This window comes from Xenopus tropicalis, chromosome 6 (assembly GCF_000004195.4).
Source record: "Xenopus tropicalis strain Nigerian chromosome 6, UCB_Xtro_10.0, whole genome shotgun sequence".
Taxonomy (NCBI): domain Eukaryota; kingdom Metazoa; phylum Chordata; class Amphibia; order Anura; family Pipidae; genus Xenopus; species Xenopus tropicalis.
The window spans coordinates 37,278,603-37,399,206 of record NC_030682.2 but is presented as its reverse complement, the minus strand read 5'-3'; the positions used below and the strand labels follow the sequence as shown (position 1 = coordinate 37,399,206).

At 39.6% G+C, this 120,604-nt stretch overlaps 4 protein-coding genes across 10 annotated transcripts; 2 read left to right on the top strand and 2 right to left on the bottom strand.

Moving 5' to 3' along the window:
* Positions 1-8,986: 8,986 nt before the first annotated feature.
* bzw2 (basic leucine zipper and W2 domains 2) lies at positions 8,987-61,454 on the bottom strand. Its single transcript, XM_002933293.2, has 12 exons — positions 61,349-61,454; positions 27,129-27,193; positions 25,577-25,753; positions 21,000-21,103; positions 18,904-18,969; positions 18,359-18,494; positions 16,466-16,575; positions 14,489-14,659; positions 12,536-12,682; positions 12,054-12,192; positions 10,388-10,510; positions 8,987-9,423 (listed from the first exon to the last, which is right to left on the bottom strand). The coding sequence occupies exons 2-12, from the start codon at positions 27,184-27,186 to the stop codon at positions 9,395-9,397; spliced, it is 1,260 nt and encodes a 419-aa protein (XP_002933339.1). The 5' UTR covers positions 27,187-27,193; positions 61,349-61,454; the 3' UTR covers positions 8,987-9,394.
* Positions 61,455-61,629: 175 nt separating this feature from the next.
* ankmy2 (ankyrin repeat and MYND domain containing 2) lies at positions 61,630-92,224 on the top strand. 4 transcript variants are annotated; one of them, XM_031903806.1, is made up of 10 exons: positions 61,630-61,895; positions 68,565-68,629; positions 73,726-73,864; positions 75,784-75,882; positions 77,594-77,754; positions 78,326-78,540; positions 80,985-81,120; positions 83,105-83,233; positions 85,174-85,306; positions 88,604-92,224. In XM_031903806.1, the coding sequence occupies exons 1-10, from the start codon at positions 61,832-61,834 to the stop codon at positions 88,816-88,818; spliced, it is 1,356 nt and encodes a 451-aa protein (XP_031759666.1). In that variant the 5' UTR covers positions 61,630-61,831; the 3' UTR covers positions 88,819-92,224. The 4 variants fall into 4 exon arrangements, with proteins under 4 accessions (XP_031759666.1, XP_031759665.1, XP_004915473.1 ...); XM_031903805.1 differs by having other exon boundaries at positions 61,631-61,895; positions 85,174-85,315; XM_004915416.4 differs by having other exon boundaries at positions 61,633-61,895; positions 88,616-92,224.
* A 1,932-nt stretch (positions 92,225-94,156) lies between these two features.
* Positions 94,157-105,277, bottom strand: lrrc72 (leucine rich repeat containing 72). Of its 3 annotated transcripts, none has more exons than XM_002933304.4 (9): positions 105,173-105,277; positions 103,812-103,885; positions 102,723-102,792; positions 102,159-102,240; positions 101,846-101,959; positions 100,307-100,396; positions 98,102-98,257; positions 96,092-96,113; positions 94,157-95,260 (listed from the first exon to the last, which is right to left on the bottom strand). In XM_002933304.4, exons 1-9 carry the CDS (start codon positions 105,182-105,184, stop codon positions 95,098-95,100), a joined length of 783 nt encoding a protein of 260 aa, XP_002933350.2. In that variant the 5' UTR covers positions 105,185-105,277; the 3' UTR covers positions 94,157-95,097. The 3 variants fall into 3 exon arrangements, with proteins under 3 accessions (XP_002933350.2, XP_031759846.1, XP_031759847.1); XM_031903987.1 differs by having other exon boundaries at positions 95,139-95,277; XM_031903986.1 differs by lacking the exon at positions 105,173-105,277 and having other exon boundaries at positions 103,800-103,885.
* Positions 105,278-105,373: 96 nt separating this feature from the next.
* On the top strand, positions 105,374-112,407 carry syf2 (SYF2 pre-mRNA splicing factor). Of its 2 annotated transcripts, none has more exons than NM_001037263.1 (7): positions 105,374-105,429; positions 106,429-106,530; positions 108,202-108,327; positions 108,691-108,808; positions 109,450-109,540; positions 110,698-110,796; positions 111,922-112,407. In NM_001037263.1, exons 1-7 carry the CDS (start codon positions 105,382-105,384, stop codon positions 112,085-112,087), a joined length of 750 nt encoding a protein of 249 aa, NP_001032340.1. In that variant the 5' UTR covers positions 105,374-105,381; the 3' UTR covers positions 112,088-112,407. The 2 variants fall into 2 exon arrangements, with proteins under 2 accessions (NP_001032340.1, XP_017950121.1); XM_018094632.2 differs by lacking the exon at positions 105,374-105,429 and adding an exon at positions 105,549-105,657 and having other exon boundaries at positions 111,922-112,305.
* Positions 112,408-120,604: the final 8,197 nt, after the last annotated feature.

Sequence of the window (120,604 nt, the reverse complement as noted above, 5' to 3'; positions counted from 1 at the left end):
AGGGAACCCTGCAATTACCAGCGGATCCAAACCTTGTGTTTATACGTGCAAGTGTGCACAGTTCTTTAGTGCAAACTGAATGGGTGCATTGGTGTTCACTACAATTTTCTGAGGAGCATGTATTGACATAAGTACCTTTGTAAAAAGTGTCAGTGTAAACCCACTTTTGCATCCATTTTAGAGCTTTGTAGGCAAACCCATTATTTTTACAAGTCCAGCCCTCTGATACTGGCCCTTTAAGCGAGAACAACAAAGAAGAATTTGAGCTTTCCTTTTATATTCCCAATTGTTATTATGGAACTTAAACCTGATGCAGAGGTTTATGTCTTTGTTCAGATACTAGAGTCAGTGGCAGGAACGGCCGCAGCTACAATCACAACTTGTGCACAATCCAAGAGATCAAATGGCTGAGACAATGTGCCACTCTTCTATCCCCTAGGCTGTATATTGAATGTTACTATTACCTGGGGACAGGGTCAGACTGGCTTGCCAGAGTACCATGAAACCTACTTGTGGGCCCCACTGTAGGATAATTGTTATCAACTCTTTGTTTCCACCACATAGCCATGAAGAAACTAGGGATGCACCAAATCCACTTTTTTGGATTCGGGCGAATCCTAATTAGCATATGCTGATTAGATTTTGGAAGGGTTAAATCTGGGAAAAATGGGATAAATTTTCAACTTCCATGTTTATGTGATAAAAAGTCACGTTCGGCCAGATCCAAATCCTGCCGAAAAAGGCAGAATCTTGGCCGAATCCTGAATTCGGTGCATCCCTATGTGAAACCAAAAGCATTCGGCATATTTGTATCTAATTATCAAATTTTTTGGTGGGTCCTGTAAGGCTCAGTCAGATGCTGCTTAGCAGTAAGCAGTAAAATTTGTGCACCACGGTGCTTGCCTCCCACAAGCTCAAATTGTAGAGAAAATAAAGTGCAGTAGTGCTAAACATGTTTACAAGTACCCTGCACCCAGTGCCGGGCCAAGCTGGCTGGGCACCCTAGGTTACCCAGCCGGGTTGGCCCACCCCCCTCTCGTGGGTCCATGCGCAAGCGAGCGCATTTATGCACGCACACAGGTAGGTGGCTGTGGGAGCCGCTTAAGGGGGGGTAAAGGGCATGGTAAGTGAAAGAAGAGGAACCTGTGTGGCGCCCACTCACTGTTTCGCTCTAGGCAGGTGCCTCTTCTGCCTACCCCTAGTGCACAGCCCAAGAGGCCTCTTGTGAGCAACCCAGAATTATACAGTAAGACAAAAATAAAACTATCCTATCATTTTCTGGGAATTACTGGTCTTTAAAATGTTCGTTATAATGGCAGGATGTCTTGAATGGACAATATTATTACCAGTTTAGGTTCTGGCTTATAGTATTTGTATTTTATTAATAAATGTTGTGATCTTTTCAGGCCAAGAGTCAACACAAATCAAAACAAATGGAGGATGGTTTTCTAGTGAGAATCTTGTCTGTCAATAGAAACCCTTGTGCTTCTTAAACGTTGCAAGGTTAATGTGCAGTTATGACTTAGAGTATTACAGTTGAGGGAAAGAATAATAAAGCAAGTTGTTGATTCCCTGTAGCACAGAACACAGCAACCAGGTGTGTGCGATTCATTCAGGATTTTTATTTCTGAATCCTCTATAATTAATCATTTCTAGTGTAGGCTAATTTCTCCTTTAAATTAATGAGCAGCCCATATTTGTTCGAGGAGACCAAAGCTCATTCCAAGTGCACCCTTGGTACAGGGTATTGTGACTGCCTCTCAGTCGTGACAAGTAAATTGCCAGGAGAGTCTGGGAGCTCAACACTGACTACAATGGAAAGTGCTAGAGTCAATTGCAAAACAGCCTGTGTAATATCCCTTATGGCACCTGGTGTTATCTCCCACCCAGCCGCCACCTCCTATTAAAAAGAAGGGCAAATCCCCTGCATATGGAAAGCTGGCTCTGTCAAGAAGGGGATTCCGTAGAAGGTCCAAAGCAAGTGTTCCCCTGCCTGGCAGTGCCAGCATCTTACTGAGAGAAAATCCCTCTCCATCTGCAACAATTGCCATGGGCCTTAAGTATGCTGCAGAGTGACACATGCTTCTTGGGACTGAAATAATACCTGCTTTATCCTATTTTCCATACTATGTGGCACACAACAGTTTTTTACCCTGAGCTATACTTTTCTGTTCACACTTTTCCTTTACCCACCTCAAGTGACACACTAGGGATTATCATGGAGACTGAGCTAGGAAACTGCAGGGCTTAAACAAGAGCTCATGTAAACAAATGAAGTCTTGGATGACATTTCCATGAACTACTCAAAGGAGTGTAAAAGAACAAATGGTAAATGCTATGCATCAAATTAATAATTTACTGAGCAACGCTGCTCAAGGGCACCACTGGCACCAGACTAATTACTTGACTTTATTAGAATTCTTATACAATGCACTCGTCTGACAGCATTTTATGACGCATTACAGGTTGCATTACACTGTATAAATATAAAATGAAACCTAAAAAAAACAGAAATAACAGATTACCAGATTAACAACAAGCACGAGGGCTCATGTACAAACATAGCCATGTTTTTACCAACAATGCAGTGTTTTTCTCCCAGTCTTTAAGCAACATTGTGGGTGCCTAAATAGTGTCTGTCTTGACTGAGATCCACCAGTATGGAAGCAAAGTGTGGCACGTGTTTATTTATTTTTTTTGTTAGTGGCGATGGAATAATGAGTCAAATCCCAAGTCCAGTTTCCTGGAACTGGCTGGGTTTGGGTCTAATTGGGGTATATTTAGGTATAACTGGGCGTGGATGCACTGAATGAAGGACATGGGATATTTAGACATTCATTTTTTGTAAATTAGCTTCCACTCAACTTAGAGAGCAGGGCCCACCCCTAGGGGAGCCAGGGATGTTGAGGACTAATAGCCCAGAGAGGAGGTTGGGTGGTAGAATGAATTCCCTTGATTTTTGGGGCCCACAGTATCTGAAAGTCATGGTATTTAGAAGAGCCCCATGTATGTTTATGCTTTATATAATAAAAAAATCTTCAAAACAATTAAGTGAATAAATATGTGGGTTCTCTGCACAAAGGGAAACCTGCACTTAAAACTTGGTCAATGCCAGATATGAAGTATAGGTTTCCTTTGTGCATATGTCACAAAGTATAGGTGGAAATGCAGGGGGTGTTGCTGTAGGGATAGCGCTGGTTGCAAAAAATGTTTGGCACCCACTCAGATAAATAAGGCACTATTGGTTGGAGGGCCATTTTTAGAAAGAATTGTTTGAGAAAGTTACAAATCTCTGTTTTGTTGTACTCCACATATTGTAAGGTTTAGCTCCCAAGCAGGTAGTACATTTTAGATCCCTGCTCTCAAATGTCACTAATTGTTTGGTAGAACAAAAGAAAGTGTCACGCTGCTTTATAGGGAACATTTACCGAGTAACACGTGTAACAACAACAAAAAAAATGCCATTGGATTTGGAAAAAAACCTCTTGGGGTATAAAGACTAGAAAATTAGAAAAAAAAAATTAAAGTATCTTACATAACACACTTTCCCCCACAAAAAATCCCAACATTTCCATACAAGCAAGCTATGAATAGGGCACTGTACACTGAATAGCAAAATATAACAAATGCTGTAAAGTTACATAGTTTGACATGTTGCCATCTTGTGGTTATTAATGGAATCTTTGTGTCTTCATACTACAAAGAGTAAAACTATTCCTTTCCACAATAACTGTGTTCTTATTACAGTATTATGTAATATCTGTTGTTGGATATATTTGTGACTCTGGTATGGTGTAGTGCATGGTTTTGTAATCATGTAATTTGAGGTGCCACAAATCCATTTTACAGTTGTGGCTAAAAATATTGGCACCCCTGCAATTTTTGCAAAACACATTTTTATTAAAAAAAAAAAAATTGACAAAGCCAGGTTTCCACAGTTCTTTACTTTACTAGTAAAATTAGAGAATTATGTTCAGAAGTTAACTGACATTTTTGACACATTATACCTAGTATTTGGTAGGCCTAAAACATCCTCACGAGGGGAAGGTTTTCTCCCTGTCAAATGGTACAATAAATAGGGCAAACTTCTCTGAGCATCTGCAAGTGACAACAACTGAAATCAACTTCCTATAGCTCTAAATGAGCTTTCCAGATCTCTCAACAGTTTGGCACACTCTTCTTTGCGCACTGCTCCAGAGTTCTCATATTTAAAGGATGCTGTCTCCATACAGTCGCTTTCAGATCTCTCAAGTTTTCAATGAGATTTAAAACCCCATTTTGATAACAGCTGGGACACTGTGTACAATTTAAATAAAAAGAGAATGGGGTGATTAGCAAACTATTTAACTCCTATATTAAATTGCAAATGTTGAAACTGGGAAAGGTAATTGTTTTCTGAAAAGTATATGGTCATTTGGGAAAAGAAAAACATTTAAAAGACAAATTGGTGCAGGGGCAATAAAATACTGGAAAAGTTGTGTAATGCTAAAAAGAGCATCCCAGAGAGGCAGGGTCTTTCAGAGAAGTAAAGATGGGGAGGGGCACACCACTTTGAAACACTGCATGGGGGCATATAGTAACAATTTACATTCCACAGCGTAAAATTGCAAACAAGTTGGGTATTTCATTATCTACAGCAGTGCTGTCCAACTTCTGTTGTACCGAGGGCCGGAATTTTTCCGACCTACGTGGTGGAGGGCCGATAATGGAAGCCAGTTTTGACCACTCCCCTTTTTGAAACCGCACCCACTTGAAACGACACACATGTTATCACATGACCATACCCATATTAATGGTTGTAGTACAGCAAAAACCTGCCATACTCTGCCTGCCCTACCCTGCCTGTGTGTGCCATACTCTGCCTTCCCTACCCTGCCTGTGTGTGCCATACTCTGCCTTCCCTACCCTGCCTGTGTGTGCCATACTCTGCTTGCCAATCCACACTCACCAGCACACCCTGGCCTTTCCACTCTGTTCCACCTGGTGCACAGTACTTTTAGAGACGTCGGCACTCTCCACCACGATCCAAAATAGCACAAAATACCGGCACAACAGGATTTGTTTTAGCGGGATAAACCCTGCTGATTTTAATAGTAGCAAACCATGTTTTTCATGTTGTGCCGGTATTTTGTGCTATTTTGGACCATACTCTGCTTGCCCTATGATGCCTGTGTGTATGGCACACACAGGCAGCCTACAGTGACACAATGCTGGCACTTCTGCACAATAATTATATATTAAAAAACGTTTTAATTGCAGTACCACCTCAGTATATGTTCTTTTTGTAGTGTGCAGGGATTATTTGTGGGTTTCTACTGCTCCTGAGGTGTGAACAGGGGAACAATGGGGGTGATTACAGCCTGAGCCTGAGGTGTGAACACTGCAGGGGTTGAACAATGCAGAGATTAAAAGGTGTGAACAACACAGGGGATTACATATTTAAACAATACAGCCTGATTACAGCCTGAATCTGAGGTGAGAACCATGCAGGGGGGGCAGTTAATCACAGTACTGATACCATTTAAAGCTTACACAAGAGTAAGCCATCAAAGCAGCCAGACAGGTGGGGGGCCACACAGAGGGGGGCCGCCAGTTGGACAGCACTGATCTACAGTATAAAAAAGTATAAAAAGACCATGAAATTGATTTTCCTGTTAGATTTCATGGTCAGTGGTTGTTGGACTTCAACTATTCAAGCGCCCCTTGCAGGTCCAAAATGTGGTAGAAACACCTCAAGGTTCCCCTTAGTTCAAACCATGTTACAGATCAATATGAAATAACTGGTGTATTAGTCATTCTGCTGCAGTTACAAGAATAAGTAGGATAGCAAATAGGGTGAGATCTGGAGTTCAGTCTGAGGTTCTGGTGTATCTAGCAGAGCAAATAGGCATTATTAGTGATGAGCGAATCTGTTCCGTTCCGCTTTGCCGAAAAATTTGCGAATCTTTCAAAAGATCCACAAAACAACGAAAAATTCACGAAACGGCGAAAATGTGCGGCAAAAGAATTGTCAAGGCTATTCTTTTTTGACGCCGGCGAAACATTTTTTGGACGTGCGGTGAATTTTTCCATCCATTTCTTGAAACAATCTTCCAATGGTGAAATGCGGAGATTCGCTGCGAATCCATGCCTCGTGTAAATCCTGTGAGTGCCGTCATCTCTTTACAATTGTGTGTGTATATATATATATATATATATATAGCGAGCCCAGGGTGGCACTCTGCTTCAGCTCTTACCTCGGGTGCAAGGTAAATGATTTAAATATCCAAAAAAAGACCAGCAACACAGAGTTTTATTCCAAAAAAAGATCAATCATGTATTAAAAATGCATGACCAGCCAGCATTACATTTAGGTCCCCATTGGGAGCTTTCTTTGGATATATATACAGTGGTGTGAAAAACTATTTGCCCCCTTCCTGATTTCTTATTCTTTTGCATGTTTGTCACACATAAATGTTTCTGCTCATCAAAAACCGTTAACTATTAGTCAAAGATAACATAATTGAACACAAAATGCAGTTTTTAAATGAAGGTTTACGTTATTAAGGGAGAAAAAAAACTCCAAATCTACATGGCCCTGTGTGAAAAAGTGATTGCCCCCCTTGTTAAAAAATAACTTAACTGTGGTTTCTCAATTTCAATTTCAATATCAATTTCTGTAGTCACCCCCAGGCCTGATTAATGCCACACCTGTTTCAATCAAGAAATCACTTAAATAGGAGCTACCTGACACAGAGAAGTAGACCAAAAGCACCTTAAAAGCTAGACATCATGCCAAGATCCAAAGAAATTGAGGAACAAATGAGAACAAAAGTAATTGAGATCTATCAGTCTGGTAAAGGTTATAAAGCCATTTCTAAAGCTTTGGGACTCCAGCGAACCACAGTGAGAGCCATTATCCACAAATGGCAAAAACATGGAACAGTGGTGAACCTTCCCAGGAGTGGCCGGCCGACCAAAATTACCCCAAGAGCGCAGAGACAACTCATCCGAGAGGCCACAAAAGACCCCAGGACAACATCTAAAGAACTGCAGGCCTCACTTGCCTCAATTAAGGTCAGTGTTCACGACTCCACCATAAGAAAGAGACTGGGCAAAAACGGCCTGCATGGCAGATTTCCAAGGCGCAAACCACTTTTAAGCAAAAAGAACATTATGGCTCGTCTTAATTTTGCTAAAAAACATCTCAATGATTGCCAAGACTTTTGGGAAAATATCTTGTGGACCGACGAGACAAAAGTTGAACTTTTTGGAAGGTGCGTGTCCCGTTACATCTGGCGTAAAAGTAACACAGCATTTCAGAAAAAGAACATCATACCAAAAGTAAAATATGGTGGTGGTAGTGTGATGGTCTGGGGTTGTTTTGCTGCTTCAGGACCTGGAAGGCTTGCTGTGATAGATGGAACCATGAATTCTACTGTCTACCAAAAAATCCTGAAGGAGAATGTCCGGCCATCTGTTCGTCAACTCAAGCTGAAGCGATCTTGGGTGCTGCAGCAGGACAGTGACCCAAAACACACCAGCAAATCCACCTCTGAATGGCTGAAGAAAAACAAAATGAAGACTTTGGAGTGGCCTAGTCAAAGTCCTGACCTGAATCCTATTGAGATGTTGTGGCATGACCTTAAAAAGGCGGTTCATGCTAGAAAACCCTCAAATAAAGCTGAATTACAACAATTCTGCAAAGATGAGTGGGCCAAAATTCCTCCAGAGCGCTGTAAAGGACTCGTTGCAAGTTATCGCAAACGCTTGATTGCAGTTATTGCTGCTAAGGGTGGCCCAACCAGTTATTAGGTTCAGGGGGCAATTACTTTTTCACACAGGGCCATGTAGGTTTGGATTTTTTTTCTCCCTAAATAATAAAAACCCTCATTTAAAAACTGCATTTTGTGTTTACTTGTGTTATCTTTGACTAATAGTTAAATGTGTTTGATGATCAGAAACATTTTGTGTGACAAACATGCAAAAGAATAAGAAATCAGGAAGGGGGCAAATAGTTTTTCACACCACTGTATATATATATAATATAATTCTCCTTGACGGCACTCACCACTTCCAAAGTACACGCTGGGTGCTCACCCAAATAAGTCAATATACTGCCAGTAGAAAGCACTCACAGCTCCGGTATTGTGCCACACTCACATCAACATGTTTCGGTCCACTAGGGACTGTCGGCAGGATGACAGGATAGCTGTTAATGGTGGAAATGAAGTAGGAAGGTGAAGTGTTGGGGAGACGGATGGATGGGCTCACGCTTGGGCTTAAATCAGCTAAGCTCCTGGGAGGTTGTTGGGTTAAATATTGTGCAGCTGGAGTGAAAGGAACTTACCTTAGGGGAGTAGCCGTGACCTCAGGCAGATCACAATTCCATCTTTTACATTCTGCTAAAAAAAACATAACAAATGTATTTGCTTAGCTAGTGAAAAAGAATATGCAGAATGTGGTAAGTTCCCATCTGTTTTTCTCTAGGGGTGCCGCATTTTTGACAATCAGTTGGGGGCGGGGCGATAGCATAACAAGGTGTGGAAATAGTTGGGCTTGGTGGGGGAATGTAGACGGGGCAGAGGAGGTCCTCTTCTTAAAAGGGTTACTGCCAATTATATTGTCCTAAATCTGTAATATAGGCACTGGCCCTAACTTTGCTGGCTAGGCCAAGTACCTCCAGGTAGGAACCCTAATTTTGTCAATGATTTGGCTAAAAATTAGCAAAATTATTTTTTCTGGAACTGGACTGCCACTCACTATTGCACTGTCCAGTATCCTTAGAGCCCACATATATGTTGCAAAATAATATATTTACTCATGTATATTCTTCTGAGACTTGCACTGAGGTTCACCTGAACTTTCCTCCACCCCAAAGGTACTTTAAATTCTTTCTGTTAAATAAGATAAGAAATAAATCTCTATCCACCATTATTTTATATTTAGAAGGCAAATGTAAAAATGGTTTGCACAGAATTATTTATATATTAAATGACCATCTGAATTAAGATAAAAAGCTTTTATTCCAAAGAAAAAAAAATCTCTCGACCTCGGGTTACATACACAAGCAATACTGAGCTACTATCACAACTAACTGTTCAGTAGGGAGTTTATTCATGTGGTGTCTGAAAAGACTAATAAAAGGAGTCCAAGGATATCCCATTCCTCTCTTCCCATATGGCCCTTGGCTGAATGGCTTTGCCTAAAATCGTGTAACGTAAGCCAGAGGTAGAGTTCCAAAAGAGGTGCTTAATGCCTGAGAGCTGAATTCGGAATACTTTTCCTATACACAGGGGGAACTGCTAGGCAATATTGTGTTAGATATAGCATTAAAGCCTCTCTTGTTCGGATTGAACAGAAATTCCAGCAGATGTCCAATAAATATCCAAAGTTGTGCTTTTATTTTCACTGTTTAGTTATCTTCGCCTTCTGACTCTGATTCTACAGAACAAAGAAAATCCAGTTAGTACATTTATCTACCAGAGAATGTTCTGACTAAAATGAATGGCGATGCATGGGTCAAGCATTTCAACAACTTCTGCTCCAACTACATTTAGGGGCATATTTATTAACTTCATACTGATATCTGCCCCACCAGTTTTACTTTCCAGTTTGGTTTCTGTGGATAATACCTTGTGCTATCACAAGATGGCGCCAGAATGCACACAGGAGTGCTCTTCCTTTTTTATTCATAGGCTCACACGCAAAAGACAACTTATCTCCTAATTGTCCTGTTCATGGGACAATCACAATTTCTGGAGCCCACAACATGGTCCCTGATATGCCTTTTTGCTTTTCAGCCCATCAGAGTCTTGCGAGATGAGACTACATAAAGCACAGCCACCTGGAGAGCAGAGGACGGGGAGCATGGGGTTGGAGAGGGAATGTTTGGGTAACACAGTACGCTGTGAAATTCACTAGATTCAAAATTTTAACTCCGAAAATAAAGTTCCCTTGTATGATTACAAAACATTAGAATAAAGGGGCCCTCCAATAGAAATTAGTAATTAGCAGATAAAGGGAGATTGGGATCTTGACTTATATGGGTATAAGTTTAATTAAACAGGGCCTTTAGCTTCCGAATAGCCTTATAATTTGCATTATACTGAACACATTAGTAACTGTTTCAGATGTGCATTGGATAGCTGCATGGAATCCACTGCAGTCTGCATCAGAGATAATCATATAACCAGCATTGTAGTATGTGAGAATATTTTACTGATTGCTACTTTGCACCAAAGCAGTCACCTATAGCAGCCAAACAGATCTTTGCTTTAATTTTTTGAAACTTGCAGTATTCTGAAGAAAGCTAATTATTGGTTGTTGCTGAGGGGAAACTCCAGTGGTGCAGTTAAGCATGTGTTAATAAATTAGCCCCCTTTTTTAATTTAATGTACATATTTACCTTCTTCTGCATTTTGCAGCCACTCAACAAATTTCTTCATCTGGTCAAGAAAGACGCTCTTGCCTTTAGCAACATGTGCTTCTTTGTACCATTTCAAAATTGCCTCTTCACTCAAGACATCAGCTGCAAAATATTAAGTTAAGTTTAATCTTATAGTATAATCACACATTGCAAAGTAACACAAACAGTTAAACACATGTTTAAATTAAAGTGACAATTCAATTTAATTCAGTCAAAATTAAATTTAACTGCCATTTTTTTACCTCCTAAAACAGAAGGCCATATGCACATTGAGAAGAATATTGCTAGAACATAGTAAGAAAGTCTGAGGATATCTGGAGATAATTACATGAATATAAGGGGGAAAAAGTTGTCTGGCATAAGAATCCAGGACCAGTCCATATCGAAGCATGCCAAAGGCAAGCCCACCCTCAATCACCACTGATCACTCCCCCAGGTAAAGTGATCAGCGGGGTCGGGGGTGTTGACAAGCTGGAGAGGCAATGTGCAATCATGATTGCCGGGCCCGGACTTGCAATCTGTAGATTCTGGCAAACAGGGTCGGACTGGGCCGCAGGGTCACCGGGAAAAATCCTGCTGGGCACTGGCCCTAGTGGTCCCCGGCAGCCCAGACCTGACCCTTGCCGGCGCTCCCTCTGCCTGACCGTTTCTCCCCTGACGCGTTAAATTTATGTGTGCTCAGTGGGGGACCCTGCAGGGGGCGGGCTGGAGACATATTGGATAAATGGGAACCCTAATTTTTTAGGCAATTATGAATAATATACAGTGCTGGTTTCACTTTGGGCTAAACATTAATCCTATCTGTAACAATGGCCCCTTTATTGGAGCTCCCTATAAATCATATCACTTTTCAGTTCAGTGTGAAATGAAGAGTGGGCGTGTCCTAATGGTCCCTGCCAGAAGCACAGTAGGAGGGGGAGAGCCAATCACAGCCCTGCACTCACACAAGCAAAGACAGGCTTCAGTTCCCTATCAGGTCAACCTAGCTGCTGATTGGTTCCTATCCTACAGTGCAGGGTATGGAGGGCCGCCGGCTCCCCAGCTCATCCAGAGAATTCAGCCAGCAGGAAGTGGAACAGATGGGCGGGGCTAGTGGGGTTTTTGTGGAATTTCTCAATAAATCAGCCTGAACCACAACTTTTTAAGCACAATTCACTGGTACATTCTTAATTTTTATAGGATATGTCTCCTTTAAAACTGTTACATAATTCAGAATCCTTTTACTGTCTAGCAAATGGTGTTCTCCATATTTAAAACTAAGTATATGAAGTCATATTCCTTCCTAATATTCTTATATATTTCAGTTATTCCTTAAAAAAAGTCCTGCAGTCTTTATTTTAGACAGGATTTGTTGTTTGATTTGTCTTGACAATGGTATTAATGAACGAGTGCCAATTTTCTGCTGTGTCCATCTGACCCACCATTAATCTACCATGTAAAATGCTGGCAGCTGTGCAGTATGAATGCATGAGCCTGTTTAAGCATAGTTTTTGGTTGTTTCTTTCTATATTAATATTACCTATAACATTCCCTATTGGGGACATATATCTCCTGGCTCCCCAGTTGCAACATGTTTTTCTTTAAACATTTTTACAATCATGAAAAAAAATTGTCTCTCTTCCCACAAGAAAAAAAAACCCATTACCTTTGTAGAAAAGAACTACAATTTTCTGGAACGCCTTCATAAAATGAATGTTATCGTAACAGTATTCCTGGATCTTCTGCAGTAGGATGAGTTCTGATTGGCCTTGAGTGCTAAATACAGCCAACAACGGTGCATAATGCTGGAAAACACAGAGAGAAAGTTAAATATAAATTGACTGTTTTCTTAAATATAAATTGACTGTTTTCTTCATACTCCTTGGGCATTTCAAACACTTGATGTCAAAAATGTTTGTATGGGGCGTATGCCCAGCATGGCTTCTCACACTGGGAGCGGCTCCTGGTGCTATGTTCCCTTTGTGATAGGCTCCCTTTAAATGTGACCTTTTTTGGTGCAAAATGAATCACTGGTGCAAACTATTACATTTACAATCTTTTTTTTTTCAACAGGTAAACAGGGCAAGATGGCCATAGTTCAATATTATTAAGGATATATGTTGGTTTCCTGTGAAGATAACACCCTACCTTCAAATGTTTTAGAGCCTGCTCTGCAACCAGCTCCTCTTTTTTGTTCCATTCCACGGCATTCATGATGCAAGACCACAGGAGTCCAATCACTGCCATTTCTGGTAATTCATTTCGCTTCATTTCCTCTTTCATATACAGCACTACCTGTGAATAGTCAAATTGCAGGCTGATTACAAGTAATGACACATCTAGCATCAGAATGTTTTTTTATGCAAACAATTTTGTGTTTTCACCAAGACAGTTCTTATAATGAGATCAGATAGGAAAATGTTACCAACCACTTACAGTTGGTTGCAATGAATGGCTGGGGAAAGAGTCTCCATTCTGACACACTTGGTAGCACTTTATGAAAGATAACACAAGTGGGTAACTACTTTCTGCTAATAATTATTAATAAAAAGGCATGGTGAATATCATAGGAAAATCATCCCATATTAGTAAATGCAGAATAATAATTGAATTCCATAAAATTCCCACTGCCATTAAGAAAACGGAGTAGAATTCTGTCACAGGTCTGTTGGCAAACAGAACTATAATAGTAAAAGCTTTATGTCCATTTAACAAACATATATGCAGGTATGGGACCTGTTATTCAGAATGCTCGGGACCTGGGTATTTCCAGATAAGGGGTCTTTCTGTAATTTCGATCTCCTTGCCTTAAAGGAGAACTCAACCCTATTTACAAATTAAGCTCAGCTTTTTGCCTATATGTGAAGAGCTACTTACCATTAGCATTCCAGCAATAAAAAATCAAAGTAAAAAATTCTGTACACTCCTATAAAAGATTCCAGCTTCCTTTTTCCACACAGCGAAGTGAGATTAGGGCGTACGCATGCGCACTTTCACTACCCCAAGCCAAGCGCATGCTCACACAGCCCTACAGATTTCCCCAGGCTAACGCCGATGTTACATGCCAGAAGGAAGTGACGCGATCGAGAAAAAGATGGCCGCCGCAAGTAATGCTGTGGCTGAAAATAACTCCGGCGCGGTGCAGAAAAAGTAAGTAAGTGGGAGAAGTTTCACTACGGCGGTTCAGGAGAGGCACAAGTGGCAAATGTTTTAAAAACATTTTTAAAAGTTGGGTTTCGTTCTTCTTTAAGTCTAACAAAAAGAATTTCAACATTAATTAAACCCAATTGAATTGTTTTGTCTCCATTAAGGATTAATTATCAAGTACAGGGTGCTGATTTATTATTACAGACAAAAAAGGAAATCATTTTTAAAAATCTATATTATTTGATTCAAATGGATTCTATAGGAGATGGTCTTACTGTAATTCAGAGCTTTCAGGATAACAAGCTTCTGGATAACAGATCCTATACCTGTATACTGATTTGCAGCAAAATGGAACTTCACCAGGTATCCACCATTTAAGGAAACAACACAGCACTGATAAAACCACAAGTTTAAAAAAAGCCAAAACACTACTTTTCCGAAATAGTATATAGGACACAATAGATTTGCCCAGTACCACTGGTTCTTTATATTACATTGTGCCAAGTAACCTAGTCTGTTTCCACTGGGGGGCAGTGTTGGCTATTATTTACTGGTGGGTGTGTAGCACTCATTTCTTTGGTGGGCACAGCAAAGTGTACAGGAAAAGCTAACATCCAAGTGTATAAGCTTCAAAGAGAGAGAGAGGCATGTCTTCTGAATGTTAAATAGATAATATTAAATCAGTATAGGAACTTTAAAAAAAAAAAAAGTAACAATGAAACAGCTACTTTATCAGGGGAGACAGGAGTTTGTCCCTAGGCTCAGTAACTGACAGCAGCACAGAGTATGTGCTGTAAAAGAAAAGAAGATAGGGGGGCTACTGGAGGACAGATATTCCCTGCTAAAGGGCTATGGTTGCCATGGGCTGGTACAGAACCCCAAAACATAATGCACAACATTTCTAGCTTACTTCTTTAGGCTTTAGTTCCCCTTTAATGGCTTTGTTAGCCTTACCTCTTTTATAGGACATTCCTGAGAGAGACGCTCCTGTAGCTCCTTTTGGAGCTCTTTGCGTGTTCCTAAAGTCTGCTGGACCCGCAGGAAATCAGAGAGCTCTTTCAGGCCAGCATCATTGAAATACTTGGCAAAGTGCTCTACATTTTGCTTGTTTGCTGGAAACAGCTCCTAGACAAGACAAGACCAAAGTTACCATGCTATTGCTAGAGAGCAAGTTTAACATGTGGGTAATCAAATCTCTTGAAAAAATGTATATGTAAAATATAGGTTTATTTTGTTGTTCTTATAAGAATCTTTCTGATAGACAGAGGTCATGATCGATACCCAATTTATAAAAATCGTATGTGCATAACAGATCATGTCCAAATAGAAAGCAGCCATAGATTTATAGTCTAGGGAATATTCAAATGTAATTCACATTTTATATATAAACAAACAAAGGCATTTAGGAATGATAGATTTTAAACCTGCAAGAAATGCATGTTTAGAGAAGGCAAATTCTAGACAGAAGAAAATGTATTAGTGTAAGAAAGAGGGAGTTACACAGCCACTTTATTAGTCACTAGTAAGAGTTCAGAGCTGATCAGAGTTGGAAGGCTAGTATAAAGAAGGAGATTAATAAAACAGCTGTCAAGAGGAGGGCCACACAAATGATACATGGTCTTATAGTATCGGGAAATGCTCCATGGCCTTTATATGTACAGAAAGGTTAGAGTAGACAAGATGGAAACATCTCATTATATCAGGGAAATTAACAGAGTTCATGAGAATTGCCATTTGTTGCAGTAGAACATCACTAGAACTAGGAAACACTATATGAAGATGGCATGTGTTAATCAAAACAGAATATAGTGAAACACTTTTTTAAAGAAAGAGCGATAAACTCATACAAAAACCATCCAATAGATGTGGTAGAATCTAAGTCAGTGAAGGAACTCAAGCATGCATAAAACTTGAACTAAGCACATTCCCACACCATTCAGTTCAATAGGTATATCTCAAACCCTAACCTACACCTAATCCAATGTGTAGTGCAAGAAGCCTAAAAGTCTCTCACAGTTGTATCCTTATTGTGAGAGGGAGAGGACTCCCCTGGCTAGGGTATTTGCTCAGCGTTGATCATTGCAGGCATTTTGTGAAGCTTTTCAAATGATTTAAAAATTGAAACAAATAAATAAAATTCAGCCAGCCTGCGCTGTCAGGCACTTGTAGCCAAATATGGCATTCAGATAAGGTAATTTTGTTTTTATATAGGTACCTGATGGCCACCCTCCGAAAGTTGCCACCCTAGACAGGGGCACCAGGGTGCATATACACTCACCTAAAGGATTATTAGGAACAACATACTAATACCCTTCTCTGACCTCTAGCATCAACAAGGCATTTTCACCCACAGGACTGCCGCATACTGGATGTTTTTCCCTTTTCACATCATTCTTTGTAAACCCTAGAAATGGTTGTGTGTGAAAATCCCAGTAACTGAGCAGATTGTGAAATACTCAGACCGGCCCGTCTGGCACCAACAACCATGCCACGCTCACAATTGCTTAAATCCCCTTTCTTTCCCATTCTGACATTCAGTTTGGAGTTCAGGCGATTGTCTTGACCAGGACCACACCCCTAAATGCATTGAAGCAACTGCCATGTGATTGGTTGATTAGATAATTGCATTAATGAGAAATTGAACAGGTGTTCCTAATAAACCTTTAGGTGAGTGTATATATATAGGTCCTAATGAGGACCGAAACGTCGGTTTTATAATATGTTTTCAATAAATTTTTGACAAAGTATTGAAGGGAGTGCCGGCCACGGATGATTATTACTTTTTGCATACTCATATTTTGGCTGTGCACCCCGCAGGATATTGAGCCTTGGAGTGCTGACACTATTTGGATTGATATATATATATATATATATAAACCCAGTGCACAGTCTGGAGCTGTCATATCAGTTTGACATCAGAGATAAACTGACCAGTAATCGCTTGTCTAGATTCGCTTTTCTTAAAGCCGAGGTCACGGCAGTGGCGTCCTTTTCGGCCATCCATGCTTTGAAAAGTTTGACTGCAAATGATGCAGAAATGCCTAGGAAATGAGAAAAGAGACAATTTGTTAGGTCAAATACATAAGGCAATTTTGTATTTTTAAAGCATACATATTTTAGCTTCTATATTGCATATAGACTCATCTAAGTTATATTTGCAGCAGAGATTCTTAACCTATGCGTCATGACCCAAGCATGGCCTTGGTCTTGACCTTTGACACTTTTGAATTAACAACATGAAAGTTCCTGTCTGCATGGGAAAGATTGAAAGCAAATTAAATCTAATCACATAATAGGGCAGACAGACTTTTCTGGAATGCAGAAATGTATCTTAAATTTACAACCACAGACGGATTTTGGCCTCATTGCATTAAGCCATGGCAACCAATATGTAGCTTTGATCATAGTGTAATGCAGTCAGGTCTGGTCAGGGATCAAAAATAGACACTAGAATCTCAAGTACAAAGGGGGGCAAACAGCCCACAAAGTAGTGACTCTCTATGGCATCTTATAGCATTTGCCAGAATCTACATATTGCCAGTCTGGGCATGAATATAGTCATAATACGAACAGGCGTACAAAACTGCAATAAATACAAAAAAATATACAACGCAATATAGATTACATGTTAACCTGTTCCAAAGAGCTTTCAGCCTTAGAGAGTGGGTCACTTACAGGCAAATATAGGTAGTAAATAAAGTGGCTTCTCAGCAAAGTTGGATTTTTGTAGGTTTGGAGTTTTGTATGATGTGGACAAATCCTGAACATATAGCTCAAACTGTAGATATATTATTTCAGTACACTATACAGATTACTGATAAGGGCAGTACTTCTCATTATTTGACAACCCATGCAATAATGCAGCGTACTCATAATGTCATAAAAATCCTTCATTTTAGGAATTCATGACAGAGAATACATCTCTATATGTAAGCAGCCACAATGCCCTATGCTTTAGCCATATGATGGTAAATGTATTATGGAATACAAAGTATTGCTGACAATGGAGATACAGGTATGGGATCCCTTATCCAGAAATCCCTTATCCAGAAAGTTCCAAATTACGGAAAGGCCATCTCCCATAGACTCCATTATAAGCAAATCATTCTAATTTTTAAAAATGATTTCCTTTTTCTCTTTTATAATAAAACAGAACCTTGTACTTGATCCCAACCAAGGTATAATTAATCCTTACTGGAGGCAAAACAAGCCTATTGGGTTTATTCAGTATTTAAATGATTTTTAGCAGACTTAAGTTATGGAGATCCAAATTACGGAAAGATCCCTTATCCAGAAAACCCCAGGTCCCGAGCATTCTGGATAACAGGTCCCATACCTGTATCAACATTAGGGTCTGAACTTGGTATTGTTACGCAGCAAACTTGTGGTGTATTATAGTGAATAATTTCATTAAGTAATGATATAATTGCTTACAAATCTAAGATAATTACTAATGTGCAAAAGGCAAGTTTAAAATGCTTATTCTTAAATTATACTTTTTCTGCACATTCACTTAAGAATCAAAGCAGAATGACAAAACTATGTTTAAAAAAATTGTTAAAAAAAAAAACCCCAAAAACTAATTTCTGCATTTGTGCATGTAACCTCTATGGGGCGGGACCTCCATCCTCTTTTTTATTAGACACTTCGCTCAAGGGAATCTTTAATGTAACTGTACTTTGTATTTATTACTATAATGACCCCCTGCATGTTCTATTAATTTACTGTTCTTTTTTAAGGTGCCATATATATAGGTAGCGCTATATGAGTAAAAATATACATACATATATAGACGTCCAAGCAGTAAATAAATGAATGCAATACCTTCTTTCACTATGTTCTCAGTGAAGAGGCTTGTTAGGATGACGGACGTGAGAGTTCCACTGGCTAATAATATTCCTGTGAGCACAGCCAACTTTGTTTGCTCTGATTCTGAAAATGCTTTTAGGAAAAGAAGGAGCTATGAGAGAACCAAAAATCTATTAGAATGGAATGTGTAATGATATGCAAAGCATAGTAAAGCAAATGCTCTGCAGCCTAGCTCATTCATTAGCTCCATATACACTTGTATCCATGGAAAATTCAAACTACTCTCTAAATAACTCACAGGGGATACAGGGGTTGTATTGTGGCAGTGGCTGGGGGACTGAAGGTTTAACAACCCCACCCCCCCGTGACAAAACATTTCCTTGAGGAACAGCTCTCCCCCACCGCAGACATTTTCATTCACCATCATGACAACAAATCAAAGCTAACTTTTGTTGGTTGGTATAGATGACCGAAGGGGCACATTTTGCCCAAGTCTACTACAAACTACAATCCAATGAAAAACATATGCATGCTAAAAAAATAATACAAAGGAGGGCTACCTTTTTAATTTCGTCTTCAAAAGCTTTTTCCAAATACTTGTATCTTCTGATCAATTTCCTGAAAACCTAAAAGAGAAGGAAAATACCATTGCCCCATGCTTGTATAATGTAAGAGACTTGGGCACATAAAGTTAAAATAACAAGTACAGGTATGTGATCCATTATCTGGAAACCTGTTATCTAGAAGTTCTAATTACGGGAAGGCTGTCTCCCATAAACTCCATTATAAGAAAATAATTAAAAAATAATGAAAGTAATGATGAAACAATGCAAAGCAATCCTATTGGGGTTAAAATATGTTTAAATGATTTTTTAGTAGACTTAAGGTATTGAGATCCAAATTAAAGGAAGATCCCTTATCCAGAAAACCCCAGGACCCAAGCATCCTCTAAAACAGGTCCCATACCTGTATCTACAATTGCATTTTACATCTCACAACAAAGTTTGGCAGAAACCTTACTGGCACCATCCAGTCTTTGATGCCAGTATTCAGCATTTGCATTCCAGCTGATCCATATCTTGTGGGTGGGCAGTCGAGCTACTTGGTTGTTCAGCCGCCAGCAACACAGATGGAACTACCAGGGCTCTGCAGTATATCATTCCCTGTGCAAGGCTGACATTGGCTAAAAAAGTCAAATACCCACATCCTACAGTGCTTAAGCATAGGACCAGGCCCAGGCTAGTAGTCTGTGCAGTGGGGGAGCTGTTTGGGCATCTGTGTGCTTCAAATGTGGCACTTGTCTCACAAAAAAAACAAGGGTAGATGTAAGCAGGTCGGGAAATAAAGCAGGTTCTGACTGAAACAGTAAGAAGTGAAGGAGGAAATTTCAAAGCACTTTCAATTAATGCTGTGTAATCTAGCATGTACATCTACCCTTGTTTTTTTTGTGAGACAATTGCCACATTTGAAGCACACAGATGCCCAAACAGCTCCCCCACTGCACAGACTACTAGCCTGGGCCTGGTTCTATGCTTAAGCACTGTAGGATGTGTTAAGCATAGGACCAGGCCCAGGCTAGTAGTCTGTGCAGTGGGGGAGCTGTTTGGGCATCTGTGTGCTTCAAATGTGGCACTTGTCTCACAAAAAAAACAAGGGTAGATGTACATGCTAGATTACACAGCATTAATTGAAAGTGCTTTGAAATTTCCTCCTTCACGTCTTACTGTTTCAGTCACAACCTGCTTTATTTCCCGAGAGGTGATCAATGAGAGAACACAAAGACCTTTCCAAAATGTTGCCTCAAGATATAACATGTAAAAGGGTGATATTTACTGATACATATAAGCCAATTAGGTAAGATTCTTTTTTCAGGGCACATATTGTGAATATATAATATGATATGTTGGTTAAGCATTTGCTGCTTCCCTTTTAACATTCATCTGCTTAAAATATAATAGAAAATCCATAATTTGGTGGCTGTGCAGACTTGCAGAAACTAAAGGAGCTTATGTGTAAGCTCAGTGTTGTGCTATTTTCAAAAAATCACCAAAATATTAAAATGGTTCCTGCTATAACCAAGTATCAGCTTACAAACTGACCCCTATAGGAAGCCTTACACATCACTCATTGTACCTGAATAAGAATATCAAAGGCATGAGTTCCCCAAAGGAGGGATGGGGTGGTGTAATTTATTTAGCTGCGCACCAGCACACACTTTTTGTTACAGTAATGATGGCCATGCTGTGCGTGCACTGTGAGCAGATACAGAAATTAGCCGTGCTCTGTCTGAGATTCACCCAATTACTCTAATCCTGATGTTGCCTCTAATTTCTATATTATCTGTTTTTGCAGATACAAAATACTTTTTAAGAAGATTATGTTTGATACCTGTTTTCTGTCTTTAAATTAAACATGCATGCCTTTGCCGTACTGTATAACATCTTGTATCACACAACAGCACACTGATACAAATGGCACACCAACTAGGCATGAATCTATTTTTTCATATCTTGCAGAACTTCCCTTTATCTTCCCTTACACAACAGGTTAGTACCTGAAATCTTGGGAGGTCTTTTTAAGCAATATGCCTAGAGTGAACTCATTTTTATACCACAGCCCAGCATCATTTTGCATCTCAGTCCATTTTATACCACACCTGAGCATAATTTCGCATGGTTTCATGGTCCTCTTCAGCTGCAAACACACAGTGATTGGTCTGCTTAGTTTTGTCTCCATCATCAATACGGCTTCCTCCCGGAGCTTAGAAGAACAGAAACATTTCTAACCATATAAAGCTGTGATAGTTTAAACAATGATAACAGTAAGTTCCGTGTATAATATCCATGGAATGAATGGCAGGCAATAGATAATGGCAATTTGTGTATGATGATCCCAGGAGGAATGATGGCCAACATCATTTCTAATACCTCCATCCTATTTGCAGGGCCGGAACTAGGGGTGAGCAAAAGAGGCATGTGCCTAGGGCATTTCCAGCCCTTCTTCAACCCCTAGCAGCAGCTGACCAGAAGAGTGGCAGCTGCGTGCAGTGCTTTTCTAGCCCTGCAATGGTGACATCAAACCCCCCTCCCTCATCACCACTTACAAGGGTTCACTTGGGTTTCCTCTGCACTAGGCAAATAATTGACACCTTAAAAAAATAATTTCTTTTTTCACTGTAATAATAAAACAGTACCTTAAACTTGATCCCAACTAAGATATAATTAATCCTTATTGGAGGCAAAACAATCCTATTGGGTTTAATTAATGTTTTAATAATATTTTAGTAGACTTAAAGGAGAACTAAACCCCCCCTAGGTACAAAAGTCCCTTTAACTGCCCTCCATGGACCCCCCCTCACCTCTCCCTTCTGGCTGATCCTATTAGATTGATAAGTGGCCCTATTTCAAAACGCAAAAAAGCAGAGCAGTACAGCAGAGTACCTAGGCACCATCTTTAGTCCATTAGAAAATGCTTTGGATCTCACTGCAGACACGGACCCTGCTTGAGCATGCGTAGTTGAAGCTGATTCCCAGCTAGCCCCCAACTGCGCCTAGGTACTCTCCTGTGCTGCTCTGCTTTTTTAGATCAGGTTTTGAAACAGGACCACTTATTATCATCTAATAGGGCAGAAAAGCAGTTAAGGGGACTTTTGTACCTAGGGGGGTTTAGTTCTCCTTTAAAGTATTGAGATCCAATTTATGGAAATATCCCTTTTCTGGAAAAACCCTAGGTCCCGAGCATTCTGGGTAACCGGTCCAACACCTGTACATATACAGTCGTATGGAAAAGTTTGTGAACCCCTCTCAGCCTGCATAATAATTTACTCCACTTTCAACAAAAAAGATAACAGTGGTATGTCTTTCATTTCCCAGGAACATCTCAGTACTGGGGTGTTTTCTAAACCAAGATTTTTAGTGAAGCAGTATTTAGTTGTATGAAATTAAATCAAATGTGAAAAACTGGCTGTGCAAAAATTTGGGTACCCTAGTAATTTTGCTAATTTGAATGCATGTAATTGCTCAATACTGATTATTGGCAACACCAAATTGGTTGGGTTAGCTTGTTAAGCCTTGAACTTCATAGGCAGGCGTGTCCAATCATGAGAAAAGGTATTTAAGGTGGCCAATTGCAAGTTGTGTTTCTGACTCTCCTCTGAAGTGTGACAGCATGGGATCCTCAAAGCAACTCTTAAAAGATCTGAAAACAAAGATTGTTCAGGCTACAAAAAGCTATCTCAGAGGCTTAAACTGTCAGGAATGTAATCAGGAAATGGAAAGCCACAGGCACAGTTGCTGTAAAACCCAGGTCTGGCAGGCCAAGAAAGGTAAAGGGAGCTGCATATGAGGAGGATTGTGAGAATGGTTATAGACAACCCAATGATCAACTCCAAAGACCTGCAAGAACATCTTGCTGCAGATGGTGTATCTGTACATCGTTCTACAATTCAGCGCAATTTACACAAGAACATCTGTATGGCAGGGTGATGAGAAAGAAGTCCTTTCTGCACTCATGCCACAAACAGAGTCGCTTGTTGTATGCAAAAGCTCAGTCATTTTGGAACAAAATGCTTTGGACTGATGAGACAAAAATTTAGTTATTTGGTCATAACAAAAAGCGATTTGCATGGTGGAAGAACATCGCATTCCAATAAAAACACCTGCTACCTACTGTCAGATTTGAGGTTCCATCATGCTGCGGGGCTTTGTGGCTAGTTCAGGGACTGGGGCCCTTGTTAAAGTCGAGGGTCGGATGAATTCAACCCAATATCAACAAATTCTTCAGGATAATGTTCAAGTATCCTTCACAAAATTAAAGTTACACAAGGGGTTGGATATTCCAACAAGACAATTAAACACAGTTGGAAATCTACAAAGGCATTTATGCAGAGGGAGAAGTACAATATTCTGGAATGGCCGTCACGGTCCCCTGATTTGAATATCATCGAAAATCTATGGGATGATTTGAAGCAGGCTGTCCATGCTCGGCAGCCATCAACTTCACTGGAGAGAGAGAGATTTTGTATGGACAAATGTTCAAATATACCGCCATCCAGAATCCAGATTCTCATTAAAGGCTATAGGAGGCATCTAAAAGTTGATGTAATATCTCTGTTGGGTTGCCCAAATTTATGCACCTGTCTAATTTTGTTATGATGCATATTGTATATTTTCTGTTAATCCAATAAATTTATGTCACTGCTGAAATATTACTGTTTCCATAAGGCATGTTATATATTAAGAGGAAGTTGCTTCCTTGAAAGCTGAGCCAATGATAAACAAAACTCCAAAGAATTAAGCGGGGTTCTCGAACTTTTTCATATGACTGTATATTTAAACTAATGGAAAGGAAATGAAAAAACTCTTTTCATTTTTCCGTCAATCCCTTTAGCAGCGCTTTCTATAGTGTTCTATTCTTATCAGCTCCGCCACACTGTCATTGTGCTGATTTTTGCAATATATTATGTCTGCCATATTTCCAACCTGTTCGTGCAGCTCTATTTAATAATGACCTTTGGTAGCCAGCGTTTTCCCCAATGGATTTTCCGACAATATAGGACAGTAGTCTCTGGCTGTGAAAGGGGCATTAATTTGAACTCACTCTAAGCTTGGAGAGAAAGAGAAAACCCATATTACTCTGATTCCCCTGTGATATGTGCTTTGCTGTAAATCAAGACAGTGTAAGGCTAGAACAATTTACTCACTTATAAGAGATACTTCTAGCACCTCGCCATTAAATCAGCGCACAGGACAGCTAGGTAATTTGTGCAATTGCAAGTAATGATTCTGCAGCTGAAATCATACCTAAGACTGTGATTTAACAGATAATAAACTGTGTGGTCACGAAAAAAGAGCATATAAAAAAACAAAACAAAAAAACTAATTTGTTCAAAAAACATGCATTTATATACATGTTTAAAATGTCTTTCTTTAGAACAAAACAGTGATGATATGACTATTTCAGTCTGAAGTTTCCTTTCCTAAGCAGCTATTGTCTCACTCACAGGCTAGCTACAAGCTCTGTTAACCTGGCCATACACGCACCGATAATATCGTACGAAAACCCGTTTTGTACGATATTCGGTGCATGTATGGCAAGTCGGCGAGTCGACCGATATCGCAGGAGGCTGCTGATATCGGTCGACTCGCCGATCGGCCAGGTTAAAAGATTTTGATCGGGCGCCATAGAAGGCGCCTGATCAAAATCTGCCTTAGGGCTGAATTGGCAGAAGGAGGTAGAAATCCTATTGTTTCTACCTCCTTATCTGCCGTTTCAGCCCTGAACGGTTAGTGGCTGATTGTACGATCTTTCGTGCGACCAATCGCCACGTGTGTTGCCACCTTAAGTGCTACTTTTCTGAGAGATTTTATGCCAGCATAACTATTGCCCTGTAGAAAGCAAATATCTGCCAAAAAGGATTGAAGGTGAATAGTGCCCCTTTAACTGGTAAAAGTAATATAAATATACCCCCATATGTAATAAAAGGCACTAAGTTTGCCGAGTAGCAGCAACCAATAAGATATTTGCTTTTAAACAGGTGATCAGTAAATTCTACCTGCTGATTGGTTGCTATGGGTTACTGCTCCTGGGCAAACTTCTTTTTATTACATAACCCCTATAATCTTTAATTTGATATACTGTATAAAGAATAAATAGGGACAACTTTCTATAACTGCTACTGTGGCTCATTACTTTCCTTTGTAGCAAATGATTTACCAGTTTTGCTTTAAGGGATAGTTCACCTTTACATTAACTTTTAGTATGATGCAGGCAGTGATTTTTTTTGAATTTTGAATTATGTAGTTTTTTCAGCAGCTCTCCCGTTTGGAATTTCAGCAACTCTCTAGTTGCTAGGGTCCAATATACTCTAGCAACAAGGCAAATGTGTGAATGAATATATAAGGAATTATGCTATTGTATGGCCAACTAAAAACTTATTTCAAGGTTACTACCCCTTTAAAACATTGATGACACAGACAGTTGGCTAATTCTTGTGAATTCTTTATAATGGATAGAGGACGCTATGTACTATACAAGTAATAATTTTTATGGTATATTGGTTATATAGGTAGCTTAGCATGTTAATTTACTTGTTCTTTGTTATAAAAGAGTTTTTGGGTGCAGCTGTTCTTTAAGAAACAACAAACAAAAATAATCTCAGATGATAATCCCATCTATTAGGATGTAATTCAGACTAATGAAATGAAGATATTTCAGAGTTGAGGATTAGATTACCCAGCATGCTTCCAGCAATCAGGATATCAAACAGGGTTTCAGCATAGCGGCGGTAATCAAGTCTTGATCCTGTTGTATCGAGGAATTTTGCTACTGCTTCCAAATCGTTCCCTGCTTCATTGAGGCCTTGAATAATGGTATCCCTAAATACTGTAGGCTCAAATTTCTCTTTTTCATCTGTAACAGGTAAATAGATAAATGTTATTTTTATACTAGTTCTTCAGAAAGGAAACTGCAGCACAGAGCTTGATTGCTATTGTACAGAGCAGCGGAATATGTTGGGGTTTTATGAATAAATGTTAATAATCTCAGACAGTAAAGCTGACCATACAGGGGCTGACATAAACTGACAACTTGGTCCCTCCAGAAGGAGTTGGCAACTCATAGAGATGAGAATATGGCATGGCTTTTCCAAAACCATTAAATTTAAAATCTGCTAAATACACATACCCAGAAAGGTGATCTGACTGGGCTGACATGAATCATGGGTTACAAGTCCAATATCTACTGGTAAATGCCAATCTTAAAATGGCCATACATTATAAGATCTCATTTGGCAAGGTCATCAAACAACGCATCTTTCCCTGACAGAGCCACCTAAAGGTAGCTATACACGGCCAGCTTTAAGCTGCCAATTTGGCCCATTTAGACTGATTGGCAGCTTTTTTTCCCCCATGAACGGGGCCTTCCAGTGGGTCTACCTGACCTGGTATCTGGTGGAAAATCACCCAGATGTCACTTGGGCAGGCTTGATTTTTCCGTCAAATCGAGGACCACATTTACTCATTGATGTGATCCTGTAGGCCTAGGCATACCTTTGGCTGGCATATCGGGGAAAGAACATGGTTCTATATTAAAAAAGAATCCTAGGGAAAAAAGTGTCTATGTACATTCCAATCTACGCACAATACTCTCATTTATAAATATAATTGACAATTTAATAATTTATAAAATATAAAACACAACCTCAAAAAGAAACCACAAACAATGTAAGTAAATATAAAGTCAATTAAAAACTAGGTATCTATAGCCAGATCAGAAATGTGCCACAACCAGCCTTGCTCTGAGGCAAGCCAATAAAGAGACTGCATGATGTATAGTCTAGTACTAAGCAAAGCCCAGACACATTCCTCTCCAATGTGCCTGAAGCTGATGTGAGGCATGAGAGCAGTGCCAAGTCCCAGTAGACTGAGGACAAATGTCAACGGAGTAGAAATGCAGCCCTCCCCCTATGTCCAGTGTCACCTCCAACAATAATGGCGGAGAGGATTAAGATGGTGAGGTATGTCACTTTTTTAGTTTATGCGGAATGTGTAACTATCTCTAAATTACAAATATACAAATATAGGAATGATAGGAATTAGCATAATTGTTCAATCTCAATGCAAACTGACCCTTTCTGCACTTTGTGTATACAATGCTGTTCAAAAGAACTCCAACCATTCACCAGTTCTCTCATTTTACTGAAGTCCTTCACTGAATTTTTTCTGTTTTATTTTGCTGCAACATAACATTATTTTGATGTAACATAACAACAATATTAATCACTTACCCCTCTTTCTGGTTTTAAACCGTTGGCCTGTTAGCACTGGCTTCTGGTGCTTATTCATAAAATTTCTGCAAAAAAAGAAAAATAAATTATATACTCCATTTCTGAAACGCTTTTGTTCCAAAGTTCCCTGACACTTGTCCTAAAACATGTGGTTAACACAGAAAGGAAATAAACCAGGACACTTATCCTTCAAACTAGGCAAGAGAAGAGAAATAAGAGACAAACACATAGTAAAGGACAGAGGACATGTGCTACAGGTAGTGATGGACTTATGGAAGAAATAAATCACGTCTAATGTCACAATTAGACTGAATATAGCCACGGAATGCCTGCTAACTAAATGCTAATTGCTTGTGTCTAAATGCAGATCTCCCCCCAGAGAACTGGGACTTATTTGCAATATATTGTTTTCATTTCTCTATAGATTACAAGAGCGTACAATCAGGCTGATTTATGCTTCACATTAAAACAAGGTCAAACAAACATAAATGCAAAGCTTCATCACAAATAGTGCCTGGAATAATGCAAATAATAATGTACCGTACGACCACAGTCCCTAAGAGATATTACCACAGATACTGGCTTAGGATATAACTTGGGGAAATGAAAAGTCTCCAGCACCCTACTACCTTATGTTGGTAATTACTGTTTTTGGTACAAGTATGGGACCTGTTCTCTAGAATGTTTGGGACCTGGGTTTTTCTGGAAAGGGGGTCTTTTTGTAGTTTGGATAAGTCTGCAAAACAATCATTTAAAAAAAATTAATTCCAATAGAATTGTTTTGCTTCCAAATGGATTAAATTGGTGGTTTACCTATGAATTAACTTTTTGTATGTTACAGAATAGCATATTCCTAGCAATTTTGCAGTTGGTCTTCATTATTTATTCTTTACCATATTTGAGTTATTTGCCTTACCTTTTTAACTCTTTTCAGATTTTAAATGCGGGTCACTGACCCCTGCAGAATAAGGTTATCTGCCTATTGAGTCTCTCTATAATACTTACTCCAGGCTCTAATTCAAACCACTGCCTGGTTGGTAGGAAAAATAAGACCTTAGCAACCAGATAGCTGCTGAAATACCAAAACTAGAGAGCTGCTGAACAAAAAGCTAACTGTCTCAGATAATTGTCTACATTATACTAGGTTAATTTAGAGGTGAACAACCCCTTTAATTATATTTTAAGATGGCCATTTTGCGATCTGCTTGCTTGGTGAGGTTAGCCCTATGACTAAACGCTCAAATTAAAATGGTGAGTATATGGGCCGTCGGACCAAGAACAATGAGCCAATGCGGTCCCCAATCCAATGAAGAAATCACACCTGACAGACAAAGATCTGGCCAATTTTAGGCCAGATATCGGTCAGATGGGCCCGTTGGGAATGCCCATATAAGTGCAAATAAACTTCCAAAATCTGCCTGTGTATGGCCACCTTCAGTTTGCCTTAGGAACAAGGTACTGTTTTATTATTACAGAAAAAAAGGAAATTAAATTTATGAAATGTGTTTAAAATTATTTTCTTATGGAAAATGGCCTTTCCGTAACTCTGGGCTTTCTGGATAATTAATCCTATACATGTAAATGGTAGAGGGTTGTACACAAGCCTAAAGCTTAGGGTTTCTTACCCCCTCAATATAAGACATGTTCCAATCATAGCTGCCTAGCAGGACTTGTTTCAATAATAATAATGGAAATAATCCAGTTAGCTTATCATTGATCCAGTCAATTTATTGTAAAGATATTTAACTGTACAATCAAAAGGTGAAATCTAAACTAAAGGTCCCCATACACAGGCCAATTCTAGCTGCCGATATCGGTCCCTTAGACTGATTCGGCAGCTAATCGGCCCATGTATGGGCACTACCAACGGGCATGCCCAACTGATATCTGGCCTGAAATCGGCCAGATCTCGATCGGGCAGGTTAAGAAATCGGGGACCGCAACGGCTCGTTGATGCGGTCCCCGGACCGACTTTGCCTATACCCGTCGTTATGCCCTGGGGCCAAACGATCGAATTAGCCTGGATTCTCCCGATATATTCTCCCGATATCGCCCATCCGTAGGTGGGGGATACCGGGAGAAGATCCACTCGCTTGGCGACATTGCCAAGCGAGCGGATCTTAAGGTGTATGGGCACCTTAAGGGCTGATGTTTTATTTAAATGCTTTAATGATTGTTGTCTTTGCTATAAGGATTTAATCAAGAAATAAGCTCGCACTTGAATATACCCTTATTTAATGTAAATCTCCATTGCTGACTTGAACTTTCAAGCCTGTTGGTGATATTCTCTGCCCAAGGGCAATAAGAAACCTTCAAAAGATGCACATTAACAAAGCAGCACAGAACACAGCCAGAGCTTTAATTCCGGAACATTAACACTGGGATGATAACAAGATGTTGAATCCATTAACCTTGCCCAATGCAATGTTGTAAACATCAGATCTTGAAGGTAAATAAATAAACTTAAAAACTTGAGCAGAATCGCTGGAGACAATGTCAGCTCTGCCGTGGCACAATTTGTAGGTGACGTTGAACACTCTCCCCAAGGAGCCTGTTTATTAGAGTTTCTAACGCTGCGATAAAAGGTTATACAGAGCCAGTTTATTTTTGGGCCAAGCTGCAAAGGCAGATTTATCTGCTACCAATCAGATGCCAAGCTCAGTGATAATGTATAGAGGGCATAAGAAGAAAATTAGTGTAATTAGACGAAAGAGGGGGAAGGAGTCAACAGCATTAACTAAGCTGCCAGTTATTTCATGCACAGTTGTTCACGGATCTCGTAAAAGCTGGGATGATCACCAGGCCCATAGAATTACAATGAGAAGCAGCTGAGATTCCCGAGAACATCAAAATTTGCCGATGAAAGTGCCCTGCGGAGCTGGGATGTAGTGTAACTACAACTCACTATAGCTGTGTGCAGTAAAGATGGACGCCAGAAGGTTCTTGCAGTTGAATAATTAGAACTGGATTTATTGTCAGACAAATAGCAGTGCAGGGTTAGCTCAAATATAGTCACAATACAGATGTTATGTGATAATAGTACTCTCTGAGAACAACAACAGAGGATGCACACCGGTTTATCCCACCTCTTTGTGCTCTTTGGAAGACTGGGCAGGGTAAATGCACCTGGTCAGCTTGGCACCCCTATGGAAGCAGTCTGAATAGATACCTCAGTCCTCAGGTTGAATACCTCTAGCTTTAAGAGTCCTACAGCCGACAGGTTTTAGATACTGCCTGTCTCCTATGTCTTAACCGTGGCCCTATGCTGAGGCAACAGTGCCTGTATGGAAAGGTATTTCCAGCTACTTTCCTTGGTGGAGTCAAAACTGCTCTTGCTTCCTTCCCTCTCTATCTCACTTTCCTAGAAAGTGCTCTACAAGGGTAACCATCTAACTGGTCCTTATTCACGGAGTTCCTGTCCCCGACTTAACTAGAGCAGATGGTGACTCTGTGGCAATAATGGCTTTACTGGGGCCTTGTTCTGATCCCAGGCTCAGTGGACCTTCACCTGAGACACAGAGGCAGCCAAAGCGGAAGACACACACTCCTGCTGCTAAACACTATATGAGAGTGCGGGAGGTGTGGTCAACCCAAATAACCAATAAGGCATAAGTGCAAAGGATAAACTGGATACATGGGTCTTTGCCCAGTAACAGTGTAAATCAGTGGTAGGGTTTAAAGCCATAGGGGCATATTAACCCTAAGGGCCCCTACATTTAATTAAAGTGGTTTCACTTTCAACTGATTACAGGGAAATTGTGGTGACTGCATGACTGTGGTGACTGCAAGACATTAACAAGCCCTTGTGTATCTAGGAAACTATAGAAACGGCTCTACGTATCTCACCTAAGTCATAAGAAAAACAGACATGGGCAGGAAATGCGTTATATGGTACACTCTTCACTTAAAGGACATATAAACCCCCACACACAAAAATGTAATCAGTGAACAGCCTCTTTGAAATCTTTCAGTAGCTGCCACACTGGTTGTCTAGAGGTTAATAGTAAGGCTGCAGTGTCCCCTTTATCACTTAGATTTGCTTCTCCTCCTGTAACCCACTCAGCCCCCTCCTTCAGGAATTTGCTTTGGCTGTTGGCTTGTGGGCATGCTCAGTTGTTCTAAGCTCAGATACTGAACATGCCCTCCAGTCTAGCAGCCAGTGAAGTGATGGCATTGCTGGTTAACCTCTTCTCTTTAGCTCAGCTGATTATGTATCAGAGGAAAAATGGCCACTGGCTGAAAGCTGCTATTTGCTTTAGGAAAATGTGATGGTGCTGGCAAGCGGAGGGGATATATGCAGTACAAATGATGCCATTTGGGTGGGGGAGACGTGCCCAACTGATATACATTGTAGGGAAATTTAGGCTTTAAAAGTCTTTTAATGTAGATCTGTTCAGGAATGACACATTTTTTCATCCAGGTTTTTGTAGCTCTGTCAAGAGGGGAAAATGCTTAAAGGACACGTAAACCCCCCTCCAAAAAAATTAAACCAGTGAACAGCCTCTTTGAAATCATTAAATACCTGTCACTCCAGCTGCTATAGGTTAATAGTTAGGCTGCAGCATCCCCTTAATCACTTGCAATTCCTTCTCCTCCTCTAACACGCTGGGCCCCCTCTCTCATGAATTGACTTTGGCTGTTGGCCAACTGAGCATGCTCAGTTCTTTTCAGCTCAGGTTACCAAACACATCCTCCAGTCTAGCAGCCAATGAAGAGATGCCACTGCTCATTTCCATAGAAACTCTGCTGTAGCTGTGCTCTCTGCTGGAGAAACATGTTTTTTTTCTTGCTTGTGTAACCCTTTCTTGGCACACTCACTTAATTTGGCTGTTTACAGGAGAATTTGTTCTCTGAGTTATAAAGGTACTGGGAACTGGGATTTTAGTGCAGTGCCTCCACCTAGTGGACACTAAGGAACACACCTCAAGGGACTTTCCACTAGGAAAATAATCACACACAGTTGCAGCAATATCAAACTTTATATAACTGTTGAAATAGAATGTAGAACAACTTTAGTGATAACTGAATTTCCTGCCCTGAGGAACTCGTGCAGTCTATCCACTCCTGGCACAGTCTCTGTAGGTGCCCAGTCCCAACTTGGATCCGGATAGACCCCAACCCTTAAATCAGTTCAGTCCCTTCCCCCCCAGGTAGCGCTACCTGCCCCAGAGTACCTTCCCCTATGGAAAGGTGGCTGCTCCCACATAGCAGGCAAACAAGCTAAATACCTGTTCTTACCAGGGGACACACACAGAGATTGCACAGAGGACTTTGTAATCACTGGCAGCTCTGCAGACTCTTGCTTGAAAAAAGGGGTCACTTTGCCCCGAAACGTTGCACCTCCGCAATAAAGGTTTTTAAAGGGCTTGCTCCCTTTTTTGCAGCTCTGAGTGCCATTCACTTTTTGTTGCTACTTTGGTTTTTGGGAGGGTGCCGATCCCTCCAGCAGTGTGCACCGGGCATTTAATTATTTGGAGAGCAAAAGGGTCTGCGGCATAGGTCTCTGTTTTGCTGATTAACAAAAGGCCAAAAAAGAGAGTGTTTTTATTAGCAGGCTTTAAAAATATTATCACTTCTTATATTTTTACAATTAACGATCTATTCACAAAAAGACCACTTGTCTGACTTAAGATCATGTAAACAGAATAGAAGGAAATAAATTTGTTGTTTCTTTTCACTGAGGAAGGAAAAAACTCTTCAAAAGATAAATTAGACCGACTCCTGCATGTAGAGACAATGAAGAGTGACAGAAGCTGAGAGGGGGACAGTGAAGGGTAACTTGATTATTTCAGTACCAGTACAGAATTGGTAACAGATTACAGTATATTTAGAAAGTTTCTTAATTCAGTATGATGAAGCTTATATTACATTTTCTTTTTTTGTGATATTTCCCCTTTAAGCATCTACTGGCTGCATCCTGGAACAGACATGGCCTTAGACAACCCACCCGGCCGATTTTAATGAGCTGGGACAGTACTTCTTGTAAAGTAAGGGCTGGCATTGTGGCTTAAATGTCAATGCTGGTGTTTAAAAACAAATGGATCAATGTTTTTAAAAGGGATGCATCTTTTCCTAGCATAGACTGCTGTCATGTGGGTAATTAGGTTTTCTTCTGGGAACTTGCTTCTATGGCCAGAACTGGGGAAGCTGAGATTTCAAAGCTTTACACCACAGACTAATGTATTTGTCAGGCCCCAGAGATGTACGAGAGGGTGTTGCTTTTTTAAATCTTAAAGGGAGCTTATTGTATAAAATACAAGAATGTGCCAGTACCTTATACTCATTTAAATTTAGAGCACCTTACCCCCACCTTAACCGCATAAGTGCCGCTTATGTCCCTTAATGTCCTCCAACAGCCTGCACTGCCGCATTCTTTTCTTGTCTGATTCCAATGTCACCCGGCGGCCATTTTGCCGGGTGACGTCATCGAGCGCACGTATATGTGTAAGGGTGTCCAGCATCTGCATGGGCTTGATCAGCGCACTTGCGCATGAAAGAATTTTTCGTTGCACCACGAACGTTCTTTCGTGCGCAGGTGCGCTGATCGAGCCCATGCAAATGCCGGACACCCTTACAATATTTTCCATACGCGTATGGCCCTTCCTGCCTGACCTCTTGAAGGATTTAAAAAAAAAAAAAACTTTATTAACAAAACGCTGTTTAGAGGACACAATCTGAAATGCGCATGCTCATTAAAATGTAGTGGAACTGCGCATGTGCACCACGCCAGGCAGACAAGGAGATTCTGAAGGGAGGGGGGAGAGGGAGTTACAGAGCTGTGCAGAGGGAGAAACTCCAAGGGATCGCTGCAGCTTCACTGTTTGCTTTTGAGGGACCAGAGTGGCAGGTATTTAAAGAATGCTGTGAGGCTTTTCACTGATAAAATTTTTGGTTGGGGGGTTGACATGTCCTTTAAAACATAGAAGTTACCATAGATTTGGAGGAGGAGGCCCCTATAAATATCACAGCACTGTTTCTATAGTGGATACTCAGTATGGAGAACATCTAGACCTTACAAGAACTTGCCTCAAGTCTCCCCAGCTTAGAAGACATCTCTACTTGAAAGCAAACACTGTTTTGCTAGTGCTTGTCCATTCAGCCATTTGCCATTACACCCTTGAAGGTGACACAGTAAATAAATAACACCTGCTCTATAGGGGTATTTGTGACAGAAAGACATAAAGAGCACAGCAACTAACCAGCAAATAGTATTTGCTTATTATTTTAACCTGAATAAAGAAAAACAGGTTGCTATGGGTTACTAGACCTACTGCAAACTTTGCAACTTTTATTGCTCAGTGCGTTATATTTACTACTAGTTTCTTACTAGAGGTAAGAACCAATGCTGTTTATGCATGTTTGTCAAGGAACAGGGTTATATAGGTAGCATCGGGTTTGGCCCTAGGGTGCATATATAGAAAAAAATTGCTTGGAAAAAGAAATTCACCCCAACACATCACCAAACTCCTGTGTCTAATTTCAGCAGTGATAAAGAGGGGGGGACAGTGTGCACATGAACCAATTGGCAAGGAGATGATGCACATCTGGTGATGCCATAGACTAACTGCGGCTCTGCCAAAGAGACATGCACACTGTATTTACTTGCAAGCTTTCAACACAACACAGATATTTACAGTTTGATCTGATTGGTTAATAATTATGATCTCATTTAGTAATCTGATCAATAGGCTGACCAATAACTGCTAGCTCTTTTCTAGTGGAGGAATGAGCATCAAGCTGATAATGCAAGCAAGTGATTGGTAGCTCAAGAAATCTCAGCTTTTAACCTAATGATGTAATTGGGAGTATTTTTTTTTAAGAGAATGGCAGAGTATTGTTGTTGTTAGAACACTAGAAGCAGGCTCCAGTGCTATCCAGCCAGTTGCTAAGTGACTGGATTGTGTGTGATTTGGTCATAGTCAGATGGCCAGATTGCATTTGAATCCCTTGCCCGTCCTGGGAAAAAACTCCTACTCGCAGCAACAGATTGCACATGATTGGTGCCCAAACACAGATTAATAGTCAGCTAATATGGCTGAAAACTAAATCCATATGTGGCCTGATTTATAAATATCTCTACATTTTTGCAGCATAAAATGTAGCCATCTGCTGAATGTAACAACTCAATAAATATATTATTATTTCCTAACTACCTCCCCAAATAGGACCCTACTCCACAGACTGCTCACCCAAACCTATAGCAATACTAAATGACCTGAAGTCCTTGAGTTTATTTTGCTGTACAACTACCAGCATCCTCTGATAGATCTGTCTGTTGGTTAGATGCTGGTAGTTGTAATCTAAAAATATTAGGAGGGCTGCAAATTGGCAATGACTGGTATAAGCTCAGAAAATCAGGATTAATTAGGACTAAAGCTGGGTTTAGTGCCGCATTCGGTTCTGGTTAATCTTTGCCTTCTTGATAACCGCTAGGTGCGTAGGGGATTTTTATGCAGTGTCTATAAGATGATTTTGCATTTGAATGTCTCCCCACACATTCTCATCAACTGAGATGCAGCTCTAAATATATTCTGGGAAGGCTTCCAGGAATACATACTTGTAATAGCTTATCCAAGGGCATAAATCTATAAACCTATCTTTTCTTTACACTAATATACATTATACAAGGACAAACTCTATTTACGGAATGTTTATTTTAACTGCAAAACACAATGCCACCAAGAGTGGATTGATAGTAATAAACCAAGTGGGAGGGTTTGTTTTTTTTTTTTGTTTTTTTAAATGCAAACAAACTAATTTTAAAAAAATAGATTAAGTGGAATGATCACTGGAGCTAGCAAAGACACTTTATAAAGGCATCCATTACAGGAGAAAGTATGCAGACCTTCACCAAGTATTCCACTCAATACTTACTACTTGCGCTCAGCTAATAATTGGCTTACAGTGGCCCTGTACAGATAAGGACCATTTTTACGTTACTGCCTAAACATGAGCACATATATAAATCCATTGGGAAGCAGTTTGGACAGGCTGTACTGCAATCCTTTATGATCCTCAGGTAGCAAATGTATACTTCCATATGTATGATCTATCACCAATTCCAAAAATGAGAGGGACTGGCCTGCCAGAGTACAACAGGATCTTCTGGTGGCACCTGGACATAAGTAGGACCTAATCAAGGACCGTTCCCAGCAACCATTTCTCATCCCCACTATAGGTCTATATCAGACCTAACATTTTTGCTGTAAAGGTCAGGTACTCTGGTAGGCCCTACAAGTTCTACTCCACAAATAAAGGGGCTGGAGTTCCCTTGCAATTTTTTTTTAGAACCAGTCAATTGCCACACTAGCGCATTAAGGAGCAGATTTATCAAAATATAAGATTAAAGCTCACCACAGAAAAATTCATCCACTTTCTATTCCTTCCAATGGGATTTATCAATAGCTGAAACTTCTAAAAATACAATACAAATGGATCTAAGTGAGGATCTGACAAGAACCATGTGAACAATAGATCAGACATTCAGTCTACAGACTGGAATAACTTGCCCACTGAATACCTTGCCCACTGGTTGAAACTCTAAAGGTGGCCATACACAGGCAGATTTTGTTGTATGAAACAAATGATTTTAGGACATTTCAATAAAATTTCTATTATTACATTGATGGGGTGCAAAAGATCGTAAACATTTATGATTGTTCTGACCACATCAACCCAACAGTTGATGAGACAGGTTTGTTTTGAAACAAGGAATTCAGTCAGTGGGTGGGATGATCTAATAATCATCATTAAAAAAACGTTCACTGCGCATTTCTTTATTTTGAAGGGTTGGGTTAAAGTAAACAAAGGAACAGATTACCATTGGTTAATATACAGTGGTGTGAAAAACTATTTGCCCCCTTCCTGATTTCTTATTCTTTTGCATGTTTGTCACACAAAATGTTTCTGCTCATCAAAAACCGTCAACTATTAGTCAAAGATAACATAATTGAACACAAAATGCAGTTTTTAAATGAAGGTTTACGTTATTAAGGGAGAAAAAAAACTCCAAATCTACATGGCCCTGTGTGAAAAAGTGATTGCCCCCCTTGTTAAAAAATAACTTAACTGTGGTTTATCAATTTCAATTTTCAATTTCAATATCAATTTCTGTAGTCACCCCCAGGCCTGATTACTGCCACACCTGTTTCAATCAAGAAATCACTTAAATAGGAGCTACCTGACACAGAGAAGTAGACCAAAAGCACCTCAAAAGCTAGACATCATGCCAAGATCCAAAGAAATTCAGGAACAAATGAGAACAAAAGTAATTGAGATCTATCAGTCTGGTAAAGGTTATAAAGCCATTTCTAAAGCTTTGGGACTCCAGCGAACCACAGTGAGAGCCATTATCCACAAATGGCAAAAACATGGAACAGTGGTGAACCTTCCCAGGAGTGGCCGGCCGACCAAAATTACCCCAAGAGCGCAGAGACAACTCATCCGAGAGGCCACAAAAGACCCCAGGACAACATCTAAAGAACTGCAGGCCTCACTTGCCTCAATTAAGGTCAGTGTTCACGACTCCACCATAAGAAAGAGACTGGGCAAAAACGGCCTGCATGGCAGATTTCCAAGGCGCAAACCACTTTTAAGCAAAAAGAACATTATGGCTCGTCTCAATTTTGCTAAAAAACATCTCAATGATTGCCAAGACTTTTGAGAAAATACCTTGTGGACCGACGAGACAAAAGTTGAACTTTTTGGAAGGTGCGTGTCCCGTTACATCTGGCGTAAAAGTAACACAGCATTTCAGAAAAAAGAACATCATACCAACAGTAAAATATGGTGGTGGTAGTGTGATGGTCTGGGGTTGTTTTGCTGCTTCAGGACCTGGAAGGCTTGCTGTGATAGATGGAACCATGAATTCTACTGTCTACCAAAAAATCCTGAAGGAGAATGTCCGGCCATCTGTTCATCAACTCAAGCTGAAGCGATCTTGGGTGCTGCAGCAGGACAATGACCCAAAACAAACCAGCAAATCCACCTCTGAATGGCTGAAGAAAAACAAAATGAAGACTTTGGAGTGGCCTAGTCAAAGTCCTGACCTGAATCCTATTGAGATGTTGTGTCATGACCTTAAAAAGGCGGTTCATGCTAGAAAACCCTCAAATAAAGCTGAATTACAACAATTCTGCAAAGATGAGTGGGCCAAAATTCCTCCAGAGCGCTGTAAAAGACTCATTGCAAGTTATCGCAAACGCTTGATTGCAGTTATTGCTGCTAAGGGTGGCCCAACCAGTTATTAGGTTCAGGGGGCAATTACTTTTTCACACAGGGCCATGTAGGTTTGGATTTTTTTTCTCCCTAAATAATAAAAACCCTCATTTAAAAACTGCATTTTGTGTTTACTTGTGTTATCTTTGACTAATAGTTAAATGTGTTTGATGATCAGAAACATTTTGTGTGATAAACATGCAAAAGAATAAGAAATCAGGAAGGGGGCAAATAGTTTTTCACACCACTATATGTACGATCTTGCAGCCAATATGACAAAAGTCTCCTCATATATTGTTAACCATTGATAGATGAATCATTTGTTAATACGCTTGGTTAGTTAATAAGATCATTCAAAGGGTGGCAACAAAATTTGCCAATGTCTCCAGCATTTTCTTCAGTAAAAGTTATATTTTTATATATTTTTCCCCTACAAATAATATTTTGCCTGGATTTCAACAAAGCCTTTATTATTATATTATACTAAATATGAATAAATATTGTATTAATATTAATAGCTAGGTGCTCAGGGACCCCCATCCCCTTTTTTTTGAGTAACTGCAATGGACCTGTAACTGATGCATATGGTTTCCCTGGCAAAGCACACCCCTCTGTGACCCTGTTACTGCATCACTCTGTGTTGAAATTCTGTTCTCACATAATGGCAAAAGGCAGAATATCTACCATGTCACTCTTGTTTCACATTTACTGCATCAGTAATGTTAAGAACCTGATCCCCACTTAAGCTGAGTATTCTATGTAAATATGCAACAAATGTCACTTCTATTAACAATGATGCCAGTGAGGTAATAAGGCAGTTGCAACTTAATTATAAGAGGTGATTTTGTAACACACCCACAGAAGGGACACAGAATCCCCATAAAAGGGTACCACACGTGCAACTCAGAGTCAGTGGTATACGCACTAAAATGCCCATGTGGCAAGATGTATGTAGGTCAAACTGCCAGACCGGTGAAAGTACGGATTAGGGAACATAAATACTCTATAACCATTTATGACCCTGAAAAAAAGAAAACACAAACACCTGTGGGGAAACACTTTTATTTGCACAAACACACACCAGCATCTTTACGCTGGCTGGTTCTTGAGGATGTAATAGTCCCAAGAAGGGGAGGGGACAGAACACGCTTGCTTTTACAAACCGAGGCAAAATGGATACATACAATGGATACATTGGAGCCACTAGGAATGAATGAGGCTTTGAGTTTTAAATGCTTCTTATAACAATACGATTTTCACCTTTACAGCAATGGATCTGTGAATGTTGGACTACTCTCAGAACAGGACTATCCTTCTACCTTACTGCAGTCTGGTAGGAGAAGTTCTTTCCCTTGTAGAACTTATTGTGAATATTGAATGTTTGTCAACTTTTAATACATTGTTTATAATACCAGATACAATGTTGCTGAACTGTAACTATTTCAAGAAACTTGAATTACTTCTAAGGTGTTACCTTTATTAGTACGCCACTAGATGGCAGTACAAATCTTTGCTTTGAGTATCTATGCACCTGGCCACACTGTGGAGCTGGTGATACTTGTTGGTGTGGGGTAGGGTATAAATTTATATAGCTATGTCACTTCTGTATGCACCTGAGGAAGGCTGGTGAGCCAAAACATGTTGTGCTATATGATGTCTCAATAAAACTACACTGTTTCACTGGATACAATGATACTCTCCAGGTTCTTTGAACTTTATTAATAAGGCCTACTGCTACTGTTCCATGTTTACTAGGGACACAACTATATGGACTGTGGTCTATAGTATGGCTCTTTGCAGCAGGTTTTCAAGAATGTTTTATCTAAAGACAGATCAGTGCAGCATATTGTGGTATCCCTTGTGATGTTTGTTTGAATTAGCAGCTACTGCCATGGGTGTTTGTAGGTTCATGGATAGGGGTTGCCCACCTGGCCTGGCTGGTTAAAATAATGCTTCATGCCAAAGGAAAAAAGTTACAAATATAGGAAAGCTGGTATTTTCTTCCATAAAAGATGGCAACCCTATTTATGGTGCACATTCCAAGTGCCAAGGCAGATTTAGCGACTTGCCCAAGACACTGACCAAGTATTGCGCTATGCTGTAAAAATACAAGAACCAATGACTGATCAAAATGTAATATTTTAGATTACAACATATATCTCCATGATTTATATCAAAAATTAAAAGCATTTATAAACCTTATCACAGTAAACACAAGCAGAATGTTGGAAAATAATACAAAATAATTCTTAAAATTTCAAAATACAAAATCAACAGATCTTCTATGGTTTATTCACTGTAGAAATGGAAGGAACACAACATTCTGAGCTTTACAAACAGATGTGATGCACAGATATCTTTCATGTCCCTTATCAATCACGCTGTCAGAATAGCTGGTTTATTTTCAGAACAACCTAACAGCGCATGTGCTATAATACCCTGAGGAGAATTAATCAGGATTTCATGCAAATAGTACGTGGGATCCATTCCAGAGTCTCAGAGAGTTTCCAGGCTGGGCACATATGTTCCTATCATCAGCACAGGTCAGTCAATCAGAATGACTGAAGCACTCTGCTTGGACAGGGGAATCTATAAAATATGCCCTGGTTTGAACTCCAGAGCACCAGTTTAACCGTGGGTTAATTTATTTACAACATAGAATGTTTAAGATGTGTTATTAATGTAACAGAAATGCAAGTACGCCCTGAGGTGCAAATTGGAGGCCAAAATAAGCACTTGTCTTGGCATTAACATATGGCCCATTTTATTTGCACACAACCAGCAGTAAATAAGAGCCCAGTGGTGGTGGCACCTAATGCCTATGTCTAGTGCTGCCTGGCCCATGGAAAGGCCAACTGTGAAACCAATTTTGGATAACACAGTTACGAAAGGGAGTGTGGAAGATACAAGGGAGAAGGTGGCAGAGAGAGAAACAAACTGACATAAGACTAGAGGTATAAGGGAAGTGGGGAATTTCCTAAGAGAGAGCAAGACAAGCAGGGAAGCACCATTAATACCTTATCAGATCTACACAGCTCTACACCTGATTTAATCAAAACCAATTTTTATGAAACTTAACTGATATAAATTGTGGAAATGCAACATTAGGAAACTGCAGAGCAATATTTTATATACAGTGATTCAAAGGCAATCTGTGGGTTTTTGGCAGCCAAACCAGCTCCGATTTGTAGTCAAGAGACACAACATATTGTACTGCATTTTTTTCCCCAAATAAAATACGCAGGAATAGATACCAATTTGCTCAACCAATTTTGCTTCGCAGAAAAAGAGACAAATGTGAAATAGGAACCAGTTAAATCATATAATATGATTTTGGGATTTGTGACATGGGTTCTAAATCTCAGAAACACAGCACGCTGTCCCAGTGCATTTAACCAGAGAACAAGTTCTGCTTCCCGTTGTGATAAAACCATGGCAACGTCAATTCCACTCGGTCCTAAATCATATTGATCTTTCAGATGAACACATTGCAAGATTTGTGATCCCCATGCTGACATAGTGATAAGTTAGTGATTAAAATACAGATCCTTGCATCCTGACCAGCCTTCTAGCTGAAGAGTCAAAACACTGTCCAGTCCTATTATAAAGGGCCTTTGATTTCTCTTAATATACTTAGCTGGATCACTTCAAAGAAAAATCTAATATATAAGTTGCCCTTACGTAAAAAGTTGTTTTAATTAAGATACAAAATGCTTAAGATAAAACCCTAAAAACAACAAATCAGAAGATGTTCTGAATATGAAATAGTTGGCAGACATTAGTCATACGAAAGTGACATCCTGCAAATGCATTGTAGGTCCCTCAAGTATATCGTCAGATACACAATACATGTACAGATGTTATCATTATCCAACAAAAATTTTGTAACCTGTCTGATCAACTAAACAACCGATCACCATGGTACAAAAATTATGGGGACAATAATTTGGAGTTCACAAACGGTCCAAAAATCATACGAAACGATTATATTGGTGTGGGCGTGGCCAGTTTAAGTGTTATATATAATCTGAAACTTGTAAGGCCCAGCTAACTGTATGTGTATGTTTTCTTTATTGTACACAGAGTTACCTACATATCTGAATAACCCACAGAAACCAATCGGTGATTAGCCTTGTTCAGACAGCTGCAGCAAGAACAGTTAAAGCAAATATTCAGCTTGGTGCCATGAGTTACTGCACCTGTGCAAAGTTGCCCTGTGTTAGTAAATAACTAAACTAAGTGAAAACACACTAAATGATCCTGTATAACTAAAGTTCAGCACTGCCATTTATAGAAAATCCGCTGATCACATAACTCAGTTGAGGCATGCCAACTTCCTTAACAATGTCACAGAGTAAACAGTATTAATCTGTGATCTGTAAATGAGAGTGGGGGCACTGGAGAAATGCAATGCAAAGTCTAAGTTTGCCCACATCTAGTAACTATTAATAGGTTAGGTAAAAAATTCTCAAGTTTCCTACTTATGAAATAAACTCATAGCACTCAAACTCATAGCAATCAGCACTCCAAACAAACCTATGATTGGTAGCTATGGGGGCACATTTGAGACTTTTATTATATTACCCCATTAGCAAACAGCTGACCAGCAAATGCTGCCTCTTGATTGGGTGCTATGGGTTATTAAGCACTGTCTATAAAACAGCACTCTTCAGAGAAACCTTTCAGATAGTAGGAAAGTAGAATAAGAGACTCCTCATAAAGGCAATATTATGTGATACTACATTATATCTCTTTGCACAGTTTCTATATATAATACAAAGAGTAGAAGTACAGCAGTATTTAATACAAAATTAAGTAAATTTATTCAAGATTTTGGTCCCAAATGGAGGACCCTTTTCTAAAGTCATGTCTTTTTTGAGAAAGGTCCTCCAAGTTGGTCCGAAACACTGACAAATACATTTGCTTTATTCATTTTTCATTAAGTCCTGGTGTGCATCTATACTGCATTACTGGTATCCTTAATTCCTATGGATTGCACCTGGGCATTTATTGGGCTATGAACCTGAGTGCACCACCTATGGGACTGATGTAAATATGAAACCTTCATTAGATTTTCCTGGTTACATCTCTTATGTACTTTGGGAGTACAAGTTACTAAAGTGATAGCAAGAACTTCCACTCCTCTACAGGCATCAACCTTTATCAGATTCCAGTGTTTTCGGCTGATGCCACACCAGGCGTAGGGCTGATTTTTTCGGCAAGCGGAAAAACGCTTGCCGAAAATTCAGCCCTACGCCTGCTACTTGTGCCTGCACCCGAATGAATGGGATACGCTCGGGTGCAGGCACATGTAGCCGATATACGCATGAAAACGCGAGAGAATCCAAAGTCTCGCGTTTTCATGCGTATATCGGCTACATGTGCCTGCACCCGAGCGTATCTCATTCATTCGGGTGCAGGCACAAGTAGCAGGCGTAGGGCTGAATTTTCGGCAAGCGTTTTTCCGCTTGCCGAAAAAATCAGCCCTACGCCTGGTGTGGCATCAGCCTTCAATGTACAGGGGTGTTGGCTCAAGAGGTTTATCTATTCAGGGAACTATCTATTCAGAGTTTTGGCACACTAAAACAATTTAAAGAATTATTGTCATATTTCTGCCCATAGTTGTAAAACAAGATTATATCACTTGTTTTATTGTTTTTGTGGCATAGAACTCAATCCATTGCAGGGGAACATGTGATGAAGTTCTGTTTTAAGAAGGCTTTAACTGACAACTACATCTGCTAATGTTGCAACATGCTTTTTTATAACAGCAGCAGAATCTACTCTGAACAAGATTTTGTAGCAGCATTAGATTCCAATTACAGGCCGAGCAGTTACTTAGTACAACTGTCCCCATCCCCCCAAAAGTTGCCCTAATTCTTTTTGGTATTGTTGACGCTAGAAACTTTAGTATGTTACCTATAGGAAAAAGTCCTAATGTATGTTTGTACATGGAACAGCACAAAGAGAAACCCAGCTAAATTCAGTATGGTACAAAGAAGTATATCTATATTTACAGTTTGTAATATTAGCTGTGTAGCATGCTACTCCATCTCCATTTAGTCATAACCTAAACGCGGACGACTTAACCTCCCAGTCTTATACAGTTATTCCAGGTTTGAGCCGAAACTCCGTTTGTAGTATAAAGACAATCCAATGCATGTGGAAAAATGTTAAAGAGTTGTATGGCTACTAAAGCAAATAAAGTACAGATATGCTATCTGTTTTCCAAAAAACTGTTATCCAGAAAGCTCCAAATTATGGAAAGGCCATCTCCCATAGACTCCACTATAAGCAAATAATATTTATAAAATGATTTTCTTTTTCTCTGTAATGAAAAACAGTATCTTGTACTTGTCCCAACTAAGATATCATTCATCCTTAATGGTATCCAATAATCCGTATCCGTATAATCTGTATTGGTTTATTTGATGTTTAAATTATTTTTAAGTAGACTTAAGGTATTACAGAAAGATCCCTTATCCAGAAAGTCCCAGGTCCTGAGAATTCTGGATAATAGATCCCATACATGTATTTTCTTGCATAAAAATGTGCATTAACTGAAGGGATGGAAAACATAATTTTGCCTCTTTATAGTTCCCTGGTAAGGCCTCACCTTGAGTATGCAGTGTAGTTTTGGGCTCCAGTCCTTAAGAAGGATATTAATGAGCTGGAGAGATGTCAACTAAACTAGTAAAATAGATGGAGGATCTAGAATATTAGGGTAGACTTTTAAGGATGTTTATGTGTACTAAAGGTGCATTCAAGGGGACATAATTATTCTGTATAAGTTAATAAAAAACCATTATAGACAGGGCAGAAAAGATCATATCACCAGTAGCCAAACCTTTAGACCTGAGGAACTGAACTTTCAGTTGAAGCAGTATAGGGGTTTGTTCACAGTGAGGGTAGAAAGGTTGGGGAATGCCCCGTGGGGTGATGTTGTTATGGCAGATTCTATTACTGCCTTAACAGTGGTTTGGATGATTTCTTGCATATGCATAATATCTTAAGTGATCTTAAGATCTATAGTTAGTATAGATATTTGTGTATATATAGATTGTAAGCTCTATGGGGCAGGGACCTCCATCCTCTTGTGTCTTTGACTCTTAACTTATTGCAACTGTATCTGTATCTTGTATTTATTGTTGTACTTTGTATTTATCTATTATCTTATTAACCCCCTGTTTGTATTAATGTATTCTACTGTACAGCGCTGCGTACATAAGTAGCGCTTTATAAATAAAAATATACATACATACATATATATTTTATATATGTGAGTATACAGATAGGTGGGTATGAGTATGTGTATATGTGAGCACTGGGGTTCGCTTGGAGTGGTTGAACTTGATTGCTTTTGGGTTTTTTTAATCCAGATTAACTATGTAGTTGTAGGGGGTAACATATTTCCTAGCTAGCAGCACAACATAACATTAGATGATCTCTTGCAATAGATTTAATGAAAACAAACAGGATTGTCATGAAGGCTGTCTGATCATATGTGGGTGCAATCATGTTGTTTAGTCAAGGCTACTTTGTTGCTGTATTAAATTTTAATCCATAATTTAATCCATAATTAAAGACAAACTATATGTTTACTGCATTCACATTTTTTATCAAAAAGTAACAATGATTTCTTAGCTGAAAAAACATGGTGTTACAGAATAAGTGGCACATTAGAGATGAACAGATTCCATAGGATTAAGTGTGCATATACAGCACAGGGCAAAAACGGCTTACATAATCCTACGAACCTGCACAGCACTGTACTAAAGAATCTTGGTGATTGAGAGGAAACACATTTTGTAAAAAAAAATTATTTTATTTTTGTATTTTGTACGGGCTGCTAGGGGCCCCTGTGCAGCTACACTGGCTGGTTGGCCCCCCTATTTTCAATGTCAAAACCTATGCATCTTAAAATGAATAAAATCAATAGTACACAGCACCCATAATACACAGGTATGTAGGATTATAAATTAGGTGCCTGCTAGGGTATGATGTTTATTCTGGTCTGTCTCCAACATGGAAAATTGTTACTTAAATGGTTGGCACCCTAAAAATAACAAAATAATACTATATTGCTGCTGTTCGGGCTCAATAATAAAACGTCATGCGTTACCCAAAAGAATAAGACATAATAACAATCAAGCCATTGCCTGGAACAAAGTGCTGATTCTTTTAGCTAGAATAATACACTGATTTCCTATAAAAAGATGTGAAGTGCTGTGCACAAAAATGCTCTTGTGTGAGTCACAATGCCTTTCTGTAAGAGGCTCTTTTTAAATCCGCTCCCTCGCAGACATCTCGGTTGTGCCGCAATTAAATTTAAAATCATAATGTAGTGGGCAGAAATCTGAATGCATTGTGTATCCAGGGCTTCATACAGAGAAGCGATGGTCAGGTGGTGCTTAGACAAAAGGCACATGTTGCAAATAACATGCTCCTTCAGGGACAATTACCTTTACTTTACCTCAATGTGTGTTCAAAGAACAGTGCCTGCCTAAGTACGCAGAACCACATATACAGGCAGCTTTTTGTACAACAAAGTCACATTAAAGCCTAGCATCGGATAACACTGAATACAGACTTAACACTTTAAAAAAAAGTATAGAAGCACATTTCAAGCCAGTTCACAAGTGGTCTTTAAATACTTTTTTTTAAATGTATTCTCCTTTTTGACCTTTCTCTATAGACCCAGGAAACTAGAAAGCAGACTTAATAGGAAGTCAGATATGCATCTCATTTTTTAAGACTAATGACCCTAGAAATGGTATGGGGTTTATCAAACAGAAACCTGGAGTGCAAAAGCTCCGAATTACAGGAAGGCCATCTCCCATAGGCTCTATTTTAAGCAAATAATTCAATTTCTTAAAAATGATAGTATAATAAAGCAGTACCTTGCACTTGATGGTAACTAAGCTGCATGAATCCATATTGGTGGAAAACATTGCTATTGGGTGTATTGATTGTTTAATTGATTTTTCCCTTATCTGGAAGACCCATTTTCCTGAGCATTCTGAATAACAAGTCCTATACCTGTAGTAGGAGAACAAATGTTCCACCAAGTGACTAAAATCTCTGACCTTCTTTTAATGCTTTAAAAAAAAAAGTACTAGCCAAGGGCATTACAACAAAATACTATACTGTGAAGTGACCCGCCTTGAGTTAAACAAGGTATACTTGGGACGGGTATAAACTTGGCAGCACTCTGCAATAAAGTACTCTGAGTAAGTGTGTTTTTTTTTATAGAAGAGCCAGTCCAAGTTACAAATGTAACTTGTAACACATTCACACCACCCAGTGTTTCTCACTTTAATTGCTTTTTATATTCCAAACTGTAGACCTGTAGAATAAAAAAAGCCAATTAAGTTGACTGTGCCAAAAAGAAATATCAGTTCCTTTCGCAGGGTAACCAAATAAGAGTAGCCACCCAAACTGGCTAATCTAATCATTGTCTCAATGGGCAAATAATCAGATCACTCTGAGGGCCCATAACCAGGCACAGACTGCATTCACTGCTTGATGTTCTCAATTTTCCTTAATAAACTTGATGTTCTACTTGAACTGATTAATTTCTCATAAAGGTGCAATTAGATCTCAGTCAGGGGAATGACCACTGTGTCCTCACCTATGGGCTTATAGGTGGCCAAAGTTATCAAGGATGTAGTACTAGACACCAAGGTATTTTAACCTACATCTACCAAGTGCATATGTCCCAGCATGGGTAAAGGCAATAGAAAGCTCTGTGTGTCCATCACACAGAAGGTATAATCATCATGTGCTCAAAGCTCAAAGCTAAAATCTACTACTTCTGCTCTAAATTATCCATATAGCTTTCCAGTTATTAATAGGATCCAGTTGTGTTTGTGTTTGACGGCACATTCGAGAATTTTATTGCCAGCATTCAGATTATGAGCCAGTTTTATGTGTTTTCTACTTTGCATCCAACTAGGTTTGAAGATTTATTTTATCACTTCCTATTACTTGCTAGTGCCTTATAAATGACTTATGTTTGAATATTACATTTAAGAGAAAACGAAGCAGCAAGTTTGTTTTTGAAAACAAGTTCTCCATGCTCTTAAAATCGGCTTATATTTTCCTGTGTAGAATGCTGTACAGTGTATATATATATATATATATATATATATATATATATACATATATATTATATATACATACATACAGTGGCTTGCAAAAGTATTCGGCCCCCTTGAACTTTTCCACATTTTGTCACATTACAGCCACAAACATGAATCAATTTTATTGGAATTCCACGTGAAAGACCAATACAAAGTGGTGTACACGTGAGAAATGGAACAAAAATCATACATGATTCCAAACATTTTTTACAAATAAATAACTGCAAAGTGGGGTGTGCGTAATTATTCAGCCCCCTGAGTCAATACTTTGTAGAACCACCTTTTGCTGCAATTACAGCTGCCAGTCTTTTAGGATGTATATCTCTACCAGCTTTGCACATCTAGAGACTGAAATCCTTGCCCATTCTTCTTTGCAAAACAGCTCCAGCTCAGTCAGATTAGATGGACAGCGTTTGTGAACAGCAGTTTTCAGATCTTGCCACAGATTCTCGATTGGATTTATATCTGGACTTTGACTGGGCCATTCTAACACATGGATATGTTTTGTTTTAAACAATTCCATTGTTGCCCTGGCTTTATGTTTAGGGTCGTTGTCCTGCTGGAAGGTGAACCTCCGCCCCAGTCTCAAGTATTTTCCAGACTCCAAGAGGTTTTCTTCCAAGATTGCCCTGTATTTGGCTCCATCCATCTTCCCATCAACTCTGACCAGCTTCCCTGTCCCTGCTGAAGAGAAGCACCCCCAGAGCATGATGCTGCCACCACCATATTTGACAGTGGGGATGGTGTGTTCAGAGTGATGTGCAGTGTTAGTTTTCCGCCACACATAGCGTTTTGCATTTTGGCCAAAAAGTTCCATTTTGGTCTCATCTGACCAGAGCATCTTCTTCCACATGTTTGCTGTGTCCCCCACATGGCTTGTGGCAAACTGCAAACGGGACTTCTTATGGTTTTCTGTTAACAATGGCTTTTTTCTTGCCACTCTTCCATAAAGGCCAACTTTGTGCAGTGCACGACTAATAGTTGTCCTATGGACAGATTCCTCCACCTGAGCTGTAGATCTCTGCAGCTCCCCCAGAGTCACCATGGGCCTCTTGGCTGCATTTCTGATCAGCGCTCTCCTTGTTCGGCCTGTGAGTTTAGGTGGACGGCCTTGTCTTGGTAGGTTTACAGTTGTGCCATACTCCTTCCATTTCTGAATGATCGCTTGAACAGTGCTCCGTGGGATGTTCAAGGCTTTGGAAATCTTTTTGTAGCCTAAGCCTGCTTTAAATTTCTGAATAACTTTATCCCTGACCTGTCTGGTGTGTTCTTTGGACTTCATGGTGTTGTTGCTCCCAATATTCTCTTAGACAACCTCTGAGGCCGTCACAGAGCAGCTGTATTTGTACTGACATTAGATTACACACAGGTGCACTCTATTTAGTCATTAGCACTCATCAGGCAATGTCTATGGGCAACTGACTGCACTCAGACCAAAGGGGGCTGAATAATTACGCACACCCCACTTTGCAGTTATTTATTTGTAAAAAATGTTTGGAATCATGTATGATTTTCGTTCCACTTCTCACGTGTCTCACGTGTTTGTTTCCCACATTGACGTTCAGGGCTGAATCATCAGATATGGAGTTGGAGGTATAAACAATAGGGATTACAACTCCACCTTCGATCATAATCAATGGGTCTACAAACTAAAAACAATTCCACGTGAACTGAAAAAAAAATAACTATTGCAAACTTGCAAGTTTTACAATTACTTTTTTTTTTAAATTAAATTTTTTTATACGTAATAAATATTGAACATTAGAATTTTGGAAACCATAATTCGAATTTAATAGTTTTTGCACAAAAAAAATTTTAATAGTGGGAAAATTTAGAATTAGAACTTTTGAACCCTCTCAGATTACCAAGAATTGCTTTACTGCACATATATCCAGCCCACCTTGCACAAAAACACCTTGGGGCAGAAGAAAAGTCCACTAATGATCTTGTACTTCTGTATTGCTATCTGACTGGATGAACCATTGTTTAGTCAATTTAATCAGTGTAATCTGGCCATTTGCACGTGCAGGCAATATAAACAATATCGATTTATCAACAACTATAGCTTAACAACTGGTTGAAAAGTCTGAAAACGGGACCAACTTCAAGCCTAACAAATTTGCCGGCCTTTCTGAAAAAAAGAGACTGTTCATACTGCTTGTTTTTTAAATTAAATAATATAGATAACGCCTTTATTACTGAATGCATATTGCCCACCTAACCTGAACTGATATATTTCCTCTGTCTGACCTACTCAATATATCAAAATATGTATACCAATAGGAAAAAAACAACCATAGACTTAAACTACCAGCCAAAACATTTTGCATTGCCTAGAAAATCTGATGTTACATCTAAAATAATAGAATTAAAAAAGCACTGTACAATATATTTGTTATGATCTATATAGTACTATGTCATAGTTCAGATAGTTCAGGTAGGTTGGTCTGAGAAACCAATCTCATTTGCAGGCAAATGGGTCACATAACCAAGCTCAGCTGGCTTGAAAAAATATGTAAGTAAATGTTTCCTCCTTTGCAACAATATGCTACTGAGTAGCATTCTGGGAGTTTATATTTTGGAAATAGTTGTTTGTGGGTCCATAAGGTGTGTAATTATGTGATGGGGGTTGCTCTGCTATCCACAGGGAAGGAGGAGCCACATGGATATGATTTCATTAACTTACAACACATATGAGTCTATGCATTGACCACCAACCATTTGTATTTTTACTGTTCTACCACCATTAAGGTGGATATGATCTTGAAAAAAATTCCAGAAAAATTCCAGCCCTCTGTACCACAGAAGATGGACAGCACTGCCCTAGGCAAATGTTTTGATGAATTTAGGTGTAAAATCCCTGTAAAAAAACTGTTCTGTACATACATTTGATGTTCTTAGACTAGATCCTGCATGCAGTAGCACTGTATTATTGGGTTTAGCAGTGAGTCACTTCACCCTACATTGGTGCATAGGTATCATGCATACTATTCCTATTATACAGAATTGCACAATGTGTTGGCACCTTATAAATACATAATAACCACGTGATATATTCTGTGCTAAAACCAGGCACTGATTTTAATAACTGGCAGAAAAGCACACATGCTGTGTTCTGAACACAAAGCTTCATATGGCAGAAACATGCTTTAAGGCATCTGTTGCCCCAGAGAGTACAATACCGCTATCTCACAAACGCTAAACAAAATTCAGCATGACATCAGTGAGCATTCTGGGAAGTCAGTATATGTTCTTTTGTCAGAGCCAGTTTATTCTTTATTAAAGTCCTGTATTTCTTCAGCATTTCAGTAACTAGCACAAACACCTCTGTTAAACCTCTGTTAATTGAGGAAGCGCTACATAATTACATAGTTATGTTGGGTTGAAAAAAGACTGAAGTCCATCAAGTTTAACCTTTCCAAGTGAACCCAGCACACACAACAACCTATACTGACCTTTCCCATTTTTATGAGAAAAAAAGAACATCCCCTATCTGCCTATAATCCCCTCTAATGTACTTGTACCCTTGCAAGCACCTTTTTTCCAGAGAAAATAACCCCAACCTTGACAGTCTAACCTCATAGTTTAAATCTTCCATCCCCTTTACCAGTTTAGTTGCACGTCGCTGCACTCTCTCCAGCTCATTAATATCCTTCTTAAGCACTGGAGCCCAAAACTGCACTGCATACTCAAGGTGAGGCCTTACTAGAGACCTATAAAGCGACAAAAATATGTTTTCAATTGAGTCAATGACCTTTTTTATACAAGACATCACTTTATTTGCTTTAGTAGCCACAGAATGACACTGCCCAGAATTAGCAAACAAAACAATTTACAGCTGCACTCACCTTAGGCAATTTTCTGTGGTGCAAAGTCTCCTAGACATATGGCAGCGCCCCAACAATGTAAAGAACAAAGCAAAAATAGAGACTGCACTCAAACAAAAATTCAACTGGGGAGCTTACCCCGTTTATTATGCCAATGTACCACAAAAAAAAAATCAACGTTTCGGGGGAGCACTCCCTCCCTTCACTGCCCAGAATTAGACAACTTGTTATCTACAAAAGGCCCAGATCCTTCTCAATTAATGATCCCTCAAACACACTGCCATTTAGTGTATAACTGCATTTATTTTATTTCTACCGAAGTGCATAACTTTGGACTTTTCAACATTAAACCTCATTTTGCTGCCCAGTTTTCAGATTTTGCCAAAGTACTCTGCAAAGTGGCAGCATCCTGAATTGAATAGTTTTTCACAATTTAGTACTGTCAGCAATAAAAGAAACAGTACTTTCTATGCCCACCTCCAGGTCATTAATAAACAAGTTAAAAAGCAAATGACCAAGGACTGACCCCTGCAGTACTACACTAACAACACTGGCCCAATTAGAATATGTTCCATTTACCACCACTCGCCAAGTACAAATACTATGTTATAGGCCAATATTCCTCAATTTTATCATTAACTTTCTGTGTGGTACTCTACAAATTGCTTTAGGGTAGTGACAGACGGGGAGATTGGTCGCCCCGCGACAAATCTTGTTGCTGTGGGCGACTAATCTCCCCGCAATTACATCAAGAATGGGATGGGATACGCGTAGCGGCGATTTGCCAAAGTTGCTGAAGTTGCCTTGAGAGGAAACTGTCACTGCCCTTAGCAAAGTCCAAGTAAACGACATCCACTGCCATTCCTGCATCGAGGTTCCTGCTCATCTCCTCATAAAAGGTAATTAAATTAGTCTGCCAAGATCTGTTACGCATAAAACCATGCTGGCACAAACTTATAGTATTGTGATTTGTAATGCATTCAAGTATCCTATCCCTTATTACCCCTTCCAGAAGCTTTCCTACCACTTATATCAGACTAACAGGCCTATAGTTTACAGGCTGAAAACAGGATCCCTTTATAATTAGCGGCACCACATTAGCAATTTGCCAGTTTCTCTGCACCATGCCAGACCTTAATGAATCCTGAAAAATTAAGTGAAGAGGTTTGGCACGGAGCTAAGCTTGTTTAATACCCTGGGGTGAATACCATCTGGTCCTGGACCTTTGTTTACCTTTACATGTTCAAGTCTCTTAAATTCCTCCTGAGTGACCCATGCATCAGTAGTTATATTACTAGAATTGGGTCTATTAAAAAGTAGCCTTCATTAGCTGGCTCCTCAGTTGTGTAGACAGATAAAAAATAACAGTTCAGAATTTTTGCTTTTTCCTTGTTCTCATCAATCAACTGACCCCCCTTTGATAATAAGGGTCCCACCCCTTCTGCTTCTTTTTTTCCTATTCCTATTGCCTATTTTGAATCTTAGACTGATGCCACACGTGGCGTTTTTACGCTGCGTATTTTCTAATTCTCTAAGCGGCTGAAAAACGCCTGATATCATCATCCATAGAAATAACTTGAAAAGACTCGAAGCAAACCACACAATGCGGAGATATGCTAGAAAACGCCTTAGCGCGGATTTTTCAAGCGTTGGCTGAAATACGCCAGTATTTGCAAAGCAAGCTATTCCTATGTATACACAAAGGCACCTGCCAGACCTAGCTGAAATACACAGCGTTTTTTACTATTTTGCACTATTAGCACCATGGAAACGGGATTTGCTACGTCACCAGTACTAGGCTGAAAAACGCCATAGTCAGGGGCTGTGTGGCTTGTGTGACGTTTTTAGGCTGAGAAAAAACGCAGCGTAAAAACGCCACGTGTGGCATCAGCCTTAGTTCGGACCTGGATAAGCATACAAATTACTAAATAATCGACTTCAGTCTTGTAGCCAGGAAGAAGATGGAGTAATCTCTTTCACCAATAAAGGCCAAATACACCTATGGCTTTTGAATATCTTGTATATGGGGCTAAACCAGGTGAAGCATAATGGTCAGATGTACCCTTGGGCACTTTACAATATGAGATCATTTTAGCATAAGCTGGGGGTATAAAGATTTAATATCAAAATAAAAATACCTTACTATCCTTTTTAGCAAACAGTATGTCTATTTCAAACAAAGACTTTAAATATGAACAAACAGAATGTAAGCAGTCAGAGAAATTTAGTTTTAGCCACAGGAATAATAAAACTGCCTAATCTACGCAAAGTATCATGCCACATAAAGTATCATTCTAAACAAATCAGTTTCGTGCCAAAAAATGTGCTTGTTTTTTTGCGCAACTTTCCTTTCCTCATTTATAAACTACGCTAAATACACCCCATATTATGCTGCCATTTTCAATGCCCTCTTTTATTTGAGATGTATAATAAAGCAGAAGACACGACTATGTTGTTTTCACAAAGGCAACCCCAGGTAGCAGTCCAACAGACAAGGTGACCTCAGCAGCAAGAAGGGCTGATTATTCTACAGTAACACTTAGCAGCCATCAACTTGCGGCTTTCAAGAATGCCATTTATAGTAATAGAAGAGTGTTATGTAGCTGAAAGGAATGGGCAGGGTGGTAATGACACTGTCCCAAAGATCATTCTCCTTAGTCACACACACACACACATGTGTTCATCACATCCCTACTCTGGCCCCACTGAGCCCAGATACTATGTCATAAGCATTTACAAAAGAAAACAAAAATAGAAACATAACTTTATTATGCTGGCAGCTTTCACTTTTTCAGAAAACTTTATCCAATTACAAAACAAAAACATATGTATGATCATTTGTGAATTTGTAGCCCTCTGGACAAACACTCTAGTCAAACGATTTCTGGCAAGATCCCAACAATCTTGACTGGGCAAAGTGAAAAAAACGAGCTGACCAATGCCCCAGTTTGCTGCATCTGGTAGGTGATCAACCAACCAAGAACCAGTCACCAATCACAACACAATCAAACAATCAGGTGACAAGCTCCAGTGTTTCTTCCCAGCAATCGAGACTGGTACCTCAGGCTTCCCATTCTACCTTTGTTTAACACCAGTTCAGTTCAGGCACTGAGTAACCCAAAAAAATCAACAGGACAAATCCAGGCAGCAAACTTTTTTGCACAATATCACCTATTTTATACAATTAACTACACAGTATACAACTGAACATCTGCACAGCATGATTTTACACAGTGTAACTTGAAAATAAAGTAATATAACACCAAGATATTAATGTAAGAAAAGGTCTGACTGAGAAACATGTACATGCATCGGTGTTAAAGCTGCTGACTTATTTCAAGTAATGAAACAGTGACTATCATGACTTCAGTGAGTTTTAGGCAGGCCTGGGGCTCTGTGTATTTAAAGTTAAATGCATACAAAATCATGCAGCCCTTTAAACAAAGCAATGTGAAAGTGTATTGTTCAAAAAGGCAGTCATTCCATTCTCAGTACAGGAATGGGATCCATTATCCGCAAACCCCTTATCCAGAAAGCTCAGAAGAACGGGAAGCCCATCTCTTATAAAGTTCATTTTAATCAAATAATTACCAGATAATCCTCAGTAGGAGCCAAACAATCCAATTGAGTTTAATTAATGCTTAACTGATTTTTGGTAAATTTCCAAATGGAGGTGTATAATTTTATTTTGTATTAATTTTGCAAGCTTTTTGTAGCAAAACTGTAGCTCATCTAACTGACAGATACCGCAATTCCAGGATTCAATCCAGTTTTTAGCCAAATGCCAACAATTCCGATCAGTGATCCCCAACCAGAGGGGAATATGGGCAGATAGGGGGTGTTCTTTTTTACCATAAAAACGATCAACGCACCATAGGCCCCCCCTTTAGATTAGAGGAATGGAGCTTCCATTTGAAGCAGCGTAGGGGGTTTTTCACACTGAGGGCAGTGAAGTTGGGGAATGCCCTTCCTAGTCATGTGGTAATGGCAGATTCTGTTAATGCCTATAAGAGGGGCCTGGATAAGTTTTTGAACAAGCAGAATATCCAAGGCTATTGTGATACTAATATCTACAGTTAGTATTAGTGGTTGTATATATAGTTTATGTATGCGAGTGTATAGATTGGTAAGTATAAGTTGTGTGTGCTGGGTTTACTTGGATGGGTTGAACTTGATGGACTTTGGTCTTTTTTCAACCCTATGTAACTATGTAACCAGTGGCTAGTGAGCAACATTGCATACCACCCCCTTTGATGTTGCCCCAGTAGACTCAAAGTAGGTGCCCACTTCTGAGTGTAAAAAAGGTTGGGAATCCCTGATTTAGATTTAGCTGAACCAAATCATTAGCTTGAATGCCATGTTACTTTAAAAGCGTGGACAACTGAATGCAGCCATTTTAAAAGATGTGTAGAAATTACATTTTGTCTATTATAAAGTGGCCAGGATGATTACATTTATAAGGTTGCCAAACAATAAGTTCAATACATAAAATACAGCATTTATAGCCATATTAATTCTTGAGTAGAGATGTAGCGAACTGTTCGCCGACGAACATCGGGTGTTCGCGAACGCGGGAATTCGCGAACTTTTGGCGATGTTCGCCACTTTGGGTTCGCCGCGTTTTTTTTTTGCGCCGCGTTTTTTCGCCTCGGTTTTTTCCGCCGCGTTTTTTCGCTTCGGTTTTTCGCCTTTGCTTATACATAGGAATAGCTTGCAGTTTTTTTTTGGCATTATTATTTGGCGTTTTTTTTTGGCATTATTTTTTGGCGTTTTTTTTTGGCGTTTTTTTTACAAAGTATTTTTCAGAGAAATTTTTGCTTGATCCCCCTCCTGCATGCCACTGTCCAGGTCGTGGCACCCTTTAAATAACTTTAAAATCAGTTTTCTGGCCAGAAATGGCTTTTCTAGGTTTTAAAGTTCGCTTTCCCATTGAAGTCTATGGGGTTCGCAAAGTTCGCGAATATTTGCGAGTTTTGCCGAAAGTCCGCGAACGGGTCCGCGAACATTTTTGGCGATGTTCGCTACATCCCTATTCTTGAGCTCTAGTTCTCCTTTAATACAAAAGAAGCTGTAGTTAAAAGGTATTAAAATATTCATGTAAGCAGTGGATATGGTATAATTTTTTGCAGACTGGAGAATAACACCACTCTGTACTGACTCTTTCCTATATATAATCTACAACAGTCACCCTGTCCTAATAAAACAGAGATGGAGTGTACACTGCCTCAAATTGGCTTATATAAGCATTCATTAAATTAATATATAGTAAATCAGTTTGCATGCATTATACAAACAAAGCTGAAAAAGAACATTATGCCTAACTAGTCTACCCAATCACTCTAATTGGTTTTTAGTTTACCTGTGTGGAGCTACACGGAGCAAACTGGCCCAGTAAATGCAAAAACATGAATTTTCAGGGCCAATCTCTGCTCCATGTAGCTCCACGCAGGCCAATGCCGGGCCTGTCAATGGAAATACAGGGGTAAACACATGAAAGTGCATGCACAAAACACAATTGGAGGAAAGTGTACAATCCATTATGTTTGCCCTTAGAGTGGATATTTGAAATGGGTTAAAGGAATACCACTTAATGATATTTATTTTAATACAAAAAAAGCCATAAATAAACTGTAAATTAGATTCCTATAAATTGTATCATCAGTTAAAGCCAATGCTCAGTGATGTCGAACTTCACATGACGGGGTGTCTTTTATAAATAATAGGCAAATTTGCACCTGGGCATTAACCCATGGCAACCAAAGGCAACCAATCAGGTGTTATCTTAGGGCATGCGCATCTGTTTAGCTCACATACGGAGCACTGGAGACAGGAAGCGCTGAAGTTTCTGCACGTCCTGTCCCCAGTGCTCCTATTTGAGTGAAATTTAGGTGCGGCTGGGTGGCATGTCGCCCCCAAATTTGTGCCATCCTAGGCCCGGGCCTTTATGGCCTCACCACAAATCCGGGCCTGGTTCTATCTGCAGGAGCCTAAAAGAAACTAAGCACCCATTGGTTGCTATGGGTTACTGCCCAGGTCTAAATTTGCCCAGTTTATAAATGAGCCATACTGTGACATGTATTATAAAAAATGATGTACAGGTATAGGACCCATTATCCAGAATGCTCGGGACCAAGGGTATTCCGGATAAGGGGTCTTTCCGTAATTTGGATCTCCATACCTTAAGTCTACTAAAAAATCAATAAAACATTAATTAAACCCAATAGGATTGTTTTCCATCCAATAAGGATTATTTATATCTTAATTGGGATCCATTACAAGGTACGGTTTTATTTCTACATAGAAAAAGGAAATCAGTTTTAAAATTCTGAATTATTTGCTTATAATGGAGTCTATGGGAGACAGGCTTTCCGTAATTCGGAGCTTTCTGGATAACGGGTTTCCGGATAAGGGGTCCAATACCTGTACTCTTAATTTGGTAAATTATAGCGAAATCAACAAAAATCATCTTTGAGTTCCATTACAGGTATAGGACCCATTATACAGAATGCTCGGGACCAAGGGTATTCCGGATAAGGGGTCTTTCCGTAATTTGGATCTCAATACCTTAAGTCTACTAAGAAATCAATAAAACATTAATTAAACCAATAGGATTGTTTTGCATCCAATAAGGATTAATTATATCTTAGTTGGAATCAATTACAAGGTTCTGTTTTATTTCTACATAGAAAAAGGAAATTAGTTTTAAAATTCTGAATTATTTGATTAAAATGGAGTCTATGGGAGACGGGCATTCCGTAATTCGGAGCTTTCTGGATAACGGGTTTCCGGATAAGGGGTCCGATACCTGTACTATATTTACTTAATATATCCTTATATGTGACCACAAGGGCTCCACTTCCCCTTTATAAGTGTTACAAATGCCTGAAATGCCTCCCTATACTAGGGTGGAAAGAATTGGAGCTACAGATCCCAGCTCTGTGTGATATAAACATGTAATTAAGCTGTAATGTTTTTTTTCCCTTATTACAAAAAAAAGTTGGTACTTTTAGTACCCAAACTCAATGGAGCCTGTTTTTATTTGTGTTATGAAGACAATTCTGGGAGGAAAATGTATACTAATCCATGCAAATATCAAACACAGCAACTCATATCAAATACTTGGCATGGGAAAAAAATCAGCAAAAGAGTTAGAAGTATAAGGGCAAGTCCAGCAAATCCAGTGCTGCTATTTCTTTAGTTAGAGAACTAGAGGACATCTACCATATACCATTTATTATGTGCAAGGCAGGGTGCATTTGTTATGAGATAAATACAGAACTGTCATAAAAAGAGGTTGCTGCTTATTAGTCTCTGACTCTGGTTTTATTTACCCTTGAAAAAAAAACTAAAATGCTGTATGTCCCAACCAAAGAGATTTTTTTCTGATTTCCCTCTTATATATGTGCACTACTTCATGCTGTTCTCTTGTGCTACGTTTATCTTGGGCATGCATGATGAAAACGATTAGCTTAACCAGAGAGGGTTTCTATCAATACCCAATGTGCAACATACAAACCATGTCTATAAAAATACTAATATACTATAAAAATACTAATGAAACATGAAAACAGATAAAAAAAGAAAAAAATATTAGGACAATATTACAAAACCCCTATGAACAGGCTATTCATGTCTCCATGTAAAATGCATTTGTGCCACCATCGCTGCCAGCTGGCTCTGCCCTCCCGGTGCCTCCGTACAGCTGAAATCCTGTTAATGACTTTACAATCACAAGCTCCCAATGTTGCTTGGAATAAGACAGAGACGAAAGCGCATGCCAAAGAGTTAAAGGGACGAGGAGAAGGGAACTGGGAAAGCAACAGGCTATAATACTGTAAACATGCGTGTGTGCAGCAACAGCAGCAGGGGCTTGGTGAAGATATTGATAGGTACAGATTTCAAACATTTCCTAATCACAGTGCATGGCTTAAGCGACAACAATTGCCTTCACACCACAAAGAGCATTCAGCATCAAATCCACTTATATGATCACAAAGTGAAAGAATTTCATCTTCATTAAGGTATGCAAATGTAGATTAGGGACTGCAAAGGAATATAAGAAAATTCAAGGATAATACGGGAATGCATGTCTCCCCGTTGTAATGCACTAACACTGTATCCCTTGCCAGTGTATGAACCCTTGTAACTTAGATTTGTTCATTATAGCACTATTCTCCCTATAACAGGGAGTGCATGTGCCATAGTGTGTATTGGTGAAAGTAGCAGAAAGTGTATGTGTTGTTGTGAGTACCAATGCTTGTATCTGTTGTGTATATTCAGAACAGCAAGTACTGGTGAGTGTAGCAATTGTGTGTTTGTAGCAGAAAGTGAATATATTACAGTGAGTACTCGTGAGTATAATATTGAGTACCAATATGGATAGCAGTTGTGTGTATGTGTAATTGTTAGTACTGATGAGTGTAGCAATTGTGTGTTTGTAGCAGAAAGTGAATATATTACAGTGAGTTTTGATGAGTATAACAGTGAGTGCCAATAGCAGTTGTGTTTATGTGTAATTGTTAGTACTGATGAGTGTAGCAGTTGTGTGTACGGCAACAGTGAGTAACAATAAATGTAGCAGGTGTATGTGTAATGGTGAGTACAAATAAATGCAATGGTTGCATGTATGTATAACAGTAAGAACCAATAAGTGTAGCAGGTGTATGTGTAATTGTCCATAAGGGCAGTAGCAAGTACCAATGAATGTAGCAGATATGTGTATATGTAATAGCATGGATGAGTGTAGCAGTTGTGTTTATGAGCAAGAATAAGTCCCAATGAATGCAGTAGTTGTATGATAGTGACTACTGATGTATGTAGCAGTAATAGTAGGGATGAGTGCAGCAGTGTATGTGTACTAATAGTGAGTGTAGTGGAGCTGTCAGTGCATACAGCGTGTCTGTGCCTGGATACTGCATGCCTCCACACTGCACTTCAGACAAGTGTATCTGCCGGCTGCTCATGTTCCATTGTGGTGCCATGCTTCCACTCTCCCCGCTAAACCCGATGTATACATATGGCAGATAGAACTTACCTGTATTGCTGCTCGGGTGGCTCCGCTGTCACACAGACAGACACACAGACACAAGCAGACAGTAGGACACTGGCTGAAGGGCAGTCTCTTCTCGGACTAACTCCTACCGCTAGTCAGCAGCAGTGCGCGGAGCCCGAGATGGAACGAACCAACTGTGTTGGCGATAGGGGGAAGCATTTTGACGTATGTGCAGCTTACATGCTTAGACAAGCTGCGTCCCACTCTCAATGTTGCCAGCGTGTGTTTTCTAGTCCTACGTATTGTCGTGCATGTATGTGGAGATAAAACAGGGGATTTTATTGAGAGGGTGTAGAGTGGTTTGTGCCAGGGAGCAGCGCTGTTGCCAGGAGTTGTGATGGTGGAAGCTGTATAGGTTCTGAGACGGTGAGAAGGTATTACAGCTCAGTGTAGCCTCAGTATTACTTCACAGCACTTAGCTCCCTTAAACCCTTGTAGTAGTGCTACGAAAGCGGAGGCTGCGACATGGCTCCCAGGAAAGGAGAGCTGACAGAGGAGGAGAGGCAGCTGCTCACACACATCTCCCAAGGTGGGTAACATGCCGGCAGTGCAAGCACAACTCAGGGCTGGGTGCTTGTGCTAAAGCAACAGGTTAAAGGGCGTGCAGTGCGTGTCTTACAGACTGGGCCCTACATGGCCGATTGGGGTAGGAAGTTTGTTATGGGCCGCAAGCAGGGTGCCTGGTTTGGCCTATTCAGTGCATCACCCAGGGATTATATCCGATCTGCAACCCCCTCGCTTCCCCTCAGCTTCCCTCACTGACAGGACAAGCCCACTGTGTGCTGGGAAGGAACCATGTAATAATAATAGTTATAGTAATGTGGGGTGGTTACATTGTATCCGTTCTGCCGACAGCCACATCCCTAACATTACATACATAGAGTTTGCCTGTTAGAATGGCTGAACAGCTGGGGACTCAGAAAGATACTTTGTGTACTGGTCTCTACAGTGAGCAGCCCTTAATGAAACTCATGGAATGATGGCCCAGCTAGACAGCACAGGCTCACTGCAATGATCACAATGAGTGGCATCAGCAGATTGCCAGCTAACACTGTGCTTATAACAACAATAATATTTTGTAGCTCATCATATTCCGGCTTAGATGTTTCTGATGCCTGGTGCTGTCTAATTGTCATCTTTGCATGGTTGCTAGGGGCAGTGATGCATGAAGCCAGACAGGGATTTACACCAAACTGCCAAAGACACACACTTACATAATTAGAACTCTAATTATAAAGATACATTTCAAAGTGTCTTACTATGTCATTTTCTACTTCATACTGAAAATACATTTTTAATGAACTTTGAACTTCTCCCTTTAAGCACAGGTGTGTCTTTGCAGCAGTGCAATATAACTGCTCATTAACGTGTTATTTATTAGGTAAGACACTTCCTAAAATCTGGTAGCCAAGGCATTTGTATACTCAGTGGTGGCTGTAATAAAAGTCACAAAGTCATTTATTAGAAAATGTGAATTGGAGAAGCACAAATAAAAAAAATAAAAAAAAATGTGGATAAATTGTATTGTTGCACAAATGAAATAAAAAAAAAAAAAAAAGAACCCTGAACCCCAGCTTTTAGATGGCATATTTTTTTATTTCGGATTTGTCACTGTTTTGTCACATAATAATTCTGTCTGCGAAATCATATTTTTGCACAAAAAAAAATATGAACTAGGAAAAAAATAACTTAAAAGTGAACCACCCCTTCATGCACCACTAGTAACCAATCTGATGCTTACTTTATATTTTTTCACTTAATAACCCCTAATCTGGGCCTCACATACCTATACTTGCTAACTCCCTGCACGAATTTTGGAACAACAATATTAAAATTAAGATAAAGGTTATAGGTGTCTGCAAAAATAGGGAAAATAACGCAGTTTTTTGTTTTATACATGATGTACAAAAGAAGAGCTTTTCTGAATAATTTCAATGCAGATTAAAAGGAGAAAGCATGCTACTCGTGCTCTCTGGCAAGTTCAGTTCAAGGGTCTAAAGGTGGCCAAGATCCGCTCGCTTAGCGACACATCCCCACCTACGGGTGGCCGATATTTGGTATAGGCGCAGTCGGTTCGGAGATCTCATCAATGAGCCGATGCGGTCCCCGATCCAAATATCTGCCCGATTTGCATTCCAGTAATGCATTTAAACCACTGATTGCTGCATGAAAGCTGGTAAAGTTCTGCAACTCATAAACGTTCTATAGCTGAGCATACAAGGCTTGTCTAGAAACCAGTTAATAAAATGATAGTAATTTACACAATTGCACTAACTCCTGTTTCTACAAAAGCTTGCTAAGCACATTTTTTTCCAGTTCACTGCAATGGACTTCACCAAGTCCACAGAGATGTAAATTAACAGAATGGTAATTGTGTGCAAAGAGGAATTCAACATTTTTCGTATGTTGGATATTAATAAATAAGCCTTTAATTAAATATCAATATGTAAAATTAACCTCATATTTTTATGTGTGCCCTTAGATATCTAAATTGTGTATAATTTCATTAGTCTGAGCTATAGGACCCATAATGTACAGATACCATCATCCTCACCCAGTAAGTGACTAGCTGAAAATAACTGAGGTGTAGTTACAAGAAGCAGTTTTGTCATCCCTGCTTTGCAGCCATTCAAGACATAATATACAGTAGGAGTGGGGGCAGATAACAGCTATTCTTGGGTAACAATATTCCAATAAATTGTTCATGCTTATAGATAAACCTATAGGTCTGTGGTAGAGTCCTGCAGCTGGTCGGGTACCCGCGGATTACCTGCAAAAAAAGCATGTACCCTGTGGGTTGCGGGTAGGATTTTCGGATGTAGGTATAGATGTGGGTCGGGATACGGGTCTTGTATATATTATCTTATACTTTTACTTTTTCTTAAAACTTTTTAAAAAAATTTTTTTCTACCACTGCCCATTCCTAATGATTTCTCTTCTGTTCTGCAGCAACAGCACTTCCTTTTTAATGGTAGTCAGTGGGTGGTGGATTAGGTTGTTGATAAGGCTGGATAAGTTGATAAGTTCTGGGTCCGGTTGGGTAGTGGGTCCAAGCAGGTTAAAATGCAGGCTGTGGGTCCAGGTCAGGTTCTGGGTTTCAAAAACTGGTTCCCTGCAGGATGTTAGCCTCTGGCCCATTCAAATAAAGACATACAAACCTCAATAGCATTTTCTGCTTAGAATTCCCTGACATATAATGGGGCTGATTTACTAAAGGTCGATAAAACAAACGCTATTTATAGCATGCGTTAATTTTATCGCTTCTTATTTTTTGCGACTTAAAGGGGACCTGTCACCCTGAGAAATAACTCCAAATTATTTTCTATATTGTTAGTTGAGCAAAATAAACTTTACTTACTCTATATAAATGATATAAATCTTGTTTCTTTCCGTCTTGGAATTACTCAGTCAAAGCAAGCAAGCAGGCAGGCACCATTTTGTGGGCACTGTTATGAAGGCAAGCTTTGTATCATGCCAAAATCTTGTTTATGTGCCAGTATGGGGGACCAGATGCCCAGGCCCATGCACTGGCTACACAATTAGATGATGAGGAAGGAGGGGAAAAGTGAGAAATGCAGTGACATCTACGTAGTGCTGAACGGAAAGCTAAAGTTATTGTCTGCCCCCCCTCTATGCCTAAGGCATAGAGGTGGGGCAAGCAATATATGATTGACAACTGGAATTTTTAATTGCCTTTATAATAGGTTTGGATGTGTTAATATAAAAATGAATTTGTGTTTCATGTTTAATTTGAAAAGGACTTTTATTATAGTGCTTTTTATATCTGGGTGACAGGTCCACTTTAACGCTCGATTCACTAAAAGGCCAGGCGTCATAATTAAGAAGCGATGTTCTTTGCGTTATTTAACTCATGATGATCGGTTTTCTTACATTATTTCACACCGCGCGCAATATATTTTGCCGCGTGCTATATTAGCGCACGATTTTATGCATGTAAAATGAAAACTGGAGGATGCATCGCTCTAGGGCCAACATATACTTGAAAAAATCCCACTGCAAACTCCATGTTGTGTTGCCAAAAGCTCATGAACCACAATTTTCTTTAAGTACCACCTGCCCCAAGTAGGTGTTAATATTTGCACAGACTAATGCGATATTTAGCATTTAACGCTTCATATGTGTTTGTGAATCATGCGTTAGTATTATTTCCATTGCGAGAATTACCGCAATGCAAGGTAAATAACGCATTGCGATAGTGTGTTTTTTTGCTTATGCGATATGCGTCTGAACGCATGTGAAATTACTTTGATGAATCGGGACTTAATTATCGCATGTTTTTTAACGCAAAAAAGCATGCAATAAGCATTATCAACCTATAGTGAATCGGCCCCAATGTGTTTTAAGGGATTCTGTCATTTTTATGGTGTACTTTTTATTTCTAAATTACACTGTTTACATAGCACATAATTCACTCTACCATTTAAAATGTTATTCTTGAACCAACAAATGTATTTTTTTTTAGTTGTAATATTGGGTGTGTAGGCGCCATCTCAGTGCATTGTGCTTGAGTCTGAGCTTTCAGAAGGAGCCAGCGCTACACATTAGAACTGCTTTCAGATAACCAATTGTTTCTCCTACTCCCATGTAACACATCCATCCCAATGTGGCAATGTAAAGTTAATTACTTGCAAATTATGCATAGTTTAATGCAGTATCTGAACATAAGCAGTCACTTTTCTAATGATTTACCACAAGAGATAGATACTTGGGCATAACACACCTAGAGTGAGAGGAGCAGGAATGAAGAATATTTACTTTACAAACCAAAGCAGTTAACCAGCGCCTATAAAATACAAGCATAAAGGGGAAGTTCTCCTTTCACCTGTGTTATGTTATAGATTAACCTAATCTTGGCATGTTTTCAGTTCCATGAAGAGTAAGGTTTGTGTTCCAGATAGAAGAGTCCTTTATATTGTGCTAGCATAAAAGGCCAGGTTGAGGGTAAGGTATCAAACCTTATGTAATGGATATGAAATCTTTATTTTGTGCTAAGCTGCACTAGACATAATTAAAGAGATAATCTCTGGTTATTGTAACAAGAGCAGAAGGGAGATAAGCCGTGCCTGTGTAATGATATGGAAGATAGCAAATTCAGGCTGCCTCTCTCTGCTAATCCTCTTCTATATTAACTCTTGGGAGTTTTAAATGTAGGATTGTTTATCTCTTCTGTGTATTCTTCTGCTGCCAAGGCTTAGAAATGCACAACAGAGTTCTGAACTTAAATGTCACTATGCCTTCTCTAGGCTCATCGGTTAAACATTGTTTTTCTTTTTGGAAAATATACCCTCAACAGAACTAATAACTACAAGGGAATTAAAAATAAAATTGAAATAAGGGGGCGGGGTGTGATGTTGGCAAATGCCACACGTTTCACTGTTTATGATTCCAGGAATCTCTGGTTATTTAAAGCAAGACTTGGCAGCCGTTAGTGCTCCAACTACTGTATAAGTACATCTCCCAGCATCCCAGCACTAGCTCAGCCAAAGCTCTGCCCAAGTTTAAAGGGTAGCTTGGGGGATTTTACAGCCTTTATTTTAATAATAATACTGCTATCTCTGGGATTTTGGTTGGCGGAAACACAAACCACAAATACACAATTTCATTAAGTGAGCGAATAACCTGTTTTTGTGGACATGAAGGCGAATATGATCAATTATGACTTAGTTCAAATGTTAAAGCTGGGAAAATCCAAAAGTAGATTTCTGTACTTCATTGTTAATTTATCCACTAGAGGGCAACTGAAAACCTTGAAAGGGTGCAGACATCCTTTATCTATTGTTTAAACAAAATCTTTCCCAATTGATGATGACTAGTAGAACTATAGATAATACATAGTCATTGTGCGGTTCAGAAAGCCCTGTAAAACAAAAGGTGTTTAATTCACATAGATCATGCTTTTTGGAAAGAATGCAGAAACATGCAAACTGCAGAGTAAATTAACATTTTGAGTATAGTCAATTTTTTTTTCTGCTTTTAGATATTTTTGAGATTTACAAATAGGTTTTCGCCAGTACTCGATTTTTCCAATATTGTTTTTCGAAAACAACTCCCAAAATTTGTGATTTATAAGAGTTTAGTTAACTTTTTTTGGCAAAACACTTGGGCAGGTTTGATCTGTCTAATACCATTGAGTCCTATGGAGGCTTAGAACAGTAGAGGAATAGAATAGTCAATGACAGCCTGTCCTTGACAATTTTTCAAGAAGTTAATCAGCTCATTGTTTTTAAGTGAAACTTAAACACATTATTGTTTTCCAAGAATGAGCACCAATGCTCCCAAAATGGTTGCTGGAGCAATTCCTATTTGGTATTTCATTTAAACATCCGTTTAAACTCTAATTTATCAAGTTTTAACAATACTTTCGGCTCAAAAAATTTGTGATTTCTGAACGTACTGTACTACAGCCAGGGGACTACTCAGCTGAAGAAAAGATACTTTAACTATTCACCACAAACAGCAATAAGTGGTGTGGATTTACACAATCACCTCTGTTCTCCTATTTTCCCCTGTTCCTTATAATGAAAGTATTGCTAGTAGTACCCTGTATATTGTATGTGTTCTTAAAAAAATTGTAAAATAGTTATCTTTTTATTTTTTAATCATATAAAGTCTGTATATGTTGATAAAACACCTACAAATAAACTTTTGGCTATAAATGTCCAAGTTTTAGGTGGGTTTTTTGCTGGTGATGGTGTTTTACATGAAGGTTGTGGTAGAGATCAGTAAAATATTTATTCCTGTGAATGGCTACTGTGTTTGTATGTGTGCAGAACCTTTGCCCAATCTGTTATTAGATTTTTACTCAAACCTGATATGCGCTGTGATGTTTTATAGGGATAGTTCCCCTGTCTGTAAAAGAATTCAACTAGTATTTAGAAAACATAAGATTATGACTGTTATGCAGTTTGTTTTAACAACAACTGAAAATAAGGTATAATGGAGTTATTATGGCAAAAGAAATACTAAACTGCAATGTCCAAGAGAGATACTATTTTTTAGTCCTGGTAATAAACTTGACAGTCAGAGTCTTCTTTGTGTGAGTTTTACAACATTTAATTTTTTTGTTACATGTAATTAATGAATATACAATAATATTTATTTTTTTTTCTCCTGTAAAATTATATGTGATGATTAATGTGCCATTTATAACTGCCTTTTATACTGTTATAATCAACAGGGAATATTCAAGAGACTAGGAGACTTTTAGGGAGCAAGGATGTCCGTGTTAACTGTTTGGATGAGGTAAGGGCTATTGCTATCTCTTGAAAAACTATACCTCTTGGTGTCCATGGGCACACAAAGCGTTTGCTAAAAACATAGCTCCCAACTGTCCCGATTTTCACGGGACAGTCCCTCTTTTGATGGCTCATCCCGCAGTCCCGGATTCTTGCTGAAAAGTCCCTCATTTCCCTTTGATCTCCTGCACTGAAGCTAAAAAGATACAAATTTACTAAAAAATAGCTTTTGGCAGAGAGCCCAGAAAGTTAAACAAGCTTCAGTTGCACTTAGCTACATTGTTTTTCACAATTAACTAAAAAGTAGCTTTTGGCAGAGAACCCTACAAGCCTAACAAGCCACACCTGCACTGAGATACAATTGTAACTAATAAGCTAAACTGGTCTCTTGGGGGAACTGAGACTCGCAGCTTAAAGGGCAATAAGCAGAAATGTGTTCAAACTTTAACCTGCCAAATTTAGTCAAATGGAGTGGTATTTAGGGGGCGAGGTTGCAAAAATGGGCGTGGTCAAAAAACTTTGCCGCACTGCGCGCAGGATTTCTTTCTGTCCCTCTTTCCATTTTCAAAATGTTGGGAGGTATATAAAAATGATGCAAGAAATATACATTTTATTTCCACTCCAGACTCCAATATCCTTCAATAAAGATTAGCCTCTGAAATAATCAAACTGCTGAATAGAAAAACAAAGGCCTCATCGTAATATTAAACAGCTTAGTTAAAAAGACTGTGTGTACAAACCTTGAAGCATAAATACAATTCACACTTCTGCATGCTGACTAAATGTAAATGTTAGTATTTGATTTCCTTTGGGTTTTGTAGTTCTAACACCATTGCAATGCAGCAAGTCTTCTCTCTTTCTGCATTTTAGCAGATGTCTTGGTGTTATCCTCTGTTACATTTCCATAAATCACTAAAAATTAATCAGTTAATTTAGAATGTTAATTTATGGCACTGCAGCCATTACATGTGCATATTGTGCAATGGCATACAGGGTGTTTTGTTGCCATAGTGAAATTGACTAATTTACTCAGTAGCACAGTAATGGCTGCATCCCTTCTGGTGTCATAACAAATACAGCAGTGCTGTCCTTATGAAATCATATGGAATCGCACCACAGTGGCATAACACCACTGCCCTAAATGGAACATGAATTTTCTGTAAGATTGTGTATGTGTGCTAAACTTTTATTGTACTTTAAAGGACTATGTCAGTGTTTTAAAGAAGGGAAGGCAAAAACTAAGTAAGCTTTATCAGAAAGGTCTATGTAAATACAGCCATAAGCACTCACAGAAACACTGCACTGATTCCTCTATCAAAAGAAACACAGGATTTCTTGTCTCTCTTTTTTTTTTGTAAACATATTCTTAGGGTATCTGACTTTCTCTCTCAGAAAAATCCTTCATTCCTGGGGCCTGAGTCTGGGCAGTTCTCTCCTCTCCTCACTCCTCCCTCCCACAAGAATGCTAAGAACTCCCTCCCTTTGCACCAGCCAAAATGTTAAACACCTCTATAAGAGTAATGATCCAGAATTTTAGAGTTTTCACTGGGCTTACCATTTTTTATTTTGTTAGTCAGTGACCCTGCACATGCTCAGTGTGCTCTGGGCAACTGTATAGAAGCAAAGCTTGGGGTTGTTTCTGTCTTTACACACCTGTGGGGTAGAAAATTTGCTTGTGCCCCACAAGTTGTCTTCAGGGTCAGATTGGGCCGGTGCTGGCATTCCCCAGCTGACCTTCCTCTCCTGATCGCACCCAGACACAACTTAAGCTTCTTGAAAAGTCTTTTTTTAATGCAATAATATGGTTTGAAACAATTACTTTGAGACTCAAATAAAGTGTAACAGTAGTATATTGTCCTCCGGCTGCATTCTCAAATCCAACAATTCCCTGCACACTTGATGTCAATAAGTAAAGGAACATCACTGTGCAATGCATTGTGGGTTGTATAGTTCCTGTGTGCTGTCTAAAAAGCTGTTGAGAAGTTGTTACAATTTGTAACATCAATGTTTTAGTCCCACCTCCTCTGCCAGAATTTTAAATGATGCAGAAAGAGAAGAACTGTTTTGCAGCTGGTGTTTGGCATATGAAAATGGTATTTGTTCATACTTTTTAAAGGAACAGATTGCATTTAAATAAAATGCAATTCTTTATGGTGTTAATAGTCATCCTGTCCTAAAACAAACCCTGTTCCTCATTTAGAGCAAGCTTGCCACCCTATCATCAGGTAAACCTTTAACTCCAGTTTGTCTCTTCACACAACCAAATAAATAAAAAAACTAGCATCAAGTGATGTTTAATGTTGCCTTGCCTCATATGTTTTCATTGCATGCTTTATTAAATGATTTAAAACTCTTTCTGTGGTGAAGAATGTCTTGCTTCTTCTCTGTAATCCCTCCGATTTTTTCTGCTCGCCTCTGGTACAACTTGATCTTTTATGGTTGGGATTTCTAAAGTAGTTTATTGCTAACTGACTTTATCACGCCATAAAAGCTGCATCTAATGTTACAGTCCATATAATCCTAAAGTCTAATTAAATTTAATCCGACAGAAAAATCACAGCTTATATTAATGGTACATTTGGGTTCTTGTTATGCTGTGCTGGTGATGCCCCAAGCCGTTGTTAGCCAGTGTAATGTAAAATGTAGTTTTGATTTCTACAGGTATGGGATCCCTTATCCGGAAACCCATTATCCAGAAAGCTCTGAAATACGGAAAGCCCGTCTCCCATAGACTCAATTTTAATTAAATAATATAAAATTTTAAAACTGATTTCCTTTTTCTCTATAGTAATAAAACAGTACCTTGTAATTGATCCCAACTAAAATATAAGTAATCCTTATTGGATGCAAAACAATCCTATGGGATTTAATTAATGTTTTATTGATATTTTAGTAGACTTAAGGTATGGAGATCCAATTACAGAAAGATCTCTTATCCGGAATACCCTTGGTCCCGAGCATTCTGGATAATGGGTCCTATACCTGTACTGGATTTTTACATTTTAACACATGCAACCTAACCAAATAGTGTACCTCTACAAAAATGTAGAAATAGGAGGAAAGGGACTAATCATGGGACTTCCACTCTGTATCATATTAGTAATGTGCGGGTAAGGTAAAACTCAACGCACACCAGGTCCAGACTGGAATTCAAAATAGGCCCTGGCATTTTAAGCACATAGAGGCCCAAACAGCCCCCCATCAGTTCACTAAATAGTGACTGCCTATGGCACCTTACAGCAGCCCCTCTGGCATTTGCCATAATCTACAAATTGCCAGTCTTTGCATGACTCACACTCAATCCTTACCCGCAAAACCTTAAACCACACCCAACTCTAACCTGAAAAATGTTGCGATTGTGGGACCTGCACCCAACCTGTACCTGCGTCTTTTCACTCTGCATACCTTAGGTTTCAGGACAGGGAAACACTGAGCAGCAGAAAAGTATTCTTCCCCTTCCTGACCCGCATCCAAACTGAACCTGCAGTGGTCACCTAAATTTCAATCCTAACCCGCCTGATCTAAGGGTAAATCCGCACATCAAACTGCACAACTGGTTTATCTACAACTCTGAATATCTATCTGTTCTCTTCAACCAACAAAGGACACGATAAGGATTCTAAAAGTCACTATAAAGGTCCCCATTGGAGATGTCGCCAAGCGAGCGGATCTTCATCCGATATCCCCACCTACGGGTGGGCGATATCGTGTAGCAAGTGGCTTGAAAAAAAAATAATCCGATCGTTTGGCCCTGGTGCCAAACGATCGGATTACATTTGCGGCCATGGGGCAGTCGGTTCGGGGACCGCATCAACGAGCCGATGCGGTCCCCGATCCGACTGGATTTTCTAACCTGGGCGATCGAGATCTGGCCAATTTCAGGCCAGATATCGGTCGGCCAGACCGCTCTGTTCTGCCCATACACGGGCCGATTAGCTGCCGAATCGGTCCAAGGGACCGATATCGGCAGCTATAGTCGGCCTGTGTATGGGGACCTTAAGCGAAGAACTGATAGGCACTAATTGCATGAAACTGCTTCCAGTTGCCAAGGATTTATGTGGAAATTCCAGCATTCTAGTTCCCAGTGATTGCAGGGTCAAGATTCTTTTAATGCTTTATAGGCAATGAAAGCAAATGGCGGATGATATCATAAATGTCTGCCTTTGTCAGTGTTAAAGGTTTACTGAAACTCAATGTGAACACATTTGACACATACCTAAAGCCAAATGGCTAATGTGCATTTTGCTTATTTAGTTGTGCCAGCAGTCCAATGGATGCCATGTGTCAACTTTTACGTATGCATTGCTGAAGCTAAAGGGGCATGTTTGTATTCAAGAAGTGCATATTTTTTCAGGGGACTAAATGAGAAGGTGAGGACAGTTAATATGTTGTCGGGGCTGCAGACATATTTTATAGCCCTGTTAAAGGAGAAGGAAAGGCTAATAAATAGTTAATCTCAAGCTACCAGCATACCTTCAGTTCTCTCAATAGTGCCCTTATTTCTCCCGTTCAGATGATCAGAAGCCTCACAGGAAAAAAAAACCCACTGAGCTCTGTAAACAAAATTCCCATAATGCCAAGCAAGACCCCTGTATGAAGACCCCTGTACATGCGCATTTGTAAGACTATAAGCAAACTTCCTGCTGTATGGCTTAGATCCACATTCCTAAGAGGGAAGGGAGTGCTTAGCATTCTTATGGGAGGGGGGAGCAGGAGATAGGAGAGAGCTGCACAGACTCTGGCACAGGAAAAAAGGAGACAAGAAATCCTATGTTTCTTTTGATAGAGTGCAGCATTTCTGTGAGTGCTTATGGCTGTATTTCATAGACCTTTCTGATAAAGCTTACTTAGTTTTACATTTCCTTCTCATTTAAGGATGAAATGCTTTCAAAATGTTTCTGCACGGTAACCATCTTATTGCTTTGTAAAAAAAAAAAAGAGAATATTGATTGGCCCCTGCCTGCTTGATTCTCTATATTACCATGTACCCACTGCCTGCTAATAAACTGCCATTTGTAAACACAGATGGTGGTTTTAAAACCTTTTTTCATATGATCACAAAGCTATGAAATAAAAGTAAGGTTCCTGCTTATTCCTTTGCAGCACGGAATGACTCCTCTTATGCATGCAGCCTACAAAGGAAAGGTGGATATGTGCAAACTTTTATTGCAACATGGAGCAGATGTCAACTGTAATGAACATGAACATGGGTACACAGCATTGATGTTTGCTGGCCTCTCGGGTAAATAAGTGATTTTCTTAAAAATCAGAATACAAAGATGTCTTTTTATGCTTTCAAATACTGTAATGCTTCACTGTGCTATACATGTCCCATATATTATATTCATTTCAAGAAATTTATGCCCTGTTATCTTGTTTTCCTTAAACAAATATAAATACATGAATCACTGTGTACACAGGTCATTCCTTTTCTCTATATTAGCCTTTATAAATATGAGTGGGTGCTATATTATTTGACTAAGCTCAGTCAATCTACTTCCAGGCAGCAGAGATGGTGTTTCTGCAAACCTCTCTTGGGAAATTGATAGGACTACTGATTCTCTGACTCCTGAATACAGTGAGCTAGACCAACCAAGACATTTTCCATAGATGTCAAAAAATTGTGCACAACCCCTAAAAAAGGTGTGAAAAGTCCTGCATTTACTGGAATATTTATCTCTGCCTTCTATATTTTACTCACATTACTTAGTTACCTTGAAGCTTCCCTTTACATCTGTGTTACAAAGCTGTGCAAAGAAAATATTCATTTTATAAAAGTCATGGTCAGGAAACATAAGCACCGTTTGCTCTCTATACCAGCTATCAGTTGAACAGCAGCAAAAGTCAACTCAGGCTGCTAAGAATTTAATTTAGAAGATATTTCACCATCAGCCAAAGATAGTTTAGTTGATGAGCCGTCACTCTCCTATAAAAGAATTTGCATTTTATAGTTTCCCTTTTGATTAAAATCTAACCCCCAATCTGCATGAAACCCCAGCCACATTATGGAATGCACCAGCCCTTTGTCTTCTGGAAATTATGTCTATATCTCCTATGAGTATGGAATATAGAACAAATTGCATTCTAGCCATAGGAAGTATAGTAGAAGTATTTCTCTATAATTGTTCAATTAGTGGAAAAGACACTTAGAAATAACTAGAGACCATAACCATTATTTCAGAAACACAGCTAGGCACACTGTGCTGTACCACCGGCCCCTCTGTTAGTATCATGGTCATTTGCAGGAGCTCAAATTATACCCCAACAATCATGGACCAGTGACCCGACCAATAAAAAGTCTTTGCGTGCCTATAGTACCTTTCAGAGGATTTATTTCTCAGGTTTCAGGGTTTTTTCCTTACTATCGCTGGTTCTTCACAAATCATCAATATAGTAAATCTCAGAGCAGTTTAATGGTGAACATCAAGCAAATGCCACAAAGCTCAGCCGGGGAGACAGATCTGATTGCTTTAGGAAGTCTGACCAAGAAGATTGGTGGCAAATATAATTTAATGCGTTTTCTTACGAGTAAAGATGAATGGGAGCAGCTGCATTTGCTGTAGCTACATTGTTGCCATGGTGACTCCAAAATTGTAATTTTGATGAAAATAATCTTTGAATACAAGGAGATCTAAGATAAAGTGCCTTGCTTAAATATTCAAATCCTTGGCCCATCATTTCCTTTACTATATGAAAGATCATTTTATGTTCATAAGATAATCTTAAAGGGTTTGTTGACCTTTGAGTAAACTTTTAGTATGATATAGAAAATCATTTTCTGAGACAATTTGCAATAGGTCTTCAGTTTTTAATTTATTTACATTTTTGTTTAGCAGTTCGGAATTACGGAAAGCCCGTCTCCTATGGACTCCATTTTAATCAAATAATTCAGATTTTTAAAACTGATTTCCTTTTTCTCTGTAATAATAAAACAGTACCTTGTATTTGATCCCAACTAAGATATAATTAATCCTTATTGGAAGCAAAACAGTCCTATTGGGTTTATTTAATGTAAAAATGAATTTTTAATAGACATGGTGTGGAGGACCAAATTATGGAAAGACCCTTTATCTGTAAAACCCCAGATCCCGAGCATTCTGAATAACAGGTCTCATACCTGAACTAAAATATGCCCTTTTCTTTTTTCTAACTGAAATACAGGGAATAAAGAAATTGCTTGGCTGATGCTGGAGGCTGGAGCTGACGCAGATGTAGTCAACTCTGTTGGGAGAACGGCAGCACAAATGGCAGCTTTTGTAGGTAAAACATTTACTGACAATTTTATAAAATGTATTGTGCATGGTTGTAATCATATAAAAGCAGGTTTGATATCCACTGTTCCTAATTGTAACATCATTAGAGCAATTTGCATTTTTAGTATATGAGTTATTAAAAAGGCATTCATTGATTCATTTATTTGACTTTAACTAGAACTCATCTAACCCCCAGATCACTTGGCATAGGACCTTCAAATGCTGAAATTATAGCCACAGTGTGCAACATTGTAATTACAGACTAAGTTCTCTTTCTTAATAACATTTAAGCGCATACACAATATTGCATGTTTCACTTGTGCTGGTTAATGAGCCTTATGAACTTAGACAGCTAGCAGGAAAGATGTTGACTCTTCACAGCCATGTCATTTAGACTCCTCATGTTGGATCTGTTTTGACCCAAAAACATCTGATATATCCTAGTGCAGCTCTATGCCTCTAGTGCAGGGGTCAGGAACCTTTTTGGCTGAGAGAGCCATAAACGCCACATATTTTAACATGTAATTCCGTGAGAGCCATACAATATGTTTGGCCGCGGATGCTACGGGGCAAGGTCGGGTGGGTCCCAAGGATGCCGGATGCGATGCAGAGGAGGTCGTGGCCTGCACTCGGCGGATAGAAGACGTGTTCTAAGGCTTAGAACACGTCTTCTATCCGCCGAGCGCAGGGGCAAGGTAGGGTGGGTGCCAAGGATGCCGGATGCGATGCGGAGGAGGGTGTGGCCTGCGACGAGTTAGGGCTTAGAACGTGTCTTCTATGCACCGAGCGCAGGCCACGCCCCCAGTTATTTTTTTTATTAAAGATTTGGCAGCGAGCCAGATGCTGCCATCAAAAGAGCCACATCTGGCTCCCGAGCCATAGGTTCCCTACCCCTGCTCTAGTGCCTAAATGGAACACACAGCCACACACTGCTCTTTTACTTTTCTCTGTTTTCCAAACTATTTTAGTATAAACTGATCTGGATGGGATTAATGCTGGAAAGAGGGGATCCCCTGGGAAGAGTTGTGTTGCTGTCAAGCTTTCTAGATGGAAATGTACATTAACCCCTTTGTGTCTTTGGACAAGTTAAAAAATAAAATACATTTCAGGAATGGAAATTATATTTATTTGGAAGTATATGTATATAGTTGCCTATAATTTGAGAGCACTAAACATATATGATTTCCTCCACTGCATAGTTACATTTAGAGGAAATAGCTGCCAGTTACAGCATGTCAGTTTTTGCTAGTAGTTGCATGGGGGGTGGGTGAGGGGGGGTGATGTTGATGGGAAAATTGGAGGATAATCCCTACTTAATATGATAGTATAGTTTCTATGCAACTTATTGCTTTTTTGAGTGTTTCATAAATAATGTGCACAGCTGACTACTTTAAACTGATGTTTCCCCTTGTTCGCACTTAATATGGCAAATGTATATGTTATGGTGGGATTTATAGTTTATAAACACCAACAAAGCCACTGTTTTGTAATCCTTAGTGTATAATATACTGTTATCAAACTATATACAGTATATAATATAGTGTAGTGCAGGAAAGTCATATGTAAAAGGCCATAATGTTACAGAATTCCTTCTGTATAGTATAGGAGGTCCTGAGTCATGTGGCTGAAATGATAAAGGGTTTTAGAAGGGTTTCAGATGTATCTACAGTATATAAACAATATATAATAGATTTAACTTATAATCTGTTATGTTTTAGGCCAGCATGATTGTGTCACAGTAATCAACAACTTTTTTCCACGGGAAAAACTGGATTATTACACCAAGACTCAAGGGTTAAACAAAGAACCTAAATTACCATCAAAATTAGCTGGACCCTTGTACAAGGTTATTACAACCACAAACTTGCATCCTGTTAAGGTGAGACCTTCCTCCCAACTTTGTGAATGAATTTACTGCCATTGTAATACGATGAATAACAATGATTATCCTCTGTTATCATGTTAGCTCTTACATGACGTTTATACACAGAATATTTTGGATATGGCAAATCTAAGTGTGTTTGGCTGAGGTCTGACGTTCTGAAGGAGGTAAAGTGATGTTGTTGATATTTAGCCTATGCCTTTACAAGTGAGGCATTCTTATACTGTCCTAATAATGTATGGACAAGAATAGCTTATTATGTACACAGCATCACTTGTGCAAATTAATGGAAAAAGACCCAGGTCCATGATTGTTTACATTCTGTGTGAAGGAACAAGGCTCAACAATTCATAATCATATGTATTTTTTTTGACCAATTACACTTCACCCCTGTGCCCATTTTAAGTCACCTGAAAAAGTGATATGTCATAGGCATGCTTGTATTCCATGTCAATGGCTTATGGTTGGAATGGACTGGGACAAATTCTGATTGTCTGGGAGTTTTCATTTTACTGCTGCAGGTTTCCTATTTCACCTAAAAGGTTGTCCCTTGTATTTGAACCTTCAGATTGTCTTTCTAATAAAAGAGAACCCCCTTCTGATGGAGATAGATGCTTTAAAGAAATGTTGCACAGTGCTGGATTTAATCTGTGAGAAATGTATGAAGCAAAAGGACATGAATGAAGTTTTGGCTGTGAAAATGCACTATATTAGTTGTGTAATGCAGAAGTGCTCTACATTCCTCCAGGATCAAGAAGACAAACTTGATAACTTTATTAAAAAGTAAGTGGTTTTGTAATAGTAATTGTGTTGTGCGTGTATACATGTCACAAAATGTAAGATCAAAGATCAAAATGTAGATCCATCAAAACAGCTGAAAGCTTCTATTTAAGGTACTGCTGTATGTTAGTCACACAGGCAAATTCCATATTTCACCTGTGGTGCAGGGGCAAGGGTTTACTTATAGAAAATGTGCTAGAAAAGTTTAAAATGCTATTGGTTTTAAGTTGCATTCAAAATATTGCAAGAGAGAAATTCATTTTTTCTTTAAAACTGCAGTTTGTTTTAATACAGGATGGTAACCAACTGAGTTATGAGTTAATTTTGACCTGGGCACTCTTTGCCTATTCTTCCCATGTCTGCATGGGTTCCCATTGGCTACTCTGGTTTCCTCCCACCCTCCCAACACCCAAACTATAAAGGCAGGTTAATTGGCTCCTGATTAAACTGACTTTAAACTAGAAGGAATTTTGGGATGGAAACCCAGGATCACTAAAATGTTTTGATTAGCATACTGTTTTTGAAAACCCAATGTGGGTAAGCTTTAGAACTAGGTTTTCTTTCCAGAGTTCCTTGTGCTATGTGTGCAAATGAGGAGAGGTTGTGCAAGCTTTGGGGAGTCCCTGTTTCTGCTATACCTGTAGCAATCTATTAGTGGGTGTTTTCAGTTGTCAGTACTGTCAGACCACACTCTACTGTCCCTGGCCACTAGGCCATGCTATGTTGGGTATGAGGATGAGGACTACAGGAAGGCTGTGGGTGGTAAGTAAGGATGTGACCAGACAATACATTTGTTGGCAGTCAGACTGCCATTTTTTTTCTTAATAACTACACAGGTTTTGTTTGTTTTGTTAAGCCTCTTAATATAACAATTAGAAAGATACAGTATGTAATGTAGGTGTAGTTACAGATCAGAAACTTAAAGTGGACCTGTCACCCAGACATAAAAAGCTGTATAATAAAAGTCCTTTTCAAATTAAACAAGAAACCCAAATTCATTTCTATATTAACACATCCAAACCCATTATAAAGGCATTTAAAAATCCCATCTGTCAATCACATATTGCCTGCCCCGCCTGTATGCCTTAGGCATAGAGGCGGGGCAGACAAGTACTTTAACTTTCAATTCAGCTCACACTTTCCCCCTCCCTCCTTACCATCTAATTGTGTAGCCAGTGCATGGGCCTGGGCATCTGGTCCCCCATTCTGGCACATACACAAGATTTTGGGGTGATACAAAGCTTGCCTTCATCACAGTGTCCACAAAATGGCACCTGCCTATTTGCTGTGATTGTGTAATTCCAGGACTGAAGGAAACCAGATTTATATTACTTATATAGCGTAAGTGAAGGTCCTCTTTAAGGCTAATGTCACATAGAGTGGGGTGGAAAGTTTCCATTATACTCAGTGGGTGATTTTGCCTTGTCTGACATTTCCCTCAGCAAAGAACTGAGAGAACATACTTTTAATATATACAACTGAACTATATTTAACCTGTGGAATAGATGCTATCAAAAGCCTTAATGGTACTTACAGTCATAAAAAGCATTTTGCAGTGAGAGAAAGGCTTTTGTCCAGCAGTATGGATAGACTTTTGCCTTCTATAACCGGTTACTCTTATTTTGCTTTTTTTTTTTTAGCCTGGGAGAATAAGTTTGAATAGCATTTGCAGCTTTGGAAAAAAAATCAATGTTGTCTCGGTTCAGGAACAAACAATATGCTCTTACTTTTCGAATTTTTGATAATCTCGAGCTTTTTCACTTCCAAAGGGTCTGTTTCAGGTCTCACTGTATTATTTGTTGTTAGCTTATTGATTTTTATGTTGCATTTACCACCCTTTCTGAAAGGCAGTGCATTCTCTTAAATCACAGCAAGAGCTTATGTTCTAGACATCATTATTTTCCTTCTTTCAAAAATATACTACAACGTTTTACAGTCCCATAACATGGTTTAGGGAGCGATATCAACAAAGTCATTTATATTTGCGCTCAGGAACCTTGTTCAGTGTTGGGTAGAGATGTACTGGAAATTTACCTCCTTTTTTACTGTCTCTAAAGGATCCAACTAAAAGGCTTGATTGCCTCAGCTGCAGCAAGATTCCTAAGCAACCTAAGTGAGCTGGGCTTGGCAGTGAGGTGGCTGTACTGCCGATAATCCCTTGTGTCTTTTTGGAACGGTGGCAGCAACCCTTTTAACATGATTCATTTTGGAAATGGCATTTGTGATTTTCCTTTCTCGTCACATTTCTTTTCTAAACTATTCCTAAAACACACAGGTTCTGTAAAATGTAAACTGTTCATAGTGAGTGCTCATGAAATAAGCGCCTACAAATTCAGTTTTCCAGGTATCAACTGATAGATTATCCCTTTGAGTACATTTAAAAAAAAACAAGACCTGCATATTGTATATTACTACATGTACCAGTTACCCCTCTGCCCAACTTGCAGTTTATTAAAAGGTAGAGATCCGGACTGCTTCCCCGTGTTCCAGGAGAAGTTCATCCGAGAATGCATCAGGAAGTTTCCCTACTGTGAAGCAACATTACTCCAGCAGCTTGTCCGGAGCATCGCTCCAGTGGAGATTGTAAGGCATTTTTATGTTACATTCATAGCACTGACCGTGATTAAATGCAAAATAAAGTAGTTCCAATTAGCTCAAGAATATTCAGCTTGTGCCAAAAATCTACCAACCAATTATTGATATTTATTTCAATAGCCACATTTGTTAGCGCTATTTTTTAAAAAGCTTTCTTGCATTGTCTGCAAGCAACCTTTAAAGGGCAAGGACCCCATCTATAGATTGTATGCCCTGCATAAAATGTACATGGGTTTCCTTGTGCTTTAAAGGACATGTCAACCTAAATTATTTATACAAATAACTAAAAAACCAAAAGTTGTTTAGAATTGAGTTTTCTTAGGCAAAAAGTTATTTTTGGGGTTCACATGTCCTTTAAAAGCAACCTTTTGCAGTAGGCAATGTAGGCAAATTGTGTGAAACATACCATGTTCATATATACAAGTTCTTTCCATCAGCCAATGAAACGTTGTTGTTATTATTATTACTGGTGCTCAGTACTTCTGCTGTTTTAATGTAAATAGAACATTTAGGCCAGTGGCACGTATGGTATTTTAGTGTTGCCCAAAACACCAGCTCTTTGACATTAGCTGAAATGTCAGCTTGCCCAGAGCCACATTAATTATTAGGCAATAGTACCATATGCAGGGCACCCTATAATGTATGCCTTTAATGCTAGTAGAAAGTGATATACAGCAAGAAATCAGCCCTTGATCCCAAAACACTGTTTGTGCCATAGCCTTTGGCTGCCACTTGAATGCATTTTTAACTTTGCTAAAGAAACCGGAGGAGCTTAAAAAAGTTTGAATAGGTTTTTCACGCTTGCATAGGCATGCTTGAACATTAATAGTTATTGATCTCCGTATGGCCAACCAGGGAATGTATACTTCACACTTTGTGTGTAATATATTATTCCTTCTAATTATAGCAGCTTGTTATTGTATAACAGAGTGAAAGGTGCTACATATGTCTTTGTACAGCAGCTTTAGGAAATCAAAGATTAGCCTTTCCTCGGCGATGCTAAGCCATCCTACTGAGAGTAGTCTAAGTAGAAATCTATAGGCCCTGGCCAGGTACCTATGCACCAGTAGCAGAAGCTTTAGCAAAGCAATGCATTGTAGCTCAGTTCTGTCTTCATGCTCATTTCAAGAGCAGGTACTTTCATGATGGTTTCCCCTGTGCCATGGTAGTTAAACAACTGCAGGTACCTTAATTGCATTTTAACCTACAGTGTATCTGGCATATTGTAGTGTTTTCCCTCACTGGGTTACAGAAAATAATCAATATAAATGAGTATAAATAATGGGCCGTATTGATGTCTCGGAGAGTCTTGCCCATGTGGGGCTAATATTGTCTCTGCATGGCAGAAGAAATCTTACTTGGACTCCTGCGTAACCACAAACCACTTTACAAACCAATATTGTTTGTCAACACCCCAGACAGTAGATAGATTACTCTAAAAATGGATATTTAATCAGTGGATAATGATATAAAGTTACTTGCATGAAAGATTGCAGCCCAATTCAACCCAACATTCAATAACTCTTCATTTTGTAATTCTTCATTTGTAGTGGTACAGGTCTCATTCTGTTCACACCAGCATACATTTATATTGAGAATGTTTTACTTGCTGAAAGGATAAACCTACTGATCTGGCCCCTCTGAGAAGATGGTATATTGGTATCTTAAGTGAGGGCTATTGGCCAGATATCTGTAAGGCAGGTTTCAAAACACATTGGGCAAGGGCTACATTGATGCATAGATGTGGTTGGTTACCTCCCAGTGGGTCTGTATACTCCCATTTAGAATCTGATCATTGACCTGTCGGCCAAATGATTGGGTCAGCCAGATTTGGCCTTGCACATTGGTGGCCAAATCTGGCAATGATCCTCTGCTTTGTTGACCTCCTCACACAAGCAATCTATTTGTGGATGACCAGTTTAGAGGTTTGATGAGGTTGGACATTGTTAACTAGATTGGTGTGTTCTTTCAGGGATCTGATCCCACCGCATTCTCGATACTTACGCAAGCTATTACTGGACAAGTGGGCTTTATCGATGCAGACTTTTGCACCACGTGTGGAGAGAAAGGTGCCACCAAGAGATGCTCAGTGTGCAAACTGGTAAGCTTATTGTAAATGCTGTCTTTTCTTTTGCATGTTAAAAAGGGTAAACGGATGAAAACTTAATGGCAAGCTGCATCCTAATTTTCAGTGTCATCAAAGCCAACACAGGGATAAATGGCCGCTTATGAGTTAGTTATTTATCACAACGCCAGATCTACTCTGCCCAATAAATTCAAGCTAAAAGGAGTGGGGTTCTAAGTAGTGTTTACTCCTAATTTATTTTTTAAGGCCAGCATCACTTACTGTAAAATTGTGATCTATAAAGAATAATGTGTCCCAGTGTTCTCACCCTGTTTAACGCCTTGATTAAAGGATTAATGCTATAATTCTCTGATAAAAAGGAAGGAACAACACAGTATTCTCAAGGAGGTGATGACATTGACTTTCTACAACACACTTAACGTTTCATACATGTTCTTTGACCAATCTCTTGCCCACTGTCTAACCTGCCCAGAGCTGACCAGGGATACTGGTAGTTAGAATTAAAAGAGAAGGAAAGGCTAATAAGTCTCCCCATATTTCACCTGTTCAGATGATCAGAAGCCAAACAGGAATTATAAAAGCTGTGTAAAGAAAGTTTCCATAATGCCTCACTCCTGCACCGAGACCCAGACCAGTGTACATGCTCAGCTTGTAAGAATATGAGGAAGCTTCCTGCTGATTGGCTCAGATCCACATTCCTAAGGGAAGGGGGGGAGGGAGTTCTTAGCATTCTTGAGGGAGGGGGGAGCATGAGGGGAGGGGAGAGAGCTGCGTGTCTCTGGCACAGGAAAACAGACACAACAAATATTTTGACAGAGAACTCGGTGCAGCATTTCTGTGAGTGCTTATGGCTGTTTTTACATAGACCTTTCTGATAAAGCTTACTTCGTTTTTACCTTTCTCCTTTAAAGGGATTTAAAAAACACAAAGACACACATAAAAATGTCCAATGTGTGGTGCTCCAGATTTTCCTACCTGGCATCCCAAATAGTCCTGACTTGGTCTGTTGTACTCTCTTTAACTAAAATTTGTAAAATCCTGCAGCCCCTTAACTAATGTTATACTACTACAATCAAAGCAGCGGGAATCCCTGGGTTTTAGACCACAGCCAGGGCATTTAGTGATCAGATCCCTGCTGCCCTCGCTATGCTTCAAAACCCAGTGGGTGAGCCTATACAATATTCTGTAAAGAAGGAAGTTTTAAGAGGAAAAACTGGTTTTCCTTCCCAGCATTCTCATTCTTTGCAGGGTCTCCTTGCTCGGTATAAGACTTATTAATAATACTAAATAATGCTAAGACTCTGTATAAGACTGATTATCCCTTTAAAGGCAAATGCCACAGAATGCTGGATTTGTAGATAACAATGTTATCTCCATGTACCATGACAAGCTTGAGGTTCTGACACACAGTGGCCATTTAGGGCTCTGGCACACAGGGAGATTAGTCGCCCATGGCAAAACTCCCTGTTCGCGGGCGACTAATCTCCCCGAATTGCCTTCCCCTGCCATCCCATCGGCGACAATGTTAAGTCGCCGGTGGGATGGCAGACGCGACGGGGCGATTTCGGGAAATCGAAGAAAAAGACTCGCGAGTCTTTTTCGCCGATTTGCGCGAAATCGCGCCGCCGCGTGTGCCATCCCGCTGGCGACTTACATGTTTGCCGGTGGGATGGCAGGGGAAGGCAACTCGGGGAGATTAGTCGCCCGCGAACAGGGAGTTTTGCCGCGGGCGACTAATCTCCCCATGTGCCAGAGCCCTTACCCCTCTACTGGACATAGAGTTTTGCTGTGTTCTTGTAAGAAACTGATTGACATTATTATTTCTAGGCACACTTTTGGGGACATATTGCTTTGTGTGTTCTGGAGCTAGAGAAGCCCCCATTGGAAAGTGTAATGAAATTAAAATGCCCAAAGTTTGAATTTATAAATGGTAACATGATAATTATTCTGTTTAGGTGATATATTGTGATCAGAACTGCCAGAAACTCCACTGGTTCACACACAAAAAAGTCTGCAAAATGCTGAAGGAGAAGAGAGAGAAGCAAGAGGAGGAAGCAGCCAGAGAGAAGAGAAGACAGGAAAAGCTGAGTAAGAAAGGTAGGGGAGGGGCTTGGAATGAAAAGTCATGTACAAGGGCTCACACACAGCAGCTTGGGGCATTATCACATACAGCTACTATTGCATCTGATTTGTGTACAGTATATAGCCCCACTACACAAGTGCACACAGGGCTTTACAAGACACAGGAAGATTTAAGGTCCCCATACACGGGCCGAATATAGCTGCCGATTCGGCAGCTTATCGGGCCTTGTAGGGGCAGAACCGATGGGCCTGGCCGACCAATATCTGGCCTGAAATTGGGCAGATATCTATCGGGCAGGTTAGAAAATCTAGTCGGATCGGGGACCGCATTGGCTCGTTGATGCAGTCCCCGAACCGACTGCCCTATTGCCGCGTGTAGAATTCGATCGTTTGGCCCCAGGCCCGTAGGTGGGGATATCGGGTGAAGATCCGCTCGCTTGGCGACATCGCCAAGCGAGCGGATCTGCCAGTGTATGGCCAGCTTAAATCTAAATGAAACTAATGGCAGTAGTTAATACATAAGTGATGGGAAGGAGGTCCCTGTCCCAAAGAGCTTGCAGTCTGTACAATGTAGCATTGTGTTATCAAAACCTTTTACTGTTTTTATTGCAGAAGGATTTTATATATAAAAATTTGCCTGATCTGTCTGGATTTCAAAATCCACATTTGTTTAGACTTTTCTTGTCCTTTAAAGTGATTGTTCACCTTGACATTAAGTTCTAGTATGATGTGATATTCTGAGAGACTTTGCAATTGGTCTTCATTTTTTTTTATTATATGTTTTTGAAATATTGAGCTTTTTGTTCACACCTCTGGTTGCTGTGCTCTAAATTAGCATAGCAACCAGGCAGTGATTTAATGGAAGGACTGGAATATGAACAAGAGAGGGCCTTGATAAGTAATAAAAAAATATTTTTGACTCACGGTGCAATCCTCCCCTTCCTGTTTGAAAGGTGGAATGAGTCATAAGATGAAAGCAAACAACTAAAAAACTATACAAAATAAAAAAATGAAGTTGGTTAGAATTGGCCCTTCTATAACATACAACAAAGTTACTTAGAGGGGAACCACCCCTTTAAATGGACATAATAAAAAAGTTGCGCATTTTTCGTAGCGTTAAGTTTTAACGCTACGAAAAATGCGCAACTTTTCGCGTAAGTTTTAACGCTACGAAAAATGCGCAACTTTTTACGCAACTTTCGTAATGGATACGAAAAACTCGCGTTTTTACGCAAAAATCGTATTGGTAACGAAAAATTCGTAAAGAATCCGAAAAAATCGCAAAACATACGAAAAAGTCGCAAAATGTTCGTTTTCAAGTCGGAACTTTTCCAATTCGGGTCGGATTCGTGGGTTAGTAAATCAGCCCCTAAGTATTGTAGTCTGTGCTGCAGTCTTGTCCTCCTTTCTGCAATGAATCTGATCTGTAAGGAGCAAGTGGTCCTCAGTCTTTCTGTCTGTTCTAAATGTACAGTATTTCTATGATAAAAGTGGTTTTTGGCAAAGTAAATTGCCCCAACTTAGAACCTTCTGATTGCAGGGACCCTCCTGCTCCCCCCAGGCAGTGAGATTGCATGCCCCTAGTCAGCCAATACTTGCTCACACGTTTTTCCAGGACCTAAAACAGCAGTGCCCATACTCTGGGGCTGACCCCACCCGTGGCCAAACCAGTGGAAGGAGGAGTCCTGGAATAATGGCAGTAAGGGTGACATCCAAGGGTAAATGCTTATGTACAGTATTGGATGTCAGAGGAACTATGGAGTCATTATATGAGTGATTATTATGGGAACAGTCTTTTTGTTTATATCTGTAACTTTGATATAAATGCTAAGGGGCTGGGACCTTATTTTTGACTAAAGTGAGGCCATAATTAAAAAAAAAGTTTGGGCAACTCAGACCTAAAATAACTTGCAGTCTTTACCAACAGGCATAAATTGCTGAGTCCATTGAGGGAAATAAACATACTCCCAAATAATCAGCATAATCTGTTATAAAAATGACTTAAAGGAGACATATTAGATAAATGGGGAAAACCCTAATTTTGTAGGCAGTTATGAATAATATACGGTGCTGGTTTCACTTTGGGCTAAACATTAATCCTATCTGTAAAAATGGCCCCTTTATTGGAGCTCCCTATAGATCCTCTCACTTCTCTGTCCCTGTGTGAAATGAAGAGTGGGCATGTCCAAACGGTCCCTGCCAGAAGCACAGTAGGAGCAGGAGAGCGAATCACAGCCCTGCACTCACACAAGCAAAGACAGGTTTCAGTTCCCTATCAGGTCAGCCTAGCTGCTGATTGGTTCCTATCCTACAGTGCAGTGTACTGAGAGCCGCCGCCCCCCAGAGAATTCAGCCAGCAAGAAGTGGGACAGATGGGCGGGGCTAGTAAGGTTTTGGTTGAATTTCTCAATAAATCAGTTCGAAACACAACATTTTTAAGCCCAATCCTTCTATATCTAGAGGAGTATAATTCCCTGGCACATTCATAATTTGTATAGGATATGTCTCCTTTAAAGGCAATACCATTTAAGCACTATAATGAATTCTAAATCTGACAAACAATGCAACATTCCCTTCAGTATCACCCTGTTCTGCTGTTTGACAGTCAAAATGACTGCTATACTCTTTGCCCACCCTTCTAATTATTACCTGGAATTTTTAGCTAATCATTGCCAAGATATCGGTGTACTGCGGCATTTTATAACTACAAAGTACATTTATTTCCTTCAGAACCAGCATCAATACACAGCAGTACCTATATTGGTATTATCTTGCCATGAAGAATTGGAGGGATAATAACGCAGTAGGAAGACTGTGGGGGAGGTATTTTAGCCAAACGAAAACAGCTAGCTAAGCCAGTAACTACCTACATAGACACTAAGAGAAACATAACAGGGAAATAATTATACACTTCTCTCAATATTTCCATTGACTAATAGGGAAAAATAAAAAATGAATGGTTTGTGATGTGTGTGCAATTAAACCTCCATTGCAATATATAAAGCTCATTAAAGGGCCTTTAAATAGTAAATTATGTACCCCCTATTGTAAAATATAAGGATATTATAAATTACATAGCAATTCCATTATCATATAAAGGGCACAAGGCCAAAGGCTGAGAGCTTTTATACAGATCATGTAACTCCAAGGTGACTTATAATATCCCCATATTTTAAAACAGGGGGTACATTGAAACTTGTTCATCATAATAAACAGCCGCATGTTGCTGAACAATGCTTCTCTCTTTTATAGATTTTGCTGGCTCAATACTTTTTTTTTTTTTTAAATTAAAATTAATTAAAGATTTTTTTTTAGTAGAGGAAATGAAACCTGATGAACAGCTTGCAGCGACTGAAGGGGCTTCTAATTCTCAAACAGATGCTTCCCGAGAAGCAGAATGTCCACCCGCACCAAGTGCAACAGAAGGAAGTAAGGAAAGCAAAGAGGCGTCTCTCTCTTCCTCGGAACAAACTGCTGACGCCAGTATTTCTCAGACAGCAAATAAATCCGAGGAGTAAAGGCGCTTCCTACCGCTTACCAACAATTCTGTGGAAAGTTCTCTCAAGATCTAGAGGGGCAGAAACTCTTAAAAACCTCCACTAGTCCCTTTTATGGATGTTCCTTTGGAAAAGGCTTCTGTTGCTGTATGTCTTGTGCTGGAGAGATGCATTCTGCATACTGAGCTTGCCTGGTACTGTGAATGCTTCTTATGTGCTTAAATATGAACCATGCACAGAGTTGGACTGACACGCCATAAGGGGATTGCTTAAAAAAAGTTCATAGTCGGGTTCAATTCATTTGATGATGCGCTTATCCCTTAAACATATATTCTCCAATATTATAATTATGTCTTTGGTACCAAATAATAACAATGGGATGACTGGCAAAAGAAGTAGTGCAATTCAGGGAGATACCCCTATGATTATGTTATATGCAACATTTTGGGGAAACCTCCCTAAAACATTGTATTTGACATAATAACCAAAGTGGAATCTCCATTCCACTGACTTGTTGCTGGTCATCTATTTATTTCACTGAAAAAGCATTATCTTTACTCTATTTTCCATGGATTCCTTGTATAGCACTGGGTCTGTGAATATGCAATGGACTTCTCTTATCTTGTGTGCACTGGTCCTGAGCTGCACCATGGAAAATAGACATGTGGGAGAAGGATAGAGTCAAAGGTAAATATCCGATTCATAGGCAGGTGCATAACAAATTAGATTAGAAATCCCCTCATGATATTATTGGCCTTTCTGTGAGCTCTTGCTTTCCCTACCTGTAACTGCTGCCATGTGCTCCTCAGCAGAACTTCCTAAAGCCAGCTCTGAATGAGAGTAATGAGAGCCTGGAATATGGATAGGTAAGGCCTGGAAAGATAGATAAGTAATAAAAAGTAACAATGACTATAAAATAGAAGCCTCACAGAGCAAAAGTTTCTTAGCTTCTGGAATCAGTGACCCCATGTAAAAACAGGAAAGAGGTAGAAGGCAAATAAACTTAAAAATCTATAAAAAATAATTAATACCAATTAAATAGTTGCTAAGAATAGGACTTTCCAAAAATCACTAAAAGTTGACAACTTAAAGGTGAGTTACCCTGGTCAGCTTGATATTTGTTCTTAGCCCCTAAGCAAAACCTTTAGCCAACCCTTGCCTGACTGCAGATGAACACTTTCCTAGGGTAGCAGGAGAGCGCCAAGGGTGCTAATACAGTCATTCTGCAAAGTTTGCACAAGTAAACAAGGATCTAATGTGAAGCTATGAATATATTGTTTCCTTTTCAAAGGACAAAAAAAACACCTTATACACAAAAATGTTAGCCCCCCCCCCCCCCCCAGAGAATAGAGTTGCTATGTTTATTCCCCAGGCTGGAAAAAAAATGCACCAGCCCAGAGAAGTTTAAAATGCATCGGCATCTTACTACTGGTCTTTCCCAGATTTAGAATCAAGCATGCACAACAGTGTAAAACTGTGGGACTCGATGCTACTGTGCATAGAAGTCTGACCGTGAACCGGAGAAGCGAGGTAAGATTGTGCTGCTGCAATTCAGACTTCCCAGCTTGGTGTAGTTTTTCCCCTAAGAAGGGAAGCGGCTCTGGAAACAAACCTAGCAATTCTGTTAACTGCAGGGGAGGGGTCTTAACATTTTGGCACCCCTCAATGATTAGGGTTTAACTTGCCCTTTAAACAACTAACCTAAATAATGAAAATACTATTCATGATCCTGTTTGAATATTCTGTGTGTCTTATTGTGCCTGAGCAGAGGCAGAACTGGGCACACCGATTTGCTTTGGCTGGAGGAGCAAACTAAAGAGGATGTTTGGGGTAATTACAGCAGTAACTATTTTGTATATGGCTGCTGGACTTGGAACCTTCTGCATCTGCACTGTGTAGGGAGACAGAAATGTAGATTGTTATTTATATTATTTAAACATTGTAGGCTAGGAGAGAAGACACCCTAGAAGTGTCGGTTAGCGCCAAATGATGTAGTAAATCTCCTATTTTAAACAATATAAACAAGGTTTTGTTGGTACCTGCACATAATGTGTAACCTCAGGGAAAGGAGTGTTCAGCTGTATCAATGTGTTTCAGTCTCTTGTTTATAATGTTGTACTTCTTGTTAAAAAAAAAATGTAATTAATTGTCCCAGTTTCCTTATACAGAGCTATATGTTGGTAGGACCAATCAGCTGGAGTTTGACAAGAGATGGTTAGGTCATTTATAATGATGTTGTGCCTATGAATCTACTTTTTGGAACATTGTCGCCATTTAAGCAATACAGCTTTGTTTTTTAATGTTCATTTTAATTTTGTTAGTATCTCACAATGTAAATACCCCCACATTGCCTGTTTTATAGATCATTTGTATATGTCGGTAATGTACCCCGTAAGAGTTAAACATGGTGAGAACCATAGAAATGTAGAGTGCACTAAACTGTACACCATACTTTCAGCACAGTTAATTGGGTTTGTGGTGAAACTTAGTGATATTCAAACAATTGAAATAAAAATAACCAGATAAAAGAAAAAAGGAGAGTGAAGTAGGTGAGAGTGAGGGCCAGGAAAAAACAGGCAAACATTAACCAAGAGTGCCTTGTACTTTTGTGTACTCTCCGGCCACAGCAATGACACCCCCCTCCCTTAGCTGTGCAAAAACTTCTTTGCTTTCTGGTGGCGATCACACACATGAAGCAGTTACTTTCTTGTTAAATTAATAGTTTTAGTTGGTGATCCCAATTATGCTGGGCGATCCCTTTGCATTTTTAAAATTGGTATGGAGAAGTAGGGCCATTTTGGGGAGTGTCCTTACTGTGGCTGGGTACAGTGGAGGGGGGCATTGCAGGGACCCTGGTTGATATTTGCCTTATGTTCACCAAAAATAATACATAAATCTTTTTCCATGATGCAAACAGATTATGTTGCTTTGTGAGCATTCTGTAATGTAACCTCCCACCTGCTTTAGGTGGTCAGGGAATGCGTTTGTCCCGTGGTGGGAGAGAGATGGACTAAACTATTTCCCTCTGAAAACCAGGCTGGCTGTGCAGTAATGCGTAATAAATCCATTTTAGGCCATGTGGATAAAAACATGAATAACATTTACTAAGTATTACTATGGACTAAACTGGTTGTACCCCTTGCTTTTCTATTTAATTTTTCATGTGAAACAATCCCAAGACTCTCTTCTCTGCGCACTCTTACCTTGGTGATGGCACTGTGCTAAACTGTAACTGTCACCCAGTGTCGGACTTGGCACTTCCATTCTTGCCCATCTGCAAGGTGGCACTAAATGCAAATATAATGCAGGACCAGTGATAAAACTTATATTGTCTTTGATTTATATCACCCTTAGTTCTTATTTGCAAGCATTCTGTATGATGCATGTAACAAATATTTCAATAAAATTATTTTCTGTTTTTCTTTAATTTTTTTTATTGTCTTAGTTACTTTGGAATTAGCACACTGAAGTTTTTAAAAAAAAATATCCACTGCTCTTTAGGAATGTAAAGATGTGCCGGTTGTTTATAGGACCAAATGAATAGAGACCCATACTGTAAGCAGCAGATCCTACCAAACAGGCGTCTGTGAAAGAAAGGTTGATTCATTACAAGAGCTTATTACTAAGGTAGCCCATGTCTTAAGCTGGCCATACACGCACTGATATCGTACGAAACCTCGTTGGGCTGAATCGGCAGAAGGAGGTAGAAATCCTATTGTTTCTACCTCCTTATCTGCTGTTTCAGCCCTGAACGGTTAGTGGCGGATTTAACGATCTTTCGTGCGACCATTGGTCGCAAATCGCCACGTGTGTGGCCACCTTTATATGTGAGTGGGATCTGTGAGTGCCTGCTTACACCCTGGGTATAAACTCATCTACTTTGTCTATGGCATGAGCACCAACCCCACAACTAGCTGGGATGCTAATGAATTGGGATGCAACTGCAAATTGTACCGCCATGCAATTTTTAATTTAAAACAGGTTAGGTCGAATCACAAGAAAATTGGCTGTACATTCAGATCGCCATAGTCACGTAGTACGATCAGATTATCTGGTCCTCAAAGATTAATAAGTGAGATTGTCATTTGTTAGATGAATTTACTTGGTCCAACTAAATCACATCACAAAACTGCCAAAATCTGTGATGTGAAAGAAAGGCAAAGTCACTTGGGGGTGCCAAAATGTTAGGCACCCCCAAGTCATTTTAATCGCTTACCTTCTACCCTGGGCTGGTGCCCCTGTTAGGAGAGAACAGCACCAGCCTGGGGAACCTGTAGCGCTTCCTACTTCCGGGTTCGCTCGCGCACGCACGCGCAGTAGAGTGAATAGTGGAACTTTAACAGAGAAGTCGGCTTTTCACTCTACTGCGCATGCGCCTGTCCTTAGTCGTTCCAAGAACAAAGCCGGAAGCGCTCGCTACAGGTGCCCCGGGCTGGTGCTGTTCTCTCCGTACAGAGGCACCAGCCCGGGGTACGAGGTAAGTGGTTAAAGTCACTTGGGGGTGCCTAACATTTTGGCACCACCAAGTGACTTTGCCTTTCCTTGCCCTTTAATTTACAATTGGCTGTAGCTGGAATTACATTCCACTAACTTACAGCTAGTGCCCAATTCACTTACTCCTCTGCCAAAACGAACACAAGCTTTTGCTCGACCAGACTCTAAATAAGATGAGCGATGTTAAACCAGACCCTCTGTACAGCAGTGTCAATATACAGCACACCAGAAACAATATATAAATACTTGCTCTGTAATGATCCACATCCTCATTGCACCCCTGCCTAATGGTTTTAAATTTAGTGGTGAGCACAACTTTCCCTTTGCTATAGTTTATACAGGGGCAGTGGCCAGCTCCATGTTGTAGCTCCCACCCTGCCCAGCTACAGTCGGGTGATCCCAGTGGAGCCAATAAAAGGGCCAGCTTGAATATATTGTAATATATGGACAAACAATCCCTGTTTTGTTTAAAGGGGTGGGAGTTTCTTGGTACCTTAATGCACAGAATGTCTTAATGTCCTATGTACAGTATATTAATAATGGGTGAGTACAGAGGATCTCTTGTTGTTGTCTATATGAATTTTGTGGTCACAGCCTCATTGTACCGCAGCCTAATGATTTAAGATGTTGTGGTGAGCAGAACTTTTCCTTGTTTGCTATAACTACTTATATAAACCTTTTGGTTTGTATACCTTGAATTTAAATGTATCCGATTGTGCCCAAATGTTACAGTACATTGTGATCTACCAATATATCTACCAGTAGCTTGTCAACTTGTAGATCAAAACTGTCACAAACATTAACCACATAACCTTCCAGAAAGGTTCCCATTTTCAAAATATAAGAAAAAAATTAAGGAATTGGGTGGCTTTTGTTTAAATACAACATATATTTTCAATTTGCAATGTCATTTAAATTTGATTTGGTTATCTCAGTATGACCGTTTCACAGTCTTTGTAGCTCTATGCTTTTGTTCATAAATTTTCCTTTGTATAAAATAAATTCCTAACCATAAGCTCACGTTCATGAATTTCCGACCTCTCTGGAGTGAAGGATAAGGGTGCCATCTGCTGGACTGACGCAATAAAAAAACAAAGTTGTCATTTTTTTCCTTTCATTAGTTGAATAATGAAATGAATAATAATGAGCCTGGCTATATAATTACATGTACTTGCCCTTGTGTTCTATTATAGGTGTTACCCACTCTCGGGGTAGTTTTAGAATTGCCAAAGCCTTCTGTCTTTCTCAAACCACAACTTCCATAGACCTTTGTTCAAAAGTGATTCAGGCATGTGGTGTTATTTTACTAGGGACGTGCCTAGCTGACTGTGACTATAGTCCCCTGCGTTTGCTCATCTGTACAGAGATACCATAAAACCAAGTGAGCACTATTTTCCTGGAGCATTCTGCAAGTATCTTATTTTTGTGTCTAGTGGCCCTTCAGAAAGGCACAAATATGAGGAAAAATATGAGGATACATTTAGCCCACTTTATAGAATTACATAATCTCATGTTTTTCTGGGCATTTTAAAACAATTATCTATGGGTATGTAATAATAGACTATGGAAATGTGATATTTTATATTTAGAAACAACAGGCTCTGGAACATTTCCTTTATTAAACTGAATCCCTTGTTTCTGCTGTGGTAAGTTATCCATATGTGCAGCAGAACCTAATGAAGACAAACAAAAGCATAGCACCGTGACAGGACAACTTAAATAACACCGCGCACATGATGCCATGGAGAAGGAACAGCAGTTAGTGCCTTGCCTTCGTTATAATAAAGAATAGAATGTTGCTCCAAATCAGCGGAACTTCAATGTCAGTAACTGAGGTTTATCCAATGGTTGCTCTCCTGTGCGTTTTTGTCTTGCGGATGGGATTTTAGTCCAATCTAGTAGTGAATACTGCATAAGGGACCGTTGGTATGTTCTTAGCAACAGAACTTCTAGTGCATCTGGGTTCTTCCTAAAATAAAAGAAGAGCTTTTGCATTCCATTAAGAACTCTTCCAATCATAATGCCATTTTGATGCACAATCATATGCATTTTCAGATTAACAAACAATTTCAGTGTGTTAAAAGGTATAGTTAAATGTCTAAATAAATCAAGTCATTTTCAGGTTCCCCCCTTATTTTGTTTGGCAGGGGGTCAGTGACCCCAGCACCCAGATAGTTATATATTTAGTTGAAGAAGTGCTTAGAACTGGTATACCTAAAACTTTTGACTTGTGTGGGCAAGGGGGTACCTTCCCATAACTGTCTCTAGGGGATACCATGATACAGAAGAAAGAGGAAGGGTTGGCAATATGTTAGGCACCCCCAGTGAGGCAAATGGCTAACCTTGTTACATAGTTAAAGTCTTAAGTAAGTTATAAATCTGCCACCCTGTGCCATAAGCTAATGGTAATGAGCTTAGTTACCTCCCAGTTTTCATAAATGACATTATGTATTGGGGTATTGGGAGAATGTTCTTGTGAGAAGTTATTGCTACAGTCAAATCAACATGCTAAAATGTCTAACATCTGCATGTCATTTTGGATTTTTCTGTGTAAAACATTTTGTTTTAAGAAAATGTGATGAATGAATTTTTTTTTTCTGAGTAAATATTACATTTTCATAATTATTATTCCTTTCCCAGACTCACAGCTTTAGTTCCCCTCAGACAAAAGGAATGTTAATTGGGTGTTATTTTTTCTAGGGAACCATCACCTGTTGTCTGTGAGAAAATAGAGTACTTCTATCATGTTTACTGGTGTAGAACACTAAAGAAATCCAATAGGATCACGTTTATGACTTACCTATCAACTGAGCCATCATTTCCTGCAATGCAAGGATATTGTGTTAACTCATCATAGCATAGATTGTATGTAGTAAGAGGCACCAATGACTAAAGTTGATACTAACATTTATCAGTATTCCTTCAACATTTCAGCATGCTCAGAGACTCTAAGCTTTCGGATTTCATTTGTTAATGAAGAGAGAAGAGGGAGCTGCACGGAAAGTACAAAGTAAAACCTGAAACAAGGATTCTTTCTGATTTAGAAAGGATTAGTACAGTGATTGTACAGGGGAAGCAAGAAGGGACATTTGAGATTTAGGAATATTTTCTTTTGTAAATCTTTTGTTTACTTTTTTGCTGAGTATTTGACGCAAGTGCGAGGGCAAAGAACTGTATGTAACTCATATACATGGGTATCATGATATCGTGTGTTTACACTGCAAATCTCTAAACAAGTCAAAATGATTTAATCATAGTGAATTTTTCATGTCATGGAGCTCTACTACATTTATTGAGTTTTTGCTACATTGTAGTCACAGTGGTCAACTGGGAATTTATTGTCTATTTTCAAAGTGATAACCAATCGCCTTTAAGTTTATGCAACTGGTTAGTGTGCACAAGCAACCAATGAATTGATCCAATAGGAAAAATAGTAAGGGCAAAGCCTGGGTGTGATGTAAGCAAATAGTAAGTTCTCAGTGTGTCATGTTCAAAATAGGCCACTCCCATCCCTTCAGAAGAGAGACAGGAAAAGAACAAATATAATATCTAGTATAAATAAATTTAAAGCAACTGGACTTGTTAAGTAATCATTGAAGACGTTTCACTACTCATCCGAGCAGCTTCTTCAGTTCAACTGACTGGTATGGGAAGTCCTCAGCATATATACTCTTCCACTAATCCAATCACAATGGCACTTTGTAACTCTTCAGAAAGGTGACATCTGAAACTCACAGAGGTGTGAATGCTGTGGAGTTACTTTGAAAGGATTACCAAAGTATCATGCAACTCTTCAAAGCAGGTGTTACTTGTTAGAGTTGCATGAATGGATGTGTGAAGAGTTCTGAAACTGCCGGGGTACAGATGTTAGAACAGCATTGTATGTAGCAGACAGATGGTGTCGAAGTCCCCCGCCTCTGTTAAGGGATGGTTTCTCCACTTTGACATGAATGGCCTCTTTTACACCTCTTTCAAACCAGCGGTCTTCTTTGTCCAAAATTTGGACGTTGCTATTTTCAGAAGAGTGTCCCTTGTCTTTTAGGTGTAGAAATACAGCAGAGTCCTGGCCTGTAGTGTTCGCCCACCTATGCTGAGCCATTCACTTGGAGAGCAGTTGCTTTGTCTCACCAATGTAAAGGTCTGTGCACTCCTCGCTACACTGGACTGCGTATACAACATTGCTTTGTTTTTCCTTTGGTGTTGGATCCTTTGGGTGTACAAGTTTTTGTCTCAGTGTGTTGCTAGGTTTGAAAAACACAGGGATGTGGTGTTTGTTGAAAATTCTCCTGAGTTTCTCTGACACTCCTGCTACATATGGGATGACTATATTGCGCCTTCTCTCTGCCTCAGGACGGTTATTCCTTTTGGTGTTCCTGTTGGGCTTAGTTGCTCTTGTTTTGACAAAGGCCCAGTCTGGGTAGCCACAAGCTTTCAGTGCTCCTCTGAGATGTTTACATTCCTTGTCCTCGGACTCTGTATCCGTTGTCACACTTTCCGCCCTGTGGTGTAGAGTTCTAATGACACCCAGTTTGTGTTCCAGCAGATGGTGGGAATCGAACAACAGATATTGATCCGTGTGAGTGGGTTGATTTACTTAACAAGTCCAGTTGCTTTAAATTTAATTATACTAGATATACCATGACCTGGATGAATGAAAATCTTCATAAACAAATATAATAGGTATAAAAAGTAGTTTTTTACAGTGAGAGCATTGATGGTGGTTTAAAAAGCTTTAGGCACTGAAGATGAAGAACTCCTTTATAGGAGGCAGCTGGCATAAGAAGGCTGAGTTTATTAAATATTTACATACCTGAGCTTGGTACTGATTTCCGAAGAGACGATTTGGATGTGCTTTTAGTAGCAAGTACAGAGTCTGTTCTTCTTCCAAATCCTAATGACTGTATAACTGCTGTTCTTTCTGGATTAAATATTTTAAATGCATTGTCTCTTTCTTTTTGTACAACTTCTACAAGAAAAAAATGTTTGTCTGAGACTGGAAGCCATATTGTAGATTGATATCTACTTTAGCTACTTTAGGTTTGGTAACAACATGATCAAGCCGAAGAAACTAATTGCAAAGGGCAAAGCTATAAGAGACAACAATCTACTAATTGAAAACTGATTGTGGATAGTGCCATGGCTGGAGGTGAACCTAAGATGCCAGTGTGCAAGGCTGGAATGCTAACCACTGTGACATTTTTATTTTAAAATGGTAGAAAATCACAATTAGCCTTTTTAATGTGACATATTAAAAAAAGAGGAAAAAGAAAGACAACCCTCTCTGGTGTCACAACGATTATTTAAAATGTGTAAATTATTTTAATTGTGTAAGTTTTTTGTATTTTTTAAATAAATCCAGGGTGTGACAAAGTATTTTTTGTTTTTGCCATGCCCCATTATTCCCTGACCATGCCCCCTAAAAATAGGGCAGGGCTGCCTTGTCATTCAGATGATCATTGTGCAGATCAGTTTTCTGACGCCACAGAATCTCAATTTGACTGAAACCAGGGTTTGGAATGTGCCATTTATTATAGACGTGTGGTTTTTATTCTTGGAACACTACAAAGTTCCTTGTCTTTGGTGTCATTTCACTGAAAAAAAAAATAATATAATAGCCAGAACTCTATTTTCTGCTTTCAGTGACTTTAGGTGGGGCACATGGGACATAACTGTTCAGTTAGTTTGAGTTAGTTGAGTATGCAGGTCAGATTCAATTGCAAACTAACTGAACAGTTATGTCCCATATGCCCCCCCCACTCAAGTAACTGATTGGTTACTGACTACATACAGCTTAGAGAGCTGTAAAGGAGGAAGTAGTGTTACGGCCATTATGTTAGACATCTGCCCACTCCAGGCTTTATAGGTTACATTTTTGCCTAACTAACTATATTGAAAACATTTTTTATTTTACCCAGTTTCATTTTTACACTGAACTGCTCCTTTAAATGAGACATATAGATTAATTTAAAATCCCTCCAATCTTGTAGGCAACAATGAATAATATATCATGCTGGTTTCACTCTGGGCTAAAAATGATTATTATCTTTAAAAATGGCCCCTTTATTGTAACTCCCTACAGATCTGCTAAGGTCCCTGTCCATGTTTCAAATGAAGGGTGGCGTGTCCTAACGGTCCCTGCCAGAAGCACAGTAGAAGGAGGGTAGCCAATCACAGCCCTGCAGTCACAAAAGCGAAGACAGGTTTCAGTTCCCCGTCAGGTCCATCTAGCTGATTGGTTCCTTTCCTACAGTGCAGTGTGCTGAGTTCCACAGGCTCCCCTACATAGACTGGGAAAGGAGGCAGCAGGAAGTGCAAAAGATGAGAGGGGCGAATAGGTTTTTTTGTGGAAAATTTCAAAAAATCAACCTTAAACACTTTTCTCAGCACATTCCTTTTATATTTAGAGGAGCATAATGCACTGGCACATTCATGATTTTCACACAATATATCTTTTTTAAGCAATGGCTTAAAATGAGGGGCTCGTTCTTAGCATATAGTGCTATAGGTTGTATCTGGGGTGTTTGTAGGAAACAGGTCTTTAAACTATGAGAAGGATATATATACCTCCTGTGGCTGAGGTTCACTTTCAAATTTTAGTCAAAGACTGTTGCCAAAAACACAACTCTGGGGATTTTATTTCGGCATGTTTAATTATATATGTGTCTGTATTCGAGCTGAGAATTAGGAACATTTATACATATTTTGGTCACTGGAAACTTCTCCCTGGTGGTATTGTTTGCTTGAAGACACAGATGTAAATATCGTGCCACACAAGTTTAAACAACAGAAACCAGAGCACGCAGACAGCATATTTCTGGGTTTCTAATTTTACTAATCAGTCTTAATTTGTAGCTGTTCTGTATCACATATTTCGGAATATAGAAATAAGGCCAATAAAAGAGAAATCTGGTTTTAGTTTGGGAAACACATAAGTTCTTCGTATTGCAGACTTACATGCAGCAAACAATTCAAGTTCAGCTAGCTTTGTTTTAAACAAATTTTGTTATTCACTTACTTTGCCGGTCAAGGCGTTGAACAGAAGGAATGTAGTGGATTATGTATGGACGATAACTTGACTCTTGGGCCAGTGGGTTATTAAATAAGCCTACGTGAAAATGAGATAGCAAAGGATTTAAACAAAATACTTGAAATTAACAAGCTGAACCAAAATACAGATATTTTAAAAGGTTTAAGACACTGTGAGCTTTTGTTATTTACAGCAGCAGAGCAACATGTAGTTCAAAAAACATTTATTTTATATTATTGTGCTCTGCTTGAGTTACAAGGGCAGACACTGGTTTCCAACATCACAGATCAATCGCCTTTCCAATGGATGTTTTAATAAGGTTTATTTGGATACTGGGGTTGGGTGGAAAATCCCACTGCACCCCCCATATGGTCATGTGATTGTTAAACATTTGAATTAGCCAAATTGTCAAAGCCAAAATGGTTCACCACTTGTCATCTTGGCCAAGCTACCAGATCCGCCTTTTTATGAGCTTTACTGGTTGGTTTATCATGTATATATTACTACAGTGATTCTTAAACAAACTATAGCAGTTGAGTTCCAGACTGACAGCTGTGTGAAGAGAAATATTGTTGGATACTGTAATAAACAGTACTTTCATGATATGACCCTGATTAGATCAGGTCCGGGCTCTTCCTAAAATAACACTGAGGTTGCAAAAAAAACCGAACCTCCACCCCCTTATCCCTGTACTATGGGCTTGAAATCTTTTTTTCAAAAACACAAGCAGATTTATTTATATTTAATTTTGAAACTTCACATGGTGTTAGCCATATTCTTCATTTCCCAGGGTGCCACATGTGACCTGTGCTGATAAACTTCAGTCACACTTTACTGCGAAGCTGCAAGCAGCAGAACAATGGGAAGGGAACAAGATAGCAGCTCCCAGTAGATATCAGACTAGCACTCAATAGTAAGAAATCCAAGTCCGGCTTGGGATTCCTCCACTTACATGGGAGTAGGAGAAACAATATCTGAAAGCAGTTCTAATGTGTAGCGCTGGCTCCTTCTGAAAGCTCAGGCACAATGCACTGAGATGGCGCCTACACATCACATTGCCATAAATTAAATTATTTGCTATGTAAACAATTCAGACCAAAAAAATCATGGTAGAATCCCTTTAATTAGAAAACTGATAGGTGTGGGTGATATTGAGTAGTGACACCTCTCTGTGTAGGTTTGAGGCAGGTATAGCACCCCCTATGTCCAATGCCCTACATAACAGAAAAAGAAGAGGGACATATATTTAAGTTCACCTCCACATCCAAAGCCTTGTGAGTTGTAGGAACGGAAAGCTTTGCACTAACCATTAGACTTCTGTCACTAACCCAGTATAAAGAAAAATGAACCCCTTGGTGCCAGATCTAGCTTTAGTGCCAAGTACCATCTGCCTGGACTCAACTCAACTGAATCATTATTATATTAATGACATAGCTATGCCTCACTTATGAATATTAAAGTAAAATATATTTCAAAAATTGCACTAAAATAGACAGTTGAATAATACATGTATAAATGGCTGATTACTTAGAATCTGAAGATTGGTCATTCCTTTCAGCTCTGTTGCAGTTGCCTGCAGGTTAGCAAGCCGGTTATTGTTCAGCAGCAATGTGTGTAATGAGGTTAAATGCTTCAGACAGCCTGGAAAGTATTAAACACACAATTAATTAAGGTAAAAACTCTTTATCTGTCGTAAGTATCATGACATAAGTTTTTACTATTACATCAATAAATAAAAATAACAGCAGATGAGCTTCTTTGTGGCATCAGCATTACTCGGTATCATTATGCTTATAAGGAGCAACGTACAGATGAATTTAACAAGTTATTACACCATTACCTGTAATATCGCAGATTTCATTGTTGTTCAGGTACAACTCTGAGAGTTGCCAGTTATTGGATAAACATGTAATTCTTGTGATCTGAAATGTAAAAAAACAATGACTTTGAAACAACAACCTAGGAGGGACCTGCTGGCTACAATGGATTCTGCAAACTATTTCTACCCCCCTCAGGTTTCTTATCTGACATTTGTCTTCTGTATTATTTTAATGATAATTGCTACATTTTGCTCATTACATTTAACTATTAAAATCCCAATATATTAACTAACATGTAAATGTGATTATATGACCCCATTCAGTCTGTTTTACAAAATGTTTCTCTGTGGAAAGGAACATTAAATAGGTACTGGTGTGTTATTCTGCTTTAGATTTCTTGTTTGGGGCTCTGATGATGAAAAAGAGGAGCAGGAGTAAGAAGGAAGGAAGGTTTCAGCCCCAGACACTGTTGTGAGGGAGGCCATTACTATTATAAGAGCTTTTATAATTCTCAGCAATAAAACTGTACCCCACTATAGAGGAGAGTATTGACACCTTGTACCTTAAACTATTTAGTGTTTTACCTTATTGTGATTGAGCCACAAGAACTTTAGCATCCGAAACCTTGATAAATCTGTTACCTCCTTTAACCCTCTGTGAAAAGATATATTAATAAGTTTTATTTTCATCCCAGATGAATCTCACTTGAAATATATTTTTGAACCTACCCCCCTAATGCACTAATACAGTTTTAGGTTTTTAAGCTGAAAAACTCCAGTACTATCCCCTCTTTCCTAGCTCTGTCTCCAGATTCAGCCACAACTGCCCAATGGTGGGCTAAGGTAGGCCCCGATTTGTACTGCAGGTGCCTTAAGGCAAATCCTCCCCCCGGTCCCATATACAATATACAACTTGATGTGTGGGAGATTTAAACAGCTGGCTAAGTGATTTTAGAATAGTGTGAAAGTATTTAGTATTTATTATTCTTTATCAGTACCCAAGCACTGCCTTTCTGAATTTGCTGTGCCCATGGATGCCTATATAGAAAATATAACCCTGCTACCAGGCTAGCTGATCACAAGCTGCCTTATCTGCTGTATTGTAATCTCTTTGTTGCCGGTGGAAAGGCATTTCAGAGCGGTTAGTTGCCTGTGGTAACAGAGATCGCGGGCGTCTAACTCGCTCCGTGGGACATTAGCCTTACTGATATTAATTTTAGTTTATTTTTAGATTGAATAATAAAACACCAACATATTCCACAGTTTTGAGAAACATACAAGAAAACAGTACAGGAAATACTGTATTATCATATTTTTTTGTATTCTTTTCCCCAAATACATCCTGGTACCTGGCAGGGTATATATGTCTGAGTATGTTTTGCATTGCTAAACCTGTTTGCATTATTTATTTTGCAGGGAAATCTGTAATACAGACAGCAGAAGCTAAAGGGAGTTATTCAAGGAATGTATTAAAGGACCATTACAATTATAAAACCCTGTATTTTCAAAATATTACAGGGACTGTTCTTGCTGTTTAAGTGTAATAAATAAATAGACCCCTGCCCCACTTCCTCTAGCTCCCTGTTCTGTGCTAGAAAAGGGCAATGTGTATATTCATGGCATAAGCTAAACTGCAGCACGAATGCATTACGAATGCCTCACACAAGTAATTACTTTCTGCCAAGATATAGCTCAGCCACATCCAAGTTTCTCTTGTAGCCGCACTTGCGCAGTTGTTCCTCAATTACCTGCAACAACAAATTGTGGATACTCATAAACATTTAAATATGTTTTCTTTAACTACATAAACATATTCCACCTATTAAAAGCACACTTACTGTATATGTACATTCTGGCACATAAAGGGCTATATTTATCATGCTGTGTAAAAAGTGGAGAGAAGCATTACCAGTGATGTTGCCCAGGGCAACCAATCTAACTTTTGAATTAGATTTCAAAAGTTAGAAAACCAAAGCGAAGATCTGATTGGCTGCTATGTGCAACATCACCAGTCATTTTTTACTCCACTTTTTACACAGCATGATAAATATACCCCAAAATGTTACGTAAAGGGGCCATTTTTGCAGACAGTATCCAATTTTAGCAAAAAAAACCAGCACCATATATTATTCATAACTGCCTACAAAATTAGTTTTTTTTTTGCATTTATCTAATATCTTTAACGTTATTAGAGAAACGATCTTTCCCTCTCGTGCAACCTGTATGGCTATTCAAACACTCAGACAGCTCCAAGTCATAGATATAAAGTAACAATAAGAAACTATATCGGGGAGGATATAATACAGGACTTTTTAGAACTGTGTTTATTGGTTGGAAAAGTGGGCTACACTTAAAGGAACAGTAACACCAAAAAATGAAAGTGTATAAAAGTAACTAAAATATAATGTGCTGCTGCCCTGCACTGGTAAAAGTTGTGTGTTTACTTCAGAAAGTCTACTATAATTTATATAAATAAGCTGCTGTGTAGCCATGGGGGCAGCAATTTAAAGGAGAAAAGGCACAGGCACATAGCAGATAACAGATAAAACACTATTGTATTCTACAGAACTTATCTGTTATCTGCTATGTAACCTGTGCCTTTTCTCCTTCTTTCCAGCTTGAATGGCTGCCCCCGTGGCTACACAGCAGCTTATTATATAAATTATAGTAGTGTTACTGTGGCAAACACCCCAGCTGTACCAGTGCAGGGCAACAGTGCATTATATTTTCATTACTTTAAAGCTCTTTCATTTTTTGGTGTTACTGTTCCTTTAATCATCTGCTTGCACAGGGTGCTAGAATAATAATAACTATCAACAGGACTTATCCCCAAGATGGGTACAGTATGGGGCTTAACCCTAATCACCATTAGTTTCTTTAGACTTATTATCCCCTGTATATTTGTAGACACGCCTTTTGTTTTTAGCTTATCGCTTAATTGTAAGGCTTGGCCAGACAGTAGCGCCTCTGCCCTTCAGAATCAAGCGGATAGTCCAAATGGAAGCAATTAACACATAAAACAATAATACACTCACTGCGGTCGCCATCTTAGCATCATCCGTTGCCAGGCAACAACCAAACGTCACGCTTCCTCTTTCTCAGCCATGCTATGGAATCCCGGTCTTTGCTAACTTCAGGATGTTTACAGATTGGCGGAAATACGTCACACACAAGTGTGGGCAGAAGGAAAGCTTTTATTTTGCGCGTAAGGGCGGAAGTTTGAGTTGGAATCATGGCGACTGAAATGAAGTCACCGAGTGCAGCTGTTACAGAGGATAACGAGACGGCAGGGGTATGTGATATTCATATTAGCGAGGGGTGCTGATATTTAATGGGGTTCGCTGCAACAACACTGTGGCATGTGTTTGGGCCGGAAAATAAACATTCCTTCAAAAGACCCTCCGTGCATGGGCTTCTATCGGAACCTGAACGGGAGGCGAAATTAGCTCATATGGCTCTGGTTTTTACTCTTTCCGGCAGTGTTAAGCGTTGTTCTTTAGCAACATATAGGGAGTCGCAGGTTAGAGGGCTCCTATGTAATTAAACTCCTCTTCTCCTAACTGTGAGCTGTACCATAGGCCGCTTTGCTTTCTGTTTTGTTAGTGACGGCCTGGAAGCCAAAGCAGGGGGACAGCCTTACTGGCACAGTATTGAGATTGCGGGTTTAGCTTACTGCTCCTTTGTGCAGGCCGAGCAAGGGTCTAGGGAAGGGATCCCCAACCTTTCTTACTCGTGAGCCACGGGGAAATGGAAAAACACTTGGGGAGCAACACAAGCATCATTGAAGTTCATGGAGGTGCCAAATAAGGGCTAAGATTGGCTATTAGGGGCCTCTATGCACACTATCAGCTTACAGGGGGCTTTATTAGGTAGGAAATCTTGTTTTTATTCAACCAAAACTTGCCCCCAAGTCAGGAATTCAAAAATAACTCCCTGGTTTGGGGGCACTGAGAGCAACATCCAAGGGGCTTGTGAGCAACATGTTGTCCCCGAGCCACTGGTTGGTCTAGTATATACTCCCTTTGTAAACATATTCCATTTGTCACCCTCTGTATGTGTGGCATTCATTATCTTTTATCCAAATTGGGCCCTGTATGCTTGCCTCCGCGGTTACCGGCTCTAACTAGTATTTAGAAATGTAAAGCCCTTTGTTATTTCTTTGCTGCTAGTAGCTCTTTAAACCTGTTTTGGCCTTTCCACTTACGGTTGGTGTGTGTAATACATAGGGATGCCTGGTCATTGCTGAACACAAAAAAGTATATTTTATCATTCAAATCTGTCATTTGTAAAGGTTTCCTCTAAGGCAGAGTCTCCGCCAGCCAGCACTGAGGATTTGGCTGCCCAAAAGAGAGAAGCAAGATTAAGAAAATTTCGAGAGCTGCACTTGAAAACGGTAAGAAATTGGCCTTTAACTGCTACAGTTATTTGCCCTGGCACTGATCTCTGATCTGTTTTGTTTCCCCTTTGAATTTCCTCCTACCAGCTGTGATAGCTGTATGCACTAGTAAATAGACATCGAGGTATTTAATTAGAATCTGAATATTTGTATACAGATAAATGCAGTTAAAAGAGTTTATTTGTCTAGCTCTCTATTAATTATCTTCTTGGCAGATGACACAGTGGCAGGCACACTGACAAATAATTGGCTTGCTGCTGTGTAAAAAAATGCAGAGTCCCAGGCCTCAAAGGGTTGTAAAGGGTCAGGTATCCATTTTACCTTGAACTAAGGGAAAAGTGTACTGTTTTTACTTTGCCATAAATAGAAATTAAAGGAAAAGTAACACTATAAAAGTTTTGAAGTAAAAAATCTATTCTACCCTGCCCCAATAATTGCCCTATTCTGCACACCATTTATTATTTTGAATGCTTTATTAGAAAATACCTGCTAAAACTTGGCTTCCGGTCATTTGAAATAAGGCGATACAGCGATGCAGGGCAAGAATCCACTATGCGAGGATCGACTGATCAATCCTAGCCTGACTCCTACCTATACAGAAGGAAGGCTAGGATCAATCAATTGATCGTGAGAGGGGGTGATAGTGAGGGGAGGTGATGAGTGAGGAGGAGAGAAGGAGTTCATGTGTAGAGCGAAGATTACGTTTGGGGGTGTACTTGGGGATTAGGGTGGTTAAATAGAGTGGTGCGGCACCAGTGAGTGCTTTGAAGGTGAGTACAAGAATCTTGAACTGAATCCTGTATGTGACAGGTAGCCAGTGCAAGGATTGGCAGAGAGGGGCAGCACTTGTGGAGCAGAGGAGAGGTGTATGAGTCTGGCGGTACTGTTCATGATGGATTGGGGTCAGTTTAGACAGGGGAAGCCCACAGAGCAGTGAGTTGCAGTAGTCCAAGTGAGATATGACAAGGGCGTGGATGAGAATTTTGGTAGTCTCTCTGGCAGTGACTCCTTGACAGCGAGCTTGTGGAACTGGGGTAATATTTTCCATGCAGGCTGTGATGTCAGGCAGGGAAACAAAGTTTGAAGGTGGGAAGATGACCAGCTCAGTTTTTTCCATGTTGATTTTTAGGTGACGAGAGGACATGAATTGAACTAATTGAGCCTAACCAGTGCCTTAGTGATGGGGTGATGGCAGACATCCAGCTAGTAACTATAGTCTTCCTAGCCATAAAAAAATGGTCCTCCAAAAGTATCTCTGGGGGTTGATTTCCACCATCATCCTTTTATATGGTTGTGTTGCTCCTCTGTGACTTATAATATCTTTATACATTATAGTATGGAATACATTATCCAGATACAAAATATATATTTCAGGATCAGATGGGTAGAAGAAGCTCTGCATAATACAAGGTGGTGTGAGTTAGGCAGACCTTGTGGTTTGACTGAATTGGGTTGCATTTGGCTTAAAGTAATTCCTGAAATAAGCCTAAAAGAATATCAGCATGATTGTAATTTATTATGTCAGCTGTATTCAGTTATATCCAGCTGTTCTGGCCTGTTATGCCTTTTGAACAATCCAGTTTTGCACCCCGGTTTGAAGGATATATGAAGTTTCATATAGATAGATCAATGTTTTTAAATTCCTTGATCTGCTTTGATATCTTACAGAACGAGGCTCGAAAGTTAAATCACCAAGAAGTAGTAGAAGAAGACAAACGACAAAAATTGCCGAGTAACTGGGAGGCACGGAAAGCCCGATTAGAATGGGAGCTTAAAGAAGAAGAGAAGAAAAGGGTAAAACTATGGAACAGTTATTGCTTTAATAATTCTAGTGTGTTTAAGATAATAAAAACACTAAGATCCAAAACTGGTGTATTATATCTCATTTCTGCTAAAAGCACACATTTTGATAACCCTGTGCTTTAACATTTATGACTTTATCCCCTCAAATTGCCTGCCCTTAGTGGTTGTGGTAGCACATTATTAGCTAGTGGTATTATTAACTAGTGGTAGCACATTATCTGCTTTATTGTTTAATTAGTTAGTGGACAATTTAGAGCACTGGGTCGTACTTGGAGCTCAACATTGACTATAATAACCACCTGCAATGATTTAATGTGTTGTATCGTCTTCAGCTCTGCTCTATGTGTTCTACAGGAATGTGCAGCTAATGGTGTTGACTATGAGCGGGCAAAGCTATTGGAAATAAGCGCAGAAGATGCTGAAAGGTGGGAGAGGAAAAAGAAGAGAAAAAATCCTGACCTGGGATTTTCAGGTATACTTGTATATACACACAAGCTTTAGGTGTGATGCGAAGAGGCATGTCCAAATGCATTTATTTAGGGGTGGTGATGGTCAGCTGGAACTAAAATGTTTTTGATGAAATATCAATATGTTGTGGCTAAATAATCCAGTGATGTTAATATGTCACTTAGGGTAAGTTGGTTAGGGAATATGTCACTTAGGGTTAGGGATTTCTGGTAGATATATTAAACTTCTTTTCAAGACGTATATTAATGGACAGAATTCTGGTTATAGGTTGTATTTTTTTAGTGATTTGGGGGAACCTTTAAATTACTTTAGAATTTCCTGCAAAGCACATTTGTGTGAGGTTTTGCCTCTGCGAGTAAATCACTCCAGTGGTAACTTACCAATAGTTCTTTAGGCTACACAATAGAATGGGAATGAACAGGTTCAGTGGAGCAATAGAATCGCTGCATTATCAGGCACCGAGGTAATGCTTTTATAACAGGTGCAGTAGCCTTTAGTGGCATACTCTCTTATTTAACATTTTATGGATTCAGCTAAAGAGAACCCAAGTGTGAGGCTATTATATGTTAAGTCAATAATTGCAGTTGATTTTGGAGATTTTTTCCTGTTATTACATCTTACTGTCTGTATGAATTCTTTTGATAGATTATGCAGCAGCACAGCTACGCCAATATCAGAGGCTGACAAAGCAAATTAAACCAGATATGGAGGAATACGAGATGGAGAAACAGAAGCAGTAAGTCTTTTTTCTTACTGTTTGATTCATTGCTTGTCTCCCCTCCCCAATACCATATCTAGCTTCTTATAGATAAATGACAGTATTAATGGTGCCTTTTGAAAGGGACTTTTTTTACCTTTCTAATAAATAGGGAAGTTCTTGATCTCATAATTTTAGTAAGTAAAAAAGTTTGTTTTGCAAAACGTGTGCAAGGGACAGATTAGTTTTAAAAATAAACATGCTTTTTATATTAGCTGCTGACAAGTGACAGTCGGCAGATTACCTTTCCTTTTAACTAGGACCCAACTGCTACTGTATTACTGTATAACAAAAGGTGAAAACATCTTACCTGTTGTAATGGAATGGACTTTCTAATTGTGAGTGTAAGGGCAAAGACACAAAGCTACTCAGTAGCAGCTACTTGTCAGGGCTACCTAATGCCATAAAATTCCCTGCCATAGACAATACTGAGAATTGCCTCTGCTAAAACACACATAGAGACAGTTATCAGTAAATGATCAACATTGTCTATTTCTGTAGCTGCTACTAATAGTTAAGTGTGTCTTTACCCTTAGGAGCTGATTTATCAAAGGTCTGGTTGCATATTTTTTCACAAACAGGAAAATGTTTCACAACTTTTATTATGAAAAAGCAATTCCCATAATCTCTTATTTATCTAACTATTTCTTCACTTTACCCCACTGTCATTCTATTCTGCACAGGTGCATGGCAACCTTAAAGTTATGTAGAGAAGGGGTTATTTTAACATAGGGAAAATATTCTAAGCATGCAATAAATGTTCCAGGCCTAGTTGAAGTCCCAGGAGCAACGAGTGGTGACTTACATGTTTTTTCTTCCACGGAATATCTTTAGATGTTCAAAAGGAAGTTCAAAGACATGTAGCAAAGTCTGTATAAATGTGATGTGGAGGTTATTATATAGTGGGGTTAAGCGGGAGAGAGAATATAATCTGGTACAAAGAACCAAGGAAGTGTACATAACTGCCATTTTTTATTTAAAGATCAGATATAATGGATTTCCATCACAACCTGTATGTCCTGTATTCTTGTCAGTACTGCTGAATACACAAATTATGAAAAAAATGTCTGAAAGAAGTAGAGACTAACTCATTCATGCCACTTTATCTTTTTCCTTTGGTTTAAATCTTTTTTAAGAGGTGAAATGTTCTATCCCACGTCGGAAAGTTTGTACCATGGTACTCACATACCCTCCCAATCTGGGATTGACAGAATGGTCACAGATCTTGAAAAACAGTAAGTTTTCTACACACATGTATACATATATTTGTTTGTCTAAAAGTATTAGTAAAGTGGATAGGAATGCATGTTGGTTGCCATTTATAATGTAAACAGTGCATTATCCTTTGCCTAGTTTTTGCCTAATGCTTAGCCTAACCACATTAGATAGGGGCACCCAAGCAATTAGTTACACCTCCTTCTCCTTTGTGGTATAAGACTTGTTTATGTCTTATTGAAAAAAAAAAAGATAAAGCTTTCCTAAAATGATTAAAGAAATTTAGAAAGCTTTATAAATGTGGTTGCCTGGCTCGGATGTCTATCTTTTGGTCAGGGCCCCCCTTAGCTAACAACAAGTTTACAGATATAGGAAAACATAAAGTGTAACGGTCATGTTTTTATATTTCCAACATTAACCAGGTCAGCGAATAAGCCCTCATGCCCAATCTCACCATAACTGGCCCTTGAGGCTGGTGCTACTTAGCTCATTTTACAGACAAGAGGAAAACACTGGTGTATCAGTTATTCAGGCATAATTTTAAGAATAGCAAGGGCATCAAACACCCCCAAATATCACCCTCTTTTAACTTCAAGCTGGACTCTCAGGTTTATCTAGGAGAGAAAATAAGAAATTCTTCACACATTTCACCCTAACTGGCCTTCCTGTTGCATTCACCTGCCAATGCTCCAAATTTTCCCAAGGTGCCAGCCCCACAATATTGAAACTACTGCTTTAGAATAAAGTGCACTGGGACTCCTAGGCTCCACTGGCAGAGAATCAGATATGGACATCAGTCACAATTCCAATGAAAAGAATACTTTATAGCAAAAAAAAAAAAAAACAAAACACCATACCGATTTCATTCCATAGTGCCCTTATTCATAGGCTTATAGCATTTCTGCACAATTACCTGCAAAATGTGTATTTAAAGGCATACTAAAGCTTCACTTTTATTTTAAAGTCTTTCCTAGACTGCCATTAAGTGCAGGCTAACTTCTGAACGGGAATGTGTTATGTGCAACAAACCAGAATGGGATGTGGCCTAGGTCCCTAGCTGCACTGGTTATTTTCTCCATTTCAGTTGGAACCATGCTGAGGTTATGTGTGATACATATTACTTCATATGAGTCTGTTTTTCCCAGGATTGAAAAACGTGAAAAATACAGCCGCAGGCGTGCATACAACGATGATGCTGATATTGACTACATTAATGAGAGGAATGCAAAATTCAACAAGAAGGCAGAGAGATTTTATGGCAAATACACTGCGGAGATCAAACAGAACTTGGAAAGAGGGACTGCTGTCTAAATTGGCTTTTCTTCTTCACTTGTTTTTTGTCTTGTAAAATAGCTGCTTTGTATCCGGCCCATAGCAGTTTACTGTTCGCCCTGTTTGTCCTCACAGGCATTTTTTGGTTTCATAAAAAAAATTCCTAGAAGAATATTTTACATGTTTTATGTGCATTATCCTCTCTAAAGGGATGTTTATCTGTAAATAAAATCTGAAGAATCTGTGTTTAAAAATTCCTTTCATTTTACATGTATGTGAAGAGTTATATAACCTTACAAGGGGTTTTTTTGGGGGGGGGGGTTTTGCTATGGTAAATAAATACATTTTGATAGAATTAAGAACAGAGTGAAAGCTTATTTGCTGCCCTGTTACAGCACAATAACTGCTATAACTACTGCACGGTACAGCAGAACTGTAGCAGTGTAACTATTAGTACAGCACTTGCTGACAGTAGCTTCTCTATTCAACCCTTTAAGTGCCAGGCACCATGTAAACTACAGCAGTGGTTGTCTGATGTTTGCAGTCCAAGCCCCACTGGAGGTGCAGCTTTTGACTAGTGCCCCCTGCCTAGCTCATACATAATATAAAGCTTGTTACAGAAATAAAAAAACATTGGTGTAAATATCTCACTTCTATTGTTTCAGGGATACCAAGTAAGCACTTGCTTCAAATCTCAGTATTATTGGCCCTTCTCCTGTTTTTAGGACAGCAAATAATCATTACTCCCTAGTTGTGTTTGTAATCTTTCTCATTTTACCCAAATTTCACCCTGAATAATCTTTGGGCTAAGTCTCTGTCACTGCAGTGAATGAATGCATAATGCTTAGTATATGATACTGGGTGTATAGAGTACTAAATCACACAATGGGGTGAAAGGGGGAGATAAATAGGGTATGGAACAGAAGATGGCATGTTTATGTAAATTAAAGGCATGGAGTATATAAATGAAAAAAAAAAAAAGGGATTTAGGGAAATGGCACAGAGGGTGATTACCAGAATATACTGCCCATGCGATATACAGTTCAGAAGGCAGAACCACCCATCCACTGAATGGCAATTGGCTGGATCCTGTTGGATCTGTTAATAACCTTTCACAAAAGCTATTAATCATATTACCACCTCTCTTGGAAGACCCTGTCTGCGTAGTGGATAAAGTAATTAGTCCTGGATGCCTTTTATCTGGTGTCAGTGGATGTTTCTCTAAGCCACGAAAACATTCTTTACGTTTGAGCCACACTCATGTAAAAGGTATTGGTGAGCCACACAAGCATGGAAATGTTCTTTGGACATGCCAAATAAGGACTGTGAATGGCCATTTGGTAGTCCCATATAGACCGCTAGCCTGCAGGCGGCTCTGCTTGTAGTAAAACGGTGTCTCTGTGCTTCCCATACTTGTCTCCAAGCCAGAAATATTAAAATTATATTAAAAATGGGAACCTACTTTAAGCCCAGTGGGAGCATCATTAAAGGGGGTGGTGAGTAACATGTTGCTCACAAGCCACTGGTTGGGATCACTGAGTTTTGGCTCTGTCCTACTGAAAAAAAAAGTGACAAAGCTAAGGCAAAGTCACAAAGAAGTAGCCCCTTTCCTAAGGTTGTTACCTTTGGTCCAGTTTAGGATTGCCACCTGTTTAGTTTTGACCCAAACAGTTTGGTTCTCTAGGGCTGTTCAGGTTTTAGCCTTTATAACCTGAACAATAATCCAGACCAGTGCTGTGCAACTGGCGGCCCACGACCCCCCTCTGTGTGGCCCCCCATCTGTCTGGCTGCTTTGATAACTTGCAGAAAAGTTAATGTTGTTGGATGGAGTAGTCCTGGCGTGCTCCATCCAACAACATTAACTTTTCTGCATTTTACCATGCCTGCATCGGGGGCGTTTCTGGATGTGCTAGCACGGGACACTACTAATGTGGAACTAAGCCCTGCAGCAAGATCTTGACCAACTGGCAATCTGGGCAGCTAAGTGGCAGATGAGATTTAATGTGGATAAATGTAAGGTCATGCACCTGGGATGTAAAAATATGCAAGCCCGTATACCCTTAATGGGACTGCACTAGGCAAATCCATAATGGAGAAGGACCTTGGAGTCCTTGTAGATAATAAACTTGGCTGTAGCAAGCAATGCCAGGCAGCAGCTACAAGGGCAAACAAGGTTTTGAGCTGTATTAAAAAGGGGTATAGATTCACAGGAGGAGGGGGTTATTCTTCCCCTTTACAGAGCGCTGGTAAGGCCCCATCTAGAATATGCTGTTCAGTTTTGCTCTCCAGTGCTCAAATGGGACATTATTGAGTTAGAGAGGGTCCAGAGAAGGGCAACTAAGCTGGTAAAGGGTATGGAAAGTCTCAGTTATGAAGAAAGACTGGCCAAGTTGGGTCTGTTTACACTGGAGAAGAGGCGCTTAAGAGGTGACATGATAACTATGTATAAATATATAAAGGGATCATATAATAACCTTTCTAATGTTTTATTTACCAGTAGGTCCTTCCAACGGACACGAGGGCACCCACTCCGTTTAGAAGAAGGGAGGTTCCGTTTAAATATTCGGAAAGGATTTTTTACTGTGAGAGCTGTGAAGTTGTGGAATTCCCTCCCCGAATCAGTCGTGCTGGCTGATACATTATATAGCTTTAAGAAGGGGCTGGATGGATTCTTAGCAAGTGAGGGAATACAGGGTTATGGGAGATAGCTCTTAGTACAAGTTGATCCAGGGACTGGTCCGATTGCCATCTTGGAGTCAGGAAGGAATTTTTTCCCCTCTGCGGCAAATTAGAGAGGCTTCAGATGGGGTTTTTTTGCCTTCCTCTGGATCAACTAGTAGTTAGGCAGGTTATTTATAGGCATTATGGTTGAACGTGATGGACGTATGTCTTTTTTCAACCTAACTTACTATGTTACTATGTATTTACAAAAGTGGTTCATAGCAGTACCGCCGCTCCCTAAGCAGAGTGCGCACTCTGCGCAACAACATACCAAGTCTTCACCAGCGCCAGCGGCTCCTTATCTCTTATACAGCGGCAAACGGGCCCTTTTATAAGGTTGTGCCCGTGCGTATGACGTCACACGTCAGCGACGAGGCGCAACCTTATAGTAGTGCCTGTTGCCGCGGCATAAGAGAGAAGGAGGCGCCGACGATCACTGGTCTGTGATCTGGTAATGTTGTATAGAATTGCTTTGATAACTTACCTTTGTGTAAGCTTTAAATTGTATCAGTACTGGCCCCCTGCATGGTTAACACCTCAGACCCCCTGTATTGTTTAAAAATGTAATCCCCTGTGTTGTTCACACCTTTTAATCCTTACATTGTTCATCCCCTGCATTGTTCACACCTCAGGCTCAGGCTGTAATCACCCACATTGTTCACCTGTTCACAGCTCAGACAGACTGTAGGAGCAGTAGAAACCCAAAAATAAATCCTGTACACTATAAAAAGAACATATACTGAGGTGGTACTGCAATTAAAAAGTTTTTTAATATATAGTTATTGTGCAGACTGTAGGAGCAGTGGCAGCATTCTGTCACTGTAGGCTGCCTGTGTGTGCCATACTCTGCTTGCCCTATGCTGCCTGTATGCCATACACACAGGCAGGGTAGGGAAGGCAGAGTATGGCACACACAGGCAGGGAAGGGAAGGCAGAGTAGGGAAGGCAGAGTATGGCACACACAGGCAGGGAAGGGAAGGCAGAGTATGGCACACACAGGCAGGGTAGGGAAGGCAGAGTATGGCACACACAGGCAGGGTAGGGCAGGCAGAGTATGGCACACACAGGCAGGGAAGGGAAGGCAGAGTATGGCACACACAGGCAGGGTAGGGAAGGCAGAGTATGGCACACACAGGCAGGGTAGGGCAGGCAGAGTATGGCAGGTTTTTGCTGTACTACCACCATTAATATGGCTATGGTCATGCGATAACATGGGTGTGGTTTTAAGTGGGTGTGGTTTTAAAAGGGGAGTGGTCAAAACTAGCTTCAATTATCTGCCCTCCACCATGGAGGCCGGAAAAATTCTGGCCCTCGGTGCCACAGAAGTTGGACAGCACTGATCTAGACCATAACCACCTCTTATGTCATGGCTTCACCCCCACAAGTCACATAAATGCCTCAAAATGTCATCATCCCGCCCTCTGTTTGTTTTTTGCTGAGGTCAGAGATGGGCAAGTCTAGCACAGTTCAATACCATCCAATGATGCAGGGGATGGTTCCAAAATGGACTGGGACCAAAGTGTAAAGGAGGTGAAGCTGTGATGTAAATGGATGTGGGGTAGGCAGAGATGCAGGGATATATAGGTGTTGAGTAAATAGAGGAAGAGCAGAGAAGGGTTGAAACTAGGTAGTTGGCAGAAGAGGCACCTGCCTAGGGTCCAATGATGGGGGGGCGCCAGACAGGTACCTCTCCTTCCTACCCTGCGCTCTCTTGCCCCAGCTCCTTGTCTAGTGTGGCGACCCCCTCCGCAATTTCACTGCATATGCGCATGCTTCTTCATGCACTTACATGTGGGGGGGGAGGGTGCAGGGGTGAGGTGGCCAGCTGGGTTGCCTTACGTGCCCAGTCGGCTTGACCCATCCCTTGAGCAGAGAGTGGGAATTGGGGCAGATTAGAGGCTGGCCACTGGCAGAATGACTCTAGGTGCCCCTATTTAATGGGCACCCTTATTTTTTTTTAGGAAGTTTCTTCTGACCCAGACCATTTCTCATTATGACAAAATGTAACCATTTTTTAAATATGTATGGGAGTAGAAGTGTGCATAAACACCAATAAAACCGTGCCCCCCTTACCCATTATCCTGAAAAATAGATTTTAGCAGGCAGTACAACTGATCAAGATGTCTTTTTAAAACAAAAGAAGGGACAAGCAGTTTGTGCAGCAGTACAGAAAGTAGAGCGCAATATACAGCAGCACTGAGATCCTGGCATATGACCAGAAGATGGCAGGCTATATTAGTTTTCCATGAAACGCTATTGTCAGAGAACCAAAAAGGTAGGACTGCTTGTTTAATGGCTATTTAATCAGAGAGAACTCATTTGCAGTGCATGCTTGCTGCTGAGGGACATAGCAGGACATCAATTAATGTGACAAAATTGCCAAGAGTTTCTCATGCAATTAATTTTCCTTAAAAAATTTGGATGCCTTTGTTCTAAGGTGATAATTGCTTGCATGCACCATCATCTCAGTTATTGGCCTTAATAAAACTTTGACACAATTCTTCATAGTTTGACTTTATTATTTTTATTTATTACTATTATTTTGTTCCCAATCTTTCCCCACCCCACATACTCAGACATGCCAACTTTATACCGCCACAACCGTGTGGGAACTGTGCAATGGCCAGTGGTGTTCCTAGACCGTGCCAGGCCCCCTTGCAAAAAATCCTTTGGAGGGGTCTAGTGCAATATTCAAGCACTACCTGCCCCTTCCATTCCATCTGCCCCTCATTTCCCTCATGTCCCCCCTCTTTGACCACTCTTTACATCCGACCTCCCCCCCCCCACCAACTCTCAGGTATGAGATTGGTGGGGAGGGGCATTCACTAAAGCTATAGAAGAGCAGACCCTGTACCCCGGCCACTCCTCCATGGATCTTGGGGTCTCTCAGAAAGGAGAGTGGTGGGGAGGGGGGTTTGTTAAAGCTATAGAGGAGCAGACCCTGTCCCCCGGCCACTCCTCCATGATTATGGGGTTTCTCAGGAAGGAGAGTGGTGGGGAGGGGGGATCCCTAAAGCTATAGAGGAGCAGACCCTGTCCCCCGGCCACTCCTCCATGATCTTGGGGTCTCTCAGAAAGGAGAGTGGTGGGGAGGGGGGTTTGTTAAAGCTATAGAGGAGCAGACTCTGTCCCCCGGCCACCCCTCCATGATTGTGGGGCCTCTCAGGAAGGAGAGTGGTGGGGAGGGGGGATCCCTAAAGCTATAGAGGAAGCACGGGAGTTGACATTTAGGCATCCAGCCAACCACTAATACACTGATAGAAACCCAAATATATCAGATATTGTCTTGACTATGAATTCTAGCATTTAACCTACATTGAAGTTCACATTCAAATAAACTTTTAGCATGTATAAACATATTTTAAGCAACTTTTCAACTGTTTCCCAGTTTTTAATTATAATCCACCCTAATATGCCTTTCAGCCTCTTTTGAGGTCCATCATTTTCCATCTTCTTCACTGCTGCCTGGTTTGCTAGGGATGTTATGCAGCTCCAGTTTCAATTCTAGCAACTGCCCAACAGAATATGTAAATTACTCAAAAGCCACAAAAAAATTAAGCAATGAAGAGCAGTAACAAATTGTCACCGGATACAGCAGGTTCGGACTGGACCGGCGGAATACTGGGAAAAAACCCAGGGGGCCTGTGGTGTAACAAGCTGTACCAGACCCTCCAGCAAAGGAATCTGCAGAGGGCAGAAATTGTATATAATTTATTACAGTAATAGATGTAGCGAGTTATTTTAATAACAAAATGCAAAATATGATGATCTCCATTTGGACTGGATGTGCTTTTGGTTCTGAACCACAAAGTGCCATTGAATTGAGTCTTAAAGGAGAAGGTATGGTAAAAACTAAGTAAAGGTCTATAAAATGGCAGCTGCTACGTTAAGTAAACGGAGATTTACTCAGGTATGGTAATGGCTTCTGCAGAATAAATAAATTGTTCTAGGTGACTCTAATGTAGTTAATCTATTGGCAGTAAAATGCCAAAATGACTTTCCTTCTCCTTTAAGGTAGCCATACACAGGTCGATTTGGGTCCTTCAGACTGATTAGGCATCTTATCTGCCTGTGTATGCGCATCCCCGATGGGCCTGCCAGAACCACATCTGGCCTAAAATTGGCAAGATCTCGATTGAGGAGGTTGAGCAGGTTTGATTTTCCTGTCGGACCACGGACCGCTCAGCTCATTGATGTGGTCCTCGGTCCAACAGCTCCTATGTCAACTCTTTTCATTCAATTCAAATGGTTAAATTAGCTCTATATCGCCCACCTCAGGTGGGCATATCAGGAGAAGATACGCTGGTTTGGCGACCTTGCCAAACAAGAGGATTGCAACATGTATGACAATAAGAGCAAAGAGCTGAACTGAAGTGGATTTTCAGCATTTTTAAGGATATTTGACCTGATTAGGTGCTAAAAAGGTTCCTTCTATTTTATTATACAGGGTGGGCCATTTATATGGATACCTTAACATAATGTGAATCCATTCCCATTATGTTAAAGTGTATCCATATAAATGGCCCACCCTGTATATAAAAGCAGTAGAGCAGTATGAAAATGTATGGTATTTGCCCCCTTTAAGTCACTTTATGGTTTTTCACGGTGAGGGCAGTGAGGTTGGGGAATGCCCTTCCTAGTGATGTGGTAATGGCAGATTCTGTTAATGCCTATAAGAGGGGCCTGGATGAGTTTTTGAACAATCAGAATATCCAAGGCTATTGTGATACTAATATCTACAGTTAGTACTAGTGGTTGTATATATATAGTTTATGTATGTGAGTGTATAGATTGGTAGGTGTGGGTTGTGTGTGCTGGGTTTACTTGGATGGGTTGAACTTGATGGACTCTGGTCTTTTTTCAACCCTATGTAACTATGTAACTATGTTAAATTCTGCTCAGCTCTATTGTAAGTTGTTTTCTGTATAAATCATAGGCTCAGAAGTATGCCATAGCGTGGTTCTAGCTGGTTATCTTTAGTCCATACATGTCCAGTGTAAGGGGATGAAGAGGCAACGTGGTGACTGTACTTCACTTTTAACTCAGGAAACCACCGAAAAATTGTTCTCTGGGAATATTATGCTTGAGGTTCAGTTATGCAGCAAACATTAGATGCCGTACTCATTAAAGGTAGTTTAGACCCAGTCAATTGCATCTTTATAAAACAAAACCCAATGGAGTGTGCCTTGTGCATCTAAATGAAACTGCTGATTAGCCATGCAGTATTGAGATTTCCTGTGCCCTGGTCTGAATGAGTGAGCTGTAATAGCAATCACATGGTTTTCTCATGATGTATACAACTCTATATAACTGACTAGAGATGGCAGAGTACTAGGGTTGTGTTTGTCTCTCACAATCTTTCTCTTAGTCTTTGAAAATTAGCAGTTGATATAAAATTAAATTTGAAGTATGTTTAAAATTATAATACATGTTAATTATGATATTGGACAAGGAATTGTGGAAGGGTTGGGGAATGCCCTTCTTGATCAATCAGAATATCCAAGGCTATTGTGATACTAATATCTACAGTTAGTATTAGTGGTTGTATATATAGTTTATGTATGTGAGTGTATAGATTGGTAGGTGTGGGTTAGGTGTGCTGGGTTTACTTGGATGGGTCGAACTTGCTGGACTCTGGTCTTTTTTCAACCCTATGTAACTATGTAACTATGTAAACATCAAAATTCTTTATTTTGGGAAACCTAACCTACAACCTTCCTTAGGGTGCTAATGCACTTGCTTTCCTCCTTACAATGACTAAATGTGCATGTTTGGATTAGGACAGAGATCCCCAACCAGTGGCTCAGGAGCAACATGTTGCTCCCCAACCCCTTG

What these genes read in the sequence shown, in the direction of transcription:
- bzw2 (XM_002933293.2), bottom strand. Translation starts at nt 27,186, where the DNA reads ATGAATAAGCACCAGAAGCCAGTGCTAACAGGCCAACGGTTTAAAACC. An exon ending in TTGAAGACGAAATTAAAAAG is followed by an intron (nt 18,495 to 18,903) that starts GTAGCCCTCCTT and finishes GTTCTCTCATAG; the next exon opens with CTCCTTCTTTTCCTAAAAGC. An exon ending in AGGCTCTAAAACATTTGAAG is followed by an intron (nt 12,193 to 12,535) that starts GTAGGGTGTTAT and finishes TGTGTTTTCCAG; the next exon opens with CATTATGCACCGTTGTTGGC.
- ankmy2 (XM_031903805.1), top strand. Translation starts at nt 61,832, where the DNA reads ATGGCTCCCAGGAAAGGAGAGCTGACAGAGGAGGAGAGGCAGCTGCTC. An exon ending in GTGTTAACTGTTTGGATGAG is followed by an intron (nt 68,630 to 73,725) that starts GTAAGGGCTATT and finishes ATTCCTTTGCAG; the next exon opens with CACGGAATGACTCCTCTTAT. An exon ending in CTTGATAACTTTATTAAAAA is followed by an intron (nt 78,541 to 80,984) that starts GTAAGTGGTTTT and finishes CCCAACTTGCAG; the next exon opens with TTTATTAAAAGGTAGAGATC.
- lrrc72 (XM_002933304.4), bottom strand. An exon ending in GAAATCAGTACCAAGCTCAG is followed by an intron (nt 96,114 to 98,101) that starts GTATGTAAATAT and finishes CTTGCATTGCAG; the next exon opens with GAAATGATGGCTCAGTTGAT. An exon ending in AATGATGGCTCAGTTGATAG is followed by an intron (nt 95,261 to 96,091) that starts GTAAGTCATAAA and finishes CTTTTATTTTAG; the next exon opens with GAAGAACCCAGATGCACTAG.
- syf2 (XM_018094632.2), top strand. Translation starts at nt 105,589, where the DNA reads ATGGCTCTGGTTTTTACTCTTTCCGGCAGTGTTAAGCGTTGTTCTTTA. An exon ending in TCCTGACCTGGGATTTTCAG is followed by an intron (nt 108,809 to 109,449) that starts GTATACTTGTAT and finishes TTCTTTTGATAG; the next exon opens with ATTATGCAGCAGCACAGCTA. An exon ending in GTCACAGATCTTGAAAAACA is followed by an intron (nt 110,797 to 111,921) that starts GTAAGTTTTCTA and finishes TGTTTTTCCCAG; the next exon opens with GATTGAAAAACGTGAAAAAT.